The sequence below is a fragment of the Schistocerca serialis genome, chromosome 9 (assembly GCF_023864345.2).
Source record: "Schistocerca serialis cubense isolate TAMUIC-IGC-003099 chromosome 9, iqSchSeri2.2, whole genome shotgun sequence".
Lineage (NCBI taxonomy): Eukaryota > Metazoa > Arthropoda > Insecta > Orthoptera > Acrididae > Schistocerca > Schistocerca serialis.
The window spans coordinates 123763880-123908058 of record NC_064646.1 but is presented as its reverse complement, the minus strand read 5'-3'; the positions used below and the strand labels follow the sequence as shown (position 1 = coordinate 123908058).

At 43.9% G+C, this 144179-nt stretch overlaps 1 protein-coding gene and 1 non-coding gene across 2 annotated transcripts; one reads left to right on the top strand and one right to left on the bottom strand.

Moving 5' to 3' along the window:
* Nucleotides 1–27638: 27638 nt before the first annotated feature.
* LOC126418720 (cuticle protein 19.8-like) lies at nt 27639–113628 on the bottom strand. Its single transcript, XM_050085624.1, has 5 exons — nt 113576–113628; nt 97585–97677; nt 50910–51005; nt 39313–39567; nt 27639–29733 (listed from the first exon to the last, which is right to left on the bottom strand). The coding sequence occupies exons 1-5, from the start codon at nt 113597–113599 to the stop codon at nt 29464–29466; spliced, it is 738 nt and encodes a 245-aa protein (XP_049941581.1). The 5' UTR covers nt 113600–113628; the 3' UTR covers nt 27639–29463.
* Trnaa-agc (transfer RNA alanine (anticodon AGC)) lies at nt 96650–96722 on the top strand. The gene has a single exon. It is a non-coding gene; the product is annotated as a tRNA-Ala (tRNA).
* Nucleotides 113629–144179: the final 30551 nt, after the last annotated feature.

Sequence of the window (144179 nt, the reverse complement as noted above, 5' to 3'; positions counted from 1 at the left end):
CCCGTGTGAGACACAAGAGGTCTAATTTTGGGTCGCTATTTGGCCAGCTAGAGGAATCGTGCAATATCCGGATTGTTGGAGCATTTGGATGTGACTGTGGCCCGATATTAGACTACACGGGAAAGTGAGGGCCGTAGGTATCATGGTGGATATCAGTGGCGCCTTCGACAACCTGTGGTGGCCCTCGCTCTTCTCCAGCTTGCGTGAGAAGGAGTGTCCAGGGCCGCTCTATGGCTGTCTGAGGAGCTGTTGTAAGGACCGGGAGGTTTGGCTATCATCGCCTAGCGGGAAAATAAGTAAGACCATCACGAAGGGGTGTCCCATGGGATCTGTCCTGGGGCCACTCTTTTGGGACGTAAATATAGGTTCATTACTAGAGAAATTACAACTCAGCGAGGACGTGTTAGATGTGATAACCTACGCAGACGACCTCCTCCTGGTGGTAGGCGGCCGTAGCCGCGAGGAGCTACAACCGAAAGTGGAGCAAGCAATAACAGCGTTCGGCGGCAAAAATAAAGAGTGTACCGCACAAATTCACATACCTATTGATGAAACGCAGCCTGGTCAGAAACCCAACAGTAAGAATCGAGGGAACACCAGTTCTTTGGCGCTGCGAGGCTAGATACCTAGGAGCTGTAATTGGTGAAAAGTGGAGCTACACGTCATACATAGATACCGCATCGCAACGAGCCCTAGGAGTCCTAAACAGTCTCATCAACATAGGTCATAAAACATTCCATCTGCCACCCAGCCTCATCAGACTCTATCATAACAGCATCTTAACATCAGTAGTAGGATATGAGTGTAGGGTCTGGGCGCACAGGCTCACGATGGTTTGCCTGCCATTACTGTGAGATGGGTGCAACGGAAGATGTTATTACGCTCTGTTGGGGCATATCGAACCACTCCTGGTGGTGGTGGTGGGGGGGGGGGGGGGAGCGTTATTGGTCTTAATGGGGCTGTGCGTCCATTAGATATCCAAATCCGGAAGCAGGCAGCTTGGTATTGGGTAACTAAAGGGAAAATTGAAAAGACTAGGGAAATTATAGGGGTACAGGTAAGGGATAAATTTGCAGTCAAAAGAAGGGGGGAAATGCTATGGCAAGGATCATGGGAAAATGAAGAAACGGGGAGAAGGGTATTACGACTGCTGCCCAATGTCAGGGAAAGATTAGAGATGGGGTACTTTGAACCAAGCAGGGGCCTGCTGCACTTTCTCACAGGCCATGGGCCATATCCGACATACCTATGTCGATTTGGTAAACGGGCCACGCCCGCGTGCGACTGTGGTGCTCAAGGCGGCACACCCGAACACATCATCTACGATTGTCCACTGTACGATGACGTGGCGAATGAATTGAGAGTACAGCTACCTAACAGCGACACCTACTTGTCAATACGACGTGCTGACACCTTGCAAGTATTAAACAGTTTGGCAAACGAGATATCGCACAAGATTACGAGGGAATTTTCGGAACCAAAATGGTGAATGAATAAATAGTCGACAAAGACCAAGGTGCATCTACCCAATACCGCCGGGCGCGGAATGGCCGGTCGCCGTCACGACCGAGATCGGCCGCACTTCAGGACCAGGCAGACAGGTGCATCAGAATTCATTAACAGTTACAGCACTTCCAACCCGATAGTAGATAGTGATAGTAGTATAAGATAGAACATAGACAACTAACAACACTAACAAGGCTAGGGACTGCAGCGATTCTAAGTAACTCGGCCAGCCCAGTGCTAGGACACGCCCACTGGGATGGTGCTCGGTGGACCAGGTCATAAACAGTAGGTTTGTTTGTATCTCAACTGGCACACCTGTAACGCTGCAGAGTAGATTAGCATTAGTGTAGTTTAATACAGTAGATTCATCTTGTCCATAGAATTGTGCCAGACGATAACTATTGTAGAAGCTGCTTTTTTGTTTTGTTGTATAAACTAAAGACCCACTAATTATAGAAGGTGGTGGGTTATTTTGTATAGTTATTATTGAATTGTATTAATAAAGATTTTTTTTAAAAAAGTGAGGGCAGGCATATTGGTCAAGGTTCTGGTCAACCATACGTGGTGACCACCACGGAGGATCGCTGTGTCGTGCACCTAGCACTTGAAAACCCCTTCACATCTGCCCCTGTCAGCCGAGAGCAGTAATTGGCTCTTTGCCACTGTCTGTGTCATCCCAATACACTGGTCCGAGACTACTGCAGCCAGACCGTCCCATGCGAAGGCTGCTGTTAACGTCGCAACACGAACGGCTGCGTTGGGTGTGGGGCCGTGACCAAAAAGAAGGGACTGCTGATGAACGATGCCACACTGTGTACAGCGATGAATCGCCTTTCAACACTATCCTGGCTGACTACTGTCGACGAATACGACGGCGATTTGGTTCAAAAATGGCTCTGAGCACTATGGGACTTAACTTCTGAGGTCATCAGTCCCCTAGAACTTAGAACTACTTAAACCTAACTAACCTAAGGACATCACACACATCCATGCCCGAGGCAGGATTCGAACCTGCGACCGTAGCGCGCGGCGATCTGGGAAGAGATCCAATTCTTTCAGCGTTTTGGAAGTTCACAGCGGTGTCACCCCCGATGTCATGATGCGGGGAACAATCGGGTACGATTTCAGATCGTGGCTGGTGGTGGCAGAGGGAACTCTGACGGCATGACTATACGTCACGGATATCTTGCATCCTTATGTATTACCTCCCATGCGATAGTACCATGGTAACGTTTTGCAACAAGACAAGGGTCGTCCACAAGTGGCACGTGTATCTATGAACTCTCTGCGTGATGTTGAGGTAGTCCCTTTGCCTGCAAGATCCCAGATATGTCTGCGACAGAACATGTGTGGGACGAGCTCTGACGTCAACTGCGTCCCAGTGCCAGTATCCAGGATGTCAACGATCAGTTATAACAGTTTTTGGCCATCTTGTCTGACGGATAGAAAAAAACGGTCGAGCATTACGGAGTGTGGTTGTAAAAAATCGCATGAAATCGTCAGAAGGAGTCATTCGCGAGTTCCTCAGTGCTACCAGCAGTTTTTTGACTGTGTTTAGGGAGTTGAAAGAGTGATATACAGGGTGTTACAAAAAGGTACGGCCAAACGTTCAGGAAACATTCCTCACACACAAAGAAAGAAAATATGTTATGTGGACATGTGTCCGGAAACGCTTAATTTCCATGTTAGAGCTCATTTTATTACTTCTCTTCAAATCACATTAATCATGGAATGGAAACAACACAGCAACAGAACGTACCAGCGTGACTTCACTTTGTTACAGGAAATGTTCAAAATGTCCTCCGTTAGCGAGGATACATGCGTCCACCCTCCGTCGCATGGAATCCCTGATGCGCTGATGCAGCCCTGGAGAATGGCATATTGTATCACAGCCGTCCACAATACGAGCACGAAGAGTCTCTACATTTGGTACCGGGGTTGCGTAGACAAGAGCTTTCAAATGCCCCCATAAATGAAAATCAAGAGGGTTGAGGTCAGGAGAGCGTGGAGGCCATGGAATTGGTCCACCTCTACCAATCCATCGGACACCGAATCTGTTGTTGAGAAGCGTACGAACACTTCGACTGAAATGTGCAGGAGCTCCATCGTGCGTGAACCACATGTTGTGTCGTACTTGTAAAGGCACATGTTCTAGCAGCACAGGTAGAGTATCCCGTATGAAATCATGATAACGTGCTCCATTGAGCGTAGGTGGAAGAACATGGGGCCCAATCAAGACATCACCAACAAAGCCTGCCCAAACGTTCACATAAAATCTGTGTTGACGACGGAATTGCACAACTGCGTGCGGATTCTCGTCAGCCCATACAAGTTGATTGTGAAAATTTACAATTTTATCACGTTGGAATGAAGCCTCATCCGTAAAGAGAACATTTGCATTGAAATGAGGATTGACACATTGTTGGATGAACCATTCGCAGAAGTGTACCCGTGGAGGCCAATCAGCTGCTGATACTGCCTGTACAGGATGTACATGGTACGGAAACAACTGTTTCTTCCGTAGCACTCTCCATACAGTGACGTGGTCAAAGTTACCGTGTACAGCAGCAACTTCTCTGACGCTGACATTAGGGTTATCGTCAACTGCACGAAGAATTGCCTCGTCCATTGCGGGTGTCCTCGACGTTCTAGGTCTTCCCCAGTCGCGAGTCATAGGCTGGAATGTTCCGTGCTCCCTAAGACGCCGATCAATTGCTTCGAACCTCTTCCTGTCGGGACACCTTCGTTCTGGAAATCTGTCTCGATACAAACGTACCGCGCCACGGCTATTGCCCCGTGCTAATCCATACATCAAATGGGCATCTGCCAACTCCGCATTTGTAAACATTGCACTGACTGCAAAACCACGTTCGTGATGAACACTAACCTGTTGATGCTACGTACTGATGTGCTTGATGATAGTACTGTAGAGCAATGAGTCGCATGTCAACACAAGCACCGAAGTCAACATTACCTTCCTTCAATTGGGCCAACTGGCCGTGAATCGAGGAAGTACAGTACATACTGACGAAACTAAAATGAGCTCTAACATGGAAATTAATTATGTCCGGTCACATGTCCACATAACATCTTTTCTTTATTTGTGTGTGAGGCATGTTTCCTGAAAGTTTGGCCGTACCTTTTTGTAACACCCTGTAGATTGGTCGGACAGATTCTTTTAAAACTTACATTTCTGTGGTCAACGTAAAGCGACGCTTCATGTGGTGTAAATAGCGCCCCCATTGGACAATGGATAACTGGAAACGAATGATTTGCACTGATGTGTCACACTAGACTGTGTGGCAGTCCGATGGAAGAGTTTGGATTTGCTAATTTCTAGAGAAGATTACCTGCCATCATCTGTACTACCAACACTGAATTACAGAGAAGGTGGTGTTACGGTATTGGGCTGTTGTATGTGGTTAGTGAGGAGTTTCCTTACTGCGCTTAAACAAACGCTAAATGTCGAAGAATCTTAAAACATTTTGTACTGCCTACAGTAGAGTAACAGTTCGGAGACGATGAATGTTTGTGTCAGTGTAGAAATGCACCCTGTCATAAAGCAGCATCTGTGAGCACTGGTTTGTGGACAAAAACATTGCTGAAATGGGCTAGCCTGCCCAGAATCCCGACTTGAACATTTGGGATGAGTTAGAACGACGAGATCGCTCCAGATCACAGCGTCCACATCACTACCTTCTCTGGTTTTGAGTCTTGGGGAAGAAAAGGGAGCCGATACTCTACAGAGTTTCAGACATCTCACTGAAATTCTCAGCAGAGTTCAAGTTGTCACAAAGGCAAATGACGGGCGCACCCCTTACTAATGTCCACTAATAGATGGTGTAATTATATCTACTTCACTACGTAATTTCCCATTACTTTAGAAGGAGAGTTTTATGTGTGTGTCCGTAGCTGATGAAACATTTTTCCGGAAATAGAAGTCATGCAGCGGCACTATATTTCTTTTATATTCTTGGTTTACATCTCTTTGTTTTCGATTACTTTCGGAATAGCAGCCGTATGTTCAAGCGCTTCATCTACACTCCTGGAAATTGAAATAAGAACACCGTGAATTCATTGTCCCAGGAAGGGGAAACTTTATTGACACATTCCTGGGGTCAGATACATCACATGATCACACTGACAGAACCACAGGCACATAGACACAGGCAACAGAGCATGCACAATGTCGGCACTAGTACAGTGTATATCCACCTTTCGCAGCAATGCAGGCTGCTATTCTCCCATGGAGACGATCGTAGAGATGCTGGATGTAGTCCTGTGGAACGGCTTGCCATGCCATTTCCACCTGGCGCCTCAGTTGGACCAGCGTTCGTGCTGGACGTGCAGACCGCGTGAGACGACGCTTCATCCAGTCCCAAACATGCTCAATGGGGGACAGATCCGGAGATCTTGCTGGCCAGGGTAGTTGACTTACACCTTCTAGAGCACGTTGGGTGGCACGGGATACATGCGGACGTGCATTGTCCTGTTAGAACAGCAAGTTCCCTTGCCGGTCTAGGAATGGTAGAACGATGGGTTCGATGACGGTTTGGATGTACCGTGCACTATTCAGTGTCCCCTCGACGATCACCAGTGGTGTACGGCCAGTGTAGGAGATCGCTCCCCACACCATGATGCCGGGTGTTGGCCCTGTGTGCCTCGGTCGTATGCAGTCCTGATTGTGGCGCTCACCTGCACGGCGCCAAACACGCATACGACCATCATTGGCACCAAGGCAGAAGCGACTCTCATCGCTGAAGACGACACGCCTGCATTCGTCCCTCCATTCACGCCTGTCGCGACACCACTGGAGGCGGGCTGCACGATGTTGGGGCGTGAGCGGAAGACGGCCTAACGGTGTGCGGGACCGTAGCCCAGCTTCATGGAGACGGTTGTGAATGGTCCTCGCCGATACCCCAGGAGCAACAGTGTCCCTAATTTGCTGGGAAGTGGCGGTGCGGTCCCCTACGGCACTGCGTAGGATCCTACGGTCTTGGCGTGCATCCGTGCGTCGCTGCGGTCCGGTCCCAGGTCGACGGGCACGTGCACCTTCCGCCGACCACTGGCGACAACATCGATGTACTGTGGAGACCTCACGCCCCACGTGTTGAGCAATTCGGCGGTACGTCCACCCGGCCTCCCGCATGCCCACTATACGCCCTCGCTCAAAGTCCGTCAACTGCACATACGGTTCACGTCCACGCTGTCGCGGCATGCTACCAGTGTTAAAGACTGCGATGGAGCTCCGTATGCCACGGCAAACTGGCTGACACTGACGGCGGCGGTGCACAAATGCTGCGCAGCTAGCGCCATTCGACGGCCAACACCGCGGTTCCTGGTGTGTCCGCTGTGCCGTGCGTGTGATCATTGCTTGTACAGCCCTCTCGCAATGTCCGGAGCAAGTATGGTGGGTCTGACACACCGGTGTCAATGTGTTCTTTTTTCCATTTCCAGGAGTGTACATCTGCATATACATCTACATGTACATCTGCATGAATACTCTGCAAATCACACTTAAGTGCGTGGCAAAGGGTTCACTGAAGACTTTCACAATAATTCTCTGTTATTCCAATCTCGAAAAAACGAATACCTATACCTTTCCGTGCGAGCCCTGATTTCCCTTGTTTCATTACGATGATCGTTCCTCTCTCTGTAGGTCGGCATCTACAAAATATTTTCGCATTCGGAGGAGAAAGTTGGCGACTGAAATTTCGTGAGAAGATTCTTCCTCAACGAAAAACTCCCTTTCCTTAGTGATGTCCAGCCCATGTCCTGTATCCATGTCAATTACACTGTCTCCCCTATTTCACGATAATACAAAACGTACTGCTCTTCTTCGAAGTTTCTCAACGTACACTGTTACTCCTATCTGGTAATGATTCCAGACCGCGCTGCAGTACTCCGAAAGAGGATGGACAAGCGTAGTGTAGGCAGTCTCTTTAGTAGATCTGTTACAGTTTTTAAGTGTTCTACCAATAAAACGCGTTCTTTGGTTTGCTTATTGTCTTTCCCATCCAAGTTGGCAAGCCAGCTGTGGTCAATGATGACGCCAGATGCCATCTTCACAGCTCCTCTGATAATAAGAAAGAGTGCTTGAGCATAGAATTGCGGTCCAGAATCTTGTCTAAAGGAAGGGAATTAAAACGAACAAACTAAAAAGAATGAAGCGTCGATGTGAAACTGCTATTTGTCATACCGCTCAGTAAGGTTTTTAATTCTGAAATCGAAGAGATGTGCCGTCTGTGAAGAAACCCAATCCATGACTGCACTTATCACGTCTTCGTCATCGTTGAACCGTTCACCAACACAGAACGCCATTAATAATTGAAAAAAGTGAAAATCGCTGAATGTAAGATCTTGACTGTAAGGTGGATGATCGAGTTGTTCCAATCCAAAAGGGATGATTAAACCTTATGTTTGTACTGAACATACGGCTTTGAATTGTCGTGGAGAAAAATCATACTGGAAGAAAGTGGGCCATACAACTTGTTTTGTATGGCATCCGGAGTTTCCTTGTACTCAAGAATCGAATTTCAAATCGTACCTCACTGTCGGAGGCTGGCTCAACTTCTACAGCCCAACACACAAACAGACTACACAGCTGCAAACAGCGTCTAAACGCGCACGAAGCATACTGGGAACAGATGCGAATCATTTAGCTCTTATTCACAAGCGGACCTTACTTAAAAAATACAAACCACACTCTCTCGCTAAAGAGAATTATAGGCAGTAGGTACCTGTTAACGAGGTACTCTTAAAATTTTTTATGAGTAATAAACGCAGCTTTAAATAGTTCTGGGTTTTATTTTGCAAACAACTGCTGTCCGTTGTCTCTCCATCCCTTCCCAAAGTTAATATGAGTTGCCCCACCTCCTTACCCCAGCTCAGATCCTGGGCACACGCTTGGTCTCGAATACTCGTTTGTGATGTTGGTCAGACGATGATTCGAGAATCAAAGTGCACAGCAACTGTCAGGGCTTAAATCAGTTAAATAAATTTCTTTTAGAGGCTACCTGCATGTGTCCACATTCGTATCTGAGTAGTCAGCGTGACTGATTGCGACATAGAAGACCAGAGTTCAATTCCCGGTAGTTCCAGAGGCTTTTTCTTGGTGGGAGGACTGGAGCAGGGTACACTCAACAGCGCGTTGTCAATGGAGGAACTATTTGAAACAGAAGTAGCGGCTCCAAGGTCTATGAACCCGATATCTGCCGAGAGAGCACTGTCCTGCCCGTGCAACCCTAGATACCGCATCCGAATGACACCTTTGGCTGAGCATAATATTGGTATGTTTAAGCAAGAACGGCGGAGCTTACCTCCTCATACAATATGGAACTCAAATAATACTTTCAGAAATTACGAATAGACGTCACTGAAAAGGTGCCCCGCTCTCCATTAGTGCTATGAGCCCCGTGCGATTTTAAACCAGCCCTTACTGGACGGATATTATCCATGTGGCCATCGCGGTTGCTGCTGTTTCTTCCAGGCAGACACGATATTGCCGTATGCCAGATGACAAGCTGTCTGGAACTCAGAACTGGAATTAGCTTCTGGTAGCGCAAGAGGTATTGTGGTTCATGATCTCCCCCGCTATTTTAGAAGGAAAATTGTATGTGTGGATTCATAGCTGGTGAAACATTTTTCCGGACAGTTCGTCGATTTTATTTTCTTGATTTCCATTTCTTTCTCTTTGATTACTTCTGGGATAGCAGCCCCACGGTCAAGCGCTTATTCTTGTTACCAGCCAAGCTGCCAAACCAGCTGTTGCCAGTGATGATGCCAGGTGTCATATTTACAGCTTCACTGATAACAAGTAAGAGCGCTTGAGCACAGAGCTGCGATCCCGAAACTTGTCGAAAAGAAAGAAATGTACACTCCTGGAAATTGAAATAAGAACACCGTGAATTCATTGTCCCAGGAAGGGGAAACTTTATTGACACATTCCTGGGGTCAGATACATCACATGATCACACTGACAGAACCACAGGCACATAGACACAGGCAACAGAGCATGCACAATGTCGGCACTAGTACAGTGTATATCCACCTTTCGCAGCAATGCAGGCTGCTATTCTCCCATGGAGACGATCGTAGAGATGCTGGATGTAGTCCTGTGGAACGGCTTGCCATGCCATTTCCACCTGGCGCCTCAGTTGAACCAGCGTTCGTGCTGGACGTGCAGACCGCGTGAGATGACGCTTCATCCAGTCCCAAACATGCTCAATGGGGGACAGATCCGGAGATCTTGCTGGCCAGGGTAGTTGACTTACACCTTCTAGAGCACGTTGGGTGGCACGGGATACATGCGGACGTGCATTGTCCTGTTGGAACAGCAAGTTCCCTTGCCGGTCTAGGAATGGTAGAACGATGGGTTCGATGACGGTTTGGATGTACCGTGCACTATTCAGTGTCCCCTCGACGATCACCAGTGGTGTACGGCCAGTGTAGGAGATCGCTCCCCACACCATGATGCTGGGTGTTGGCCCTGTGTGCCTCGGTCGTATGCAGTCCTGATTGTGGCGCTCACCTGCACGGCGCCAAACACGCATACGACCATCATTGGCACCAAGGCAGAAGCGACTCTCATCGCTGAAGACGACACGCCTGCATTCGTCCCTCCATTCACGCCTGTCGCGACACCACTGGAGGCGGGCTGCACGATGTTGGGGCGTGAGCGGAAGACGGCCTAACGGTGTGCGGGACCGTAGCCCAGCTTCATGGAGACGGTTGCGAATGGTCCTCGCCGATACCCCAGGAGCAACAGTGTCCCTAATTTGCTGGGAAGTGGCGGTGCGGTCCCCTACGGCACTGCGTAGGATCCTACGGTCTTGGCGTGCATCCGTGCGTCGCTGCGGTCCGGTCCCAGGTCGACGGGCACGTGCACCTACCGCCGACCACTGGCGACAACATCGATGTACTGTGGAGACCTCACGCCCCAAGTGTTGAGCAATTCGGCGGTACGTCCACCCGGCCTCCCGCATGCCCACTATACGCCCTCGCTCAAAGTACGTCAACTGCACATACGGTTCACGTCCACGCTGTCGCGGCATGCTACCAGTGTTAAAGACTGCGATGGAGCTCCGTATGCCACGGCAAACTGGCTGACACTGAGGGCGGCGGTGCACAAATGCTGCGCAGCTGGCGCCATTCGACGGCCAACACCGCGGTTCCTGGTGTGTCCGCTGTGCCGTGCGTGTGATCATTGCTTGTACAGCCCTCTCGCAGTGTCCGGAGCAAGTATGGTGGGTCTGACACACCGGTGTCAATGTGTTCTTTTTTCCATTTCCAGGAGTGTATATCGTCGTGGTCTCAGACAATTTAAAAATTTAGTTTAGAGTCAGATCAAAAAGAAAACTATTTGAGGGTGGAGTAAGTGCCTTACCTCCAAGGAGTACTTGACGAATAGGTCAGCTAAAAGGATATCTGGAGAAGATAACGCCAATTTAACTGGAGGCCACGCGTCATTTAGCCAACGAGCCAGTACACAGACACTAGAGCAGGCGCCAACACACTGAGGGAACAAGGTCAAATAAGATGGAGGAAATATTCCAGTGATGCACATAATGTATGACATTAGAATTAATCTAACATGCAGACGGAATTCTCCCAAAGAGAGAGTCCAACCAGGCAATACACCAGCAATGCACGACGGTACCGAGGTCACACGAGAACGCCGTGTGCAGCCAGATCAATTATGACTGGTATAAAAGGGGCCGTTACCAGCAGAGAGGAGGTTCGCAAATCAGATGCAGTACGGAGTGGCGACGCAGCCGTTACAGCTGATGAAGATTTTAGTTTCTTCAGCCACGAGAATCCGGTGGAAAGACACTGGAGACCCATAGCAACTGCGAGATAAGTAGTTGTTGTTCATTTCTTGGAGTAGTACTGAACAGAGAACTTCTGTCTCTGTCCCAACGAGTCAATTAAAGGACCGAGTTATAACTGACGACTTGTCCTCTGAACTGGAAACCCAAGTAACACTGAATCAGTCTCAAGGGGCCAGCAGTTAGCAGAACGTTTGTGACTAAGAGCACTCGTCTCTATTTCATTTCGATGGTTAACTGACTGTATAGTAAAGGGTTGTAGATCTGATACCTCACCTAATTCTCTACAATCTCACTTGTATCTAACAGCTCAATAAAAGTGTTAATCACTTATAACTTCCGCAGAATCTATCTACGACACTACTGCTTTGTAGTCGACAATGCTCACATTACCAAACTCCCAATCAACGAAGGATATTCTTTTTACCTCTCATCTCCGTTATAAAGGTTGTGAAGGGTGAATCCTATTTTAGAAAACCGCCCTGATGTCGCCAACGTCCTGACTTCGCGACACAGGTAGCAGCCACTCAAGATTGGTGAAAGCACCACCAGTGCAGTGACGCCACAAAAGCAACAAGCAAAAAACAATAAAGTGATGCTGTGAAACTGCTGTTTGCGCGAAAAAAACATAGTGCTGCATGCTTCAGACAACACTAAATTTCCGATTAAACACAGAAAATGACCTGAAGTATTCCAGCCAACAGTACCTTTCAACCATTTAGTTGCATATGTCACACTACTCACGAGTGATTGCTCCCTACGATTTCATGCGTATTTTTACAGCCACACTCCGCAATGCTCGACGTTTGTTTTTTCTGTCCGTCACTACACGAGGTCTACCTGTATTGGTTTAGCTGGGGTTGGTTGTTCCTCCTAGTTTCAACTTCACAAGCATGTCACCCACAATCGACTTGGACGACTTTAGAAGGGTTGAAATGTCCGTAATCGATTAGTTACTTAGGTGACATCCTATGGTTAGCCTATGTTCGTAGTCACTGAACAGTGAACGACCTATTCCGTTGTTATCGATTCTTTACTGACAATGCAATACTCCCCGCCTCCTTTTATACAGGCAGCTTCGCCTCTCGTGACACCTAGTTGTCAGTTCCGCACTACATAGCGGTGTCGGCATACTTTTGATCAGACAGTGTTCAGAACACGGACAAAAATATGCTTTAAGTTTATGGTATTTTTTTCTTATTAAAAAAACCAACTTCATCTAAAAAATACCCCATATATTACTTTAATGTCTGACAGATAACTTTCTGTTACTTGGAAGTACATATTCTCTGTATTCACATTTAAGAAGTTTTCGACTCTGACCGCTAACACCAGAACAGACATTGGGAACTGGAACTACAACGTTAGTAGAGGCTTCTAGAACATAGAACCATCGGGTATTTTCAATTTTCAAAGAGAATAGAAATGAACGCGATACATTTATGAGATTTCAATATTCATAGCTTCGACTGCACTTGCTACCAGTCAGTATCCATACTCTGTCCCGACTTTCTTCAAATGGATACCGAAATGGAATGTCTGTGCGAATTGACAGATGCGAGTTCATTTTAGAGATCATAATTTTTGTTGCCTAGTGGTGGTGGGACTAGTAGTTCCTGCTCCTAGTTATGACTTTTATCAAGACCCTACAACTATCAGTCATAACTGATTTTCACTAACTCCATTCTCACAGAAAGGAAAAACCCGTGTTTAAACAAGTGAGGCATACAGCTTTTGATATACTGTGAGGATGTATGTAACAGATGGAAATGATGTTCGAGGATCTGATTTGTTTCTTCTTCTTCATCTTTTTCTACCAAATGTCTACCCAGAAAAACTTCCATCAACACAATGATAGCTCACAAAGCCAGCAGTTACATACACTAAAACAAAGGATTTGTGATGGAGGCGAAATGCCTTTAGTCGCAGGCTTATGGGGTGACTATCTTAAATACAATTCTAGGCTTACTGATTCTTACAAAATCGATCCCCATTACCACCTAACAACAATGACACCCGATTTCATATACTAGTATGTTGATAATACAGTATAATGACCTACTGCAGCCATCAAAGCATTGTATATAGTCTAAAGGTCCAATATTTATGTAACAGGTGGGAATAATGTTCGAGGAACCACACAAGATGTGTGCGTGGAAGTGAGGGAGGGAAAAGACTGTTCCTCGCAAGTTCACCAAGTTCACATACAGTATACTACAGCATATTAGCCAAATAGTGTAGTATAGTACTGTACCCGAAAGTGATGGAGCAGACAACTGCAGGTGTGGAAGAAATGTTTACAAATTATTTTCCTCAGCATGGAGCTGGGACAGATGTTAAATGATGTACTCTACACCGTATATCATAAGATACTATGCAGGTGTTAAGCATCTGATTTTTTTTTTCAGTACAGTCCACATTACCATTGTCTGGGCGGGGAGGGGGGGACTATGTGGAGCATATGTACAATTTTTGTCTATCATAGATAGTATATGATATACACTCTCATGTTCAGAAAAAACCAGACCACCTTGAATGACTAGAGATAGGACTTTCATATTCACAGGACATGTACATTAGTAAGTTCTGCAGAAATGATTAGCATTTGAACCATGTCGGCCAGCGAGTTTAAGGTCAACATCGATATTGCAGCGCCAACACCAACTACCAGTAAAATGTGCCTGCAGTTCTTGTTGTCACTATAAACCGAAGGTAATCGATCAGTGTGACTTGAGCGTATGTGGGAGATGCCTCTCAGACATATGCACGAGCTGTACCATCAAATCAGTGAGTTTGAAAGATGGCGCATTATTGGCATGAGAAAATGTGATGCATCCATCGGGAAATTGCTCCTCATGTGGGACGAAGTGCTTCAGCAGTGAAAAATGACAGTCTGTCGCAGTTCATTATGGCATGGGTTACGTGCGTATAGTCCACTTATCTGCCTACCTTTGACGAAAGTGTAGAAACATTCTAGACGGCAATGATATATGGAACGACTTCATCAGATAGCGTTTACGGAAGGATCCAGGTTGTCTGAAAATGATGGCTGCATTTTGGTTCACCACAGATGGGGCGAATAGCATAAGAGTTACCGCATTTGCACAAGACATAAGCGCCAACTCAAGCCCTTGTGGTATGGGGTGCTGTTGGGTACAACCAAAAATCACTGGTGGTGTGTATCCAGAGCAATGTGACCTACATGAATGACATCCTGCAATCTTTAGCCATAACTTTCTGCACAACACAACAGCAATTTTTCAGCAACACAATGCACTACCAGAAGTTGCTGCAGGAACGTGTGCCTTCTTAGTGTCACCAGATGCCTGACCTGTCACCAATCGAAAATGTGTGGGGTATGTTGAAACGACAGGTGCAGCGCTGTGACCGAACGACAACTACCACAGATGAACTTTGGAATCGGGTGAATGCAGCATGGATTGCTATACCGCAGGACGCCATTCACGCCCTATACGCGTCGCCATCACGCATGGAATAAGTTATCATGGCCCATGGTGAACCCTGTGCCTACGAGGCAACAGGGCACATGCTGAACTGAGGTGAATGAATTGCTAATCATTTCTGCAGAACATTCTAACGTACATGTTCTGTGAATATGAAGTCCTGTCTCTAGTTGTTCAGGGTGTTTTTCTTTTCTTTTTCTTTTTTTTTCGAAAGGTGTATTTAGTATTGATTTGCTGCTGCATTTTCTAGCAGGAGACTTTTGGGTGCGAGGTTGCAAATTCAGTCTTTAGTATCATTCATTTGAAAGTGTTTTGGTAACAATTATGACATGAAAAATATTAGCTGTTAATGATTCACCATGTGCATCAGGAGGGCAAAGGAAAATGAATGTCCAACAGGTGCAGAAATCAACCGCCTATGGGGTGTATATTTTACACTTCAGAAAATGGACATCGACAATATTCAAGAATATGTTCAAAACAAACCATCAACTTGCACCATGAACACCGAATGCAAAATGGCGCACCACAGTCATCATAAAGGTTTGCATCATCAAGAGGAAGGCGCACTCCCTGGGAGTTGCAAACTGTGCAGGACGTTTAGTTGTGTATCCACCCTTAAAGAATGCGTGCAGAATCATATTGGTGTAACAAGGTGATGCGAACTGATGGAATGTGATGACACGCAAATGAAAGCAAAACAGCTTGTCATGGAGCTTATCGTGAAACTGGGTATCCTTTAAGGCGTAGCTGCAGATAGTGTGATAATATGTTTTATAATCACGGAAAAAAAACAAACATTCAACGGCTGAATTTGCCCATTGGTTCCAGGTAGTATGAACTGCAATGTCACACTTTCCAGGAGGGATAGTTTGCTGTAAAGGAATATGATTTTTATACGCAGATCAGGAATCAAGCATGGGAAGTTATTTTGACCAGCTATTGGCCAAAAGCAGTGCTCATATCATAGTTGTAGTTCTCTTATGTCCATTTTCCCAATCTTGCTTGCTGCGACATAAATACTCCCTACAGTCTTAGCAAGGTCACACACGTTAGAGAAAATACAGGGGACAGATGCCTCCAACTTCTCCCAGCACAATAAATATTAGCACTGGGCATAATTACATTAAGGCATTGATGTTAATTTATCTTGGTACTACTCTCTTGGCACCTCTAATTTCCAGGGCTCCTTTCATATGCATTTACTCTTCAATCCCAATTGGTTGGAGTTGAAGACAAATTCCTTACTGAACGATTGGATAAGTTTATCTCATCCACAAATTTTCAGGCCGATTCCGCAATTTGCTGTGCACCATCAAGTTGATGCTTTGTGTGACATTTCATTGTCTTACGCCTTACAATTCTGTAGCACTGTTTGAAGTTATGCAGGAATCCACTGCTTTCCTTAAAATCACTACAATATATGTTGTGCGCAATTTGATGTGCATAACGTAGTACGTCACTGTGAAGCGCATCATGCAAATTGTATCGGGCATCCTTGAAACGCTCAGACACCGTAATTCGTAACAAGTGCACCTTATCCTCCCTCGAATATCTGTAGTTTTACTTTGAGGGACGAAGTAGCGAAGGCAGCAGAGGATCAAGTAGGTAAAAAGACGAGGGCTAGTAGAAATCCTTTGGTGACAGAAGAAATATTGAATTTAATTGTTGAAAGGAGAAAATACAAAAACGCAGTAAATGAAGCAGGCAAAAAGGAATACAAACGTCTCAAAAATGAGATCGACAGGAAGTGCAAAATGGCTAAGCAGGGATGGCTAGAGGACAAATGTAAGGATGTAGAGGCCTATCTCACTAGGGGTAAGATAGATACTGCCTACAGGAAAATTAAAGAGACCTTTGGAGATAAGAGAACGACTTGTATGAATATCAAGAGCTCAGATGGAAACCCAGTTCTAAGCAAAGAAGGGAAAGCAGGAAGGTAGAAGGAGTATATAGAGGGTTTATACAAGGGCGATGTACTTGAGAACAATATTATGGAAATGGAAGAGGATGTAGATGAAGATGAAATGGGAGATATGATACTGCGTGAAAAGTTTGATAGAGCACTGAAAGACCTGAGTCGAAACAAGGCCCCCGGAGTAGACAACATTCCATTGGAACTACTGACGGCCTTGGGAGAGCCAGTCCTGACAAAACTGTACACTCTGGTGAGCAAGATGTATGAAACAGGCGAAATACCCTCAGACTTCAAGAAGAATATAATAATTCCAATCCCAAAGAAAGCAGGTGTTGACAGATGTGAAAATTACCGAACTATCAGTTTAATAAGTCACAGCTGCGAAATACTAACACGAATTCTTTACAGACGAATGGAAAAACTGGTAGAAGTCAACCTCGGGGAAGATCAGTTTGGATTCCGTAGAAATATTGGAACACGTGAGGCAATACTGACCTTACGACTTATCTTAGAAGAAAAATTAAGGAAAGGCAAACCTACGTTTCTAGCATTTGTAGACTTAGAGAAAGCTCTTGACAGTGTTGACTGGAATACTCTCTTTCAAATTCTGAAGGTGGCAGGGGTAAAATAAAGGGAGCGAAAGGCTATTTATAATTTGTACAGAAACCAGATGGCAGTTATAAGAGTCAAGGGGCATGAAAGGGAAGCAGTGGTTGGGAAAGGAGTGAGACAGGGTTGTAGCCTCTCCCCGATGTTGTTCAATCTGTATATTGAGCAAGCAGTAAAGGAAACAAAAGAAAAATTCGGAGTAGGTATTAAAATTCATGGAGAAGGAATAAAAACTTTGAGGTTTGCCGATGACATTGTAATTCTGTCAGAGACAGCAAAGGACTTGGAAGAGCAGTTGAATGGAATGGACAGTGTCTTGAAAGGAGGATATAAGATGAACATCAACAAAAGCAAAATAAGGATAATGGAATGTAGTCTAATTAAGTCGCGTGATGCTGAGGGAATTAGATTAGGAAATGAGGCACTTCAAGTAGTAAAGGAGTTTTGCTATTTGGAGAGCCAAATTACTGATGATGGTCGAAGTAGAGAGGATATAAAATATAGGCTGGAAATGGCAAGGAAAGCGTTTCTGAAGAAGAGAAATTTGTTAACATCCAGTATTGATTTAAGCGTCAGGAAGTCTTTTCTGAAAGTATTCGTATGGAGTGTAGCCATGTATGGAAGTGAAACATGGACGATAAATAGTTTGGACAAGAAGAGAATAGAAGCTTTCGAAATGTGGTGCTACAGAAGAATGCTGAAGATTAGATGGGTAGATCACATAACTAATGAGGAGGTATTGAATAGGATTGGGGAGAAGAGAAGTTTGTGGCACAACTTGACCAGAAGAAGGGATCGGTTGGTAGGACATGTTCTGAGGCATCAAGGGATCACCAATTTAGTATTGGAGGGCAGCGTGGAGGGTAAAAATCGTAGAGGGAGACCAAGAGATGAATACACTAAGCAGATTCAGAAGGATGTAGGTTGCAGTAGGTACTGGGAGATGAAAAAGCTTGCACAGGATAGAGTAGCATGGAGAGCTGCATCAAACCACTCTCAGGACTGAAGACCACAACAACAACAAACAAATTGTCATTTTTCTATGCTGCAGACGATCTTCCATGTACATAATTATGTTTAGTACCCATTCCTTGGACAACGGTTGTTCGTTATTGCGTTTCACTTGAGATGGGATTTGTGGTTCCCCGTCCGACTAGGATGATGACTTGCATGGCTCTACTCCTCATGTACATTGTCTGCACAGTCGTTCATATACAACACCACACATTTCGACGACGTCTTGCAGAAGCACGAATATCCCATTGCCACTTCTTTCTCACTCTGCGAATTTCCTTGGGTTCCTTTCTTACGGAATTTCAGTTTCGGTACCTGTTGTTATTGAGATAATGCAGCGTTTGCTCTGTTTATCATTGCCATTGTTTTGCTCTGTATCAATACTACTAGCACTATAGTCAGTTACTCATCGACTAGGCAGCTGAACTACACTCCGTAGTATCATCCTGCGTTCACCATTGGATACCTCCAGTCCCTCCCCCTGTTGCCATTAGCAGCCAATATTGTGGTTGCATGGTAGGCAATACGTGGGGAGTCGAATGCAGTAAATATCGTTGGCTTTCTGTGGCCTCGAACTTAAGGGATTTCTTGCAAGTGTTGCACTATATTTCACTCCCACAGACACATGACTGTTGTGCGGTGTAGTTATATTATTTCACCACGTTTCTATGTGTATACGTACAGACATTAGTTAGAATACAAAACATCCTAACATACTAACTTAAAATGAGGCAAGTGACTACAACATTCTTCAGTAATTACGTTGTTTCACAACATTTCTATGTATATACAGATGGTATTTAGAAAATGAAATCCCCTAAGCAATAAAACGAATAATGGAACATATGAAAATGTGCACCCCTACCCCCCCCCCCCCCCCCCCCCCCCCCCCCCGTCACCATGAACCATGGACCTTGCCGTTGGTGGGGAGGCTTACGTGCCTCAGCGATACAGATAGCCGTACCGTAGGTGCAACCACAACGGAGGGGTATCTACTGACAGGCCAGACAAACGTGTGGTTCCTGAAGAGGGGCAGCAGCCCTTTCAGTAGTTGCAGTGGCAACAGTTTGGATGATTGACTGATCTGGCCTTGTAACGCTAACCAAAACGAACTTGCTGTGCTGGTACTGCGAACGGTTGAAAGCAAGGGGAAACTACAGCCGTAATTTTTCCCGAGGGCATGCAGCTCTACTGTATGATTAAATGATGATGGCGTCATCTTGGGTAAAATATTCCCGAGGTAAAATAGTCCCCCATTCGGATCTCCGTGCGGGGACTACGCAAGAGGACGTCGTTATCAGGAGGAAGAAAACAGGCGTTCTACCGATCGGAGCGTGGAATGTCAGATCCCTTAATCGGGCAGGTAGGTTAGAAAATTTAAAAAGGGAAATGGATAGGTTAAAGATAGATATAGTGGGAATTAGTGAAGTTCGGTGGCAGGAGGAACAAGACTATTGGTCAGGCGAATACAGGGTTATAAATACGAATAGGGGTAATGCAGGAGTAGGTTTAATAATGAATAAAAAATAGGAATGCGGGTAAGCTACTACAAACAGCATAGTGAACGCATTATTGTGGCCAAGATAGACACGAAGCCCACGCCTACTACAGTAGTACAAGTTTATATACCAACTAGCTCTGCAGATGACGAAGAAATTGAAGAGATGTATGATGAAATAAAAGAAATTATTCAGATAGTGAAGGGAGACGAAAATTTAATAGTCATGGGTGACTGGAATTCTATAGTAGGAAAAGGGAGAGAAGGAAACATAGTAGGTGAATATGGATTGGGGGGAAGAAATGAAAGAGGAAGCCGCCTGGTAGACTTTTGCACAGAGCACAACTTAATCACAGCTAATACTTGGTTCAAGAATCATAAAAGAAGGTTGTATACATGGAAGACGCCTGGAGATACTGACAGGTTTCAGATAGATTATATAATGGTAAGACAGAGATTTAGGAACCAGGTTTTAAATTGTAAGACATTTCCAGGGGCAGATGTGAACTCTGACCACAATCTATTGGTTATGAACTGTAGATTAAAACTGAAGAAACTGAAAAAAGGTGGGAATTTAAGGAGATGGGACCTGGATAAACTGACTAAACCAGAGGTTGTACAGAATTTCAGGGAGGGCATAAGGGAACAATTGACAGGAATGGGGGAAAGAAATACAGTAGAAGAAGAATGGGTAGCTTTGAGGGATGAAGCAGTGAAGGCAGCAGAGGTTCAAGTAGGTAAAAAGATGAGTGCTAGTAGAAATCCTTGGGTGACAGAAGAAATATTGAATTTAATTGATGAAAGGAGAAAATATAAAAATGCAGTAAAAGAAGCAGGCAAAAAGGAATACAAACGTCTCAAAAATGAGATCGACAGGGAGTGCAAAATAGCTAAGACGGCATGGCTAGAGGACAAATGTAAGGATGTAGAGGCTTATCTCACTAGGGGTAAGACAGATACTGGCTACAGGAAAATTAAAGAGACCTTTGGAGAAAAGTGAACCACTTGTATGAGTATCAAGAGCTCAGATGGAAACCTAGTTCTAAGCAAAGAAGGGAAAGCAGGAAGGTGGAAGGACTATATAGAGGGTCTATACAATGGCGATGTACTTGAGGACAATAGTATGGAAATGGAAGAGGATGTAGATGAAGATGAAATGGGAGATATGATACTGCGTGAAGAGTTTGACAGAGCACTGAAAGACCTGAGTCGAAACAAGGACCCGGGAGTAGATAACATTCCATTAGAACTACTGACAGCCTTGGGAGAGCCAGTCCTGACAAAACTCTACACTCTGGTGAGTAAGATGTATGAGACAGGCGAAATACCCTCAGACTTCAAGAAGAAAATAATAATTCCAATCCCAAAGTAAGCAGGTGTTGACAGATGTGAAAATTACCGAACTATCAGTTTAATAAGTCACGGCTGCAAAATACTAATGCGAATTCTTTACAGGCGAATGGAAAAACTAGTAGAAGCCGACCTCGGGGAAGATCAGTTTGGGTTCCGTAGAAATATTGGAACACGTGAGGCAATACTGACCCTACGACGTATCTTGGAAGCTAGATTAAGGAAAGGCAAACCTACGTTTCTAGCATTTGTATACTTATAGAAAGCTTTTGACAATGTTGACTGGAATACTCTCTTTCAGAATCTGACGGTGGAAGGAGTAAAATACAGGGAGCGAAAGGCTATTTACAATTTGTACAGAAACCAAATGGCAGTTATAAGAGTTGAGGGGCATGAAAGGGAAGCAGTGGTTGGGAAGGGAGTGAGACAGGGTTGTAGCCTCTCCCCGATGTTATTCAATCTGTATATTGAGCAAGCAGTGAAGGAAACGAAAGAAAAATTCGGAGTAGGTATTAATATCCATAAAGAAGAAATAAAAACCTTGAGGTTCGCCGATGACATTGTAATTCTGCAGAGACAGCAAAGGACTTCGAAGAGCAGTTGTACGAAATGGATATCATGTTGAAAGGAGGATATGAGATGAACATCAACAAAAGCAAAACGAGGATAATGGAATGTAGTCGAATTAAGTCGGGAGATGCTGAGGATATTAGATTAGGAAATGAGACACTTAAAGTAGTAAAGGAGTTTTGCTATTTGGGGAGCAAAATAACTGATGATGGTCGAAGTAGAGAGGATATAAAATGTAGGCTGGAAATGGCAAGGAAAGCGTTTCTGAAGAAGAGAAATTTGTTAACATCGAGTATAGATTTAAGTGTCAGGAAGTCGTTTCTGAAAGTATTGGTATGGAGTGTAGCCATGTATGGAAGTGAAACATGGACGATAAATAATTTAGACAAGAAGAGTATAGAAGCTATCGAAATTTGGTGCTACAGAAGAATGCTGAAGGTTAGATGAGTAGATCACATAACTAATGAGGAGGTATTGAATAGGATTGGGGAGAAGAGAAGTTTGTGGCACAACTTGACTAGAAGAAGAAATCGTTTGGTTGGACATGTTCTGAGGCATCAATGGATCACCAATTTAGCATTGGAGGGCAGCGTGGAAGGTAAAAATCGTAGAGGGAGATCAAGAGATGAATACACCAAGCAGATTCAGAAGGATGTAGGTTGCAGTAGGTACTGGGAGATGAAGAACCTTGCACAGGATAGAGTAGCATGGAGAGCTGCAGCAAACCAGTCTCAGGACTGAAAACCACATGAAAATGTGTTACACAATAGATTCTCGTTACAGCTATTATATGGCGAAAAGTGTATGGACATTACAATGTTGTAATTTATACATTCGTACACTGTAAAGTATTTGTATAGGAATTACTGTGTGATATCAATTACACACACGTCGTAAAATAACGTGTCATTGCTGGAAATATTACGTAAGACGTGTTGTCATTAATTACATGCAGTAATTCCGTTATAGACCGGTTCTTGGGTTTTAGTCAGCTTAGAGCGATACGTCTTACCTGGCTGGTGGCTGGGTGGTTTGGAGACCACCTCCACCGATCCTGCTGATGACAGAGTGATAAGCCTCCTCCAGTGTAAACGTATTGGAGGGGATGCCGACACTTCCTGGGTGGCTGCTGGAGTACAAGCCATCACTTGCATTCAGCAGCGGCAGTGGGAGTTAGTGAGGTGTGTTGTCTGCAGGGACAGAGAAGCCTGCCCTGCTGTACAGTACAGAGACAGGACGGCCACCAGCACAGTACAGTTGTGCAGTCATGAGTACAGTGTTGTAGAGGAGCGTGGTAACTTGAAAGGAACCTAAATAAACAGGCGGGTCTTAAATAACCGATAAGAGCGTAAGTGAGTGGTTTTTTTACTTTAGAGAAAATGGACTCCATGTTCCAGGGTGTGACCTTTACATGTGTCATAGTTGGAGGGGACGGCGATTACTTTGAAAATGACAAGTAGCGTTTGCTTACATAAGAGACACAAATGAGTGGCCACAAACCTGCACTGGCCCCCTACTGCTACCTTTCGTTATTTTTGTTGTTCCAGATATGTAACTGTATTTAAACTGAGACTATGTTTTGGAATTCTGCTATGGGATAAATGGTACAGAGCGGTAGGTCTGAAGATTAGTCGTCTTTATTGTAAATGTATGTGACTAGTTTTCGTTTATTAGCTGGGAACGACTGTCTGCTATTGCAAGCTTGGTAACTTTTAGCAAAGAGAAAAACAGATACAAAACTTAAGGATGAGCTGGATAAAGTAACCCAACGTATTAACTACTTGGTGGAAATGAAAGAAAGTGCAGTAGCATGTTGCCAGAAGTCTCGCAGTCGTCCATAGAAAGTTCGACGTTGCACGGAATGAGGACAGCGTGACTATACCGCCAGATGAGACTGTCCCCGCAACATGAGGCACTTGAAGAAACAGGGAAAGACAGTGTGTGCTAATTAGCGATTAGTGCCCTATGGTTATATCCCTCATTACAACATGGCCTGTAGACAAATTTACATGAGAAAGAAATACCGGTGAACTGGAAGAACGACTGAGTGTGACTCGCGTAGCCCTGGAATCTGGTATTGCTCACAGCGTAATTTCATGTGCATGAGGAGCATTCTGAACCACAGACTCCGCTGACTGACGGAGAGGAGACGGTCGACTACAGTCAGCTACAGCAGCAGGTGACTGTTACGTCGTACAACAAATGGACCCACGTCAAACAGCGGATGCAGTTGTAACCACCCTTAACAGGAATGCAAGGCACGGATTTGCACACTCCACAGTGGCACGGTGACTGCATGGAGTCGATCTCTTTGCTACTCAACCAGTAGACTGCAGTGCCAAGAATTGGAACTGGTCCAACGAGGAATGGGGTCACGTGCTATTCTAGGAAGATAGCGGATCACTCTAAGTGGTGGTTCTGGATGTACCGTTCTGTGCTACTTGCAGATCATCCTGCAGACATTTATTTAAGGATCTAGGGATATTCACAGTAGCTTCTCAGTATATATACTCTCTTATGAAATTTGTTATTAACAACCAAACCCAATTCAAAAGTAATAGCAGTGTGCATAACTACAATACTAGGAGAAAGGACGATCTTCACTATTCAAGATTAAATCTAACTTTGGCACAGAAAGGGGCGAATTATACTGGCACTAAAGTCTTTGGTCACTTACCAAATAGTATCAAAAGTCTGACAGATAACGAACAAGTATTTAAGAAGAAATTAAAAGAATTTCTGAATGACAACTCCTTCTACTCCATAGAGGAATTTTTAGATATAAATTAAGAAAAAAAAGAAAAAAATAAAAAAAAAATAAAATAAAAAATAAAGAAAAACAAAAAAACACAAAAAAATAAAGTTGTTATATTAACTTAAGTATGTTGTTAAATTATCCTAATTATGTCATGTATTGGAAAATTCGACTCGTTCCACATCATTACGAAATATCGTATTCATGATCCATGGAACTAGTATTAATCTAATCTAATCTAATTTAATCTGGGACGAGATGTGGGAACACGTAACGCACCCGGGAATAGTGTGGAACATGACCGTTCTGGTGGTCCAGGTGTTACTGTGTGGGAAGGCACAAACTCCATGAGCACTGAGCCGTGCACGGCTCGCGTTTATCCCATTTATTATTTGTCATCTTATATTATGGTACTGACGCCTCGTTTTATTATTCCACTTACTGGCGTCACTAACTTCCTGCCTTACTTGCCCGTGAGCAGCAGTAGCAGCGCGTATCGATCAGTGCACTGTCGTACCATCTCTGGAGCGACCGATAGTATTTCCGGGTCGTCGTGTGTCTGGCAGTCAGTTGGAAACAGACCAGCAGCGCAGTCGGGACGCAACAGCAGTGAAGTCGGGGACGGAGCGCCAATAAGGCACCGACAGCCAGTGCTCGCCGACTGCTGGCGACACACATGAATTGTTCGACAGAGGGAGATTGGAGCAGGACGATCATTGGTTGGTCGTCTCATCGGCTGACATATATTTGGGTCCTTTCACTGTTTCCGGGCCTGGGCAGTTGGTCGGTTGGCGTGGAGCAGCGAGGAAATCTGTGCGGCGCGCAGTTTGGCCGGGCCCACTGGTGACCTCTATGCGGTGTCGGAGTGTGTGGTGCTGTTCCCATTGCTACGAGGTTCCTGGCTCGCCGATCCTGGACATGAAAGTTGAGGTTTGACTTAATCTACCGGCAAATCACTACTGTTTACATTGTGTCGTTTGGATTTCGTTGTCGGCTGTTGGGATATTCCCGCGAGCAACAACGTGTGTTTTCAAGTTGGCAAATTTTAGCCACCCTCTGGTTGAATTTAACAATACTTGGTTATTTGAACTGAAGTGCACCAGTGGAATCTTCTGCATTGTAGCCGTTAACGCTCTGGTTACCTGCCCTGGCCATTCATGTAAATTCAGGAAGTGTATTTTTCTCATCGTGTTGTCACTGTCCAGCACGTTGTGTAATTTGACAGCTCAATGTATAACTGGTTGTGGGAGCTAACAGTTCCATTGAACTTCCTGTTGTGTGCTGGTTGGGTGAAGTGGAGGTTAGCTTGTCGTTGGGTCCGCTTACTGTCTGTCGGTTGGGTTGTCGTCAGATCGACAATGGTTTAGCCGACTGCCTGTCTCACCTAAGCGAGCGTTAGTGTTTCAATTCCAGGCCGACCCTCAGAACTTCTTAGCACCCTTGGGTGTACTGCCTTTTCTTGTTTGTTCATGTTGTTTGTACTTGTACGGCTTCTAGCCGATTTTTTCATTAAGGTTGTTTTGCCCTTAAGGCATCAGATGGTTTGGGCCTTCAGCCTAATTTAAGAACGGTTTTATGTAAAGCCTTTGACATTTTTTGAAATTAATGTTATTGTGTCTCAAGCATTGGGCCTTCAGCCGATTTTGAATTTGTTTGCTCTTAGAGTGTCAGATTCTTTGGGCCTTCAGCCTAATTAAGGAACTGTTTTAAGTTAAGGCTTTGCCTTTTAAATTCTGATTTTGGTTGAGTTTTAAGTTATTGGTTTTCAGCTGTTTTTAAATTAAAGTGGTCTTGCCCTTAAGGCATGAGATTGTATGGCGCATTCAGCCACTAATTAAGTTCCAAAACTAAAGCTGTTTTTTTTTTTTTAATTTTTCTTGGCTCTTGTAATCTTTGATCAAATAAAAAGTTGTACCTTAGAGTGTAACTGACAGCCACTTATTTTGGCCCCTTTCCACAACTTAAACTACTTTTCCTGTCCTGCGGGTTTAGCAGAGCGTCTCGGGCATACTGGTCTTGAAATCTTTGAACACGGCACACTCATTGGTCAACGTTATTGCATTTGACACGTTCCACATCATAACGGTTTTTCCGTGCTATTGATCAATGGAACACGTAACTGACTAATTTACTATACTATACGTGCTCATTCCTCTGACTTAAATCCCATCGAGCACATGTGGGATGCGTTAAGGAGACATATTGCAACATGACCACATACATCATCAACCATGCAGGAACTGCCAACTGCACAGGTGGAGGAATGGAAAACCATACCATAAGAACTCCTTACTTACCTTATGGCCAGTATGGGAGCACGTTGCAGAGCATGCGTTGCCTTCCACGGTGATCACACACCCTATTACGAATGAAATCCCGCCTTTTGTAATAAATCGTTATGACCGTGATAGATCGTTATGACTTCATCTTAATTACCATCTTTGAATAAAAGTATCATTTCTGTTCGTTTCATTGTGTGTTCCTTTCAGTTACCATCTGTACTACATTGGAGAAGTTCTTTCTACGTATGGTCCAAATTTCGTCGTGCTATACTACTTGGCAGTGACACGTCTTGTAAAAGTTACTTTTGTTCATAAGCTTTGCACACCAATGTAATTAGTTTATAAATTCTATATGTAAATGTATAGTAACTGCGTCGGGACTACGGTGTGTTAAGCATCTCAAACTCCAAGAGTACAAACGTCTACACCGGTTTACCTTGATGTAGTTAGTAAATTGAATAATTTTGCTTTATAGATACATTGGTCCGTAAAAGCAAAGAAGGAACTCCCAACCACCAATTCAGAATGTGTTTAGTGCATACTCAGGGTAGGAAACAAAAACTCTGAGAAATAAAGGACGTGTCCGATAAAATTCTGTTCGAGGTGCCCATACATTTCTTTTCCAGTCTAAAGTTTCGTTGCAAGCTCTGAGATTTTTCAAGTACATCTTCACGGTCAAAGTTCAGTTATGCAGCTTTGGATAGGAATGAGCATCAGGGTATACCGCAATAAAATGCAACGAAAGGAAGCTACGATTTAAAAAATAATTTATTACAATATTTTGTGTATAAAACGTTGAATAATTAAATTATAAATAATAAAAATAAAACAATTACAAAATAAAATTTCCATGAGTAGCACATTTGTTAATATTGCACATGATGGAGATGACTGTGAAGAAGATGCTTTCTTCACTGTCGTCTTTGGCGACGATTACAAATGTCTTTTGAGTGATGTACGTCAGCTGTCAATGTGGAGAGTGTTAAGTTAATAGTTTGAATGGAACAGCAGCTGATTAATGCCCATGCTGTCTCGAACTGCTTTCATTGCAGCAACATGTTCTTCTTGGACGTATAATATGCACTGATAAAAAGGCCGAATGTGAAGCTCTGAATATGTCCTCTGGTGAAAAGTCCATTGTCGGATAGGAAACTTTTCTTTCTGGGTAAGGGATAGTTACAAGCTTATATTGTCAGGCAAGGAAACTCTCTTACTGTGTGACGTTATAAGTTGGCTCACCATTGATTTCTACTTCCGTTTCTGAATCTATCATTATATGGATTTCAGACACACATATATAGCTGATTGTGACACAGCCCACTGCCGCCTGTAAACGAACAATAAGTCCAGATTGTTTCGGGAAGCTGGTGCAGCTAACCACTACGGAGAAGCAAGTGGCTTATCGTTGGATCTTGTGAGAATAAACACGTGTACACGACCTGATTGTTTCATTGTATTGTACATTCTTAAGTTTTGACCTAAAACATATCGTCTGTGTCCTTAAGGTAATTTAGTCACACAGCTCTCCCGCTGATTGAGAAATTTTCTAAACCTATCAATAATTTCGAAATATCTGTGTTGTTACATGTGAACCTTGAATAATGACTGATCCAAATTCGTAAGAGGTGATCTGCTGACATCAGTTTTCAATCCTGTGGTAACCAATTTGTGATAGATGTGATCTGGGGGGAAATATTAGTTCTGCTGGAGAAATCTAGATTGTGAATCTAGATTGTGAATCTAGAGTTTGGCTGCAGGAAATTTAATAAGCGTACTCACTCAAAATATCTCTTTGAGAGCGAAGCAGGTAGTGTGGAAGATTAATGATGCTGGCGAACTGAAATGAAGATGACAGTTCGCCTATTTGTACAGCTAAATGTAGAATTGCGTTAATACCTTGATTTATTTCGCCACACAGTACGTTTGGTGTAGCTCTCAGCATGGAGTACGCTAGTAAATAAATTTTGTGAGCTGTTTCAACAATTCATCAACAATTTCACATCACTGATTATGGGCTTAGGACATGCTAGTGAGCAACTTTTGTGAGCTGTTTCAACAATTCATCAACGATTTCAGATCACTAGAAGAAAAATGAACTAAGCTGAGAAGAAGCACTGAAGAACAGACAGAATTAATTGGTGGTCTGATTCACAGGCTTTAGGTGTTTAATATGGGTGCGCCACAAGATGTCTGATGTCAGAGGGCAGACAGGAACGGTAAAATAAAAGTGTCCTGTGTACATGTGCAACACGAGTAGTCCTTCAGACAGATATCAACCATCACACCGTCAATTTGGTAAATGGGGCAGTGTTAGTAGTTTAGGCGAGGCTGTAACACAGGTGCCTAAAGGTCTGCTGTCGACATCTCCGGGTGCAGGGATTGTGGAATGAGTGAAGTTAGTTTAGTGAGAGAAAGGGAGGTTGGATAACGCATGGACAGCTGACGGATGATTTCGTTGTACTGTTGTGTCTAGCATTTCTGCTTCTCTGCAGAATCCTCAGTCGTTATTATGGTCATATGTACCCCTCCTAAGTCCAGTGGAGGCTAGTAGGGGACCTGTTGCTGAAAGTCACACAGTTATAGCAGTAGCAGCAGGTGTCAAGGGAGCAGAGTAGGTAGTCAAAGCCAGTCATGGTGTACGTCAGCAGCGGTGGTCAGGTCAGAGAGTCCTCAGTAGGCACTGTAGCCGTATCCGTAGCTCTGCTGTGGGTACTGCTGCTGCTGTTGCTGCTGCTGCTGTTCGTACAGCTGCTGCAAGAGCAGCTGCTGCTGCTGCGCCGAGCTGACGCCGGCAGGGCGCGCCGGCTGCTGCTGCGCGTCCTCAGCGTTCGGTGGGAAGAGCACCGGCCCCTGATTGGTCAGCGACGGCCGCTGCGCAGCGGGCACGACGACGGTCGGCCGCGGCACATATGCTGGCAGCACGGGCTTCGCCACACTCACCTGCAGAGCAACCACAATCACATTACGCGCCATCTCTCAGCAAGCCGCAAGGAATCCTGAATTTACGTCAATAATTGAAATACACATTACAGAGTAGCTTCGTTCTACAGTTAACACAAACTGACAATGGGGCTTTCTGTATTATGCTAGTGGAATCAGACGGGCTGATGTTTGCTACGTCGGGGCACACAGCCCACCAGCAAGGCAGTACTGCACGGCGAGCTGCCTACCCCCTAGAGCACAGGGGCCACGACAATGCAAGCAAATCAGTGTGTGTCAGAGTGTCAATAACAATAACAATAACATTGCTCGTAGGAGACGCAGCTAGTGCGAGCTTATTTACCTCTGCCACAGATGTAGCTACAAATATTAGGTTAGTGCATAAGTTTATAGCTTTTTACCGTAAGTTCAATAAACACCACAGATACAGAATGAGATTTCCACTCTGCAGCGGAGTGCGAAACTTCATGGCAGATTAAAACTGTGTGCCGGACCGAGACTCGAACTCGGGACCTTTGCCTTTCGCAGGCAAGTGCTCTACCATCTGAGCTACCCAAGCACGACTCACGCCCCATCCACACAGCTTCAATTCTGCCAATACCTCGTTTCCTACCTTCCAAACTTCACAGAACCTCTCCTGCGAACCTTGCAGGTAGAGCACTTGCCTGCGAAAGGCAAAGGTCCCGAGTTCGAGTCTCGGCCTGGCACACAGTTTTAATCTGCCAGGAAGTTTCATATCAGCGCACACTCCGCTGCAGAATGAAAATCTCATTCTGGAAACATCCCCGAGGCTGTGGCTACGCCATGTCTCCGAAGTATCCTTTCTTCCAGGAGTGCTAGTTCTGCAGGGTTCGCAGAAGAGCTTCTATGAAGTTTGGAAGGTAGGAGACGAGGTATTGGCAGAACTGAAGCTGTGAGGACGGGGAGTGAGTCGTGCTTGGGTAGCTCAGACGGTAGAGCTCTTGCCCACAAAAGGCAAAGGTCCTGAGTCTGAGTGTCGGTACGGCACACTGTTTTAATCTACCACAGATACAAATAACAGAGACTTTATTCATCATTGATATACTCTCCTTCACTATTTGCAACAGTCTGCCAATGCTGGGATGGCTTTTCGATTTCGCGATTGTAGACATAACGTGGTTTTGAGGAGAAGAACTCGTTGAGTCACGTTCGGAGTCCATTTTCATTCGGAAAGGAAGTTCCCTGTTCGGCAGAGAGCAGAACATGTGAAAATCTGAGGGTACAAGATCAGATAAATGAGGTAGCTGCGGGATGACTACCCAGTACAACTCCTGTAACTGTTTTTTTTGTCGGTCTAGCAGAATGAGGCGGGCGTTGTGGTGGAGTTGCATCACTTCACGCTGTCTTCCTGGTCGTTGTTCTTGGACTGCATTTGCATGATGTCTATGTTGTTGAAAGTAAATGTCATCAGTGGTGGTTACGCCTTGGGCACACTCCACCGTCACTGTTCCGCAACATGTACAACATTATCTTCTGTGCATGCGCGCAGATCTTTGTATGGACTCAGCTATGCATTTATTTTCCTTATGTTACACAAAAAAACCATTTCTCGTCATCAGTAACGATACAGGATAGGAATGGTCGATGTTGTTCACGAGGCATTGATGAAAAGCAAGCAGAGATGCGTATATAGCGAGAGGAGGAGAACGAGGAGGTTAGTATTTACATCTACATCTACGTGATTACTCTGCTATTCACAATAAAGTGCCTGGCAGAGGGTTTAATGAACCACCTTCAAGCTGTTTCTCTATGCGGGAGAAACGAGCACTTAAATTTTTCTGTGCGAGTCCTGATTTCTCTTATTTTATCGTGATGATCATTTCTCCCTGTGTAAGTGGGTGCCAACAGAATGTTTTCGCAATCGGAGGAGAAAACTGATGATTTAAATTTCATGAGAAGATCCCGTCGCAACTATAAACGCCTTTGTTTTAATGATTGCCACTTCAATTCACGTATCATGTCTGTAACACTATCTCCCCTATTTCGCGATAATACAAAACGAGCTGCCCTTCTTTGTACTTTTTCGATGTCATTCGTCAGTCCCACCCGATGAGGATCCCACACTGCACAGCAACAGTCCAGAATAGGGCGGACAAGCGTGGTGTAAGCATCTCTTTAGTAGACCTGTTGCACCTTCTAAGTGTTCTGCCAATGAATCGAAGTCTTTTGTTTGCTTTACGCGCAATATTATCTATGTGATCATTCCAATTTATGTTATTTGTAGTTGTAATCCCTAAGTATTTAGTTGAACTTACAGCCTTCAGATTTGTGTGACTTATCGCGTAATTGAAATTTATCTGATTTCTTTTAGCACTCATGTGAGTAACTTCACACTCTTCCTTATTAAGGGTCAATTGCCACTTCGCACCATACAGATATCTTATCTAAATCCTTTTGCAAGTCGTTTTGATCATCTGATGACTTTACAAGACGGTAAATGACAGCACCATCTGCAAACAATCTAAGACGGCTACTCAGATTGTCTCCTATGTCGTTAAAATAGGTCAGGAACAATAGAGCGCCTATAACACTTCCTTGTGGAACGCCTCGACATCGAGGTCATTAGAGACAGAGCACAAGCTCGGATTAAGAAAGGATGGGGAAAGAAATCGGCTGTGCCCTTTCTAAGGAACCATCCCGGCTTTTGCCTGAAGCGATTTCGGGAAATAACGGAAACGTAAATCAGGACTGCCGGATGCACGAATGTCCATTCACTACTTTTGTGATTTTCGGCTTAGAGCAGGCGGTACCCACACAACCGGATTTTTTAACCTTCCCCACTCCATGCAAATTTCGCAGGATGGTTGGAATGATCGCAGTTCATCATATTTGCTAGTTCTCAACTACAGTGATGTGGATTATTGTGGATTAATGCGTTTAAACGATCTTCATCAACCCGCGAAGGTCTTCCTGAATGTGGAGATTCACTAATGTCAAAATGATCTTCCTTAAAACGAGGAAACTATTTTCATGCGGTGTTCTGTCCAATGGCATTACCCCCACACACAACGCAAATGTTTCTGGCTGCTCCGCTACTGTCGCCCCTCTACTGAACTCAAACAGAAGGATACGTCGGAAATGTTCCGGTTTCTCCACTTGGAATTCCATTTTCTAGCCTCCACTGCTCCACTCACTCTCTTCAAATGTCGAAGTGACAATCTGTAAACTCAAATAGCAACAGTGAACTACAAATAAAAAATGGCAGTCGATAAATAAACTCATAGCAACCAGAATACTAACATGAAAAACAGAAAAGACACGTACTTATGCACCAACCTAATAATTTGCGAACAGTGCATCTGCCTGCCGGTACTTAAGCTGTCGCACGGCCAAGATCCGACAGTTGCACCCAGCCAGTGAACCTGGGATCGCCGTCTTCTGGATCTGCGTGGAGCTATCAGCACTCTTCGTGTGGGCTACGCAGTGCCTTGGCTTCCAACGCTCGGGTCTATTGGACTTCGCGGTATCTTGGCTCATTACTGTGATTATGTATAGAGACAGTCGTCTCAAATGGTTGAAATGGCTCTGAGCACCATGGGACTTGACATCTGAGGTCATCAGTCCACTAGACCTTAGGACTACTTAAACCTAACTAACCTAGCGACATCACACACATCCATGCCCGAGGCAGGATTCGAACCTGCGACCGTAGCGGTTGCGTGGTTCCAGACTGAAAGGCCTAGAACAGTCGTCTCACACTGTGGGTGTTAAGACTTTGACACGTTATTCTAGGTAAACAGTTAAAGTCTGGCTTAAACTATCAGAAGTGTCTAGTAAGACAGAGCCTTCGACTGATAAACTACAGGGTGTTTATAAATGAATATCGAGGTGTTAACGCTTTATAATATTTATCACATTAAACTTACAGTTATAAATGATATGTCAAATGAAAGAGCAACTCAAACAGTTTTACCAAGAACCTTTACAAACGTTCAGTGTGAGCACTGGCATAGCGAAGTACGCGATTGGTTGAACTTCACTGTACCCAAGCGCTGGGTAGGTCGCAAGAGGCCCAATGACGGGGATTGCTTTGCATGGCCTCCACGTTCACCCGACCTAACGCCATGCGATTTTTTCCTTTGAGGCTTCGTCAAGGATCGTGTGTACGTGCCTCTGCTACCAGCAGACCTCCCGGAATTAAGAAACCGGATTGAAGTAGCTGTTGCTACAATCACTGAAGACACACTTATCAACGTTTGGGAAGAACTCGTCCCTAGACTTGATGTGTGCCGTGTGACAAATGGTGCTCACATTGAACATTGATTAGGTTCTTGTTAAAACTGAGTTGCTCGTTCATTTGACAGATCGTTTATAACTGTAAGTTTAATATAATAAATATTATAAAGCGTTCATACACCGATATTCATTTATAAACACCCTGTATAATCGCGTTCTTGTGAATTTATGCTTCAAGACGGAGAAGAGTGAATTTATGTTATTAGTAGTAAGCATGGTGTTCATTGTCTATGTGGGCGCTGTTTTTCTGCAATGAACCCGGAGTGAGCCACTTCGGAGCTAAGCGAGAGGTGACTTCTATACGCTTTTTAGATTTCAACAAAAACTTTCATATTGTTAACTTCAACATTTTACTTGCGAAACTTTGCAGCTTAATTATGCTCCACGTACGTTACAATGATTTCCCTCGTGTTTGACATCTCGGCAGCAATGCCTCATGTTTAGACTATCAATTCGCAAAGAAGACAGCTAATATCAGGCTTTCCTCAGTGCTCGATGATAGGTCTGATACTATTTTCATTGAACGTCAGAGTCCTGTCGTGAGTCCTGCACTCTGTAAATGCCATCTGAATACTGCTGCTCTCGATTTAGACTTAACTGCTAAACCAGTTAATCAGAAGACAGTTATCGAAAACGTTAATGTTGCCCTGTACGGTTTATCAAAGCTGGCAAGGTGTGTAGTGTTAAAGCTCACTTCGTTGAAAACCCAACCTGTTCTGGCTGGTCATCAAGACGCATTAGCCCTAAACTACGAGAATCCCATCTTTAATCCAAAATGGGATGAACACAAACATTTCTCCCTCTGGGTAGAGACTACATCTACACGGATACTCTGCAAATCACATTTAAGTGCCTGGCAGACGTAATATTGGATGAAAACCTAACGACTTTTAAAATGGAAAAATTGTCGTGGTCCGGTCGAGCGAGCATATCGGAAATGACTAAGCTGGTAGGCGATTCGCGTGCTACTGTCCTAAGCACTTATGGAAAGTTGTTGATGCATGGTCAACTCGCGAGTGGACGAAAGGGTGTTGGACAACCAAAACTCATCACAGAACGTGAAGGACGGAGGCTTGCCAGCTCTGTAAAGCAGACTAGGCAGCGATCTATGGTAGATCTGATGACAGAGTATGATGCCCATGCAGGCACAAATGTTTTGAACACACCTTAACCGCACGTTGTTGAACATGAAGCTCCGCAGCAGTCGACCCGCATGTGTTACCATGTTGACCAAACGACATCTTCAGATATGGTTTCAATGGGCAGGGAAGCGTAGAGATTGGAACGGATAAATGGAAACGTGTCGCGTGATCGGATGAACCACATTTCTTGTTTCACCAGTTTGGTGGTTGTGTTCGGATACGCCGCTGTGCAGGCGAACGGTTGCTCGGAATATGCAGTGCGTCACAAACACAGGCCGACGGGAACAGTACTGTGGTATGTGGGACAGTCACCTGTGCTTCCATACTACTTGTAATAGTAACCGGAGGCAGAATGAGAACTGTGGTATAGTGAGCATTTTTACGGATTACCTGCATTCTTCCATGTTTGATGTGTTCCCCGACGGCCACGGCATACTCCAGCAGGATAAGCCTCTGTGTAACAAGATCAGAGTCGTGATACTGCTGTAGCGGTTAAAGAAGTGTGATAGTGAACTCAAGTTGATGTCTTGGCCACCAGATTCGCGTGATCTGAACCCGATGGAACACATGTGAGACGTTACCGGGCCCCAGACCCACGCCCTCAAACCAACGGCCCGCAATTTTCGGGAACTGCGTGATCTGTGCGTTGCTTAGACTTCCGGGACCACATACCTTCGTGAAATTACCGAGGAATCTCCGAATCCTGCCACACAGCATCACTCCAGTATTGCAGTCCAGTGGTAGAGCAACACGCCATTAAACAGGCGGTAGTAATGTGCTGGCACATGAGTGTACTTCACCACGTTGTGCACGGTTGTACTGTCTACGTCCATAAGTACAAAAAGATATTCATACACCCTCTTTGCTTTACACTTCCTGTCGTTGACTATAACACATTGGTCAGAACCACACACCAGAAACATTCGATTCCATAAGAGCAAAATATCCTCAGTCCCACTCCATTACAAGCCGATTTTTCTGAATCGTTTCTGGTAGCAGGAACTTGAGTTTCGAATTATTTCTTTACTGTATCAGAGAACAGAATCACATCTCTATGTTCAAAAGGCACCTAATGAATTATATACTAAACCAACAAGAAAGTCTACCTTTGTTTCTGTACGCATCCTTCACCCAATTGTAGACAAGTACCTTCGTCTCCCAACTGCTCTTTCTCATCTCCCAAAGACCCTAATAGAGGCAGTCTGTATTTCTCTCCATTAGAACTCGCTATGCCATAATATCTCCATTTAGCGCACTTCTAGTGGTTCTGTTGTCATTAGCTTTTATTGTTATTGTTAGCTCTTAGCTCTGTTAATCAAAACGGCTCTGGATATATCAAAATTTTGTCTCAAAGCATTCCTTCATTTCTGTCTCTACTGTTCTTATTATTTTTTATCTTCGTACACCAAGTGGGATCACTTTAACTTCAGCTCCTCTTCTTCCTTTTCCTTTCTCATTTTTCCATTATTTTTCCACCATTCCATTTTCCAAATTATTCGCGTGTTATCTATTTATTTCTTCTTTGAATGTCGTTCCTGATTTAGTATGTTTTCTGCCTTGAAAGCCTTCTGAATTTAATGTTTGGTTCTTACAAAGTTTCTTTCTGTTATTTACTATTCTTTGATATTGTCACTTTCCAGTTCTTATATCATGTCTGTAATCCACGCAGTTCTTGACTTCTTTCCCAGTAACGCAGGAATATTTGCTCTGTTTGCCTGTTGTCATTCATTGGGTAGAGGTGTTCAAGAAATATTAACCTTCGCCTCTACATCACTTCTGATATTTTCTGTATATTTTAATATTCATTATTTTTCTTGTTTCAACCATATTTAGTTTGTTTTGCATCCATTACTTTTCTAATAATCCATCGCACGAGTAACTGCTATTCTGTTACCGAGCGAGGTAGTAAAGGTTTACGACATTTGATTAGCATTGGGGAGGACGACGGTTCAAACGCGATTTCCCTAAATCGCTTAAGGCAAATGCAGGAATGGTTCCTTCGAAAGGGCGCGTCCGAACTTCCCCAATCCGAGCTTGTGCTCCGTCTGTAATGAATAGGTTGTCGACAGGACGTTAAACACTAATCTCCTTCTCCTCCTCCTCTTTCTGTGTTCTGTTCAGCTCACAATTCATCGTTAAGCATTAACACGCATATATACATTCTGGTGTTATCGGAGTCGAAAAATGTTTTAGTTACGTAATTATAGAGATACCTTTTTAATCGTAGACATATTAGTTAGAGCATATGCCCCTTCTTCATGAATTATTCTTTCATTTATTGCAAATCCTCCTATCCCGTAGCACTATATTGTTTCTCAAAGATATTTCAGTTTACGAATCATTCTGAAGGTGGCAAGGGTAAAATATAGGGAGCGAAAGGCTATTTACAATTTGTCGGAAAACAGATGGCAGTTATAAGAGTCGGGGGACATGAAAGGGAATCAGGGTTGGGAAGGGAGTGAGACAGGGTTGTAGACTCTCCCCGATGTTATTCAATCTGTATATTGAGCAAGCAGTAAAGGAAGCAAAAGAAAAATTTGGAGTAGGTATTAACATCCATAGAGAAGAAATGAAACCTTTGAGGTTCGCCGATGACATTGTAATTCTGACAGAGACAGCAAAGGACTTGGAAGAGCTGTTGAACGGAATGGACAGTGTCTTGAAAGGAGGGTATAAGATGAATATCAACAAAAGGAAAACGAGGATAATGGAATGTAGTCGAATTAAGTCGGGTGACGCTGAGGGAATTAGATTAGGAAATGAGACACTTTAAGTAGTAAAGGAGTTTTGCTATTTGGGGAGCAAAATAACTGCTGATGGTCGAAGTAGAGAGGATATAAAATGTAGACTGGGAATGGCAAGGAAAGCGTTTCTGAAGAGGAGAAATTTGTTAAGATCGAGTATAGATTTAAGTGTCAGGAAGTCGTTTCTGAAAGTATTTATATGGATTGTAGCATGTATGGAAGTGAAATGTGGACGATAAATAGTTTAGACGAAGGGAATAGAAGCTTTCGAAATGTGGTGCTACAGAAGAATGATGAAGATTAAATGGGTAGATCACATAACTAATGAGAAGGTATTGAACAGAATTGACTAGAAGAAGGGATCGGTTGGTAGGACATGTTCTGAGGCATCAAGGGATCACCAATTTAGTATTGGAGGGCAGCGTGGAGGATAAAAATCGTAGAGGGAGACCAAGAGATGAATACACTAAGCAGATTCAAAAGGATGTAGGTTGCAGTCGGTATTGGGAGATGAAGAAGCTTGCACGGAATAGAGTAGCATGGAGAGCTGCATCAAATCAGTCTCAGGACTGAAGACAACAACAAAACAAGAACTCATGTTATTTTACTTATTTGTGTTTAGTGTATTTTGGTGTATTTTATATGTTTGCCATGATTCTTTTTTAAAATTTAAATTCTGAAAGGAGATCTATTGGCTTTTTCTCCAGATTTCACTGAGTAACTACTTACGTTAGGTTTTTTGCAAGCGTAGCAAAATCGACTGCAAAAGTTACTCAGATTGCCCTAATTCCATTCGATTTTCCTAATTTCACTCGATTTCTGTCGCAGAGTTATTCGTTTAGCTTTGTGACCCGCCAAGACAGCTGCGCGCGTTACTTAGCAGGCCGTACTCTGATTTCGACGAGGTCCGACGGCCCTCTGATCGAATCCGTCTGAACGGTTAATGAGGACAACAGGTGTGTCAGCCAATCTGGACATAGCTTTTAGGCTATTTCCCACATCCGACTAAATGAATACCTAGATAGAACCAACCTCCCGCTCTCTTACACGATTCGCAATAATTTAGAAGATATTTGCACACTTTCGCATGGTATAACACTAGACGCAGATAATTTGGAGAAAGGGGGGGGGGGGTAAATTTTCCATTTTGCATTGCAAAATCCATAAATTAACATGCCGACTCCGTGAAGATACGGGATAAAGGCCAGGAAAATAATAAGAAGAAATATTCGTTTAACATTCAGGTTGTTCAAATTCAAACTGCAGCTCCTTTCATTTGTTTTCTAAAACTCAGCTTAACAGTGAAGATGATAAGGCAGAATGTTTTGGTCTGAAGAATATATACCTTAACAAAATTGTTAAGGTATGATCTTTAGTAGGCGCCGGTTATTTCCATAGAGACGGGCTGTACCTGCAATACGGGTCTCGGTACTTACTATGACGGGCGGCTGCGGCCTGGGGGTGACGAGCACCGTAGTGGGTGGCGGCGGGGGCGGCCGCGTGACGACCACCACGGGGGGCGGCAGGGGTTTGGCCACGACGACAGGCTTCTGCACGAGCACAGGAGGCACCGCGGGCGGGTGCGCGCCGGGGTTCGACTTGGTGACCACCGCGTTGAAGCCGTTCACGTCGTCCGCCGTGTAGCTCACGGTGCGCACCGACCCGTCGGCGTCCAGCACGCTGTAGCTGCCCTGAGGACACACAAAATGTCCCCAGGTTCAAGTGAATAACACGGCTACAACTCCTCGCTGCACGATTATCTGCCAAATTACCTGTAAACACCACTCTCGTCCACAGCACTCTAAAAATCTTATTGCATCTCTCTACAGTGTTTGACTATACACACTACAGCATTTCATGACACAGCGAGCAAGCAGTTAACGTTATACACTGAAAAAAAATCGCAACACCAAAAATTAATTGATATACAGGGTGACACATGGGAGACGGACGGTTTTGATCTGCGTAGTACTGAGGGCGCGGTGGTGGGAGGTGGTCGTGCTGGGGATAGTTCTGATCCACACAAGGCGCCATTTCGTTTACTCAGTGACTATGGAGCAGTGGAACTTTCAACGTGGAGTGTTTGTCTATGACAGTTTCGTGAAAAATGGTGAGTCTATTATTGCTACGCAGCGATTGTTTCGTGGGCGGTTTAATGTCGGTCGACATGGAGCTGTTCCGAGCCATAACACAATCCTCAGATGGGTGGAAAACTTCAGATCAAACATACTGGAAACATACTGGATAAGAAGCATCCTGGCCCGAGACGCAGAGTAACGACACCAGAAAATGATGAAAGGGCAAGGCAAGCGGCAGTCAGAAGCCCAGAACGGTCAGCTAGACGTCATGCTAGAGAGTTACGAATCAATCGGGAATCGGTTAGACGAATTTTGCATAAATAATTAAAATTCCATCCCTACAAAATGCTCATTGTCCAACAACTTAAGGGAATTGATTTTGCCTTACGAGGAGCGGTCTAAGGCGGTGCAGTCATGGACTGTGCCACCGATCCCAGCGGAGGTTCGAGTCCTCCCTCGGGCATGGGTGCGTGTGTTTGTCCTAAGGATAATTTAGGTTAAGTAGTGTGTAAGCTTAGGGACTGATGACCTTAGCAGTTAGGTCCCATAAGATTTCATACACATTTTTCTTACGAGAAGACTTCGCTTACAGAATGCAAGTGATTTTGGGATCGAATGAAAATGAAATTTTATTGAGAGCGATGAAGCTCATTTTTATTTAAACGGGACCGTGAATAAGCAACACCTACGTTACTGGGCTCCAGACCATCCACACCTTATCCACCAGCGTTCTCTACACACAGAAGAAGTAACAGTCTGATGTGCTCTTGGCTCTGTTGGCATTATTGGACCTTATTTTTTTGAAGAGAACGGGGCCACAGTTACTCTTAATTCGTATGGCCAGCCGGGGCGACCGAGCAGTTCTAGGCGCTACAGTCTGGAACCGCGCGACCGCTTCGGTCGCAGGTTCGAATCCTGCCTCGGGCATGGATGTGTGTGATGTCCTTAGGTTAGTTAGGTTTAAGTAGTTCTAAGTTCTAGGGGACTGATGACCTCAGAAGTGAAGTCCCATAGTGCTCAGAGCCATTTGAACCATTTGAACATTCGTATGCTTGAGATATTCTTGAAACCAGAACTAAGAAGACGGCGAATCCCTTTAAAACGCGTTTGTTTTCAGCAGGATAGGGCAACATCGCACACCGCAAACACTTCAATGACAGTTCTTAGACGCATGTTTCCTGGCCGGATTATCTCACGTTTTGGCAATGTTCCTTAGCCTACCACGTCTCCCGACTTTTCAGTATGTGACTTTTTTCTGTGGGGGTACCTTAAGAACTATGTCTATAACCACAAACCACGAAATCTGGACGAGATGAAGAATGCGATCATTCAAGAAATTGCTACCCTCCCTGCAGAGATTTTAGTCAGTGTGATAGAGTCCTGCATTCGAAATGATGGACGTCACATTGACGACATTATTTTTCACAAATAACTTTGTTAACTAAAATGGAAAATAATGAGATTTGATTTTGTGTAAATAAACATGCATTAATTTTAAATTTGGCTGAGTATTTTTTTTATTAAAAACAGTCCGTCTCCCGTGTGTCACCCTGTAGAAGTAATGAAATTTCGGGAATACATTCGTGTTGGTAACATATGTACGTGATTAACGTTGCAAGATCACTGGTTAATGTAAGCGCGAGATTAGTCTTTGCAAATGTGGAATGCTGGTTCATTAATAACTAGTGTAACCGCCAGAATGTTGAATGCAAGCATACAAACGTGTATGCATTGTGTCGTACAGGTGTTGGATGCCAATTTATGGGGATGGGGTTCCAAACCTGTTGTACTTGGACGGTCAATACAGGGACGGTTAGTGCTGGTTGTCGTCCGATGAGGTCCCATATGTGCTCGACTTGGGATAGATCTCGTGATCGAGCTGGCCCAGGGGATCTTTCAACACACTGTAGAATGTTGGGCTGCAACAGCGGTGCGTGGTCGATCGTTATCCTGTTGGAGAACACCCGCTGCAATGCTGTTCATGACTGGCAGCAGAACAGGTCGATTCACCGGACTGGCGTACAGATTTGCACTCAGAGAGCATGGGATAACCACGAGAGTGCTCCTGCTGTTATAAGAAATCTCACCCCAGACCCAATTCCAGGTGTAGGTCCAGCATGCACACAGGATGGTTGCAGGCCCTCAACTGTTCTGGTTCAAACCAATACTGGGCCATCACTGGCACCGAAGTAGAACCAGATTTCATCAGAAAACACGTCAGTGGTCCGCCTTGCGCTTCAATGAGCTCTCGCTTGACACCACAATCAGCAACAGCGTTATGTCACTACAGTGCCAACTGCTGCACAGATTGCTGCTGCAGATGGAGTACCATGTACCGCCCGCATCTCGTGGTCGTGCGGTAGCGTTCTCGCTTCCCACGCCCGGGTTCCCGGGTTCGATTCCCGGCGGGGTCAGGGATTTTCTCTGCCTCGTGATGGCTGGGTGTTGTGTGCTGTCCTTAGGTTAGTTAGGTTTAAGTAGTTCTAAGTTCTAGGGGACTTATGACCACAGCAGTTGAGTCCCATAGTGCTCAGAGCCATTTGAACCATTTTAGTACCATGTACCAGAGTCATGCGCCGAACACGATGGTCCTCCCTCTCGGTTGTGACACGTGGCGTCTGGAGCCCGGTCTTCTTGCGACCGTGCCGCAACCACCGGTGCTATCAGTCAGTAGCTACATCCTGCCAAGTCTTTCTACAATACCACATGAGGAACAGGCAGCTTCTTGTAGTCCTGTTACACGACCTCTTTCCAACTCAGTGAGTTGTTGATAATGGCGTCTTTGTCACTTTAAAATCATTCCTCACTAACATCAAGTCATCACGCCCAGCCTCAAGAGTAACTACCGCTCACGACCGTTACAGCGTGTATTTAAAGCAAACGTAATTTACGTCCTCATCGTGGTCCTACTAACGCCACCTTCATGCGGCTGGCGTCAAATCTGAACAGACATCATCTTTCAGATGCAGAAACAAGCCAACCAGCTTCCGCGCATGTCGTACAACTCCTTCTTGGTGTTGCCATTTTTTCCCATCGGTTTATTTAGCTAAAAGGCAACAGAGGCTATAAGTAAATGCCTCATGCAGTTTCCATACTGGACCATACCCAGAGTAAGGACAAACAACTTCTGGTGCCCCGCAAAGTTCACTATTGAGGCCAGTCCCGTTCTTGTTACTCATACACGATCTTACATCAAATGTGGATAAAGCATAATTGTACTCCTCGCTCATAATGTGGGCATCGCAGTCATGTCTAATTGGAGTGTAGCAACGCAGGGACCATTGCATTAAATATTTAATAAGATTATTGTACCTGTCTCATTACATTGCCTGTCAATTGAAAGACAAAAGCACGGTTGCTTTAATTTCGTACGAGGCAATGATCATTAATAACAGAGCATGAGCAAAGTATGTACGTTAAATACAATTTTAGAAATTCCCGTGTATGCGTATTGATCACTTACTGACCTGGAAGACATACATTAAAAAATTTATCTAACGCAAGTGCGCAGCAAAATTTGCTCAACGTTTAAGTGCAGATTTTTGGTGATGAAATACCTGGTGTCCATCCTCATAATTCACGTAGATAACTGCTTAAAAAAATTAGCTATACTAGGGGCAGACTCGCATCACATTTACTCTCTTATGAATTTTATGGGGAAGAATCAGTTCAAATTTCAGAGTAGTTGTAGTGTTAAAAAATGTAGTACCAAGAAAAAAATAGTTACTCTTTCTAGAAAGTAGCTTCACTCTTTCAAAGAAAAGCGCGAAGTATGGAGCTATAAAAATATTTGACGACCTATGTTGTGAATTAAAGGTACTGACACAATGAAACTGTTTTAAAAAAAAGTTGAAATCATTTGTGCTTGACAGCTGCTTCTGCTGTCTAGGTGAATAGATTATATCAGCGTGTGATTGAACTGCATTTGTTAATTCTTATTTTAGATTAAGATTAAAGTAAAAATTCAATTATGTAAATGATTATAATGTAGACATATTTTCACAGAGGAAATGTATCTTATTTTTAAACAAAAAAACATGTCCATCGTAGATTGTTATGGCCCACAGAACATAAATAACTAACTCTGTATTTGGAGAAGGAGGAAGCCAATCAAAAAATGAGTGTGCGGGGAGTGTATCGGAAGTACTTGAACGAGCTCTGGGTATGGATTCCGAACATAAAAAAGAACAAAATATTCCGTTACACACACGTCAAAAAGTCCTTGTTTTCTGTCTTATTACTGAAACTTCAAATTCTACGAGTGTCGAAGTGAAGCTGGAAATTACAAACAATAAATTTCAGTAGCGTATTTTTTTTCACAGTCAGCATTTATGGGTGTATGCAAATCGTCTTTATAGACTTGTCTAGACGCCAGCAGCAGTTTCGGATTAATGTCTACGGATGGGAATTGCAGAAGAGAGTATGGGTCGTCCATATATTCTTCATGTGAACCGTCCGTCCAAAAAGTACCGAACTGATGTAATTCCTGACGTACAGACGATGTCAGCGCAATAACTACGGTGGCAGCTTGAACTAACAACTGTAAACAACAGCTGTGCGTTAGCCCACTGATTTGTGAGTAGTCAGTGCCAAGCAGTGGACGTGCGGCCATAGTGTGTGGACATTGCTGTGTCACAAATCCCAATGGAGCAACGAACTGAACACGTTTAAATCAAATGTTCACTACATTTTCCAGGCTGTTTTGAAGAAGAGAAAATTGTGTGGTAAGTTTGTTCCACAGAACTTTGCTCCCAAAGAAATGCTACGATCTGTGGACGCGTGCCGCGACTTCATTGAAATGAAAACCGCGGGCAGTTCTTTTCCGAAAAAATGGTGACGAATGACAAGACCTGATGTGAAGAACAGCTCGGTGAATTCCTGAGACACTTGAACAGCCTCCATGCCAACATAACATTTACCATGTAAGTAGAAAAGGACAAGAAACTGCCATTTCTAGATGTGCTGGTCACAAGGGACGGCGAAAACCTGGGACACAGCGTGTATCGGAAACCGACACACACGGACCGATACCTGCACAATCTGTCAAACCACCACCCGAGCCAGAAAAGAGGCATGATTAGTACGCTCGTAACGAGAGCAGGACGAATATGTGAGCCTCAACACCTCAAACGAGAAATGCAATACCTGGAAACTGTTCTGCGGAGCAATGAGTACTCCACAAATTACATTAGAAGTGTAACAGAGCCAAACACTCGGCGAAGTAAGGAACCAGAAAAAGAAATGTCGGGTACGGCCTTTCTGCCATACACTGCCAGAGTGAAGGACAGAATCGGCCGTATATTGCGCAAACACGGCGTAAAGACGATTTTCAAACCAGCAAGGAAGATCAAAGAGTGTCTCAGATCGGCGAAGGAGAAAAGAGACCCACTTGCAATGTCGGGAATATACCGTATACCATGCACATGCGGAAAAGTTTATGTCGGAATGACTGGACGATCAATTAACACCACGAAAGTATCATCGACGTACCTGTACCACACCTTAGGTTTGCAAGTCGCCGAGTCCAGTGCCTGTGCTTCGAATTGTTCCATGAAGAAGTTGGCCACCACTGGACTGAGAGGACTACCCATGGCGACACCTTCCAGCTGTTCGTAGAAATCGCCATTCCATGTGAAATAGCTCGTGGTGAGACATGCATGGAAGAGCTTTTTGATGTCTTGCGGGAACATGGAACCGATGTGCTCCAGAGCGTCACTGAGTGGCACTTTCGTAAATAACGAATCAACATCAAAACTGACCAGGATGTCGTTTGGCGCTAGTTTCAGTTTCTTCAGCTTCTCAATGAAATGTCCTGAGTCCTTAATGTATGTGTCGGTCTTCCCCACGTGTGGCTAGAGCAGAGAGGCCAAGTGTTTCGCCAGTTTATACGTTGGTGAGCCAGGAGCGCTAACGATCGGTCTCAGTGGAACGTTGTTCTTATGGATCTTGGGTAATCCAGACAGCCGAGGTGGTAGGGCTTCTGTGTTGCGCAGGTTTCTCTGTATGTCCGCCGGCAGAGAAGACGCCTTGATTAATCGATTAATAGATGACAGAATCGGCCGTATATTGCGCAAACACGGCGTAAAGACGATTTTCAAACCGACAAGGAAGATCAAAGAGTGTCTTAGATCGGCGAAGGAGAAAAGAGACCCACTTGCAATGTCGGGAATATACCGTATGCCACGCACATGCGGAAAAGTTTATGTCGGAATGACTGGACGATCAATTAACACCAGGATCAAAGAGCATAAGCGACATTGCAGGTTGGGGCAGGTGGAGAAATCGGCCGTGGCAGAGCATGCACTGAATGAGACCGATCACGTAATAAAATTCGCCGACACGGAAGTTCTGGCTGTAGAGAAGCACTACCACACGCGCTTGTTCAGAGAAGCTGTAGAAATCCAAAAACACGCAAGCAGTTTCAACAAGAAAGAGGAAAGCCTTAAGGTAAACGGATCCTGGCTGCCCGTACTGCAGCGAACGACCGCCGCAGGTAGCAAGAGGAGAACCGCACCGGAAATGACCGCGGAGAAGCCCTCGGACGTTGGCGCGCCAGGTACATATAGTCTGCGGCCGCGAGCTCGCCTCCAGTTCACCACCGGCAATGGAGGGTGAAGCTTTGAGAATGCCAGCCACTCGTGCTGGCGAAACGTCAGAAAAATCGTTAGATGAACGTCGGCCGAAGAACCCGAGACAGAAGCCAATAGGCAGTTTGTCAACAAGTGGCCACGAAAGCCTTAACAATTTTGTAAGACCTGGTGTCCTCAACACGAGCCGACGAGAACACGGCAAGGTGCAAAATGGGTATCTGATGGTTCTTCAAATCGAAGAAGTAGCGAATGTGAAGAGCAAGTTGAACAATATCTCGAAGAAGGACTTTTCTGACAGTTTCAGGTGGTGCTGTGAACGTTCTGTGCCGGGAGACTGTAGAACACCCGAATTATTAAAATCGTCATATTAACTTTTCTCTATTTTTTGTTAATCTAGTCCAGAAACGTTTCGGACTCATTGAGTATGTCTTACAAATGCGGTCTACGAGGGTATTATTCAGGGCACTGTTCCCGTCTTTCTACAGGAAACTGCCTGTTGAGTCTCACGCTGCTATGTGACGTTGCTACAAATGCGATATAGATGAAATTAATCACGACAGATGAATTAATAAGGAACGAAACGGCCTACAAAATCCGCTCTCTGGAGTACCATCTTTCGGACCATATAAAACACATGGTTAATGCAGCACACATTTCTATTGCAAAGAGATTTGACCAAAGTGTCAATTTTTTACGTTTAATAATACGTGCACTGATGAACCAAGGAAACTGGTACACCTCCCTAATATCGTGTAGGGCCCCCGCGAGCACGCAGAAGTGCCGCAACACCACATGGCATGGACTCAACTAATATCTGCAGTAGAGCTGGAGGGAAATGACACAATGAATCCTGCAGGGCGGTTCATAAATCCGTAACAGTTCTAGGGGGTGAAAATTTCTTCTGAACATCACGTTGCAAGGCATCACAGTTATGTTCAATAACGTTCATATCTGGGGAGTTTGGTGGCCAGCGGAAGTACTTAAACTCAGAATAGTTTGCCTGGAACCACTCTATAGCAATTATGGACGTGTGGGGTGTCGCATTGTCCTGCTGAAATTGTCCAAGTCCGTCGCAATGCACAATGCACATGAATAGATGCAGGTGATCAGACAGGACGCTTACGTACGTGTCACCTGTCAGAGTCGTATCTAGACGTACCAGGGGTCCCATATCACTGCAACTGCACGTGCCACACACCATTGCAGAGCCTCCATCAGCTTGAACAGTCCCCTGCTGACATGCAGGCGTCGGGGATTCATGAGGTTGTCTCCATACCCGTACCGTCCATCAGTTCGATACCATTTGAAACAAGACTTGTCCGACCAGGAAACATATTTCCATTCATCAGCAGTACAATGTCGGTGTTGACGGGCCCAAGATAGAGGTAAAGCTTTGTGTTGTGCACTCGTCAAGGGTACACGAGTCGGCCTTCGGTTCCGAATATCCACATCGATGGTGTTTCATAGAATTGTTCCAACGCTGACACTTGTTGGTGGTCCAGCATTGAAATTTGTAGTAATTTGCGGAAGGGTTGCGCTTCTGTCACGTTGAACGATTTTCGTCAGTCGTCATTGATTCCGTTCTTACAGGATCTTTCTCCGACACAGCGATGTCGGAGATTTTATGTTTTACCGGCTTCCTGATACAATCGTGAAATGGTCGCACGGGAAAATCCTCGCTTCATCGCTTCCTCGGAGATGCTGTGCCCCATCGCTCGTGCGCCAACTACAACACCACATTCAAACTCACTTAAATCTTGATAACCTGCCATTGTAGCAGCAGTAACCAATCTAACAACTGCGCCAGAGACTTGTCTTATATAGGGGTTGCGACCGCAGCGCCGTATTCAACTTGTTTACATATCTCTGTATTTCAATACAAATGCCTATACCACTTTATTTGACGCTTCAGTGTATATAAGGATGAAATGAACTAAGGAACTAATAGATTTTATTCTTCTAACCGGAGTTGACTTTGGATTTGTAACCGGCAGTGATGAGAAATAAACCTACACACCGAAGAAATTTTACTGAAAAACCTCATGATTCACTGCCAAGAGCTGCTGATAAAATTTTCTTCATTAAACTATACAGGAAATTTCGGTTCACAGGTATCCTGTATATCACTGGGAAGATCACATGAAAAACATTAGGAAATGAAACGACTGTATATCGCTAACTGCTGTAAATGTATAAGAAAAACTCGCAAATTGAGGTGCCACACTTTTATATAAATTCAAACGTCTACGGACTGTGTGGCACCACCTCCTTAAAATACGAGGGTTATTCGGAAAGTAAGGAACGATCTGTCGCGAAATGTAAACCACAGTAAAATACGATGAAGCTTTGCACAGATGTGTCGAGCAGTGTCTCTGGTATGTCCATAGATAAAGTCATGTCGCTCTTCTCAGTTCTAAGTGCACAGTGAGCGCGTAAAGATGCCTAGGAAACAGTGTGTCCCGTCGAGTATGGGTAACGCCGCGAGATTTCGCCTGATTTCATGCAACCCCACATAATGTAACTGTCACGCACTTCCCCCGTCACCACAGTTCTCGGTCGCACACCGCTGGGGCAATGACGGCGCTTCTGCACCGTTTTTGATGGGAAGCGTCTGATCACACACCATACAATCCGGTCTCGGCTCCCTCTGATTTTCGTATCTGCTCAAATGAACCACTGGCTATGAAGACAACATTTTGGCACACACAACGAGCTGCAGTTCAGCGCAGAAAATTGTCTAAGTCGGAGCGGCGACTATGTAGAGAGGTAGCTGGAAAGTGCAGCTAACTGTTTTATTTATTTTATTTACTTATTTATTGCTCCGTGGGACCAAATTAAGGAGAAGTCTCCATGGTCATGGAACGAGTCAATACATGAAATTATACACGATATTAGAAACAGATAAAATGAAATATAAAAAACATATTCAGGTGACAAGTCGTAAGTTTAAATGAAGAAAATCAACAATGTAACACTGGAATTTGCTTAATTTTTTAGCTCTTCCAGGAGTTCCTCGACAGAATAGAAGGAGTGAGCCATGAGGAAACTCTTCAGTTTAGACTTAAAAGTGTTTGGGCTACTGCTAAGATTTTTGAGTTCTTGTGGTAGCTTATTGAAAATGGATGCAGCAGAATACTGCACTCCTTTCTCCACAAGAGTCAAGGAAGTGCATTATACATGCAGATTTGATTTCTGGCTAGTATTAACTGAGTGAAAGCTGCTAACTCTTAGGAATAGGCTAATATTGCTAACAACAAACGACATTAAAGAAAATATATACTGTGAGGGCAATGTCAGAATTCCACGATTTTTGAATAGGGGTCGACAAGAGGTTCTCGAACTTACACCACATATAGCTCGAACAGCCAGTTTTTGAGCCAAAAATACCCTTTTTGAATCAGAAGAATTACCCCAAAAAATAATACCATACGACATAAGCGTATGAAAATATGCGAAGTAGACTACTTTTCGTGTTGAAGTGTCACTTATTTCAGATACTGTTCTAATGGTAAATAAAGCAGCATTTAGCTTCTGAACAAGATCCTGGACATGGGCTTTCCACAACAACTTACTATCTATCCGAACGCCTAGGAACTTGAACTGTTCCGTCTCGCTTATAATATGCCTATTCTCTCTGATCAAAATATCGATTCCTGTTGAATTGTGAGTTAGAAACTGTAAAAACTGAGTCTTACTGTGATTTAGCATCAAATTATTTCCCACAAGCCACGAACTTATTTCATGAACTACATTATTTGTTACTGTTTCAGTATTACACACAAGATCCTCCACTATCAAGCTGGTGTCATCAGCAAACAGAAATATTTTTGAATCACCTGTAATACTGGAAGGCATATCATTTATGTAAATAAGAAACAGCAGTGGCCCCAGCACCGACCCTTGGGGAACGCCCCACTTAACAGTGCCCCATTGGGACTGAACATCACTACCACTCTCAATATTGCGGAGAATTACCCTCTGCTTTCAGTTCTTAAAGTAAGAGGTGAACCAATTGTAAGCTACTCCCCTTACTCCATATGGTCCAACTTCTGCAGTAATATTTTGTGGTCAACACAGTCAAAAGCCTTATTTAAATCAAAGAAAACACCTAGCAAATAAAACAGTTTTTATTTTTACTTTGGTTTCCTTTTCGTGACCGATCGTTCCTTACTTTCCGAACAGCCTCGTACATTGAAATTTTACTGTTTTATTTTTTTTTGTATCAATTCTATCATTGAAAAGGTAACGGAGTTTAGAAACTATTATGGAAAATGTCTCTTACTATAAAGATCTTAAATGGTGTTCGAATACGGATTTGCAGTGCGGTTTTGAGGGCGGAGGCGTGGATGCCTCTGGTGAGCTTACCTTGACAATGCCTCCCTCACGAGCCTCCCACTGGGACTTGAGGTCTCCCGTGCTGAGGTCACGCACGCCGTAGTTGAACCGGTAGGCCTGGTGCGCCTGCAACAGAAGATATTACAACAGTCTTCACACAACCATTCCATAGCAGTTCCGGTGACCAGGAAGACACGAATTCGAAGATTAAGAGTATTGTATGAAGAAGCGAAAAATATTCCGTGTTCTGTATCTATAAATAGCCTACAGGACAGACAACTCAACACGGAGAAAACTAAGGACAACCAACAGAAGCACAGACAAACACAACGCATATGGTATTTACCAACTAACATGCCAGGACTGCAAAGCAGTTTATATAGGGCAGACAAGCAGAAACTTTAATACCAGATACACAGAACACAGAAGAGCATTAAAAAGTAACAGCTGTCATTCCATATTTGCTGAACATCTCATGGACATGAAATATAACCCAACAAACATCAGTACGGATTTGAAAATTCTCCAATGCAGCAACAGCCCCCCCACAAAAACTAATAATTGAAGAAAATTGTCAGATACAAAAAGCCATAGTGGAAGGCAAACAAGTGATAAATCAATACACAGCTCTCTGCAATGGCACTCTGTTCTCTGCCCTCAAGGAATTATTAGACAAGACCAACCAATAGAGCTCTCACAACGCCCCCCCCCCCCCCCACACACACACAAACACACACACACACACAAAATAAAAAATATAAAATAAAAAAAAATCCCTAAACCTAATGCCACCCTCACTCTCTCTCTCTCTCTCTCTCTCTCTCTCCCTTTTCACACACACACACACACACACACACATACACACACACACACACACACACACAAAATCAAAATAAAATAAATCCCTAAACCTACTGTCACCCTCACTCTCTCCCTCTCTCTCTCTCTCTCAGAACAACCGCCAGGAACACCTTCAACTGTTCCATATTCAGCCATCTTGTTTTTACACCTTCAATTGTTCCATTGCCCGCCATGTTTGTTTTTACAGCTGGTAAAGCAGTGAAACAGTTACAGTGACAGTGACAGTGACAACTCAATATGTAGTGTTCGACAGCGATAAAGATGATTAAAAGGAAAACGTAAGTGAAACATTATGTAAATAGACACACACATAGAATGAAATAATTTCAAACATTGAAATAACAAGTTTTCAAATCGTAATTTTGGCTTAAACAATTTGTCTACTTTAAAGTATAAGTGGTTGCAGATGACAAACTGTGTAAAAAACGGTCACTGTAGAAACACAACACATCAGAAAAACTACACCATGTGATAAAGAGGCATGAATTCGTAAAATATGTGTTCTTTTTCAAATATCTATAATTACGATTTAAAAACTAATAACTACTTGTATACAAACACCAGAGAACATTCTTTATCTTTAACAGATGGAAAATAAAAGCCCACTGAAGATGCTACAACTGCAGTGAAACATGTTTGGGTAAAAAAACAAAAAATGTGTTTTGCTAAAGGCGGACGCTATCCAAAAACATACATATTGTTAAAGCAAACACGGAAGAAAAGAGCTTCAACCCCAAGATGATTATACGTAAACATTATTGCGGACTACCTGCATTCCTTCATTCTTGAGGTTTTCCCGGACGGCGATTACATCCTCCAGCAGAATAACTCCCCGTGTTGCAAGATCAGGAAAGTGCTCTTGCATAATTAGTTTGAGGAGCTTGGCAGCCAACCTACGTTGATGTCTTTGGCATCAGATTTGGCTGATATTAACCCTACGGAACATACCTGAGACGCTATCCCACGCCACCTTCGCGCCCGCATACCACCGGCCCGTAATTTACGAAAACTACGTGACCTATATTTAGATATTCGATACCACACAACTCCAGAAACCTACTAGGACTTGTCGATACCATACCACACAGAATCACAGCTCTATTGCGTTCCAGATCTGGACGATCACGCTATTAAGCATCGTTGGTAATCTCCTTGCGTTCGTAACCGGATCCTAGAATCAACATTACTCGATATTTCGGCGATCCGTCTGTTCTCCATATTCCGTAGGGATGCCGTTCCTGCTGAGTTTCGCTGAAAAAGCATTAATTTCCAGTGGCACTCAGTAGCAACAGCGTCTTTTCTGAAGATGGAGAACAGACGGATCGCCAAAATTTTCAGTTATCTTGATTTTAGAATCCGGCAACAAACCCGAGGAGACTACCAACAATTATTACGTCGAGCATAATTACGCAGTCATGGCATTAAACAGATTCTCATAATGTTTTGTTTTAGTTTAAACGGACAGTCAGGATCTAACTCACCTAAACATGAGTATGTGTAAAAATATGTTGTGTCTACAGAATATGCCAAGTCAATAACCGATTGCCTAAATCTTTCAATTTACTCTCTGTTATAACTCCTACGAACCTTTTGACCTAGTAACAATGATTGCCTTGTCTGTCTTCCACCCTTTAATGGTGGGTTGTCATCGTGTGAAATACTCTCGCGCCTCTGGCGCCACACACTCTATTAGCGCACTTAACATCAACGGAGTAGCCGCTTTCGCTCTCGAGTCATTATCTGGGCAGCCAGCAATTACTGGTATAATGCGCTAATTAGACCCTGATTTATGCAAGCGACTCTGTTCACGAGTACGTGGCATGCAGAGCAGTTAATGCTTCTAAGGCACTTATGCACTTAATTACTTTCTTTACTCCTCACACCTTCTAATTACGACATTTGTTGTCTGCGGGTAAAGCGACTTCGTTGCACACGTTGATGAAAGACAGATGTGGCAGTGGCATGTTATTACCATATTCACCCTTATTTCCAAAAATAATACGTAATCTATTAAGTAGCCTCGTTACAGAACTGAAGCCTGTGTTGCCTCGATAATTCGCGCAGTCATCCTTGCTTCCCTTTTTATATATATTTGTGATGAACCCATCTTTTTCTCAACTAAGACAGAGGTTTGACAGCTTTGTGAGGTGTTCAAATCAAACGTTTAGCCCGGCCTTCAAAACTCTCTATATACAGGGTTTACATAGGAACTACAAAAAGAAGCATCAATACACGATTGACGGAGCACAAAAGAAACTGCCGCTTGGGACATATCGACAAATCGGCAGTAGCGGAACATGTTTTTAAGGATGGAGATCACGAAATAAAATTTGGTGAAACAAGCGTGCTAGCGAGGACGTCGCACTATTATACACGTATGTATAGAGAGGCAATTGAAATCCACAAACATCAATACAATTTTAATCGTAAAGAAGAAGGATTAAAATTGGATAAGATATGGCGGTCGACGTTGCATCAATCACGTGACAATCGATTGCCTGCAATCGAGAGAACAGACGATAGTCAGAGATAGCTGCACACCGACGCCACGTAACGTGTGGTGGCGCCCCCTACGATCTCTATATAAGCGGCGGCCCCAGCTCCTAGCAGCCAGTCGTCGACTCACCTCGGAAGATGTTCTCCGTAGTTGAGAACGAAACGTCAGGGAGAAGAAGTTCTACAGATCGACCACGGCAACTTAGCCCGGAAGAGTTTACTGATAAAGACGCCAGCCGTGAAAGCCTACATGGAATGATGCTCTATATACAGCTCTGGAGCTTGGCATTTTTGAATGGTTTTAGTATATCCTGTACTTTCGCCCTTGTTATCTCCTGAATTCCTGTGTCATGCAAGTTGCGGGAAAGGAGCAGGTATTCTGAAATTCGGATCGATCTTCTTTAAACAGTTCTTCGTGGTATGTCTGCCGTCTACATAGGCTTATCAGTTGTAAGTTTATAATACTTCGCTCATTTCTTCCTAGGTGTCTTAACAAAAAAAAAAAAAAAAAAAAAAAAATGGTTCAAATGGCTCTGAGCACTATGGGACTTAACTTCTGTGGTCATCAGTCCCCTAGAACTTAGAACTACTTAAACCTAACTAACTTAAGGACATCACACACATCCATGCCCGAGGCAGGATTCGAACCTGCGACCGTAGCAATCGCGCGGTTCCGGACTGAGGCGCCTTAACCGCGAGACCACCGCGGCCGGCGTGTCTTAACACCTTCCATGCTTGGACTTTTAGCTACCTATGCAGTTATTAATTTCTCCACATTTAAAATCCCACATAACATTTTCTGTTCTAATTACTGCTTTCTTTGCCTCTTCCCTCAGTGTTACATACGTACCTGTATCATCAGTCTGATTGCTCATAAGCCATCTATAATAGGCATTCTTTTTCTTGTTCACCTTTGGGGCAATATATTCGTTGCACCAGTTACTTATAAATGTGCCTGACGTGTTCTCAACTACTCTGAGACTTTCAAAGGCAGCTTTATGTATAACTCTCACAGTGTCTTGTACGCTACATCCACTGTTGTATCATCTGTCTGATAGAGCTTCACACTCAGTCTACGCTTGTGTGAGAACGCGTTGAAGGATCCTACAGTAAACTTAATTTATATTGCGGTTGGTCCAGTTTCTCTCTCTCATTACAATTGTTTTGGCACCTACTAATTTCCTATGGTAGACAGTAGGTGTTGGCCCCACGGTGGTTGGAGTAACGTAATAATAGTGCTGAAACTTATACTGAATGGTGGCAACAGTATCTTAAATATTCTGTATAGGCAGAATATTTTGCATGTGTTTTGTTATCTCCCACTGACTTTCCTAATTCGTGTGAGTACGCTGGCGAGACGAGTATTCTAAATTAATGCCTCTCGTGAAAGCACTTTGAAATCTGGCGTGACGCACAAGTACTTTAGGTTTTGAATATGATACTTATGTATATCAACTTAATGTAAGGGCACAAGGTCTCATCAGTATCGTTCGCTTTTAACAGACGCATTAAGTATATGTTTGATGACCAATTAACCTCTTCTCTGGCCTATGATTTCAATCAAAGTTTACGCATATGCCACCAGCAGGAGCGCAGTGGCTGTGAAACGAACGAGAGGCAGGTGAGTTTTGCTGGTTGTAGCGTCACTGATGTGTGTCGGCTTGCAAAAACAAACAGGTTAGTTCGCTTTAGAGCGTTATAGTGGGTACCCGTAGTGCAAACCGCCGCCAGTGAGGAGAGCTCTTTTTGGCAGTGACGTTGTGTATTGTGCTTAGCTTGTGGAAATAGGCTGAATATTTAGAGATAGGTGACTAAGTTACAAGATGGCGTCGTTGGACTTACAAGTGGGTGGCCAGAACGAAGTTTCTGGTGACGAAATATTCGTCTTCGTTCTTGGGGCCATAAATTAGAATAAATATTCAAGCTTTCAGAGACAATGTCTAATCGGATGTTTAGTGCAGCAGCTCCAAATAAATAACCTTCATCGTCTCTGTCATGAACAACTGACTGTCGTCTTGTTGCCAGAGATCGTATCGATCTCTGCAAGACTAGTGGCGCCCAATGGAAGGTAAATAATAGTAGGGCGAATTGCTCTCTAGTGTCTCATTGTCCAGAGACCACCTGCATGCACCACTGATTTTATGCGACAAGAACACCGAGAATGATTCATTCTAGAAAGTGGTTGAGTCAAGCGCTGCACAGTTCTTTGCATAGGTTGAATTCCGAACGACTCTACAAGGTGTGGTGGTGATACCAACAGAAATGTTACAGTGGTTATGACACTGGACTCTTATTCGAGAAGATCAGGATTTAAATCCCCATCTCGTAATCATGGCCTAGGACAGCCATGATCAAAAGTATCTAGACTTGTGTGCTCTTTGTATTAAAGACTCAGTGAATAGTAGATTTGCAATATTAAAGGAGTCGAGCTGTCATGTGACAACCATGTGACAGTCGGCAACGCAAACCATAACATAGCATCAAAACAAATGTTCAATTCCTAGTGCAGTGAAGGGTCGGAAACAAAAATCCAAATGGCAGTTATAACAAGAAGAATAGCGCCAAAAATGGAACGAAAACTCGACATGTAGAAAATCATCCACGGAAAGTGGCACTGAAAATACCTTGCAGAGAATAAAGGCAAAACGCGTATGGCCCGAAAACTGTGTTTCATTCAATTGTAGTCAGACGGTCCAAAAAGTAAAAATTATCGATATACCGTAGCCATAAAATGTGTCTTTTGGGTGTTAACATTCGGATCTAGGTAACTGCTGTAATAACCTATTGTGCTGACAAGTTGCTGAAGACCATCTAAATGATCAGCAATCATCATTGTATCATCAGCATAGCGTATGCTGTTGATGAAGAATTCACCACCTTTTATGACTTCCTCTATATCATCAAGTGCTTCCTGAAAGGTACGCTCTGGGAACAAGCCGAGTAATTGAGGTGACAGTCTTTGTCGGACTTCTTTACAGATATTAATAAAGTCGGTGCCCTCATTATCAAACTCAACCTGTTCTGCCTGATTCCAATATCAGTTCTGTATACAGCAGATGCCTTTCCGATTTACATCTATTTCTTGTGTATTTCCATAAGTTTATGATTATGAAAAGCATTCTCATAATCAGTGAAACAAAGGTCTACATTTTTATCCTGATCATAGCATTTTTGCCCTGGAACTTGTGGTGTAACTATCGCTTCTCTTGTACGTAAAACTTTCCTAAGCTCGGACTGTGTCTCACCAGTGAATTTCTAACATTTTTCATATTTTGACCTTTGGTGGATGAGTTGCGGAATATTTCAAGGACTGGCACATAAGACTAAGGACTCCATGATATTTACATTTCGCCCATTTTTCTTTTTTGATAAGGGAATGATAGTTGATAGTACCCACCGTGCAGGATAATCATCTGTACCGTAAATTTTGTTTAATAGTTTGTGTGAGACTCTAGTATCTTCTTCACGAAGAAGTTTAATGAGTCCGATTGGAATTCAACCACATCCTGTTGCTTTGTTTTAAATTTCGTATGATTTTATCGATTTCTTCTTTCATAATTAGTGATCAAATTAGATTATATTTTCTAGAAATCTCAACATTTCGACTGTCATCCTAAAAGAGGCTCCTAATTTAGTCTTCAGGTATCGCTACAGCTACGTCTGTACTCTGCAAGTCCCCTTGCAGTGTATGACGGAAAGTACTTCGTGTATCGCTATTATTTCCACCCTTCCCTGTTCTATTCGCGAATAGTTCGCGGGAAGAACGATTGCCGGTCAGCCTCCGTGTGGCCTCCTCGAATCTCTCTATCTTCATGTTCTTTTCGCGAGATATCCGTAGGAGGAAGCAATACATTTGTTGTCTCTTCTAGGAAAGTACGCTGTAGGAACTTTAATAGTAAACCACACCGAGCGAGGTGGCGCAGTGGCTAGCACACTGGACTCGCATTCGGGAGGACGACGGTTCAATCCCGCGTCCGGCCATCCTGATTTAGGTTTTCCGTGATTTCCCTAAATTGCTCCAGGCAAATGCCGGGATGGTTCCTTTCAAAGGGCACGGCCGACTTCCTTCCCCGTCCTTCCCTAATCCGATGAGACCGATGACCTCGCTGTCTGGTCTCCTTCCCCAAAACAACCAACCAACCAACCAGTAAACCACACCGTGATACAGAACGCCTCACTTTGCTCCTGGAGTTGGCTCAGCGTCCCTATGAGGCTTTTTGGCTTATTAAATGAACCTGTAGCGAAACGCGCAGCTCTATTTCGTCAATCAGTCCTATCTGGTATGGATCCGATACTGACGAGAAATATTCAAGCAATGGTCGAACGACAGTTTTATAAGCTACTTTCATTATTGATGGACTACAATCCGTGAAGATTCCTCCAATGAATCTCAACCTGAGAACTATCTTACCGGCCCGGCGATTATTTTTTTGGAATGGTTCCACTTCAAATCGGCCTGTATGCATACCTCTAGATATGTGGTGACAGTTATTGAACTATACGCAAAAGAAACGTAAATTAAACGATAATTAATTGAAACCCTCAGCTGCCGACAGGTGTTGTTGATATACCTCGATGGAGACCGCTGAAAATGTGTGCCCCGATCGGGACTCGAACCCGCGATCGCCTGCTTACATGGCAGACTCTCTACCCATCTGGGCCACCGACGACAGAGATGAATAGTGCGACTTCAGGGACTTATCCCTTGCACGCTTCCCGTGAGACTCACATTCCCAACTGTCCACAATCTACATACGTAATGTTCGTAATAGATATTTGCCCATCCATTCATTACTCGCGCACACAAAGATGACGATTCCCGTAAGAGGAATTGAAAATTAACTATCGTTTATTTTAGAGAAGCTGCACGGTCATCAATGGTATCTGTTCTTTCGAGAACAGCTTCTGTATAGTTAAAGGCTACCCAGCCATTGACTTTCGTCTGTGCGAATGCGCACAGGTTGCCCGAACTCTTATGGGAATCGTCACCTTAGTGTGCGCGAATAATGAGTGGATGGGCAAATATCTATTAGGAACATTGCGTATGTAGATTGTGGACAGTTGGGAATGTGGGTCTCACAGGAAGTGTGGAACGGATAAGTCCCTGCAGTTTCGTTATTCATCTGTGTCCTCGGTGGCTCAGATGGATAGAGCGTCTGTCATGTAAGCAGGAGCTCCCGGGTTCGAGTCCCGGTCGGGGCACACTTTTTTAGCTGTCTCCATCGAGGTATATCTACAACACCTGTCGGCAGCTGAGGGTTCAATTAATTATCATTTATTCTACACAAGCTGCACGGTTATCAATGGTATCTGTTTTTTAGAGAACAGCTACTATCTTCATATACACTCCTGGAAATGGAAAAAAGAACACATTGACACCGGTGTGTCAGACCCACCATACTTGCTCCGGACACTGCGAGAGGGCTGTACAAGCAATGATCACACGCACGGCACAGCGGACACACCAGGAACCGCGGTGTTGGCCGTCGAATGGCGCTAGCTGCGCAGCATTTGTGCACCGCCGCCGTCAGTGTCAGCCAGTTTGCCGTGGCATACGGAGCTCCATCGTAGTCTTTAACACTGGTAGCATGCCGCGACAGCGTGGACGTGAACCGTATGTGCAGTTGACGGACTTTGGGCGAGGGCGTATAGTGGGCATGCGGGAGGCCGGGTGGACGTACCGCCGAATTGCTCAACACGTGGGGCGTGAGGTCTCCACAGTACATCGATGCTGTCGCCAGTGGTCGGCGGAAGGTGCACGTGCCCGTCGACCTGGGACCGGACCGCAGCGACGCATGGATGCACGCCAAGACCGTAGGATCCTACGCAGTGCCGTAGGGGACCGCATCGCCACTTCCCAGCAAATTAGGGACACTGTTGCTCCTGGGGTATCGGCGAGGACCATTCGCAACCGTCTCCATGAAGCTGGGCTACGGTCCCGCACACCGTTAGGCCGTCTTCCGCTCACGCCCCAACATCGTGCAGCCCGCCTCCAGTGGTGTCGCGACAGGCGTGAATGGAGGGACGAATGGAGACGTGTCGTCTTCAGCGATGAGAGTCGCTTCTGCCTTGGTGCCAATGATGATCGTATGCGTGTTTGGCGCCGTGCAGGTGAGCGCCACAATCAGGACTGCATACGACCGAGGCACACAGGGCCAACACCCGGCATCATGGTGTGGGGAGCGATCTCCTACACTGGCCGTACACCACTGGTGATCGTCGAGGGGACACTGAATAGTGCACGGTACATCCAAACCGTCATCGAACCCATCGTTCTACCATTCCTAGACCGGCAAGGGAACTTGCTGTTCCAACAGGACAATGCACGTCCGCATGTATCCCGTGCCACCCAACGTACTCTAGAAGGTGTAAGTCAACTACCCTGGCCAGCAAGATCTCCGGATATGTCCCCCATTGAGCATGTTTGGGACTGGATGAAGCGTCGTCTCACGCGGTCTGCACGTCCAGCACGAACGCTGGTCCAACTGAGGCGCCAGGTGGAAATGGCATGGCATGCCGTTCCACAGGACTACATCCAGCATCTCTACGATCGTCTCCATGGGAGAATAGCAGCCTGCATTGCTGCGAAAGGTGGATATACACTGTACTAGTGCCGACATTGTGCATGCTCTGTTGCCTGTTTCTATGTGCCTGTGGTTCTGTCAGTGTGATCATGTGATGTATCTGACCCCAGGAATGTGTCAATAAAGTTTCCCCTTCCTGGGACAATGAATTCACGGTGTTCTTATTTCAATTTCCAGGAGTGTATATATAAACGTAAACTAGTAATAAACTAGGGTGTGTGACCGTCTGAATGGCTGTTTCCAGTTCAGCAGTGGTTTTGGGGTTATCACTGTACACGTTGTCTTTAAGACAGCCCCACAAAAAGGAGATGGTACACGCTCTTCCAAGATAGCCGACAAAATGCCGATGACGAACCTCGCTCTGGACGCCCGAGCACATCAACAAAGCACATCAACAACAGGTGATAACGTCGTAGCTGCGAAGAAAATTGTTTTGAAAAATCGTCGAATTACCGTAAGAGAAGTTGCTGAGGATGTTGGCATATCGGTCGGCTCGTTTATGCAATTATTTCGGCTGTTTTGGGCATGAGACGTGTGTCAGCGAAGTTTGTTCCAGAACTTCTCAATTTTGACCAGAAGAACCGTCGAATGAGCATCTCTCAGGTGCTCTTGTGAATGACGTCAATGATGATCCTGATTTGCTCAAAAAAGCCATAACTGGTGACGAAACGTGGGTTTACGATTATGACGTCGAAACCAAAGCCCCATCCTGGAGAGCCAAGACCGGAAAAAGCACGCCAAGTTCGATTAATTGTCAAAGTTTCTCTCACTGTTTTCTTTTCAATTACCGTGGCGTAGTACATTATGAAGTTTTGCATCAAGGTCGTACGGTCAATAAGGAGTATTACCATGACGTTATGTGCCGCTTGCGAAAATCAGTACGCAGAAAACGTCCGGAATTGTGGAAAAACAATTCATGGCTTTTTGCTTCACGACAATGCACCTGCTCATTCATCGTTGCTTGTGAGAGATTTTTTGGCCAAAAACAACACGACAATAATGCCTCAGCCAACATATTCACCGGATTCGGTCCCCTGCGACTTTTTCCTGCTCCGAAAACTGAAGAAACCTATGAAAGGACGCAGCTTTTCAACGATTGAGGAAATAAAACCAGCATCGCTGGAAGTACTCAAGGCTGCACCAAATAGTGCTTATGAGAAGTGCTCCGATGATTGGAAGAAGCACTGCGCCAAGTATATTGTATCTGATGGGGAATACTTTGAAGGGGACAACATGAATATTCCAGAATGAGATGTTCGCTCTGCAGCGGAGTGTGCACTGATATGAAACTTCCTGGCAGATTAAAACTGTGTGCCGGACCGAGAAGGTCCGAGAAGGTAGGAGACGAGGTACTGGCAGAAGTAAAGCTGTGAGGACGGGGCGTGAGTCGTGCTTGGGTAGCTCAGTTGGTAGAGCACTTGCCCGCGAAAAGCAAAGGTCCCCAGTTCGAGTCTCGGTCCGGCACACAGTTTTAATCTGCCAGGAAGTTTCATATCAGCACACACTCCGCTGCAGAGTGAAAATCTCATTCTGGAAACATCCCCCAGGATGTGGCTAAGCCATGTCTCCGGACCGAGACTCGAACTCGAGACCTTTTCCTTTCGAGGGCAAGTCTCTACATCTTTTTATTTTTTTTAAATCTCATTTTTGTTCTATATTGTTCGTTGAATATGGGGGTGGTGGACGTACGATGACAACCGTTCGGGTTGTTCGTTGACCCGTTCACTCAGTTTTTTTATTACAGAGGGTAGCTAAATCCTCTGACCCAACACGCTGAGCTACCGTGCCGGCGTCCATCTGTGCTACCCAAGCGCGACTCACGCCCCGTCCTCACACCTTTACTTCCACCAGTACCTCGTCTCTTACTTTCCAAACTTCACAGAAGCTCTCCTGCGAAACTTGCAGAACTAGCACTCCTGGAAGAAAGGATATTACAGAGACATGGCTTAGTCACAGCCTGGGGGATGTTACCAGAATGAGATTTTCACTTTGCAGCGGAATGTGCGCTGATATGAAACTTCTTGGCAGATTAAAACTGTGGGCCGGACCGAGACTCGAACTGGGGACCTCGGGAATATTGATGAATAAATAAATATTTTTCATAAAAATATAAAGTCACCTTACTTTTTGAACACACCTCGTATTTTATTGTCGCCGTTGACTGCCAAGGAGGCTTTTTCCCTTCTGTATATCCCAGCGGTGTTTTCAAACTTTTCATGTAAGATCAAATCATCATGGAGGCTTGAAGGTTTCAATTTCTTCGCATTTGCGTTGAACCAATACAGTTTTTGCTGCTGTAATCTTTGACCTTGCAAGTTTCCGAATACTACTGTAATTATGAGACCTGTCTGTGCTCTGCGCTTTCGACGTACATCCATCAGTGAAAGAATTTTACTGCTTTTGAACCAGTGCAGTTTGTGTCGCTCCTGTTCTTTCCTGTTCTCAGGTCGCAGATGCGCCGACCATCCCGTTCAGCGGACTTTCCTCGCAGTGCGTGTCAATCGTAACTGTGGCCGGCGCCGCCAGGCTGTTACAGTGTATCGGCAGCCGTGCGTGACGGCTCGGCGGCGAGCCTGCACGTGCCGGTGAAAGCACAACAGAACAGCCCACAGCCCTGGAGAGCGCGTAGCGCTCCGCTGCCCGCCAAGGCAACGCCGGCGTCTAGAGCAATTTGCCTCCTAGCCGGAATCTACGAGCCACTTGTCTCCTGCGGAGCGGTACCTGTTTTAACTTACAACCTTCCAAAGAACTCTTTGTGGGATACCGTTTAAGAGACACCATGTAAACTTGCTCACGTAGTAGTGCCACAGTCTGTTTCAAATGGCTCTAAGCACTATGGGACTTAACATCTGAGGTCATCAGTCCCCTAGACTTAGAACTACACCGAGCGAGGTGGCGCAGTGGTTAGCACACTGGGCTCGCATTCGGGAAGGCGACAGTTCAATCCAGCGTCCGGCCATCCAGATTTAGGTTTTTCGTGATTTCCCTAAATCGCTTCAGGCAAATGCTGGGATGGTTCCTTTGAAAGGGCACGGCCGATTTCCTTCCCCATCCTTCCGTAATCCGATGAGACCGATGACCTTGCAGTTTGGTCTCATCCTCCAAATCCAGCCACCCACCACCCACTTAGAACTACTTAAACCTAACTAACCTAAGGACATCACACACATCCATGCCCGAGGCAGGATTCAAACTTGCGACCGCAGCAGCATCGCGGTTCCGGACTGAAGCGCCTAGAACCGCTCGGCCACAGCGCCCGGCCACTTAGTCTGGGTTTTAACTGAGAAAGATGTATTAGGTTCTTCAAGTGCGATGAAGTGAACGGTCTAATGTGTATGGACTACTGGTTGAGAGTAGAACCTGCCTTGGGAAAAAGAAAAGAAAAAGATAGCGTGGACGAAAGAAACAGAACATAAAAAGTAGAACAGTACAGGCAAAGAGAATTCCCGGCCAAAAAAAAAAAAGGAAATCTGCTACTATCAAGCCTCAATCTTAATTCAAACAAGAAATTTCTGAGACTGGGGCACAGCATTTTAAGGAAGTCAGTGATGGACTGAGAGAAAATTGGAATAGAAGAAGTAGAAGTATGTTGAAAACTAGGTGAACTGATTAGATAAGAAATAATGAGGTTCTCCACAGAAACAGAGAGGAAAGGAACATATGGATAATACTGCCAAGTAGAAGGGATAAGACGATAGGAAATGTATTAAGACGTCACGGAATTATTTCTGTGGTATCCGAAGGAGTTCTACAGGCTAAAAATTGTAGAGATTGGAATATGCTCAACAAATAATAAATGACATGGGATGCAAGTGTCGCTTTGAGATGGAGAGACTGACACAGGAGAGGAACTTGTGGCGAACCCCGTTAAACTAATCAGAACATTGGTGACTCAAACAAACCAACACAAGTGCGACGTGTAGGATCCGCCGATACAACCACTGGCCTTTGTTGGGAAGAACGCTTTCGACCTGCTTCCGATCGTGGGATGCACCGTTTGTCGACCAACTGTAGTGCATGTACTGCTGAATGGGTCGCCGGGCTGATACTGCAACTCACAGATGATAGTTTCAGGACAGGTTTAACTGTCAGAGGGGTTCCCGTGACGCACTGGCACTTCTCTAACTTTGAACTTTCGCAAATAGCTGTTGTCCTTTACACAGCAGTGTGCAAAATTTAAGGATGAAAGAAACTTTCGCATGATGTGTCAGGGCCAAAGAACACAGATTGATGGAACTTGGACCATATACAGTGCTGCTACAGTAGAGCACAGGAAGCAACTGGAAGAAATACGCAATTGTGACTAACAGAAATGAAACTTTTATTCAAAGACAGTAATTACACTGAAGTCACTGTGATTCGCGGTGGTCGCCTGGACATTATAAACGATGGTAGATTGCTCTTAATAGGGTGTGTGATCACCACGGACGGTAGCGGATGCCCTGAAATGTGCTCCAATGCTGGCCACAAGGTTGGGAAAGAATTTTTGTGGTAGGACGTTCTATTACTCCACCAGCGCGGTTGACATCTGCTGGATGCATTTGGATTAACTGCAAGACTCTCACCACGACATCTCACACGTGCTCGATGGGATTTAAGTCGACGGAACTGGCAGGGCACAGTCCATTCGCCGAATATTCTCTGGCTGCAAGAGCTCCACCACCTGCTTTGTTCGAGGCGAGCGAACATTGTTATCCACAGAAATGAGGTCAGGGCCAAATGCACCCCAGAAAAGAAGCGCATAAGGAAAGAGTACACTGTCACAGTATTGTTGACCTCCAAATCTTTAAACACGGTACACACACTCACTGGTCAAAGTTATTCTGGCACTACACCTTCTCCACGTGCATCTTTTTAGGAGCGCATTTGGGCGTGATTTCATTTTTCTGGACGGTTGCTCAAGACCGAGTAAAAAAGCGCCGGTGGAGGAGCTCTTTCGGTAAATGGACGTCTCTTCCCGTTTTCCCGACTTAAATCCCATCGAGCTCCTATGGGATGCATCGGGGAGACTTATTACGGCTCGTCCACACGCACCAACGACCACCCAGCGGTGCCCTACCAAAAGAACTACTTTCCAACCTTATGAGGCCACGTTACAGAGCATGAATAGCCATCTGTGATGATCTTTTTTTGTTTTTCTTTTATTTTATTTCTTTGTATCGTCCAAGTATCATCGAACTATATTACTTGCAAATGACACATCATGCGAAAGTTACTTTCTTCTTTAAGTTTTGTACAGCGGTATATTATGAATTAAGGTTCCATGCCCCTTTTTCCTGTCTCTACATGAAGGCGAATCTCAGGAACTACTGTAGGGATTTCGTTATGGTTCTCGCTAATAGACAGACTCATTCAGAAGGAAGATTTGTATTTACAGGGTGAGTCACGTAAGACGTAACGTGAACAGTAATATATATCGAAACGCGGCTTTCGGGAAATGTTAGAGCGTAAAGGGGGACGTACCTTTTTTGTTTGGTTAATGTTTCTAGAGCTGCTACCAACGGAGATACTGAAGCAAGTAAGGTGTTTTTTTTTAATGGTACCCTATACTTTTTATAACTACAATCGATAGATCTAGAGACGACAATTACAGTGTTAATGTTGACTTCGCAACCCATCGAAAAACATTCGAGAAATTTCATAAAATGTCAGAGCATGGTGGCCCGAAATGGCATTTGCGGTTCAAACACTGCCAAGCAGGCGTCCCGGGCCGGGCTGCGTAGTTGTATCTACATATATACTCCGCTAGCCACCAAGCGGTGTGTGGCGGAGGGCACAATTCGCGACAAAGTCGTATTTACCTCCCCCCCCCCCCCCCCGCCCCCCACCTGTTCCAGTCGCGGATCGCGCGAGGGAAAAACGACTGTCTGTACGCCTCAGTAAGAGCTCTAATTTCCCTTATCTTTGAATGGTGATCATTGCGCGATTTGAAAGTTGGTGGTAATAATATATGCTCTACATCCTCGGCGAAGATCGGATTTCGGAATTTAGTGAGCAGCCCCTTCCGGTTAGCGCGCCGTCTATCTGCAAGTGTCTCCTACTTCAAACTTTCTATGAGATTTGTCACGCTATCGCGATGGCTAAATGCACCAGTCACGAATCTTGCCGGTCTTCTTTGGACATTCTCAACCTCTTGAATCAGACCCAACTGGCAAGGGTTCCATACAGACGAACAATACTCTAAGACTGGGCGAACTAACGTATTGTAAGCAATTTCCTTTGTTGAAGGACTGCATCGCTTCAGGATTCTACCAGTAAACCACAATCTAGAGTTCGCCTTGCCCGTTACTTGTCTAATCTTTGAGATCATTTCGAATAGTCACACCCAGTACTTGACGGATGTTACCGCTTTCAAAGACTGGGCATTTATTTTGTACTCGTACATTAATGGGGATTTTCGCCTTGTTATACGCAGTAGGTTACACTTACTAATATTGAGAGATAGCTGCCAGTTATTACACCACGCATTTATTTTCTGCAAACCCTCACTGATTTGTTCACAACTTTCGTGTGATACTACTTTCCTGTACACTACAGCATCATCGGCAAACAGTCTAATGCCGCTGTCAATACCATCTGCAAGGTAAGGTAGGCCTGCGCTACGAGAATAAAACATTATTTCCCGTTCAACCAACTTTCTGGCGTAGAAGCAGCTTCACTTACCAGTGTTGTAATGGAAATACGACTTGGGCGAGAATCTACCGTATCACATAGGGCTTAGGAATACTGTTTCACAGTTGTGTATCCTCTCTGATTTACGTTAGCTGAAAACAGAGAGATCAACTGTTCATTCTCCAAAAATAAAGAGGTCTTATACGCTGCAAAAAGCAACTACTGTATTAAATATCTAAATGTTAGAAGGAAAAAATGCTGTCAAGACAACTGTCTCTACCTACACTGCTCTAAATCATATCATGTAGGATACATTCGTTGAACTAAACAATTTATTAAACATACTTTGATGAACACTCATACACCGCAAAATAAATGCTCTTCTTAACGAAACGTCGTTTTAAACTGAACCTATGCGCGTAACGTCAGTGTCACCAGTTACATGCAATACACGCTGTCGACTTATTTGACAATGCAGTGCAATTTCGTACACACGTGAATAAAATAAATAATTACTAACAATGATTTGGTAACAACCCAAATCACATAACATAAATTTTGTCTAACAAAAAAAAGATAACTTTGTCCTTTATTTAAGCATGTGCTCGAACTGTTGACCATGCACTGATAGGTACATTTGGAATCGCCGTTCGAAAGAGCGATGAACAGATGTAATTACAGTGGATGATACGGTAGAGCATTCACTGGTGATTCGACGACACATATTGTCTGGCGTAGTTGGGGTTTCACCATAGACTGCATCATTGAGTGCACCCCAGAGAAAGAAATCAACAGGAGTCAAATCGGTGAACGTCGTAGGCCATTTGACAACAGAATTTCGTCCTGTCCCACGTCTCATTCAGTATTTGCGTTTGTGTACGGGACGAATGAGCTGGACAACCGTCGCTTTGCAGCCACCACAGTGGCCTCTTATGGAAGAACCGGCAGAATGTTCGTCAGAAAGTGTGCGTATGAATGTTTATATAGAACGCTTCAGATGAAATAATTGTTATTTCCTACGATGCCGCACCATACGTCTACGCTCCACGGTCGTTGATGTGGCACCCGATGAAGCCATTGTGGATTTTCGGGTGTCCAGTAGTGCATGCTACGCAAATTTACATAAGTGTGGTTAGTAAATGTTGCATACGTTGGACAAACGTAGGGTCGTCTCTCAGTTGCTGAAGGGCACACCGACAAAATACTGCACGATGTTAGAAATCACGGCCGTCGAGTTCCTGTTGTAGTGACAGATGATAGGGATGGAAGTTTTGTCTATGTGGGATGCGAATGACACTCGTCTGGCTGATTCCACATTCCTTGTCAATACGTCTCTTACCACTGTGCGGATTCAGTAGCGTCCTAGCCAGACCAGCCTCTTCGTGTTCTCTGCCAGTTGCAGTTTCTTTCCCGTCCTCTTCTTGACGTTCAAGCAGCCTGTCCGCACTAGCTTCTTAATAATTCGTGGAATTGCCTGGCGCGCCGGACATTGGTGATACGGATAAATAACCCTATATGCTGTACTGTTTTTACGGCATTTCTCTTACGTTCTCTATACAAAAGTAACATATCCAGCTGATTCTCATTGGTGTACATGTCTGCACACAATGAATGTTGAAGCGGCCGGCAGTGCAGACAAGTACCCAGCAAATGTCTTGAAAATATCACACAGGGAAGTACGAGAGCTCTACGTGGCGGTGTTTGCACCGATAATGCCGATTTCTATCACCGTGCCTCCAAATTCTAGAACATTTCTAGATTTTCTTACGACAACTTTAAAATGAAATGAAATGTCGTGTGGCTAGGGCCTCCCGTCGGGTAGACCGTTCGCCTGGTGCAGGTCTTTCGATTTGACGCCACTTCGGCGACCTGCGCGTCGATGGGGATGAAATGATGATGATTAGAACAACACAACACCCAGTCCCTGAGCGGAGAAAATTTCCGACCCAGCCGGGAATCGAACCCGGGCCCTTAGGATTGTCAGTCTGTCACGCTGACCACTCAGCTACCGGGGCGGACGCGACAACTTTAACAAACACCATATAACTGTGATTGTCTTCTCAAGAGGTATCGGACGCATTTATAGAAAGTATACGGATCCATTAAAAAAAAATGTTTCCGTTGATACCAACGCTAAAAGCATTAACCGTCGCCCGGGGTAGCCGCGCGTTCTGAGGCGCTTTGCCACGGTTCGTGCGGCTCTCCCCGTCGGAGGTTCGAGTCCTCCCTTGGGCATGGGTGTGTGTGTGTTGTCCTTAGCGTAATTTAGTTACGCACCGATGATCTCAGCAGCTTGGGCCCATAGGAACTTACTGCAACTTTCCAAAAAAACTAACCAAATAAAAAAATACGTGCTCCTCGACGCACTAACATTTGCCGAAACGGCCTTCCGATATGTGTAACAGTTTACGAAATAAAAGGGGTGTTAGGTCTAACGTGACTCACCCTACATTCTATAAATTGTTCATGCAGTTGGAGGAACTACCGTGATATTTGTAAAATCGTGCTTCATGAGAAATATCCCAGCGTGTACAGTTTACCTCGTTCACGTTATACTAGAATTGGTAGTTATATTCTGTTATCTATTACTGTTCTTTGGACTTTAAACATAGCGCTGCACAGGCTATACTCAGCGAATAGGCGTATGGGCAGAGACTCTGGAATCCTTATCGCCGTTCTAGATAAAGTTCCAGTGGAAGGGGCTTGCCGCCACCTTTCTCCGACCTGTTATGAAGAGTCAAGTGAGTAGGGTAGCTGGAGGTTTAGCCCCGAGTGGGGTAAAAGCCCGCACCCAGGTTTCGTAACGACCGCCATCGGCTTAGGAACCGACCACGAGGTGACAGTCTTATTGTAACTTAAAATGGTTCAAATGGCTTCAAGCACTATGGGACTTAACATCTGAGGTCATCAGTCCCCTAGACTTAGAACTACCTAAACCTAACTAACCTAAGGACATCACACACATCCAGGCCCGAGGCAGGATTCGAAACTGCGACAGTAGCAACAGCGCGGTTCCGGACTGAAGCGCCTACAACCACTCGGCCACAGAGCCAGCTATTGTAACTTACTGTTCCACGAAAGTTCGTCCCGCCAGGTCGCTCCAGAGGAGAGAAAACGAGGTAAGTCTGTTTTTTTACTACCTGCATGTAATTTTTCTGATGTTTTCCTTGAACGTTGCATGGCGTAGGGTTTGGAAAGAAGAATCAATGAATTACTCGTAGACAGTAGTACATTTAAGCTTCACTTTCGCGAAGAAATAATTGTTACAATTTGTCCCCAAAATAAAAAATGGCGCATTTGTCAGAAAACGGTGAAATGGAGCAAATATGGAGTTGCCTTGGGGTAAATCTCAGCAGGTGCAACAGTGTGACGACGATTCCTCAACGATAAAGACTGCAAAAGATGTCAATCACCCGACACTGCGTCAGATTCCCCCTCCGCTTAGGGGAAGTTCAGGCAAAGCATTGAAATCTGCGCTTCTAACATCGACATCCAATAAGGAACAAATGGAAGAAGAAAGCACGGGAAAAGAAAAGCTTACCACGCGGAAGGAAAGACCAAGGAAATAAAAGAGCGCGTTACAGAAAGAAAACGACGTAAGCTGGATTTCATTACATCAGTGTAAAAAAAGGAAGAAAATAAAAACAGCAGCGGACATGTACTACGCGCAGAGAATTATATCATTTTAAAGGCAGTACATGCAGTGGTAGTCATAGGAAAAAGAGTCAAGGGACGACCAAGACAGCGATGGGACGACAAACAGCACGACTACCTGAAGGCTGTAAATCTTCTCCCAGACATGCCCCACGATCGAACAAAATGGGGACATCGAATCCACTCATCGGACCATGGCACCAGGAGGAGCTAAGGCTAAAGAAAGAAAAGAAGACACAAGGGAAGCAAGACTACTACACCGAAAAATTCACGACAAACTGTAGAATGCATGGTAGATATAAAACTACCAAAATTCATAACTGACAGCGTCAAGCGAGAAAGAAAATAAATAAAAAACTCGCTGAAGAATGCAAAGAAAGTACTGAAACATTTGTGGGCAAAACAAAACAAATCAAACGAAGTCTTCCATACACCGGAATTTCTCTCCAATCGCCCGCCTGCTGAGCTCGGTGGTAACGTGCTTGCCTTTCATGCAAGTGGGCCCGGCTTCCATTCCTGTCTGTATTAGAGATTTCTCCTCTCGGGTACTGTCCGTTGTGTTGTTCTCATCATCATTTCACCCTCATCTACGGCGTGCAAGTCGCTCAATGTGGAATCGCCTGAAATAAGACTCGCATTCGGCGGCCGAATTTCCCTAAAGAAATGGCTCTGAGCACTATGGGACTTAACTTCTGAGGTCATCAGTTCCCTAGAACTTAGAACTACTTAAACGTAACTAACCTAAGGACATCACACACACCCATGCCCGAGGCAGGATTCGAACCTGCGACCGTACCGGTGGCGCGGTTCCAGACTGTAGCGCCTAGAACCGCTCGGCCACACCGATCGGCCGAACTCCCCCGGATGGGGCCTCCTGGCCAACGATGCCATCGGCTCATTTAATTTTTCTTCTCTCCAATTTAACCCCAAATCAGCTTTATAAAACATGGAAAGATAGACAGCACCACAGCATTATCGGGATACGTTGCGTCAACTTCACTTCCAGGTTTTAGGTAACTAGTTGAGCCTGTCGGTCTAAGGGGTCACAATGGGATATGAGACGTAGTTCGGACTGCGTCACAAATGCACAACGCTGCTGCGAACAGTTGGTGGGAATGCTCGTAGTGTGAAGTTGTTTTTGAGTCTCGCCACTACCGATAAGATTTGGTTGAAACATCTCCACGACTTCCATCCCTTCTCCACGCCACCTGGCAGCTTTTCTTGAAGCTGGATGCAGGTCAAATTTTCTCCCCAGCTCTTTTGGGTGCAACTATGATTTCAGTAGCGTTCTTAAAGAGCTCTGTTTACATATGAATCGCTCTCTTACTGGTGCCTTCACGTAGAGCGTACAGGTAGAGTTGAGCAATGATTTCATGTACTCGACGTCCGCCGCGAACCTCTCCGCGGATATTTGACGGCTCAATTCCAGCCCGAGTGTAGAAGCTGTCAACGGAAGTAGGTCGGTGGTAGCCTCATATGATGCGAGAGGCGGAGTCACGTGCTATGTGTACCTATTTGCTATGTGCAGAGTGACTTCAGACCAGAATTACGCATTCAGGTTCCCGATAACGCAATGACAGCCCGGCCGTACGTAGCGTGCAACGGCGCACCATGTTGTGCTGGATGTCTATTAATTACGTGAACTCAAAAGCGGTGTGTGGTCCAGCAAATCTCACTAAATCTCATGTAAGGGACGGAGGACATGGGAATGAAAATCTTACGTCAACTTTTTAATTAAGAAATATACCTTATTTCAACCAGTCACAATAATTCCAAGCACAGACAACATTAAAGTGCCCAGCAATCTTTATGGCTCCTCTGAACTGAATGCTTTACAAGTGTGCACGCCCAGAATTCCCCCATTTGAAACAAATGCCGCAGTGCACGAGTGCCATATTTCGTTCGAGTAGTTCCCCTTCCGCGCCGGTTGAAATCACTGCATGTCAATTCGTGAGTCAGTCGTGATGTTATGCAACGCACATATCGCCGATGTTATTGCGTTCAACATGAGCTTATGTCAATGCGTACGTTAAGCTGTATGCCAAAGAGCCGAAACAAACGTGCCAGCAAGAAGTTTGTGGAAGAAAAAATGGTTCAAATGGCTGTCAGCACTATGGGACTTAACTTCTAAGGTCATCAGTCCCTAGTACTTAGATCTACTTAAACCTAACTAACCTAAGGACGTCACACACATCCGTGCCCGAGGCAGGATTCGAATCTGCGACCGTAGCGGTCGCGCTGTTCCAGACTGTAGCGTCTAGAACCGCTTGGCCACCCCGGCCGGCTTGTGGAAGAAAACTGACCTGAAATTCACCGACAAGAGTTCTCTCAGTGATCATGAAAATCAAGAGATCGAAAAGCTGCGTAATCATACTGCTCGAAGGAAGGTACGAACTACGTTGTGTTTCATCTGCGAAGTAAGTAAAGGTACAGTGACATTTAATCTATACATCAACTAAAGTTCAGTGTTTCAGAGATTCGTCAAAACTGCTAATACTATTCTCGCGGAGCCTTTTTGTGCGTCTGTCTTGTCTGCCCGAATACTATTCAGGATTGGCGTGTTTAAAATTAAGCGTTTTTAATCATATGTTAAAAACAGTGTTTAATAAACATTCTAAATCTTCGTGCAACACTTTTTCTGTGATATTAGATATGAATAGGTGCACTACAGCAGCTTAATTAAACAAATTGTCTTGGAAGCTGCCAAATGGCAGGCAACGTTTTAAGAATAGCCATTATTATAAAGGATAACGCTTTGAGGCTTTGTTTTATAAAATTAATTACGAGAAACCTGGTAGGTATTTTAGTGCTATGAAGGGAAAATGTCAACACATCAAATAAATATAATTGTTTAAAAATTATAGGTAAACCTCAGATGAGGGGGATGGGCGGGTTCCACCACATCTTACCAAGGGAGGAGAGGGGCTCCAAACTAAAAGAAAAAAAAACGAATTGAAAAAATCCCCGCTTGTAATTAATGTATGCTCTCTTACCAGCTTGTTGTACGTAATGACTTTTTGTCTCGTGCACTGACTTGTAATATGTACGCAAGATGTCGAGAGCAGTGTAAAGTTTATTTTCAAGCTCTTCAAAAGAACTGTGCTTGATCAGCGGATACATACTTTCCTCGTGTATGTTGACACATTCTGCACTACACACGATTTCACTAGCGTGCTCGTATCTAAAGTGCCCTAGTGTTCCAAAGGTAACCGATGTAACAAACTGAATGGTTTATTTTGCAACGAGACACTGGAAGGCAAGTGTTCCACACACAAAAGAATATTCAGTATGTCGATAGAGTACGCTCTTGCCCTATACGCAGGGTGTTTCAGTTGCCTCTAACCATGGGTTATATGCCACACACAATGCCGTCAAATACAATGAGCAAGATTCTTACATTCTCTCCCTCACTATGTGCAGACTATTAGTCCTACAGAAAAGATGAACAGGACCTTTTCTAGGAATTTAAGTGTGGTAAATGTTGTAGTAGGATACGTCTTCGCCAGACACCGTAGTTTTCGAATTATTCAGGGAAAACATACAAAAATATTTTTCAAACGCGTTTTTCTTGAATAACTCGAAAACTGTGGTCTCCAGGCAAAACGTATACCCGTTCAAAATTTAACTACATTGAAACTGATAAAAAAAATCGAGTTCATTTTTGCTGTGGAATTATTAATTTGCACGTAGCGAGTGACAGAATTTGAAAATATCGTGCTTCGTCTTTGAAAGCGTTGCGTGTTACGTAAAATACGCAGGTAGGGGCACAGTTTAATCACCTTGTACGTTTACATAGACTTAGTTCGAAATTACCGTGGCTTCGACTTGAGCTGAAATTTGAAAAATTAGTATTCGTTTTCGGCTACAAAGATCCTATTCAATATGTATGGTCATGTTTGTAGAACAGAATACAAATAATAAAGTTCAAAATTTCAGACATAAAATGAATTCAAGACGGATAGAAGTCAGAAACGAATTATAAGAAGACTGTCATGACATTCTATAGATAATGAGGGGATTAGAGACTGAAAACGAGTTCGGACAATCAATCAATCATTCGCAGCATTTTCAAAAGAAACATCCTGGCATCTGCGTGAAGTAATATAGTGAAATTAAGAAAAACCTAAATCTTAATGGTTGGAGGGATATGTGGAGCAACATTCCGGGAAGCCTGAGAGCTCTCTCCCCAGGTTTCCACCGCCAGGGTAATGTAGAATCGCGATTCGTAGTTGAAATGAACATTCATCATCAGCCCGTGATTCACGGTCACAGCTCCACTTGAAACACAAACGCTTGTGTTCTAGTATAAACGGCAGCCTACACATGGAACGATGATTCCATGGTTTGGCTGTTGCTTCTCCCGACCAGCGGTGCGGGATGATACAGGAAGTCGCACGAGGCCATTACTTGTTCTTCGATTGCAAGCACAGATGTGAAGGGGTTTTTCATGAATAACTCGAAACGCAGGTTGTAGTCAGACGTGGTCGGCGAGTATGCTTGCCTTCATGTTCCCATGTGGTCTAACATCGAGCCACTGTCATTTCCGAATGCCCCACAAATCTGCATTTTGCACGATTCGCCCAATCGGCCAAATGGACACGCACAAAGTGGTCCTTTCAGAACTCTGTCTGGAGCTGATAACGCTGTCTCACAGAAGTACGCGGCATCTCTGTGTCCTTCGCAGTCATCCCTCGTCTGGCGCTGTTCACGCCCCTTATACAATCTGATTCGGCTGTCTCTGCCGATCTTGTTTTATACCACCTCTATGTTATATCTTGCCTTCATAAATCACGAACGATATTTTCATACTATCTCGCTGGCTACGCGCAAGCTATAACTTCCACAGAGAAAATGAACCGGACGTTTTCGTAGGAAATTTAATGTACTAAACTTTTGTTCTGGGACACGTTTTCGATGGAGGCCACGGTTTTCGCGATATTGAAGAACAACGAACAAATGCCACCTTCAAATGCACCTTCACCTCCACACTCATTCCTCGCCAGTCAGGATTTCCAGTTCGTGGCACTCCCTCCTACCAATATACCAAAATATACTGACTGTTTCCAATATTCGAACTTTTCTGGTCTCTACTTATTGGACTATTACGCTACCAGCATATTTCGTTAACATTACTATTGCAAATGTGCCCGTGAGGGTAAAGAAAAAACTGCTTTTGTAAACGTTACGCTAAAACAAATTATGTTGACAATTCGCCCCAGACTTAGTCCTTACAAGCACATTAATTTCGTAGTCAGAAGGCCTGACAAATACAACGATTTCATTTTTTATTTTATGATGTTAAAATTCACTAAACTGTTAGGTAAAATTTAAACAAACGTCCGTTTTACAGTTTGTAAGTACTCGACTAAGCCAGTGGCTTAAGAAGGCCAGTCAATGAAGACCGTAAAAGCCCGAATGCGGATAATAATTCGTGCAGTCGCAAATTTTTTGTACAGTAGCAGCAGGGAGTGCCGTGAACAATGTACTAGGTATCCTGACCTGTGGGGACCGAATGTGAGAGAGGGAATGCATTTCAAGGTTTTTGTATGTTTTTGTTGAAAAATTTGAAAACTACAGGCTCTAGCGGAAACGTATATAAGTGCAAAATTGAAGTACATTAAATTTCAGAATGAGATTTTCACTCTGCAGCAGAGTGTGCGCTGATATGAAACTTCCTGGCAGATTAAAACTGAATGCCGGACCGAGACTCCAACTCGGGACCTTTGCCTTTCGCGGGCAAGTGCTCTACCAACTTTTTCTTTTCTTTTTCTTTTTTTAAAAACATCTCATTTAGTTCGCTTTTGTTCGTTGCATCTGCTCAGGCCGGACGTCGTAAGACATCCGTTTAAGCTCGTTGTTGACAGTTGTTTTATTACAGAGTGCTGCTAACCCTCTGACCGAACACGCTGAACTATCGTGCCGGCATAGACTGAGCTACTCAAGCACGACTCACGCCTCGTCCTCACAGCTTTACTTCCGCCTGTACCTTGTCTCCTACCTTCCGATCTTCACAGAAGCTCTTCTGCGAAACCATGCAGGACTAGCACTCCGGAAAGAAAGGATATTGCGGAGACATGGCTTAGCCACAGCCTAGAGGATGTTTCCAGAACGAGATTTTCACTTTGCAGCGGAGTGTGTAAAAATATGAAACTTCCTGGCAGATTAAAACTGTGTGCCACACCGAGACTCGAACTCAGGACCTTTGCCTTTCGCGGGTAAGGGCTCTACCAACTGAGCTACCCAAGCATCGTGCTTGGGTAGCTGAGTAGGTAGAGCACTTGCCAGCGAAATGCAAAGGTTCCCACTTCGAGTCTCGGTCCGGCACACAGTTTTAATCTGCCAGGAAGTTTTACCGCCGGCTGGGGTGGCCGAGCAGTTCTAGGCGCTACAGTCTGGAACTACGCGACCGCTACGGTCGCAGGTTCGAATCCAGCCTCGGGCATGGATATGTGTGATGTCCTTAGATTGGTTAGGTTTCAGTAGTTCTAAGTTCTAGGGGACTGATGACTTCAGAAGTTAAGTCCCATAGTGCTCAGAGCAATTTGAACCATTTTTGAAGTTTTACATTAAATTTCCTACGCTTCTGCTCACTTTATCCGTTGGATTAATTTTATGCGCGTAGCGAGCGATAGAACATGAAAACCTCGTACGTGGTTTATGAAGACCAGAAATAATATTGCGGGTTACATAAAACGTCATCGGTAGGAGCAGTTGAATAACCCTGTATATCCTGGTAAGAACGTTCTTCACGAAATAGACTAATGCACTCTGGTGATCGTTCTGCCGCAGAGATATCCAACTCTGTTGCTGGAGATGTGTACGTACATATCCGAACATGTCTTTTGGGTGCTTCACTTTTTTTGTCAGGGTCTATTTAGCGGAATGCCGACAAAAGCGGTGCGGGTCTATCCTAGCACGGAATACTGTTTTGACTTGTAATGCAAAATTATCTTAATGTCTTGCTAGCTTTTAAGTTCGTTTACTAGGTATTCATCCACATGTCGAACGTGAAGCAGCCTGTGAAATCATGGAACATCTCCAGCTTGTGAGATCCGTTGGGTGTGGCACGAGACACCGGCGTTTATAACGCTCCTCATAGTCGCAAATCCAGTTTAGCTGGACCAGTTCATCGCGCAATTTTACAGCCGTGGCGCTAATTACACATTACTCACCACCGTGAAAGCTAATCTGTTAGGAGCAGACACTCCCATCGCTCCGGATTGCTGCCGGCGACCGCGTTCATCGGTCCACTGATCCACTTGCCGACATTGCGTCACGAAGGCATCCAGCCGTCCATTACTGACTGCGGGCGGCAGATCCGCGACGCGGGCAGTGCACCCTCCAGCGACTTTCTCGGAGGCGTCGTTCGGGAACTGTTGCTGCCGTTGCTACTCTTGTTTACCGTCCTCTGCGGTCGCCCGTCTCCACCCGAGACGCGCGCTCCTCCAGGAGACAGAGAGAGAGTCTGCAGATGGCTGGCAAGCTGGTCCTGCCGCGACATTCCAGGTGAGGATAAGCGGTTGTCCTATGGTGGCCGCTGCGAGACGTGGAACTAGGGCGCGTATGCGGTGACTTTCTGTGCCACTTGCTGATGGCGAGCTCTTCACTCTCGAGGGAAGGTACTTGTTAAACGTCTTGTCGACAACGAGGTCGTTAGAGACGCACCGCCAGCTTAGCTGGAGAAAGGATTTGTGCTTGTTGAAGTAATCGTTTCTACGGCCTCGTGAAATCGTTCGCAGAAGCAGTGCAAAACGTGAGGCGAAATTTGTATCATGCTTCTCCGGCTCTATCACCATTTTTCTACCTTCTTCACTAACGACAAACTGTACCTTTTCTGAGCGGTTCTAGGCGCTTCAGTCTGGAACCGCGCGACCGCTACGGTCGCAGGTTCGAATCCTGCCTCGGGCATGGATGTGTGTGATGTCCTTAGGTTAGTTAGTTTTAAGTAGTTCTAAGTTCTAGGGGACTGATGACCTCAGCAGTTAAGTCCCATAGTGCTCAGAGCCATTTGAACCATTTTTGTAACTTTTCTAAGACAGGAGCAGCTGCGATAGCTGTGGTATTTCGCCAGTTCGCTGACGACATAGCTCTTCAACACTCAGAAAAGCTGTTGAAAAGAATGGAGAGCAGACCTTGCAACCCCCCTGCCCTTATATTTTTTTGACAGGAAATCGAAAAAGTTTCACTGCTGTCATTGGACACCGGTAAGCGATGTTTTCCAAAAACAGCACGCTTCGTACGAAGCCTGACCTTGTTGCCTAAACCGAAAATGTGTGGTTTCTTTACGAATATTTATGTTCTTCAATTTTATGACAAACAAGGTTTCAAGATTTTAGACATGACTGAAACAGCAACTGTTGGAATTCTTCACGGTAAATGATGACAGTCAAAACAGTTGCAGGATAAAGATTTATTAAAATTCTTGACCACGGTTTCGGTATATCTAAATAAACCTTCATCAGAAGTAAAATACACTAAAATCACATCCTGCAATGGAGATTCATAAAACATATATGAGGTCATCACGGGTTGCCAACCAAGTAGCATCGTCGTCTCGTAGCAACGTTTCGATGGAATGCGTCTCCATCATCTTCGCCTGATGGAGACGCATTACATCGAAACGTTGCTACGAGACGACGATGCTACTCGGCTGACAACCCGTGAAGACTTCAAAGTAGTGAGGTACTGATGCTAAGCTGTGTTCGCATTGACGCTGTGTCCATAATCATGTTGTATAAATGGAGATGATGTTTTAACTACTGACGACGCCTTTGGCACAATTGTTTTATGAATCTCCATTGCAGGATGTGATTTTAGAGTATTTTACTTCTGATGAAGGTATATTTAGATACACCGAAACCGTGGTCAAGAATTTTAATAAATCTTTATCTTGCAACTGTTTTGGCTGTCATCATTTACCGTGAAGAAACAAGGTTGCTTTGGAACGGTAACAATTCATATCATCTACTTTATTGAATTCGTAAATAACACACTTCCTAACAGTATATAGATCGAACCAAGCTCTCATTTGAAGTTAAATTTAGTTTCACTTTCGCACTGAAGTTTTACGTTGTCACAGTGAATAAATCATTCTTCAGTAACAGAGCTCCTATCAGATACTGATACCGAAATAAGGAGTACTTGTGCTACTGGAGCATAGCTTTGTAGGGAAGGGAAGTGTGGGTCGCGGGAAGTCGAGAGAAGAAGAGGCTGGAAATATGGCGCTATCGACGAATTTTAAAAATTAAGTGGGCAGATAAATTACGAAGTGAAAGGATATTAAAAAGAGTAGGTGAGGAAAAAGTCTATTGATAGGACGGGAACGTTGATGGGACACCCCATACCGCATCCAGGATTAGACAACTTTTCTCTGGAAGGATTTGTACACAACAAAAGAGACTGTGAGGGATCTTGGTTGTAGTAGTTACGTAGCGATAAACATAAAGTTAGAACAAGACATGAAAAAATGGAAGAAAACATCAAACCAATAGAAACACCGAAGACTTAAAAAATACGAGTGGTCAGGCAAAGGCTGTTTCTTACTTAAGAAATGGTATGTCTGACTGACTTGTTTGAGAAGCGTTGTGTTGAACGAGTGGGTAAGTATGGAAAGGTCTCACGCCAGAAAAACCGAATCCAATGGACAGTGAGGAGAGACGCTTTAGGCTGATTATCAAACACAGGTCTTTAAAATGTTGAGTAGGCAGAAATACACCTCAAATCCTTCATCTAAAAAAAAGATTCGATAACTGTTTCAAAATATGAAATTATGATGAGATTAAAACTTCAGAGCGACTATAAATTTTCCCTTTTTTTCCCGGATGAACCTGTATCCGTCGATAAAGTGTTAGCCCGCAGCTCGTGGTCGTGCGGTAGCGTTCTCGCTTCCCACGCCCGGGTTCCCGGGTTCGATTCCCGGCGGGGTCAGGGATTTTCTCTACCTCGTGATGGCTGGGTGTTGTGTGATGTCCTTAGGTTAGTTAGGTTTAAGTAGTTCTAAGTTCTAGGGGACTGATGACCATAGATGTTAAGTCCCATGGCGCTCAGAGCCATTTGATAAAGTGTTACCGTATGCCAACCTGGTTCAGGTTTTCCTTTCTCAAACTTCAGCAGCTGCTCAAGGAAATTCTACGGTCCTTCTGAGGGAAATGTCAATTCGCAATGAATAGTTCCGTGCTCATCCGGTCTAGAGCACAACTATGAAATAACCAGTTGTTCCATCGTATATAGTTTCAGTCATCTAGAACTACTTAAACCTAACTAACCTAGGGACATCACACACATCCATGCCCGAGGCAGGATTCGAACGTGCGACCGTAGCGATCGTGCGGTTCTAGACTGAAGCGCCAAGAACCGCTCGGCCACACCGGCCGGCTACTAGTGAACAGAACGAGAGAAACTAATCGCTTTGAAGTCTTCGCATGCAATTTGCAGTGTCGCCCTGTTAACCTTAATAACAATTATCACAATACTGGAGATGTCAAAAGCTGCATTACGAAGCCAAATTTTAACACAATCGTCTGCACACGCAGAAACCGCCTAAAGAAGCAAAAAATACACAGAAACAGTAAATTCGACATGTCTTGGCACCGAGAAATTCTAGCCGTTTACAGGAAATCGAGAAGAGGTTGAAGTTTAAGGACAAGAATATGCGTACAAAGGTAAATGATAGTGAAAGAGAACCACGACAGGATCTTACAATGCACTTCTGTAAGGAGAAGAAAGGTAACCTTTGCTTGGTGTAACACTGCCAAGTAACATAGCACGGTGAAACTCGGACGATACATATCTACATCTACATCTATATTCCGCAAGCCACCTGACGGTGTGGCGGAGGGTACCTTGAGAACCTCTATCGGTTCTCTTTTCTATTCCAGTCTCGTATTCTTCGTGGAAAGAAGGATTGTCGGTATGCCTCTGTGTGGGCTCTAATCTCTCTGATTTTATCCTCATGGTCTCTTCGCGAGATATACTTAGGAGGGAGCAATATACTGCTTGACTCCTCGGTGAAGGTATGTTCTCGAAAATTCAACAAAAGCCCGTACCGAGCTACTGAGCGTCTCTCCTGCAGAGTCTTCCACTGGAGTTTATCTATCATCTCCGTAAGGCTTTCGCGATTACTAAATGACCCTGTAACGAAGCGCGCTGTTCTTCGTTGGATTTTCTCTGTCAACCCTATCTGGTACCGATCCCACACTGGTGAGCAGTATTCAAGCAGTGGGGGAACAAGTGTACTGTAACCTACTTCCTTTGTTTTCGGATTGCACTTCCTTAGGATTCTTCCAATGAATCTCAGTCTGGCATCTGCTTTACCGACGATCAACTTTATATGATCATTCCATTTTAAATCACCCCTAATGCGTACTCCCAGATAATTTATGGAATTAACCTGCTATATTGTAGCTAAATGATAAGGGATTTTTCTTTCTATGTATTCGCAGCACATTACACTAAAGGACTGCTACAATATACTACAGAAGGTAACTGAAAGAAATACGCAATGAGACGAAGAGAAATGACACTTTTATGCAATGGCAATAATTAGGCGATTCTTGGTGGGTTCTGGATAATAAAGATGCGGGGCATGGTTCTCAATACGGTTCGTGATCACCATGGACGGCTATAGATGCTCGGCAACGTTCTCCCATGCTAGTCACATGGTTCGTAAGGAGTTCTTTTTGCAGGGTGATTTACTCCCTCACCAGTGCGGTTGAAAATTGCTGAATGGTCGTTGGTGCATATGGACATGCTGCATACTGACATCACTGAACAAGCTGCACTCACCACTCAACTTCATTGTGACACTGTACTCCTTCCCCATGTGCGTTTTTCCAGGGGTGCTTTCTATGAATGACAATGCGTAACCGCATCGAGGAGCACAGGTGGTGGGTACCTAAGAACGAGAGATATTCGGAGAATGGTCTGCCTGTTGCCCCGACTTAAATCCCATCTAGAAGGAGTGGGATGCTTTGGGGACACGTACTACAGCACGCCCATATGCGCCAGTGACCATTCAGCTGCTGTCAACCGTTCTGGTTGAGGAATGGAACCGCACTGGCGGATGAATGGAACGCCCTGCCACCTTACGGAACTTGTGGCCAGCATAGCAGCACGTTGGTTAGAATACGTTGCCGTCCGCGGTGTTCACACTCCCTATTAGGAACCACTTCTCAGATTTTGTAATGTCTAGGGGACCATCATGATACGTGGTGACTCCAGGGCAATTATTGTCTTTGAATAAAAATGTCACTTGTGAGTGTCTCATTTCGTGTTTGATTCAGTTACCTTCTGTACTGTACTTTAATGTACTGTAGCAGTTCCTTCTACGTATGGTCCAAGTTTCTATGTTTCTTGGCAGTGTCGCATCATGCGAAGGATAGCATCATCTTTTAGTTTTGCACATCAGTGTATAAAAAACTCGTGAAAGGCTACTATTACAATCAGGGTATTACAGAGAACAATACTAAACGTTGTTTGCATCTCATTTCGACCCTACACACTGAAATATCGAAGATTGATTGAATTAAATATCCTACTATTTCTCTTTATTTAATTCAATGGACGGTTCTTCGGTGTTCAAATCTCCTCTGTCGACCCTACTTTAAGTGTTCCGTGCCGGCCGGTGTGGCCGAGCGGTTCTAGGCGTTTCAGTCTGGAACCGCAAGACCGCTACGATCGCAGGTTTGTATCCTGCCTCGGGCATGGATGTGTGTGATGTCCTTAGGTTAGTTAGGTTTAAGTAGTTTTAAGTTCTAGGGGACTGATGACCTCAGATGTTAAGTCCCATAGTGCTCAGAGCCATTTTTTAAGTGTTACGTGTTTTCCGTGAATAACTTAATGTGTATGTCGTGGTGTTACTATCTCTCTACCTTATCTAATTCACCTCAACATCTGATGAGCTGACATCTGCAAGACGTGTAACTCTAACTTTCCTTCTTACTACGTACTAGGGACAACTATTATGGCCTATATAGCAATGAAACCGGTGCTTCCAGTCTGAGACGAACGTGAAAGTCACAAAAATTCAGAATCGAAGAAGATCTATTAGTAAGAAAGTCTGTTTGGGCTGTTAAATTCCTGCCTCCGAGATGGATCGGTGGAGGTCTTCTGGCCAGCTTTACGATTCTGCTCTACTGTACAAAGAGGAGAAATAAACAAGGAACCCGACTTCACGTCATTTGTCTCCGAGAAACAATAGGACGAGTTGACAAGTGTAAGGGTTGTAGTTACCATCTAGTGGTGGATAACTCATCACCGTCGTCGCCTGCTAATGGATTCTCCAACTTCTTTCCTTGTAAAGTCTTAGTAGAGTGTTTTACCAGTTCCGTCTTTCGATCTGTGGTTGATGTGTCCAACAGGTAAGGATATCAACTGTGCGGTGTCCTTGAATAGTGTATTGCTGTGCCTGTGTTGTTATGCCGAAGTATGCCATGGAGGGACATGGTGCTGTTGCATAACACAACCACACGAAGTGGTATCGAGCAGTTTCAAAAAATTATTCAAATGGCTCTGAGCACTATGGGACTTAACTGCCGAGGTCATCAGTCCCCTAGAATTTAGAACTACTTTAACCTAACTAACCTAAGGACATCACACACATCCATGCCTGAGGCAGAATTCGAACCTGCGACCGTAGTGATCGCGCGATTCCAGACTGTAGCACCTAGAACCACTCGGCCACTCCGGCCGGCGATCTTGAGAAAATAGCTGTCTGTTGCAAATACCGCACTCTGTAGGGGCAATGAAGAGGCTCCTGCAGCGTTTTCGATGGGAAGTGATTGATCATTCACAACACAGTCCGTAATTGGCTCGTCTTGAGTTTCATCTCTGCTCACACGAACCGCTGGCTATGAAGACAGCATTTTGGCACCGAAAATAAACTGTAGACGAGCGTAGAGAATTGGTGGAAAACACAGGCGACCGCCTTGCATGACGACGGTATTGGAAAGTTGGTACAAAGCTGCGACAAATGTCTAAGTTGTAGAGGCGACTATATAGAGAAGCAGTTGCAGCCTTTCATGGACTTCATATTCCCAAACAACGGTGGAGATTTTATGGATGACAGTGCTCCGCGTAAGCGAGTCACAGTTGTTCGCGATTGGTTTGAACAATATTGTGGAGAACTCGCGCGAATGATTTGGCCAGCCAGATTGTCCGATACGATTTCCACCGAACATTTATGAGACATAATTGAGAGACCAGTTCGTGGACACAATCCTGCACTGGCAAGATTTTCACAATTACTGACGGCTGGAGAATCACGGGAATGAACAGTCTAGTGAGTACACAGTAAGGATTGAGAGTAAATCGAAGAAAGACGAAGGTAATGAGATGGTGGTGTTGGTTATTGGGATGTTTAAGGGGGACTAAACAGCGAAGGTCATCAGTCCCCCGGTAATGAGAAGTAGTAAGAATGAGAACAGCGAGAAACTTAACATCAGGATTTATGGTCACGAAGTCGATGAAATTAAGGAATTCTGCTACCTAGGCTGTAAAATAACCGCCGGCCGGAGTGGTCCAGCGACAGGAGCAACGGACATGTTTTGAGAGGTAACAGTATTAGTGATTCTGAATAAAAACCGCCACGTGAGCATATGTACTGTTCTTAACAATGCCGGACCTTGTGGCCGAGCGGTTCTAGGCGCTTCAGTCCGTAACCACGGGGCTGCTACGGTCGCAGGTTCGAATCCTGCCTCGGGCATGGATGTGTGTGATGTCCCTAGGTTAGTTAGGTTTAAGTAGTTCTAAGCTCTAGGGGACTGATGACCTCAGATGTTAAGTCCCATAGTGCTCAGAGCCATTTTTTGTAAAATAACCGGTGACGGACGGAGCATGGAGAACATCAAAAGCAGAATAACTATGGCAAAAAAGGCATTCCTGGCCAAGAGAAGTCTACTAATATCAAATATCGGCCTTAATTTGAGGAAGAAATTTCTGAGACTGTACGTCTGGAATACAGCATTGCATGGTAGTGAAACATGGACTGTGGGAATACCGGAACGGAACAGAATCGAAGCATTTGAGATGTGGTGCTACAGACGAATGTTGAAAATTAGGTGGACTGATAAGGTAAAGAATGAGGTTCTAAATAGAATTGGAGAGGAAAAGAATATGTGGAAAATACTGATAAGGAGAAGGGACTATGTGATACGACATGTTTTAAGACATCAGGGAATGACTTCCATAGTACCAGAGGGAGCAAAACTGTAGAGAGACGAAGACAGAGATTGGAATACATCCAGCCAATAATTGAGGACGTAGATGAAGAGGTTAGCACTGGAGAGGAATTCGTGGCGGGTAGCATCAAACCAGTAGGAAGATTGATGAAAAAAATGCTTCAAATAGCTCTGAGCATTATGGGACTTAACTTCTGAGGTCATCAGTCCCCTAGAACTTAGAATTACTTAAATCTAACCAACCTATGGACATCACAGACATCCATGCCCGATTCTGGATTCGAACCTGCTACCGTAGCGGTCTCGCGGGTCCAGACTGTAGCGCCTAGAACCACTAAGCCCACTCCGGCCGGCAAGACTGACGACCCCCCCCCCCCACCCAAAAAAAAAAAAAAAAAAAAAAAAAAAAAGTGGAGGCACCATGGCTCAGTATTTCTGCAGGGGACTTCCAACGACTTGTTGAGTCCTTGCCACGTCGAGTTTCTGCACTAAGCCGGGCAAAACGAAGTCCGTCACGATATTGGGAAGTACCCCCTGACTTTTGTAAACTCAGTGCAAGCGCTTCTAGTATTAAACCGTAAAGACTCTGCTACGCTGCAGCACGGCAGTCGGGTGAGGTACAGATCGTCGGCAGTCGTTGTGTCGTGCCCTGGTATATGGATATTTCCGCTGCATCGTCCCTCGTATTAACGCCTTTTGCTTGGCCGACGTTCAGGTGGTCAACGCTCTGTCGTGGTGGCCTTGGCCTAGACGCGGCACGCACTGCTTTCCCCTGCAAGGCCGGCCCGCAGGCACACACGCACACACACATACACACACACACACAGACACGCAGCAGGGACAGGTGGGCGGCGCTTGGCGCCCTGGGCTACTAGCTGCGAGTGACGTTGCATGCCGGAGCTCTGACTGCGGTGTTGCATTGTCTTTGTGCACTGCAACTTGCCTTTAACAAACGCTCTGTGTTGCTTTGTAATTATTACCTATATGTTGCAAGTAAACCAAATTAGTGCGTATCCCAACGATGGGAAGTAGTTAGATTGCAAAGACCGACATTTAGAGAGCGATGGGAACGTCTTTTTTCCAAGAAACTAGTGTGTTGAACGACGTAATCAAATAACATGTCAGCAAGATATTACCAGTTTTGTCTGTTGCCGACATTCCTCCATTGATTTTCTTCAAGTAGCTGTAAGTGAAATAATGCTGCTTCTTGTCTGTCTGTGTGGTCTTCAGTCCAGAGACTGGTTTGATGCAGATCTCCGTGCTACTCTATCCTGTGCAAGCTTCTTCATCTCCCAGTGCCTACTGCAACCTACATTCGTCTGAATCTGTTTAGTGTATTCATCTCTTGGTCTCCCTCTACGATTTTTACCCTCCACGCTGCACTCCAATACTAAATTGGTGATCCCTTGATGCCTCAGAATATGCGCTACCAACCGATCCCTTCTTCTAGTCAAGTTGTGCCACAAATTTCTCTTCCAATTCTATTCAATACCTCCTCATTAGTTATGTGATCTACCCATCTACTCCTCAGCATTCTTCTGTAGCATATTTCGAAAGCGTCTATTCTCTTCTTGTCCAAACTATTTATCGTACACGTTTCACTTCCATACATGGCTACACTCCATACAAATACTTTCAGAAACGTCTTCCTGATCTATACTCGATGTTAACAAATTTTTCTTCTTCAGAAACGCTTTCCTTGCCATTGCCAGTTTACATTTTATATCCTCTCTACTTCGACCATCATCAGTTATATTGCTCCCCAAATAGCAAAACTCATTTACTACTTTAAGTGTCTCATTCCTTAATCTAATTCCCTCATCATCACCCGATTTAATTCGACTACATTCCATTATCCTCGTTTTGCTTTTGTGATGTTCATCTTATGATCTGAAAATTGCCAGTGACGATCGAAAATGGTAATTTTTTGAAAAAGTAATGTAATTGCGCCGGTCAATAAACCATTTTAAAAGGAAATTAGCTCAGTGAATACAAATAAATCATTATAGTTTCCCAAAACAGTTCAACAAACATCGACAAGAAATACAATATCTCCTTCTGCTTCCTTGATAGAGAAACAGCCTTCTCACTTCCAACATCTGATGAATATGCGACTTTCAAAGTAAACCAGTAACTCCACTACTATTTTTTAAAGACTCGAACAGCTATGTATAAAGCCGTTTCAAGGGACTGATTACATGTAAAAATGTTTGACATCCAGAATGTAAGCAAGAAGAAGTTTAGGAAAGGACTTAAATTGTAGTTAAAGTTCGTTGGAAGTCGTTAAATGCTGTCATTATCAAACCTTGCATGAATGTAGTCTGTATAATTTGGGCTCCGTTTTAAGGAAAAGCTAGTTTTTGATGCATATCCATGTTTATGACATCTTATCTCCTACATTACGTGACATAATTTTGCAGGTACATCCAGTGGCAAATGTGGGTACTGCCTGCGTTACGTGTTGCTTATAGAGTTAGTAGTAAACAAGTAATGAATTAAAACATCACTGATGCTGAAGTTTTATTGCCTGCATAGTAAAAATGTTGTGCGCGATAAACTTTTTTCTTTTCGTAATTTTGAGGGGGTTTGTCAGGGAGAAAAAGTTTCGTAAAGGTTTGAAATTATGTCTAACGTCTGTGGTAAGTGTCCTCATTCTGAAATATTTGGCTAATATAGTCTGGTTATCAATTGAAGACATAAAGTCTGTATATGAGTCCGCGATCATTTCATTTTTAGAACTTTTGTTTTCACAAGTCCGTCTTGATCACATAGATTTCTTTACACTTTATGACACTTTATGACTTTATATTGTGTAGCTTACACAATATTTGTACTTATAACTGATCTGAAGATGGTGATAAGCCGAAACCGGTCATAAAGTGTAAAGAAGTCTGTGTGATCAAGACGGACTTGTGAAAATAATAGTCTGGTTAATTTGCCCGTCATGAGCTACGCTGTCTCAACATATATTCATAGTTTCTTTCTGTAATACCTGTCTTATTGTGTTAAACCTTTAACATAAGATTATGTATGCCTCTTAATGAGTAGATTATGACAGAATTTTAAGTTTTCAAATTCGGCCAATAATTGTATGAATTACTGAATATTAAGTTTTTGTTGCCCCTACAAGCCGCTAGATAGGCAACCTGCAACTGGGTGCATACATCGTGCACCGGATTAGTCATTTAGTAATATAGGTAAGGCCTTATAAGCTATCTAACCAGTTTTTCAACCAAATCGAAAAACCACGACGCAGCACATAACCCTGTACGGTGAATGAATAGTTACTTGCAATAGTATACGGTGTGTCCCATAGGAGAGTGGTAGGACCGTATCTGTTGATACAATACGTTAATAACTTGCGGGCCATATTAACCGCAGTATTAGGCTTTTCGTAGATAATGCAGTTATCTTCGAAAAAATTTTATCTTTAAATATAGCAAAAGTAGCCTCTTAGATATTGAGAAAAATCTATTGCAAATACCGTCTATTAGCTATTCCTGTAGAGAAATGTAAAGTCGTGCACGTCACAAAATGTAAAAGATTGTGTACTTTGACTGCATATTTAATGAGTCGCAATTTGAGTGAGTCGTGTCATAGAAGTATTTGGAAACAACAGTTTGTAACAATATGAAGTGAAACAAACACACAGGCTCACTTGTAGTAAGAGAAACAGCATGAAACTTTCTGGCAGATTAAAACTGTGTGCCTGATTTGGACTCAAACTTGTGACGTTTACGTTTCACGGAGAAATGTTCCTTTCTTCCAGGATTGGTATGCAAGAGAACTTTTGTGAAGTTTGGAAGGTAGGAAATGGGTTACTGTGCGAAGTGTAGCTGTGAGGACGGGTCGTGAATTCTGCTTGGGTAGCTCAGTCGGTACAGCATTTGCCCGCGAAAGGCAAAGGTCGTACGTTCGAGTTCCGGTCTGGAAATTGGAAATTTGTGGTAATGCCTTATGGGACCAAACTACTGAGATCATCGGTCCCCAAGCTTACACACTATTTAATCTGACCTAAACTAACTTACGGTAAGGACGACACACACCCATGCCCGAGGGAGGACTCGAAGCTCCGACGGGTGAAGCCGCGCGGACCGTGACAAGACGCCTTAGACCGCGCGGCTACCCCGCGCAGCAGTTCCGGTCTGGGACACACTTTTAATCTGCCAGGACGTTTCAAATAAGCGCACACTTCGTCTCAAAGTGAAAATTCATTCCGGAAAGCAAATGATAGGCTACGTTTCATAGGTAAGTTACTGAGAAACTACAGTCTGTCTGTGAACAAGTTGCATACGATGCACTTGCACGGCGCATGCTTGAATACCGTTCAGAAAACTCAAATTGTGAACGTCATGATACGCATAGACAGTCAACATTGAAAACAGTGTTACGGAAATTCTAAATAAGCTGAACTGATTGGCTTTTGAAGATAGACGTCAAGTAATAGAATCCGGTATGTTGTCCTCGACGGCGAGTTTTCATCAGAGATACGGCTATCGGCAGGAGTAACCTAGGAAAATGTAATAGGACCGCTATTATTTTCTATGTACATAAATGATCCAGCAGACAGAGTGGGCAGAAATGTACGGTTGTTTGCTGAAGATGCTGTGGTGTATGGGGAGGTCTCGATGTTCAGTGACTGTTGGAGGAAACAAGATGATTTACACAAAATTACTAGTTGGTGCAATGAATTGCAGCTAGCTCTAAAAGTAGAAAAACTTAAGTTAATACAGATGAGTAGAAAAAATAAACCGGTAATGTTTAGGTATAGCATTAGTTCTGTCCTGCTTGTCACAGCCAAATCTTTTAAATATTTGGGCTTGACGTTGCAAAGAAACATGAAATGGAACGTGCATATGAGAACTTTGGTAGGGGAGGCGAACGGTCGACTTTGGTTTATTGGGATAATTGTAGAAAAGTGTGGTTCATCTGTTACGAACTGTCGAAAAATTTAGAGAACCGACATTTCAAGCTGACTGGAAAACGGTTCTACTGCCACCAACATACATTTCGCTTAAGGACCATGAAGATAAATGACAAGACTGGACTAATAACAGCGCGAACACATGCATTTAAGCAGTCATTCTTCCGTTGCTTCACGCGCGAATGGAAGGGGAAGAAAATCCAAAACGTTGTACAGTGCCATGACTTGACAGCTATTTGCCGAGTATGGAGGGCGATGTAGATGTATAAGCGCATGGGATGCGCATAACGTCGGCCTTCCCTAAAAAAGAAAGAAAAACATTCATCCTTTATACTTACTTATACTGGCCACACAAACAGCAGCCGGTTCTTGGCTTCACTCAGTCCAGACTTCCAAAATTTCCTATTATCTGCATCTTCATCTTCCAGACCCAGTATCTGCATGTCTCCCATGGTATTATCCTTCAATCTTATTTTCGTCCGTCCCAGTGGTCTCTTTCCTTCAGCTTCTCCATCCATTACAGTTTGTATTACCGTGTTTTCCTCTCTCCTCCTCACATGTCCGTACCATCTTAGTCTCTTTAATTTTCACACTCGACTACGATGTCAGGCAGTGTTTTTCCTTCTTCTCCACTGTTCGTTTTCTTTCACTGGTCCATATATTTTTCTAAGTATTGTATTTTCAAAAGTGATGAGTTTTTTCTCTGTTTTCTTTGGCAGGTTCCATGTCTCACTTGCGTAGCACACTATTGGCTTGATAATGGTCTGATATATTTTTAGTTTTGCCTGCCTAGATAGTAACTTCGGTCTTATGATGTTGTGCATAGCTCCTAGAGATCTCCCCGCCCCTCCCCCCCCCCCCCCCATTCCCAGCTTGAATTCTTATTACTATCTCTTGTTCTATAAGGTTTTGTTGGTTGATGTTCACACTGAGGCACGTGAATGTGTCTGTCTTCTGTATTGTTAGATTTCCAAATTTTAGATGGTATCCTTTATATGACAGAAAAATTACGTGTTGCAGAAACGTGATTAACAAATCGAGCGGAAGTCGTCACAAGTACACTATTTGGTCGAGCACAGATGCGGAATTTAGCGATGAGTTGGCGTGGCTTAACAACTATACTAGCTGCACGTACTCCACATCGTGATGAAAGTACGTACGACGTCGTGCTGGAAGAGAAAATGGTTCAAAAATGGTTCAAACGGCTCTAAGCACTATGGGACTTAACATATGAGGTCATCAGTTCCCTAGACTTAGAACTATTTAAACCTAACTAACCTAAGGACATCACACACATCCATGCCCGAGGCAGGATTCGAACCTGCGACCGTAGCAGCCCCGTGGTTACGGACTGAAGCGCCTAGAACCGCTCGGCCACAAGGTCCGGCACTATTAAGAACAGTACATATGCTCACGTGACGGTTTTTATTCAGAATCACTAATACTGTTACCTCTCAAAGCATGTCCGTTGCTCCTGTCGCATCCCGTATAGTTTATGAGTATTTTCCATTGCATGTTTGAAACGTTATGACTGTATAAGACAAATAAATCGCAAATGGAGTTTTCTTGAGAAATTTATCCACTTAACTATCACGGAGAATGCATCAAAAAAGTTCAAGATAAGAGTATAGTAAATGGGAAAATATTACAAGTTGCTTCACGCTCTTCTGAAACAGGAAGAAAGCGAAAACACGATTACAGCGAAAACTAGTGCAGACGTAAGTGCGGAAATCCTTCGTGTTGAAGTCCGGAACAAGCAAAGGACGAGTGTTGGAATTGCTAGTGTAAAAACGTAGAGGGAGAGAGAGAGAAGGGTAATATAACGCTACCTGTGACGCAACCGTTACAGAGACAGCGTGCGAATTCTCTCTGCGCCAGCGTGTGTCTGGTTAAGCGAAATTTCGCCGAGTAACGAGCCTTGACGTTGCGTAAAACCACGGCTGCCTTAACTAAATGGCTCGTGGGTAAGAATTCTCATTGTGGAATATTGCTGCTAAAACTGGTCATCCTTATTTTAGTTGTAATCTACGTCCGCGTTGTTCGACGATAAATTCAATCCGTGTTGTCTCTAGTATTTAGAATAAGGGACTAAAGTGTTTTTCGTCGCAATGCCCTAACACGGCAAACATTTCTGGATGTTCTACAATGTTTCTTATTACTGGTTCTCTTTTCTTTTATCGATGAAGTGATCGTATGACATTATTTGCCGGGTAACACCGTCTGGGGTGGTTAGGCCGCATGATGTAAATCTTCCTATTTGACGTTACGTCGATGGCATGCACGTTGATGAAGATCAGAACTTTATCGATGACATTTTGCAAATACCTAACTCATAATTTATAGTCTTTTGAGGTTTTCGCGCGTGTTTACGTTCAACAGAAACAATAGGACATTAAAAGTGGTAGAGATAGATTCACAAACGGAAAAACGACTTTGGAGGGGTTCCGTAGATCGCCTGGTGCAGGCGTTAAGTTTTTAAAATTGAAGGAAACAACGCCATCCGCTCTTCTCGATTCTTCATTGTTACTCTTCTATATTTTATAGCAAACTGAGCATATTAAGGGTAATATGACAGATAAAATTGCATGAGCACTGTCTGTTACATTTGTAATTAATTTACAAGATAATATTAATTGAGTTTGTTATAATAAATTGTGGGCACTGTGGAGTGGCAAATAAAATTGCTTGAGCACTGTCTGTTGCATTTGAAATTCATTTACATTTCATATTCGAAGTCTCAGAAAGAAAAAGAAACTTTACATTACTAAGGGACAGTTCGTTGTGGATTATTAATGTTTTCTAGACCTTACACTGATTCCCAACGTTGTGACGCAATATCTGTAAAACAAGAGGCAGTTGATGAGCTGTCTACTGCCAACGTGTTCAAAGTAGGGCCCATTCAAGTTTGACGTTTGCATTCGTTCGTATCATTAATCAGAACCTTCCTACATGACGTTTTATGCAAGGATGCTCAAGAACTGTACCATTTTTGCGTTATGTTGGAGCCCAAGAAAGAGTCCATTGTCACTGAGTTGAATGATGGTGATGAACTTTTTGGTAACTTAAGGACACAGACGAAGGTCGAAAATAAGTTGCACGATAATATACCAGGATAAGTAATTCATTAGTAATTAGTGATGTCTCGTTCATTTTGTGTCGAGATATGTATGCACCCTTAGTTTTACACAAATATCAGTGAAACAGTTTTGCTAATTAACAGATTATGTAACTATGTAAGTCGTCTATTTTATACTAGTTGCCCTACTTGCAGGCTTCGAAAGCTACTAATGAATACATAACGTTACTGAAGCGAAATGCACTAATATTAATCATGAAGGAATAGGCTTTGGAACAGTAGTAAAGTTAACATGGATTCCACTTACAAGCAACATGATTTTCGATAATTTAAAATTCTTGATAACCAAATCCTAGCATTTATATTTCAAGTTGTAGACAAACACAGTTTGTATAAAAACAACCCATGTCAACATATGAACGTGGGCAATGATCACAAACGGCAATGCAGTAACAAGCTGAAATAAATGATAGAGAGTTCAGATGGTTCAGATGGCTCTGAGCACTATGGGACTTAAATTCTGAGGTCATCAGTCCCCTAGAACTTAGAACTACTTAAACCTAACCGTAGCGATCGCGCGGTTCCAGACTGTAGCGCCTAGAACCGCTCGGCCACCCCGGCCGGCTATAGAGAGTTCAAAGTTTTATAGTTGGTATAATCACATACTGTATTTTATGGACTATAAGACGCTAAGGGCTCTAAGACACACCTTAAATTTTAAGCATTTTTTTAGATAACAGTTTTACCATTTTTATTATTAGATTACAAAGCTAGACTAAAAGAATTTTACTTTATAAAACCGAACTGACCTTTAAAATACAATAATATCGTCATCTGAACTTTCTTCTTCTTCCACATCGTCATCATTGTTTACCTCTTCATATGTAAGATGGTGTTCACTGACATCGAGAACGTTACTTATGCCGCACTTCTCGAAAGTTTTAATAATGTCTTCTCTCGTTCTAGACCACGACTGTTTCATCCTCTGGCACACTTGTTTGAGTGTAGGTCGTTTTAAAGCTTCCTTCGGTGTTAATGCATGTTGGGTGTCATCCCTAGTCCATTTATTCCATTCCTCTCTCAAGTACACTTTAAATGGTTTATCTATGGAGATATCAGGAGATTGCAGTTGTGAAGCAGGTCCTCCCGGAAAAACAGCAAGCTCTGTATTTCCTTTCACAGAATTTTTCAAATGGCTACAAACCGATCTAGTACAAAAAGAGAACTCTTCTTCAGTAAAGCACTTTTTATTCTCTCCCAAACTCTGTTAACCCGTAAGTTCGTAACAGCCTCGTCCATCCAACCCTTTTTATGTACGTGAACAACACCCGGCGGTGTTTCAGATGGTTTTGGCATTGTTTTGCGCTTGAAAATGGTCATTGTATTAAGATTAGCATCATGAGCATAACATGATAGAACAAGTGGATACTGCAATTTTTCATGTTCACTGCTTTTTATAGTTACAGTTTTTAGAACCATTTATGGCAACAGTTCCGTTACTCGGCAAATCAACTGTCAGAAGCGTTTCATCCACATTCGCTGTTTGGGTCAGTTTCACACTGGTTTTCTTTTGATGTTGAATAATAAAGCGATGGAAAGATAATATTTTCTCTTCATACTCTTAAGGCTTTTTCTGAAATTTCGGTTACTGTTTGCATGCTGAGTCCATGACGCTTCATAAACCTGTGACACCAACCAGCTCCACCCTTAAAGTCTGCTAAAATCCACTGTAGCGTTATCTTGCGAGCGTGTATTTGTATCATTTTTGTATTAATTCCAGTGCCATTTTGACGGTCTCCTTGAATCCATTTCGATACGTCATCTTCTACCGTTGACCATTTTTGCACTCAGTCCTCTATTTGCACATTTAGTCTTCCTCAGTTTTTTTCAGTTCTTCTCCAGTCACGAACGGTTTTTTTTCTGTTGATGGAGGGCCGACCGCTCAGCTGCTCTTTTTCCATGTTCTTCTGCATACGCTATTACTTTCAATTGATAATCCGTATTATTTGAATACCTTTCATTTTTTTCCATTATGAAAGTAGGTACTAACAAAAATATTATACTATTACCGTCAACACAAATCACTTCAGTTCAAGAAGACCCGGTTTCGAGTCCCGGCTGCAGCACAAATTTTAATTCATTTCGTCTGCTTCGATCAATATCGCAGATAATAAAAAGAGATTTAAATGTCTCAGGGAAACATTTAATTATAAGATCTATAAGATCACCAAAGGTACAAGGACGTCCCATTACGTCCAATGCTGAGGTACTTGCCAATATCGGAGAGCCCTGGCAGTAGTGACAATATATAAGGGAAAAATGAATTCAAGTTTGTGTTTAGGAGAGCACTCAGCTTAGGTAGTTCGTGCAGCAATGTTCATCATCTTGCTATGGTCGTGTAATGGTTAGCATTTCTGCCTAGCAAGCAAGAAGACCCGGGTTCGAGTCCCGGCTGCAGCACAAATTTCAATTCATTTCGTCTGCTTCGATCAACTTCAAGTTCACTGGCACCGTAGACCGCAACGACGCACGCGTCATAAGCTAGTCAGTTTCCTGTGCTTGTGATGGCAGGGTGGGAAGGTGACAATGGTAGTAAGCTTATGAATCCACAGAATGTTCGTCACATAGGTGCAGTGCTGCTGCCAGTTGAATCCGATGTTGCCATATAGAGCTAGGTTTCCCGCGACAACGAATATATGGCCATTTTTAAAACTGACCGGAATTTTAAATCAAACACTGGACATTTCTATTTTAATTTCAAATATACGACGCACCTGCATTTTGGAGGCAATTTGAAAAAAAGCGTATCTTATAGTCTGTAAAATACGATATTTGTATACTTTTCATTTATAAAATTTGGCAACAAGTCTATGAGGGGACAGTACATTTTCGAAATGAATTTCATTGCTCCGCTCATCTTTTAGCTAATCCTGCTGGTTTCATAGTATACCTCTGGGGATGAAAGCCTGTTACTCCGTGTATTTTCAGAGTCGATTCCAGCACTGTGCAAAGAATGGTCAGTGGACAGATTTTGTCTCTTCCTCTCCTGACGTGGAGTGTTCGTACGTCCGTGTAGTGAAGGGAATTACGGGCTGGAGTGCCACGCGCCCCTAATTATCTGTGTGTTCCGGTCTCTCTACAACGGAGTTCTCCGTGAGAATCAAGAGGTTTTAATATCTTTGGTGACGAGTCTTTCCAACATGTGTTCTTCCATTGCGAATGTATCACAATTACACCGCCTGGCAGCTTCACAAGGTTCTTTATGTCGCACAAAATGCCCCTGGTTACATTTAGACCACAGTGTCTTGTAAGGAATACTCACATAGTTGGCGGGCTTCACGTAGGTGGGTGCGTAGGCGACGAGATGTCCAGCTGATGCTAGGCTGGCACAAATTACGAGGCCCAGGACAGTCACCTGTAAGAACACAACAAATTACCAGTAAGTACCTGATCAGCGCTGTGATACGCTGTCACGGTCAATTAAAAACGATCGTACTGAGATGTAGTGAACTCCAGAACGACGTCATAACATCCACATGGAGACTTTGTGGGCATTTTTCCCTAAACGTATGCTAAAAGGTAATAATAAAACGGTGAAATCAAGCAGGGTAACATGTTTTGCTTATAACCGAGTTAACATTACGGATACATTATGCAATGTAAGAAGAAATGAAATAAAATAAGTCGTTCTAGGATTTGCCCTCTAATGACGTCACTGACTATTGCTATTCACACCATCACTATTTTGTGTTCTGCATAGTAGCATGTCGAACGACATAATTTGTTATTTGTCTTCTTCACTATCCCATATCTTATGCTTACTTATTTATTGCTTGTTTCTTCCTAGTTGCTTTTACTGGATTTGAAAAAGAATGAAATCTGTTCATTTACATTGTTTTAAATTCATTGTACAAATTACGATTATCAGTGTGTTTCTATTAATATTACATTTCACGCCCTATCCAACCCTGCTCACACTACCTGATGTTTAACGTAACGGGGACTGTCACTACTCACCCTATCAAAACAGAAAACCGTGAATTCGAGAAAACCATAAATTCGAAGCTAATGTCGGTTTTTAAAATTATTTTACTAAGTCACCCCCTTCTTAATCTCACAGGTAGCGGCACTAGTGGTGTTTGAGCCTCACAGTACATCTCTCTACGTAAAAGATGTATGTGTAATAAGTTTAGTTAAATGTCTGCAGGCGTTCAAAATTATGCTCACATGGCACCTTCTTCTCTCCTACTACCTACACCCCCATCCAAAGCGGGGTCTGGGTTATGATAGTCCCACGGTACTTAGTTTTACGGACAGAAACTCATGTGTGTGCCACGTTTGGTTACAATTGCTCCAAGCGTTCCAGAGTTACGTTTCCATGTCATCCCTCGCTATCGTCAAATACTCTGCTAGGGGTCTGATGTTATTGAGGGTGTCACCAAACAACGGTGGAGTACCGAAAACTATGTATTCAACCCTGATAAACGAGGTGTTACGAATAGATTCACTCGATTCCGCAAGATTATATTTTCTACATTGCGTATCAAAGCTAAAAGATCACCTTGGCGCCAGTTGGAAGTCACCGGTTCACGTTACTGCTCGTAGAGGCCTCCCAGGAGAAGTTAATTCACTTTGTTACAGGCATGACATACTGGATACGTTGGCGATCTCATTTTTTCCACTGTTGCGACAATATGCCGGAAATAATATTTTCAACAGGACGCTGCATCATCACAGTGACAATTACACGAAAGAGCATTTAGTAATAATAAGCGGCTTCAACGGCGAATCAACCGCAAGGGGCATAGCGATCAGGCACTGTACCACTGGGCAGCAAGGTCGCCTGGTCTTACGGTATGTGAGCGTTTGTGAGAGACTACGTTTATGTTCCTAACCCTTGAATATATTTTGAGTTCGAACATAACATCCCGCAAACCAAAGACGATGGGCAACCGTAGATTCCATAGTCATGGATTCCCGAAAAACGTTTGACAGGGTACCCCACTGCAGGCTGTTAACGATGGTCCGAGCATATGGTTTAGGTTCCCAGGCGTGCGAGTGACTCGAAGACTTAGTAAGTAATAGAACTCAGTACGTTGTCCTCGACGGTGAGTTTTCATCAGAGACAAGGGCCGCCCCAGGGAAATGTGACACAAATAATTTGACGGACAGGGCGAGCAGCAATCTCTGGCTATTTTCTGATGACGCTGTGGTATATGGGAAGGTGTTGACATTAAATGACTGTAGCAGGATACGAGATGACTTGCACAGAATTTATACTTGGTGTGTGAATGGCAGCTTGTTCTACGTGTAGATGAAAATGTAAGGTAATGCAGATGACTAGCGGATAGAATTATATAACGTTCGAATGCAGCATTAGTAGTGTGTTACTTGACATAGTCACTTCATTGAAATACGAGGGCTATTCGGAAAGTGAGGAACCACATTGAAAATCCGACAAGGCTTTTCACAGACGTTTTGGGCAGTGTCTCTAGTATACCTGTCAATCGCATCAAGACGCAATTTTCAGTTGTGAGGGCACAGTGAGCGAGTAAAGCTGCCTAGAACAACGATGTCTCCCGCCAAGTAGGAGGGCCCGTTGAGAGGCTTCGCCTTAATGAATGCAGCCCACCTAACACAACTACCATGCACACGCACTTCCTTCTTCATGACAATTCTCAGCCGCACTCTGCAGGGGCAGTGAAGACGCTCCTGCAGCCATTTCGATGTGAAGTGTTCGATAGCCCACAACACAGCCCTAATTGTCTCGTCTTGAATATCATCTCTGTTCACATGAAACGCTGGATACGAAGACAACACTTGTGAGCAGGCTACGCGCTATAGACCAGCAAAGAGAATTATCGCAAAGTACAGGGCGCTGCCTTCTATGACGATGGTGTTGGAAATTGGATATAACGCTCCGACAAATGTCCAAGTCGGAGCGGCGACTATGTAGAGAAGTATCTGGAAAGTGTAGCTAAATGTCCAAAGAAAACAGTTTCCATTTTCACTGTGGTGTTCATTTCGCGACCGATCGTTCCTTACTTTCCGAACACCCCTCGTATCTATGCGTGACGTTGCAAAGTGTTATGGAATGGGATGAGCACCTAAGGACGGTAGCAGGGAAGGTGAAAGGGAGACTTTGGTTTATAGGGAGAATTTTAAGAAAAGGAGACGGGTGGAAGACGGCGTTCTTTTCGCGATGCACTATTGAGAAAATCTAGAGAACACGTATCGGACGCTGACTTCAGGACGATTCTACTGCCGCCATTGTACATTGTGCGTAAGGACCACGAACATAAGATACGAGAAATTAGGACTCATACGGAGCCATATCGATAGTCATTTTTCCCTAGCTCCAGTTGCGACTGGAACAGGAAAGGAACTGACTAATAATGGTGCAAGGTACGCTCTGCATAACTTGCGGAGTATGTATGTGGATGTTGATGTAGGACACTTCCAACGACTTTTGGTAAACTGCAACATCGAATACTAAGAGAAACGAATGCATTAACCACGGACATGCTGGCAAAAGTATGGCACGACACTGACTATCGTTTGAATATTAGTCTTGCGTCCGATGAAAGGCACAACGAACATTTTTTAAGGTAAATGAAAACTTTGATGCTAAATATAATTGTAAAAAGCACCTCAAGGTTGTATGAGCCTTCATGTAAAAGATATAGGCTTGTAAAATCGAATACTTCTTTTGAAAACAAAAGCCTTTCAATCTTACGCAAAAGTTAGAGTTCAGTTCATGTAAAAGATATACTCTTGTGAAGACATAGTCTAGTAAAACCGGATGAATATTTTTAAACAACTTACTGGTCTATTTCAATTACTTTTACGTGCCATTCCATCGTATCTCCAACCCATTGTAAAGACATTGCTTTCCCCGAAAATGATAGTATTTTTTTTTCATTTGTGCATTATCTTGTCATAATAAGTATATATCATTTATTTCAACTATTCTTTATTTGTTAATACGTCACATTGTTTCTTCATTCATTTTGCAACTGTTTTATATTTTATATTGTACGAATATAAATGTTCTGGTTTTATATGCTTTGTAAATCTTTGGTTAGGCTGGGAGAAGTACTGTGTAAGAGAGAGAGCGAACGACTATCGATAGAGAGCGTGCGAGTTGTGGTGGTATCGAGGTCGGTTCGCAGGTGAAAAACCTTGCAGAAGTTCGGCGTGAAAGACGGTGATACGCGGAGGAAAAATTACAGTGCGTCCACTGTGTTAATAGGAGATCGTGCATTATTAAGTGAACAGTAAAACCTGAAAAGTATACCGATTGTTTGCCGTGACGATTTTACAAACTATGTGAACTTGTGACAATTAGCCATGAATCAGACACCATTATCGTGTGGAGACACTAACTGTGAAAGTGGAACAAACCAAAATGTTAAGTAAAAGAACAGTGCTGTGATTTGATAAAGAAACATTTACAATCTCGTCCAAACTGTCTTAAAGATAACGACGTAAATTGAACTGATGTTTAACGGACTGTTATAGTGATGAACACATGTGACTGTTTTCCTGTGGCAACACGGTGAAAGAACTGTGCGAAGTGTTGGCATTAACCGGATATATATCGTAAATATTAAAGACATTGCATAATTCCGACCTACCCGCACCGCGCGATTAATAAACTTTTAATAATAAAACGTCGCGCGCGTAACAACAACGCACATACTGGAACTATTATTATCGCGCCAGTGCTGCCAGCTGATTCGACTACAACGGAGACGTGGACCACCGCCGTAACTGGAATATTAATGAAACAGGAGGATCCATCATTACTTCACGCCACAAACCAGGATTCGCTTCACACATCGTCCGCGCGGACCACCGCTGACGTCATCGCACTGCCTGCAGCAACAGTGAAGATATCAAAAGAAAATTATTACGCTCTCTCTCATTTCAAAATTAAAGACAATTTCAGTCAAATTAACTATTTTAAAAATACTGTCACAATCCTCAATTTTGTTTAGTCCCAATAAATATTCTTTCCATTATTTCGTCTTGTTGGTAACTGCTTTTGGAGGGAGTATATATTTTACTTTTTGTGTAGTAAAATTAGCTACCATAAAACTACGTATATTACCAGCTGATGCTGTCCGCCATTACTGCTTGAAAACTGTACCTATTCTCTCATTGGCTGTCAGCTTCAAAACAAAATTGCGTATTTCGTGGGCATCTAGCAGATGCGCAATGTCTATGTAGGTCCCTACAGTAATTTGTTTTTACTTTTGCAGGTTTACTGGAATTATATTGACTTTAATTGTTCATTTGGCCCCCGTTAAAGTGATTTATCGCATCTATATAATAATTGTACTGAATTACCTAATTTACTTTTTTTCGTTCGTGAGTAACAAGGGTAATCAGATTCCTTGTATAGGTCATGTTTTATTATTTAAAAGGTGGTTTTTTTGTGTTTTTTTTTTGTAGAAGTAGAGAACCAGTTTCTTTACACCATCTGTAAGGGTGCTAGGGTATCGTATCTCAATAGTAGATATTAACAAATACTAACTCGTATAAGCACCAAGTTTTGTTAGAACTGGCCCAGACGCTCCAGAACCGTTCTGGATAAAACATACCCACTCTCTCTCACACACGCACACACACACACACACACACACACACACACACACACACACACACACACACACACACACACACACACGAAACACACATAGAGAACGAGAGACACATACTCTTGTCTTTTTACTTCACTCATTATTCCAGATACTTCACTTTCCATCCAATCTACAAAACGAGGATAAGCATTGTGGCTCCCCATTCAACGTCATTTGTTTTCTGAGCTCTCGACAGGCTCTTCCAGATATCAGTTAAAAATGTAATGAGCAAATGAATTAGAAACAGTTTCCATCTCGTAGAGAGAAGAAGAACTCCTCTCGCCACGCCAAATAGGAAAGGTTGGCGTGTCATGTGTCTGGACCGTCGGACTTTTTATTGGCCAACGGAATGGCAGTCGCTTTGAAGACGGATAAGGCACGTGATACTGCGGATGGCCGATGCGAGAGACAGTCCCTGTTTGACGTAGTGCAGGCTGTTGCAGGAAACTGTGGTTTCACAGTTCTGATCGAGCGAGGCGGGGCGCAGTCTCATTGGGGAGGAACGGGAGCAACATCTTCAGTTGGCAATATAGATTTAGGTTTTCAGGAGTTTCCCTACATCACTTAACGCGAATGCTTGGATGGTTGCTTTGAAAAGGACTTGCCCGACTTCCTGCGCCGTTGTTCTATCTTTAATAAATTATTGGTAGGTGGTTCATCAATGCCCTGGGATGAAGTCGCATAAAAGCTCCGTCGCAGCTTTCGGTAGTTTTTTTCGTAACAGTTGCCTGTCTCAAGAAGAATAACACTTTGCTTTGAAATTCACCGTTTCATTACCAGTGATCACCGTGTTGAATGTGGCCAAGTCATATTTGGTTTTGATACTGATTGCTTCATATACCAATTGATTATAGAACTTACGATATTGCTGTTAATATGGTCGCGTTCTTTTATTTAGTCACAATAATTATTTACAACTATTTCATCATTTTAAAAGCGATCTACAATAATGTAACTAGTAAATCCGTGTATGCCGGCCTTGGTAGCCGAACGGTTCTAGGCGCTACAGTTTGGAACCGCGCGACCGCTGCGGTCGCAGGTTCGAATCCTGCCTCGGGCATGGATGTGTGTGATGTCCTTAGGTTGGTTAGATTTAAGTAGTTCTAAGTTCCAGGGGACTGATGACCTCAGAAGTTAAGTCCCATAGTGCTCAGAGCCATTTGAACCAATCCGTGTATAAAATGATTTATGAGGTGTCTGATACTTCTGATAGGTAAGTAGGATACACACTGAAATATTTCACCTAAGGCGACTGAACATAGTTGATCTGATGTATCCTCGAGAATGGATGTACGCGACTGAAAATAATTAATTCTGCTATCTCCTCGGGAATGGATGTACAAAATTAGTAAACTATTAAGATAATTTCCAGTTAATATTCTGATAAATTGGGAAGATCTCTGGCGACCGGCAACAAATAAATTGGGGCGTTGGTTCTAGTAGTCAAGAAATAATAGACATTCATTCTATTTTACAGGTTGTCCTTCACTTCCAGCATTTACCTGTGCCAAGATTCAGCAGAGAAAGAGGCGAAAGGTGTTTGTTTAGTGTAACTCCTCGGTAGAGAAGATTTCCGTTTTCCTACTTTCGAATTAACAAGATACCCATCGTTAGACCAGGCGGGTCTGTATCTTAATGAAGGCCGTGGCCGTCTCCTTTCTCTAGGCTGACATAAACGTGTTAGAAGTTCTGATTTCTAATAGCGCCCTACTCTGGCTCCATTTCAGTCCCTGATACACTGAGGTAGACATCGTGTCTGCACCTGCATCTGAATCTGGATTCATGCTCCACGAGCTACCGCTCGGTTCGTGACGGAGGGTATTTCTGTACTTCCCTAATTGAATAGAATGGTGGAAAACCAACAACCGGTAAGCCTCGGTATCAACTGGGACTACTCTGATTTTCCAGTCTTGGTCATTTCGCGAGATGAACATGGGAGGAAGGGATACGTTTCCGGGCTATTCTAAGAACGTAGGCTCTTGAAAATAATAACGTTAAATCTGTCCCTGAAGCACAACGCCTCTCCTGCAGCCTCTTGCACTGGAGTTTCTTGAGCATCTTCTTGACGCTCTCACACTTGCTAGACGAACCCGCGGCGAAACGCTGCACTCATCTTTTGACGCCCTCTAACCCTCGTATTAACCCTACCTGGCTAGCATCCCATACTGACCAACAGTATTCATGATCCTGTCGAACGCGGGTTTTGTAAGCTATTTCTTTCGTGGATGAATCACATTTCCTTAGGCTGCTTCAGTGAATACTAGTCTCATATCTGTTTCCATAAGAAAGTTTACTTTGTCACTTCACTTTAGGTTGTCAAGGACGGTCATCCCCATATATCTTACGATTCCGTTGCAGCATAAAAACACTGATGGGGATCCCATCATTGTATATCGATACCTGCTACCTCTGTATTGAAGCAAATTTCTTCTTAAATCTGTTGAGAAGTGAATGATTATGTTGTTGCCTCAACATTATCAGTTGATTCGAATGTATCTTGCTCACCTTGTAGCCGTGTCTCTAGATGAGAACGATAACGCACGTTATTGTGGTAGCACTTAAAACAGAGGCAGATGGCTCGAATTCCGATTGCTGGAGAAAGTTTCATCAGCAATATTCGACTTATAATATGCTCTCCATTCCTAATCACCAGATTGCATGTAAATGTCCCCAGATGAATTCCCATATATATATATATATATATATATATATATATATATATATATATATATATATATATATATATACTTAACAGCCAAAAAAAATGCTACACGTGCTTAATATCGTATAGTGCCCACGTGAGGACGCAGAAGTGCCGCAACACGACGTGGCATGGATTCGAATAGCCTCTGAAGTAGCGCTGGAGGGCTGACACCATGATCCTGCAGGGCTATCCATAAATCCGTAAGATATCACGTTTCAAAGCATCCAAGATTTGCTCAATAATGCTCATGTCTGGGGGTTTGGTGGACAGCGGAAGTGTTTAAAGTCAGAAAAGTGCGCCTGGAACCACTCTGTAGCAATTCTGGACGTGTGGGGTGTCGCATTGTCCTGATGGAAATGCCCAAGTCCGTCGGGTTGTACAATGGATATTAATGGATGCAGGTGATCAGACAGGATGCTTACGTATGTGTCACCCGTCAGAGTCGTATTTAGACGTATCAGGAGTCCCATATCACTCCAATTGCACACGCCACACATCGTTACAGAGCCTCAACCAGCTTGGACAGTCCTCTGCTGACATGCAGGGTCCATGGATTCATGAGGTTGTCTCCATACCCGTACACGCCCTTCCGTTCAATATAATTTGAAACGAGACTCGTCCGACCAGGCAACATATTTACAATTAACAACAATTCAATGTCTGTGTTGACGTGTCCAGCCGAGGCGTGAGGCATTGTGTCGTGCAGTCATCAAGGGTACACGAGCGGTCCTTTGGCTCCGAAAGCCTATATTGATGATGTATAGTTGAATGGTTCGCACACTGACACTTGTTGATGGCTCAGCTTTGAAATCTGGAGCAATTTGCGAAAGGATTGCACGTCTGTCACGTTGAACGATTCTCTTCAGTCATCGTTAGTCCCGATTTTCCAGGATCTTCTTCCGGCCGCAGCGATGTCGGACATTGGATGTTTTACCGGATTCCTGATAATGGCGGTACACTCGTGAAATGGTCGTACGCGAAAATCGCCACTTCATCGCTACCTCGGAGAGGTTGTGTCCCATCGATCGTCAGACGACTGTAACACCACATACAAACGCACTTAAATCTTGATAAGCTGCCATTGTAGCAGCATTAACCGATCTAACAACTGCGCCAGACACTTGTTGTCTTATATAGGCGTTGCCGAAGGCAGGGCAGTATTCTGCCTGTTGACATACCTCTGTATTTGAATACCCATATATCAGTTTCTTTGGCGCTTCAGTGTATGTTGCTGGCTTAACAGATAATAGAAGTTGTGACCTCAGAATCTCAGCAAATGATATTCTCATTTATGAGTAAATGTTACCTAGTAAAATTTTGTGTTAGTTTTCAGAAATATCTGAACAAAACATAAATTCGTTACGATAATTGGTGACTGAGTCCTAACATAAATACCGTAAAATTTTTATTTCACCAAATTTTAAGTGCAATAACTTATAACTGCACGGTTAATGAGTCATCTCATTCTTAATACCTGTGATTAACAAAGTACAGAGACATACATCGCTCAGCCGTAACATGATGACTACCGTCCTACTACCGATATAAACCTGTCCACGCGATAGGAGAGTCACCTGGTGAGGCTGACTGGTAGTCAGACACACACACGGTGCATGTAGTATCAGTTAGCGTGCTGGCCGTGTGTAGAATGGTAAAGACGCGCGATTTATCTGAGTTGGACAGACGACAGACTGTGACAGCCTGGGCCGGCCGGAGTGGCCTAGCGGTTCTAGGCGCTACAGTCTGAAACCGCGCCACCGCTACGGTCGCAAGTTCAAATCCTGCCTCGGGCATGGATGTGTGTGATGTCCTTGGGTTAGTTAGGTTTAAGTAGTTCTAAGTTCTAGGGGACTGATGACCTCAGAAGTTAAGTCCCATAGTGCTCAGAGCCATTTGAACCATTTGTGACAGCCTAGAGGCTTGGCACCAGCATTTCGGAAACTGCACGACTTGTCGGATGTTCGAGGAGTGCTGTGGTATGTTCAACACGTGACGTCTAGACGTCGTGGGTTTGGGCAGTCACCTCTCAACCCCTCATTACAGGCGTCGGAAGTCGTTGGCTGGACAGAGTGGTAAAACGGGATGGACGGCGAAATGTGGCGAAACTAGCATCAGACTTCAATGCTCCGCAGCCGAAGATCTATGCATGCGCGAATGTTAACACCACGACATCGGCAACTACGACTGAAATGGCAGCGTGACCATCGGTATTGGTAGTTGGTGCAGTTGGAGAACGTTTCATGGTCTGATGAACCCGATACCTTCTTCATCATGCCGATGGGAGGACGAGAATCCGTCGTCTTCCAGGGGAGCAGCTCCTTGACACTGCTGGACGGAGATAAGCTGACGGCAGCCCCATTATGCTCTGTGGAACATTCACGTGGGCACCCATGGATCGATTGGAGCTCGGCAAGGCACCATGGCTGCCTTGGTGTATCGTACACTGGTTGCAGACCATATACACCCCTTCATGACGATCATGTTTTCCGACAGCAGTGGCATTTTTCAACAATATAACGCTCCATTTCACATGGCCAGGTGATGGAGTTGTTCGAGAAACACAGTGGCGAGTTCCAATTGATGTGCTGGCCCGCCAACAAGTCTCATCTGAAGCGATCGAACACATCTGGAATGTGACTGAACGTGGCGCCAGAGTCACTCCCCTACCCGGAATGTACGGGAATTAGGTGACTTGTGTGTGTAGATACGGTGCCAGAGCTCTCCAGAGGCGTACAAAGGTCTCTTGCTTCCATGCTGCGACGCGTCGATAATGTTATCCGTGCCAAAGGTGGACATTCCAGCTATTAGGTAGTTGGTCACACTGTTCTGCCTGATCAGTGTAATTAAGTACAGTTATAGCTAAAAGGTGTCAGGAAACTGCAGGACTGAAGGTAATCTCTAAAGAAGTTCGCACACTAAAACAAAACACTTATACAGTCTGTACTGAAATACTACTCAAGTGTGTGGAACTCCTGTCAATACGAACTTACGAATATTATCGAACATACCCCAAAGAAAGACCAGCACGAAGTTTCGAAAACTTGGTGAACAATTGAGGAATAGTTTCCAATATATCACGAAAACCTACTTCGAAAATTGCAAGAACTGGTTTTGAATATAATGCCTACGAATTTACTTAAGTCCGTCCTCCCCCTCCCTCTCCTGCCGTTTCACGACCATAGGCACCGTAAACATAAAATTATATTAGTGACAGAGTAAAACTCCCCCTCCTACCTCTACACTGAAAATGTTCATTTGGCGGTTGCAAATTTAAATAAGCCCTCCGTAACTACTTGCTTGTGGACGAATAAGTTTCATACATGTTATAAATGAAACAAATATTCTACGAGGATAATTCCAAAAGTAAGGTTTCCTATTTTTTTATAAGTACATAACTCTGTTTGTGTGGCAGTTGGTCACACTGTTATGAAGAGTGCTTCATGCGCTGTGTGTAAACATGCGCACACCGCGCTGAGGCGCTCAGTCTTGACTTGGCAGCCGTTGAGAATGGATGTTCGCGCCAAGTGCGAATTGCTCGCAGTTATTCGGTCTTTGAACGCAAAGGGCACTGCGCGGATTGAAATCCATCGCCAGTCGACGGAAGTGTACCGTGAGTCGTGCATGTATGTCAAAAATGTTCGTAAATAGTATAGAGAGTTTGCAGCTGATCGGACCGAAATTCACGACGAACAAAGCATCGGGAGACCGTCAATTTCTGAGGACACAGTGCATGCGTGAATATCGGCGGATCACCCTGAATGATCTCTGCGTGTTGGTTCCCGAGGTTTTGCGAGGCACCGCTCACAGAATTTTAACGGAAGCATTGAACTACCGGAAGGTGTTCGCAAGATGGGTGCCGTGCACGCTGACTGAGGATCACATGCGGCAACGAGTTGATGCTTCCCGAGCAGTTCTTCACCGCCTTGCAGCCGAACAGAACTACTTTCTGGACTCACCTGTCACGGGTGACGAAACTTGGGCATACCACTTTACACCTGAGAGCAAGCAACAATGACGTCAGTGGCGGCGTCCTTCCTCGCCGAAGCCGCGGAAATTCAAGCAAACAGAGTCAGCCGGTAAAGTCATGACAACCGTTTATTGGGATCGGAAAGGGGTATTGTTGGTCGACTTTATGCCCACTGGGACCACAGTTAATGCTGACAGGTACTGTGAGACTGAAAAAACTCAAACGCGCAATTCAGAACCGGAGAAGAGGCATGCTGAGCAAGGGCGTACACATTCTCCATAACAAGGCTCGCCCACATATCGCTCAGCGACCCGTTGCTCTCCTGCAACAGTTTCAGTGGAACATAACCACCCACCCACCCTACACTCCTGACTTGGCGCCCAGTGACTATCACCTGTTCCCTAGGTTAAAAGAACACTTGGCCGGAAAGCGATTCAGCTCCGACCACGAGCTGAAAGAAGAGGTTCATAACTTTCCGAACAGCATGGCGGCGAGCTGAGACTGCCACAGCGACTACAAAAATGCATCGACAGAAATGATAATTATGTAGAAAAATAGCTAAATGTTCAAGCTGTAAACTGATGTAACCCATTGTAGGAATAAACAGGTCTACGTACTTATAAAAAATAGGAGACCTTACTTTTGGGATTACCCTCGTACAATTATAGAATATTACACTAGTGCTGGGCGTGTTTCATTCATAATGTATTTTACCAAGAACCGACGGACTAGTTAATCAATGCAATTACATACATGAGAACAAGAAGAGATTAAGAACTGTGACAATGTGCCAGTTACGAATCGTACGTCCCTGTTTCGATCTTTTGATAGAGTTCTCTCGACATATTTATGTCAAAATTTAATAGCTAGTGTAATGGTAATGGTTACGGTTAGTAATTAGTAAGAAGGTCTTCCAGTTAAAGTCACTGTTTGTTAGATAACATTTTCAGCCTATCAATATTTCAGTTACACTCACACTTTTCACTTTTTACTATCTTTACGACACTACTTCCATTCCGGTTGTTTCACTCTGCAATATTTCGCGTGAAACTAGCTGAATCTTGACATGCGCGATTGTTCATCGCCGCTATACTTGAGCCACTACACTTCCGTTCATTCATAGAGCCTCGTTATATTACCTTCCCCTGTATTCTTTAATTAACTTGTTTGCTTTCATTGCATTTCCACTTCCTACGTTCCGTCGACACTTATCTCACTTGGAGCAATCGCCGTAATCAGTATAACGTGTTTCACTTGAGATCCTGTGAGCCTTCCATTCGCCAAACTTTCGCACTCATAATTCTGACTTGTGCTAGCTACCTGAAAATGCACTTGCGGTTACCTCGAAAAATAACCATGACCTGCGAACGTCAGTCTCGTAAGGAATTTGGCATCTCGATGAATACACAGTGCTTTTACAGCAGGAGGACCGGAGTCATTATTGACGTGCTTTCTTTGTGAACCCAAAGACGACAAAAATATACAGTATTCCAATTAAGTTGACCACTTTTTTCCAGAAGCAAAAAAAAAAAAAAAATACCGAGCAAATGTTGTTTAACTATCAGGATAATATAATCAGTATGATTCCTTAATTTCGTTCGTTACGAAGACATTAACCGCAATACGTCTTGTTTAAAAGCAGCATCCTATACTTTCTTCGGTAATCCAATTCTTAAAAGTTGTTCGAAACGTACCACAGCGTACCATTCGCGTAAAGATGACGTTATTAAATGCATAACACAAAACTGACTTTGAATTTCCTGTAGTACCACACAGTGCAAGTACCTGAGTCCGATATCTTTTAAAAGTGCTGCGGTACTTTGCTACACGTAGCTATATTGTAAATAAGAAAATAATGTTCCATTTACTGCTCTGTTAACTTACATTCACCGTATATGACTAACATTTCTTCCTTCTCTTCATTGGTGTACAAAGTACTCACATAAACCTTCAACTGAAGACGGTTTAGTGTTGACGGGCATGCACTTTCCTTGCGTTTCTATTTATTTACTGTCAGCTCCAGCAAGTGAGCGACTTACGTTATCCCGGATATCGGCACTGCTGCTAGTATAGGAGAGTCAGTCAGTTTTGTGATAAGTTTTTAATAACGTCATACTCAACAGACACAGTGGCAGACGCAACATGAGAGGCGTTATGCATTTTGGAGAGGTTTACTATTAAAATTTCTAAAGAGTACTTGCCGCAAAGAGTCGGACAACATTTCATCTCCTCCCACATACATCTCGCGAAACGACCACGACGAGAAAATTAGAGAAATTAAAGCTAATAGAGAGGCTTATCGATAGTCAGTCCCCCCAAGCGTCATTTGCGAGTTTATTAGGGTCGGTGGTCCCAGAAGTAAACTCCACTGAACACCGTCAGGTGGCTTGCGGAGCACTGACGCAGATTTAAATGGTACAGTGTGAGACGTTTCTGAACAGTTCTTGACGAGAAGTAGTGGACTGTTGAATAAACAGTATAGGGTGGTTTTTAAAAATAGACGTATTGCTCTTCATATCTCCGTAATGGACAGAGATACAAAAATGGCAGTCACACTGCTTGATGTCTTCCTGGCAGCTAAATAACATTTGTTCGATACGTTTGATACTTTGCTTCTGTACAAAAAATGATTTGAGGTGGTCAAGATAAACAGGACACGTAGTACAACAATGAAAAGTATCGCCTGACAAGCACTTTACAGAGGGTTGAAGAGGGTAGATATTTTGTTAGACCATTACCCCTGTGAGCAATCAGACATTAGCTCCCCCTGCCATCTGTTGCCCCCCCCCCCCCCTCCTCCCATCACCACATTTTTAGCAACTTTAGCACATAGCTAAACTGTAGAACGAAATACTTTTGTTGGAACACTTTTATTTTTAAAGTGATGAGATATGAATGATGTTTAGTTTGTTGGTGCACATGCATGTGTGTATGTATGCGTGTGAGTGTACGTGTGTGTGTTACAATGAATGACGAAGGAATACGTGGGGCATCGCAAGTGCTGCCCACAACTCCTTCTCAGGAAAGATAACTAACTATCCATTGAGACGGTACACACTTATTACACAACATGCTTCCTCTGCATTACTCCTCCCAATTGCGACACTTGCTTGACCAACACACTGTAACCCCATTTAAAACCAAACAATTTCACATGTGTGCACTATGCATACTATTCGTAAATCACTTCACTGCTGCACTCCTTCTTTCTGAACTGGCAGAAATTGAACGACTTCGGGCTGTTTGTGCTTTGTGTCTAAACACTCTAATAATAATAATAAAACTGTGTACAGTCCTTATGTAGCTACTGCTGTGTCGTGTTAGCAGTTAATCCATTTAGCTGTTTCCAAGCTCGTAATGAAGCAATTTCTGGACTACTGCAGGTACTATCTACAACTTGGAGAAGATATCTTTTTGAGCATTTGTTGCATATATGTCTTACTTTTATCATCAGCGATGTCGGTACAAAGCACAACATATGTATGTAGTAGGTGGATTATGTGAGGAACCTGTGACTTTCCGCCGCATTAAGCTACTAACTGGGAAAAAGCAATTATTGATAACTTATACTATCAATATTAGAGTCTTACAAAATTGTGATAATAGTAATAATCTTTTGAAAATAATTTAGTTTCGTGACTGACACAGAATCGGATAGTTTGATTTTCATTCCACATAAAATTTTATTCTACTCCTCAGAGGGTAATTACCCGCAGGTTGGAAACCACTGGCGTAGATGCAGGAGATAACAGAAACGAAGGAAATATGCATAACTGGTGACCTCGCATGCAGCAACAGTGAAACAAATAACTAGCTGTGAAGTTAACAGAATGAAGAACGGAGGAGATTCTGAGCGATAGTTTGGTGCGAACAAATGAAGAAGGTAATATTGTAACGACAGCGTTGAATGACGTGACGATGAGGTCGCGATTTCGTCTGTTACAACTACGAACGCGTGTACCACAGCCTCCGGCGACGATACGATCGTGGCACTTACCGTCAATGCGCGGTAGATCCCCATGGCGTCTGAGAGCGTGTCGCGGCACTGAATGACGGTGAGGCTATTTGCGTGGGCCCGCCGCCCCCTCGCTTTATATGTGAGCCCCCACTCTCTTTACTCCTACACGCAGCGTTGTGCCCTGTCTCCTCCCTCCCTCCCCCCCCTCCTTCCTCTCCCTTTCACGTTCCCCACCGCCGTCTAGCGTCGCCGTCGCCACCGCAATCGGCGCTGTCAAAAATTTCTCCCGACGCCTAAATTCGCGCGCGAAAACTCGCAGCTTTCTCGCGCTGCGTACACGCGTGCGCTGTGAACCAACGCCACCCGCGTTGCCGCCGTCCGTCATCTACGCCGTAGAGTCAGGTACAGTTCTGAAGTAGACGTAAGAGCACATTATCTCCCGCTGAGTTTTGTAACTTTATTAAATCACTCATTAAATGGCTCCCGCTAGAAGACTGAAACATGTCAAGCCGGTTCGGAGACAATTTTACTGCAGTTCAGGACAAGAGCCCACTAACATTTTCGTTCCACAAAACAAACTATAGCAGAAAAAGCGTGTTAAACTTCATAGGTATTCGCTGACGTGTGATAAGCTTCCAAGTCATTTGCGTCTTCGTAGACGTCGCGAGATGTGCCACTGTGAGTTCGGAAAAGAAATAGTTGGTAACTATAACTGCCTCGTCTTCACCTGTCTTCCGATAAGAACTCAACAAGAAGAGCGAACTGCGAACTTTATGAAGAAAATCTTTCTTCCTCTTGTGTCTCATAGTGCTCGTCTGGGACCAAGAGAATTTGCTTTCTGTGACCCAGTGGAAAACTGAAGATAAGTAACGTTGCTTGCTACTAAAGATTGTTTGAGGATATTTATGCAATTTCAGTGTATGATTTTACCGTTATGTTATTCAACTGTTAGTTACAATTATTTCCCTACCACCTTCAATATTCTATCTATACACACATTGCTATTATTTTTTCTATTCAATTCCTTAATACTTCTGGTCTTTTAATATTCGGAATACAAATTAAACTGCATCACAAGTTTACTACTGGATGACACGTTCTATTTCCAGTGTGTATGGAGCAACAAATGAAAACGAGGCAAATGTAAAGAAAGTAAGTAAACTGTTTATTATTTCAAAGGTCATCGCTGCAACTGTTAACACATATCGCGAGACAAAGAGGTCAATGTCTCCTCGAAAAGATGTTTTCGGTTGTCCAGGTAGCCATGATTGTGACCAGGCTTCCCACCTCATCGTCTGAAGTAAATCGGTGGCCACGAATGTCTTTTTACAGGGAAACAGAGATATGGAAATCGCATAGAGAGAGAGATGGAGACTTTATGGAGGATGTGTAAGGGCTTTCCAGCGAAACTTCTGCAGCGTAGTCCAAATAACCCACTCTACAGAAGCCCTGAAGAAAGACATTCGCGGCCATCTATTTACTTCAGGTGAAGAGGTGCACCTGGATGCAGTCATGGTTCCGCAGGCAACGGCAAATATTTTTCCACGAAGGCACTTGCAGTGTTGTCTCACAGTAGGATAAATGTACACTCCTGGAAATTGAAATAAGAACACCGTGAATTCATTGTCCCAGGAAGGGGAAACTTTATTTACACATTCCTGGGGTCAGATACATCACATGATCACACTGACAGAACCACAGGCACATACACAGGCAACAGAGCATGCACAATGTCGGCACTAGTACAGTGTATATCCACCTTTCGCAGCAATGCAGGCTGCTATTCTCCCATGGAGACGATCGTAGAGATGCTGGATGTAGTCCTGTGGAACGGATTGCCATGCCATTTCCACCTGGCGCCTCAGTTGGACCAGCGTTCGTGCTGGACGTGCAGACCGCGTGAGACGACGCTTCATCCAGTCCCAAACATGCTCAATGGGGGACAGATCCGGAGATATTGCTGGCCAGGGTAGTTGACTTACACCTTCTAGAGCATGTTGGGTGGCACGGGATACATGCGGACGTGCATTGTCCTGTTGGAACAGCAAGTTCCCTTGCCGGTCTAGGAATGGTAGAACGATGGGTTCGATGACGGTTTGGATGTACCGTGCACTATTCAGTGTCCCCTCGACGATCATCAGTGGTGTACGGCCAGTGTAGGAGATCGCTCCCCACAACATGATGCCGGGTGTTGGCCCTGTGTGCCTCGGTCGTATGCAGTCCTGATTGTGGCGCTCACCTGCATGGTGCCAAACACGCATACGACCATCATTGGCACCAAGGCAGAAGCGACTCTCATCGCTGAAGACGACACGTCTTCATTCGTCCCTCCATTCACGCCTGTCGCGACACCACTGGAGGCGGGCTGCACGATGTTGGGGCGTGAGCGGAAGACGGCCTAACGGTGTGCGGGACCGTAGCCCAGCTTCATGGAGACGGTTGCGAATGGTCCTCGCCGATAGCCCAGGAGCAACAGTGTCCCTAATTTGCTGGGAAGTGGCGGTGCGGTCCCCTACGGCGCTGCGTAGGATCCTACGGTCTTGGCGTGCATCTGTGCGTCGCTGCGGTCCGGTCCCAGGTCGACGGGCACGTGCACCTTCCGCCGACCATTGGCGACAACATCGATGTACTGTGGAGACCTCACGCCCCACGTGTTGAGCAATTCGGCGGTACGTCCACCCGGCCTCCCGCATGCCCACTATACGCCCTCGCTCAAAGTCCGTCAACTGCACATACGGTTCACGTCCACGCTGTCGCGGCATGCTACCAGTGTTAAAGACTGCGATGGAGCTCCGTATGCCACGGCAAACTGGCTGACACTGACGGCGGCGGTGCACAAATGCTGCGCAGCTAGCGCCATTCGACGGCCAACACCGCGGTTCCTTGTGTGTCCGCTGTGCCGTGCGTGTGATCATTGCTTGTACAGCCCTCTCGCAGTGTCCGGAGCAAGTATGGTGGGTCTGACACACCGGTGTCAATGTGTTCTTTTTTCCATTTCCAGGAGTGTATTAAGAATTATAGCTATTACCTTTTAAATAATAAACACTATACTTACTTTTGAGGTTTCTGTACCTCATCCGGTAAAACAGAACCCTTATAGAGTGGCTTTGTTGTCCGACAGTCCGTCTGTCTCTGTCTGTCTGTCCAACTGTTAAAAACGCTTCTTCTCAGGAACGGGGAAACGCATCAAGTTGAAATTTATGTCAGGCATTATGGTCTATAATCTCTTGGCGGTGTAATAAAATGTAAACTAAGTCAATACAGTCAAAAGTTACGGCCATCTATGTCACACGTTTTGATACTCATAAACCCACTCATCAAAATCTATAGGGTACTTCCCGTTGACCTTGAACCAGACTAAACACCGCTTAGGCTACTCTTATAGTAAGTGTGTTATCTTTTTCTCTTTTTGCGCTAATTAGTGTGCTACCTGGCTTGACACTTGTTCCTGTCTCGAGATATACTTTTAAACACGACAATTGTAGTACACCGTCATCCACAACCTGTTTTACTGTTTGTAGTTAAGTTTGGCAAAGAACGTGGTGTATTCGTTTCTGTAAAGATTCAGGAAATCTTGAATTGTTTGCTGAAAACGGCCCTTAATACCATTTTCTCAAATATTTCAGGCTACATGTTTCCGCTCTTTAGCAGAGAGTAAGCAACGAGGCACGTTTGTAGCAACATAAAACTGTGTGCCGGAGAGGGATTCCTTACAAATGTTCATTTCAAAATAATGGCGACGTTTCTGAGGTGGCAGATAAGTCGAATTGACCTCTTGTAATTACTCTGTGAAGTATGGACGGTATGGAGAGGAAATGATGAGGAGGTAGATCTTTGGGTCTGTCTATGAGCGAACACTCCGGTTTTGAGTTCCTTTTTTCTTTTAGATAAAGTTTTAACTTGGAAATATTAGTCTCAATATTTTTATCACTGCCGGATAACCCGTTAGCTCAGTATCGACTTATGAGCCCAGTCGTTATTAGGGCCTCTGTACAAAAATTAGCAGATCCTTACAAAAAGAAACAATGAAACTATAGAACTTCTTTGACGATTTCTAGATAGGAAACTTGCTGGCAGAGTAAAATAGTGTGGTGCGTTGGGACTTGAACCTACGGCCTTTGCCTTTCGCATGCATGTGCTCTCTCGACTCCTCTGAAGAGAGAAAATTCATTCTAGAAACATTTCTCCAATTCTCTTCTGTGTAGTTTGGAAGATAGAAGCTGAGGTACTGGCGGAGCTGGAGCTCTGAAGGCACGTCATTAGTCGCGCTTGGATATCTCATTCACTAGAGCACTTGCTCGCAAAAGGGAAAGGTGCCAAGTTAGAGTCCCGGTCTGGCACACAGTCCTGCTATGACACGAAATGTCAAATCAGTGCGCACTCCGCTGGGCGGTGAAAATTCATTCTGGATTTCTACAGTCTTTAACATTACAAATGGAACTGTCAGTGACTAAAAGAAGGGAAGATAAAGATTCGCTACACGAGTCCATGAAAACGCGTGCACGTTAGTAAACTGATCATGTATGTCCGAAGGAACATTGTACCCTACTTATGAACGACAGAGACGCTGCAATATCGTATTTATCCGCCAATATCAGGCAAGACACTTTCAGTTAATATGTCTCCCTGCACGGGAATATACACAAAGAATGTACGAGTCCAGATTGTTGATACATAGTTGACGACATATAAAGTTTGGATCTGGGCGTAAGTCGTGCCTGGTAGCCTAAAGATAAGGAACCAGGACATCCGGGTTCTATTCCCGGTGTAGCAAGAACTTCCAATGTCTTCATTCCATCATACAGCTGGTGGTTGTCCATTCTGCTGCCGCCAATGTACATTTCGCGGAGAATCAGGAAGATAAGGAGAGAAATTACGGCTCGTATGGACGCATGTAGCCCGTAGCTTTTCCCTAGTTCTATGTGCGAGTGCAACAGGAAAGGGAATGACTTAGTAGTGGCACAAAGTACGCTCCACTACGTTTCGTGCGGTGGTTTGCGGTGTATGCATGTAGATGTAGATGTAGATGTAAGTGGCAGATACACGCTCGTCCTGCCTGGTACGTCCTCACTGACGGGTGCAATTGCAGCTCTGATGCGAGTTCGAAGTTCCTGCAGGTTCCTCATCGGGGTCTGGTAGACAGTATCCTTCACAAAGCCTCTCCACCCCCCCCCCCCCCCCAAAAAAAAACTAGTCTAGTCGGGTATGTTTGGAAACCTTGGTAGTCAGGAAATAGGCCGTCTTCCGCCATTCCAGCGATATGGAAACCTTTCATCCAAAGTTATCCTAACTATAGAGGCCCAGTGAGGAGGGGCTACATCTTGCTGAAGCTTGATTTCAGAATGCAGTTCTTCGACCTATGGGAATGAAAACTTTTACATGTCCAGATGAACAATCGTGTTTACTGGGACTTCTGTAAAAAAAAAGTCAACGGTGCCACCACACGATCATGAAGCGGACCACACCATACGTTTACCTTTGGACTATCGCGCACATTTTTCATGTTAAGGTGGAAGTCCTCAGAGCCTTAGATCCTCACATTGTGTCGGTTTACCTTCAAACAAACACAAAAAAAAATGGCTCTGAGCACTATGGGACTCAACTGCTGAGGTCATTAGTCCCCTAGAACTTAGAACTAGTTAAACCTAACTAACCTAAGGACATCACAAACAGCCATGCCCGAGACAGGATTCGAACCTGCGACCGTAGCGGTCTTGCGGTTCCAGACTGCAACGCCTTTAACCGCACGGCCACTTCGGCCGGCCAAACACAAAAAGAAGCTCCGTCCTTGAATATCACTTTTTGCAAATAGCCTGGGTCATCGTCGATGCGACGCAGAATCTCACATGCAAATTTTTCACACTTTGGTCTGCCATCAGGTTAAAGTGCATGCAGCAGCAGCATCTCAGCCATGAAGCTCCAGTCCCTTGCGTAGCACCGGTTGGTGGTAGCTGCAGCTGTCGAGACTCTTGGCGGATTGATCTGGTTGGGCTCCGGATAAATGCCTTCTTACAACCGCTCCACCTCTGCATCACTTGTGCTCGGACGTCCAGAACTCGATCTCTTCATGACACTTCCGGATTCCTTGAGCCTCGTGTACCACTGTCTGATGGTCGGACATGATGATGGGGCGCTTCTGCTGTAATGTGTCCGAAAGTTCTGATGAACTTAGATGTCAGATTTGCCCTCTATCAACCATTCCACACAATGCGACAATTGCTGGAGTATAGCCATTCTCGTCAATGACTAATCTGAAAAAAAAAAGAAAAAAAGAAAATAGAACTTTAGGTATGTGTGAACATTATACTGAAAACCACACCTTTATATCCCCATTTCTGAAATACACCTGATTATAGTTGTGAATATCATTTTGGAATAACCTGTACTCTGGCAGCATTAGGTGTTTATGAATCTCTGATGGTCATTGACATTGTTGGTCAGCCGAGCATTTTGAAATTAAAGCTTCTCAAAAATTGTCATTAACTATTTTCTGATATGATCACTGAAAACGGCGTCTTAGATAATAGAAACGCTGTCGATATTACGAAAGATTTTATTTTAAAAGATGTGAGAAATGCTTTTGTTTAATACAACGGCAGATAAAAAAGTTATTTAAAATCTTTTGGAATATAATATATTAATTTCTGTAACTTTTGTAAGACCGTTATTATTTATTAACGTTTGTTTTATTCCATTTTATTTGTTTAATAAAGTATCTTCTTGGTAAAACGAAGGTCGTACGAGAAAACTTATTTTGGCATAGGGTCTACGATTTCTATTGCCTATGGACTTCCGTAGAGCTTAAAGTGGGGCTGATAGTTATATGTCCCGAAAAATCTGCTGAGAAGTGTTACACATTCGCAGAAAAATTAATTTGCTTCAAAATGTTTCAGTATTTACGAGTACTTAATAAGAATTACATCAAAATCGGAATAATAACATGGCGTTCGTTCGAGTGTAAACTCAAAGAAAGACAGAAGAATACCGGATTTATTGGCTGAAAAACAGGGAAAATTGTCCACTGAGAAAATTTGGAGTGGTTGAAGATAGAACTTGAAGTCGAAAATAACTAGAGAGCCAGCTGGATGCCACAGGAGGACTTAGTGGTGTAATACTCTCGAACCATGGTTCAAATGACTCTGAGCACTATGGGACTCAACTTCTGAGGTCATCAGTCCCCTAGAACTTAGAACTACTTAAACCCAACTAACATAAGGACATCGCACACATCCATACCCGAGGCAGGATTCGAACCTGCGACCGTAGCGGTCGCGCGGTCCCAGACTGTAGCGCCTAGAACCGCTCGGCCACACCAGCCGGGCTCGAACCATGGTCTGACATCCAGTCAAGCAGTGTTTTGAAGTCGGCCAAATCGTCCACCATGTTGATCCGAAGAAGAGGTCGAGTTCACTTGTGGACGTCACTGTCCAGTCTTACGACATGTGTGCTTAAAATCTAAAGGCAGAGATTTACAAACAATCTGTAAAGTTAGCAGCAGTCATGTAGCGAAAAACTGGAGAACTCGTCAAACTGCTGTGTCAGGTCACTATCACAGGTTATGTGGTTCTCTAAGCGTCTACTAAACTCAACGTCTTCGGAAATTTATTCACAGTGTTTTCTCTCTACTCCTCCTTTTTCATTGTCGAGCTGATTTTTCATGACTGCTGTAGCAGTCCAGCCACTAGGATGTCCCGGCGAGAAAGGTGGCACAGTGGTTAGTACAGTGGACTCGCATTCGGGAGGACGATGGTTCAAACCCGCTTCTGACCATTCAGATTAGGCTTTCCTTGGTTTCCCTAAGCCGCTCCGGGAAAATGTCGTGACGATCCCTTTGAAAGAACACGCCGAGTTTCTTTCCCCACGCTGTAAGGACACAGCCGATATCTCTCCCCGCGCTTTAAACAATCGAGCTTGTGCTCCGTCTACAATGACGTTGACGTCGGCGGGACGTTAAACCCTAATCTTCCTCCGTTCTTTCTTAGGCTGTCCCTAGTTGTCCATATAACTAGTTTCCTCTCCTATTCGTTCTATCACGTCTTCATTTCGGTAATCATCGATCCAATTCATTTCTGAAGCCCTGACACTAAAAAAGTCAACAAATTCTGCATAGTATCCTCGAGCAGTGTGTCCTAGTAAGTATTGCTTTATCTTATTTTCATTCTGAGGCTGGGCATATAAAAAAGCTACACAGATCGCAATACAAGAAAATATAAAGTTCAGTAATTCAATGCTCAAAATTAACCTTGGTTCGTGCCAACTACCTCCTTCTCGCTTCTTTGCAGTATTCATTCAACCGAATATAACTAGACGTAGCATTGTTTGCTGTGTTATATAGATCCCACATAATACAAGATATTCAAATGGTTCAAATGGCTCTGAGCACTATGGGACTTAACAGCTGTGGTCATCAGTCCCCTAGAACTTAGAACGACTTAAACCTAACTAACCTAAGGACATCACACACATCCATGCCCGAGGCACGATTCAAACCTGCGATCGTAGCAATCGCACGGTTCCGGACTGAGCGCCTAGAACCGCTCGGCTACCGCGGCTGGCATAAGATATTGTATAGGTCCTACATTAATACAAAATAGTTTCAATTAGTCATACAGAAACTACTAGAAAGTCGCTATGTTATGGAATGTAGATTAGCAAGTGCGTCAAGGCCATGACAGAAATTTCTTACGAGTAGTCACTGGAGTGGTCACCGAGAAAAGTATGTAGTGAGAGTGGTCTGTAGTCTTATTTTGATATTGTAAACTTAAAAGCTTTCAGTTCTTCATTGATAGAATATAAAGCTGTATTAAAAAAATATGCAACAAGTAAGATAATGATATTATTCAACAAAGGATGGTGTCAAGGAAAGAGCAGGAGTCATATACGAATTGTCAGTGTACGCAAGAGCATAGAAGTACCCGTAATTAACATAATGAGTAAATGTGATCAGTAACTCTGATATTCATTATTAAAACTGGGACTGCCGATCTGGCCATTTACTTTCAGCATCAACTGGCAGCGTAATGGCCGTAAAAGTACGCCTACATTATCAGTGCAGTACAAAAGAGCGTATTGTGTCTCCAATCGTGAACGGAGCGATGGCACTTGCGTACATTGTTCATCCATGTCCCGAAGGGTCATTTATACATAATCTACATATACATTTTTTACAAGCGGCTGTACACCACGTGACGCCGGGTACTTGCGATTTTCTGTCTCATTCCATTCGCGTACTGATCGAGGGAAACATTGTCTATATTCATACAACTCTCTTTTTTTCCTTATGACTTAAAATGATACATTTTTATAATAACATCATTTTATACCATTTTATACTAAACTAGTGACCCACCCCGATTCGCGCGGCCCGACGACGTATGTGGTGTGGCAGTAATAAATAATGTACACTACCCTGCTTCGTGAATCAGCCTACGTATTAGTCAAAACCGTTTAAAAATAAGTGCAGTAGTTCTTGGGGTTGGGTTTCATACACAGACAGAAAAACGTTGCGAGCAACTTTAATTCATTATAATTCAGCCAGTTTTCTCGTAATAGAATATAATTTATATATTTACAAGTAACGTAGATATCTCTGCGAATGTCCGCCTCCGTAGTGCAGCGGTAGCGTTACCGGCAACTACGCAAGCAGGCCCGGGTTCGATACCCAGCAGCGGACTGGGTGTCGTGTGTCCTTCATCATCATTTTCATCATCATTGACACTCAAGTCGACGAAGTGGCGTCAACTAAAAAGACTTGCAGTACGGCGGCCGAACCCCGAAGGGGATATCCCGGCCAGTAAATGCCATACGATCATTTCACCTATGCGAATCATAAGTGTACGTGCGTATTTCATTGTATATGCCTTTTAATTTATAGCATATCATGTATCAGAGGCTGGTTAAGTGATCATGTGCAAAGGCCAAAAAAAAGATCGACGCCAGATCTTGAAATGTAGACCATGACAGCATTCACCTTGCATATGCAGTGACTCATTGTTGAGACACGCTGCCGCAATTTTTCTTAGTGGCAGGCTTTTTCGTCTTGCCGTCCAAAGGATCATGTCCACATCCTAGTTGGAATGAAGCAGAAAACTGCTGAAAAACGTGTGTGTATACAACTGAAATTAGTTTCCCTTCCTGGCGTAGTTTTTCGAGAAACGTTTTACTTTGTGTGTAAGAAACTGAAAGCCACAGATATTGGATTCGCGTGTAGGGAAATCCTATGGCCATGTATGCCATTTCGTTTTCTTTTTCATACTGACGCTCTTCCAGTTAATTAGGTCTGACTTATTGTATCCTTCGTCTCTAATCGTCCATCCTTTATCACCTTTAACAACACCAGCTCCCGCACCTTCCATTCCACTGCAGGCATGCCCCAAGGCTCTCTCCTCTACTCTATCTCCTCCAAACAGCCAATATGCCCAAATCACCTCCACCAGTCCACTTCCTTCAGTATGCTGATGACACTATATTCCTCACACTGTATTCCACACTCCAGAAATTCCAACAATACCTGCAAATCCACCTCAATCAGTTTACTTCCTGGTGTGGCTAATGGCTCCTCAAGATCAACCCTTCCAAAATCCAGGCAATAATTATAGGATACACCAACCATGACTTTCCTCTCCATGACTTCTATCTTATCACTTAAGACCGTCTCACCCACCTAACTAATACATTAAAATATCTTGGACTAACAATCAACCAGCAAATAACTTGGAAAATTCACCTTCTAACCATCCAACAGAACGCATACAGTAGACTAAAACCAATAATGCTACTAATTGGTTGAGCTTGGGGATTGCATTCCTCCACTGTCCTCCAAACCTATAAATCCTTGATCCATTCCATCCCTTGTTATGCGGAAGTTGCATGGATCTCTGCCTCATCCAAGTTCTATCAGTCCTTCCAGATACTGGAACGCCATGCAGTCTGCCTTGCTTTCTGCATCCTTTTATCTTACCCTTACCCTCATCAAATTCTTACCTCTCCTCACTCACATTAAACACCTATCTACACCATCTATAAACTCGACTCCAGTAACCTTATCTTTCCCCTCTACTTTCCAATCCACATATGCTGTTGTGCCATTACCAACACTTTTCACCAATCCTCCACTAGACATGCTCCACATGCCTTCCCAAAGAAACTTCAACCATCTGCCCTCCCAGATCACGAACCAAGCCCTGAAATTTACCAATCCTACCAACTATAAGTTCCCCCCATCCAGTCCGCCTTATCATGGCTTCTTATCCCCTCTTTTCCCATTTTTACTTACCCCCCATTTTCCATATCTGCCTTTCTTCCCCCACTTCCTTTTTCCCAACAAGTATTGGTATCACGAATTCCCCTCTCTGCTCCATCCCCTCTTCTGCCCCAACAGCCACTCCTACATCATCGCTGCTATGCATCAGTCCTACCCTCATCACAGCCAATCTTTTCCCTTTCAACTACTGACTCGCAATCCCAGTTTCCAGTGACACGAAAGTGCTTCTTTTAAATATCAGTGTGTCTGCAAAAGATTTCAGATGTTTTAAGTGTGCACTTACTGTGTTTCATTTTGTCTTTCATTATGACTGTTTTTAACCAATAGTGCAAGAAATCATGTATCGCATGTCTAAAAACTTCCATTTTATTTTTCGCCATTAAAAAGGTATTCAATGTAAATACTTCCACTACCTGTTTCTTGTTTTTCGTCTCATTTAATTTCTTATTATTAATTAGCTGACACCCCCCCCCCCCACCCGCCCGCCTGAAAGAGGTGCAGAGGGATGGAGGGATGACATAACAATAAAGGTAGAAAGAATTGAGTGTCCCCAGCTCCCCCTACCTATTCTCTTTCAGCCACAACTCGCCAGCTATCTCAACCAGTGCCACATGTGTCACAGTACAGTGGCAACTGTTGACATCATAAGAATCACCTCATCGAGCCTCACTGCAGCGACCAATACAAGCCTTGCTGAAGCCACAACTCACATGTAACTCTCAACAGCGTCATATCCTGCTACCTCCATCCTACGATCATCCTTCCCTTCAATAACCATGAAGAAACCTATAAAACATTAGGTCACTGACATCACTCCCAATCGCACATCTGAAAAACCACAAACAGAATTGACAACACTCAGCACGTGGATACAACTCCACCACCTCCAGCTTCTTCTCCTACTGTCTACATCTCCATCCTCTCCAACAACCCAAATCCCTCGAAATCAAAAAATACCTACCAAGCCCCCACACCCAGCAAATCATCCCAAGAAAAGACTGTATTACTAAAGCTCCAGAGCCTCAACTTCCATACTGACTTCCTCTCCAAAATTCCATACATTACCTTTGGTCCCAAAGCCTCCTTAACACCTCTCACCATACACTCAAGCGTGCATAGCCCCAACATCCCTGCCATTCTCCTACCCTCACTGCAGTGATCACAAAAGTCGACATTGAGATCATGGATGAGGAAGTGGCATCTGAATTGAAAAACCACCTCGATTTATGAGTCTGAAAAGCTCTTTGGATCAATAATGACTTTGGACCTACTCACCTTGTCTGTGTCTTCTTTGAATCTGCCGGCAACATAGACCACTGCCGAGACCGCCAATTTCTTAAACAGTGCATTCCCCCTACCCTGCAACACCCGCAATGACTTCCACTCCAACTACTCCGTGATATACAAAGCTAAGCTATAACCTACCAAACCTGAGGTCACTGTTCCAGTGCATCCTGCTGATACTCCACTCACCCCAACAATTCCTCTGTCCAACTGTCACTGCTGAATTCATTACAATCGTCATCCAAAACATCTATCCGTTCCAACTTCTACTCGCCCTCCAAAAGACTCCATTAGTCACTGCGCCATGTTTCATGTCAACATCCAATGTACCTAATACCACAACCAGGTCCACTTTGTCTTCACCTGCCTTGACGCCCTTATCTAAACCTCCTCATACCTCACCCAGAAAAGCCAATCTTATCCTTTGTTGTAGTAGCATTACAAAATCCTGTTCCAAAACATTCGCTCTCTCCCCACTAATAAACATATTTTAAAGCGTATCCTATGCCTACACAACGTCCTTAATGAACCCTATCACACCATCTGAACCACTCCCTAGACTCTCCACCACACAGATAACCACCTTGCCCTAGCCAGAGTGGGAGCTGCAATTGGCCACAAGAACATCCATGCTCAGCCACAACGCCAACCAAACACTTTATCCTTACCCTCTTTATCTAGGCCCTAGCCATCACCTGTGCTACCATCTACATACCTGTCCAGAAAGTAACACCATCTCCATAGTGGCCCTACTGTCAACTAACCTCCAGAATGAAATTTTCAATCTGCAGCGAAGTGTGCACTGAAACGAAACTTCTTGCCAGATTAAAATTGTGTGCTGGCTGAGACTCGGACTCGGAACCTTTGCCTTTCGTGGGCAAGCGCTCTACTGATCTACCCTCACAGCTTTACTTTTGCCAGTACCTCTTGTCCTACCTTCCAAATTTCACAAAAGTTCTCCTGCGAATCTTGCAAGACTAGCACTCCCAGAAGAAACGTCCTTGGGCTCCTCAATGCAGAAATCCTTGACACGACTGGAAGTTCAAAATGGTTCAAATGGCTCTGAGCACTATGGGACTTAACAGCTGTGGTCATCAGTCCCCTAGAACTTAGAACTACTTAAACCTAACTAACCTAAGGACATCACACACATCCATGCCCAAGGCAGGATTCGAACCTGCGACCATAGCAGTCGCGCGGCACTGGACTGAGCGTCTAGAACCGCGAGACCACCGCGGCCGGCTGACTGGAAGTAACCAGCTACCTGTACACCTGACCATCTCTGATGAACAACTTCATCCCTATTCAGCCCATCCACTCTTCAACAGTTATCCAAGACTAGTCCTGCACCAAATGGAAGGTGTAATGGGAATCTATAGAAACCATGCTGGCAGCAACTCCTTCTCCTTCCAGCAACCTGACGAATCACTCATGCCGCATCCTTCTTTCAGCAGACCTTGTCAGACCTTGTATTCACTCAAATTTCTACCAAGACCATATATCTTCACTGACCCTCCCTCCCATTACAAGCCTTATTACTCCTGTGAGAGTCCTACTACATGTACCGCTCCTTCTTGCAGACTCATGGCTGAGGTACACTCAAACACAACCAGTGAATACAGAGACGATAAGCATCCCTTACCAGACAACCTGAGCGCAGTTAACTACTTTGCGTCCTATCTTTCTGAGATCATTTCCATATCTGATGACCTACATTTTGATTATTCACTTTTCCCTATCATTCACAATCGTACAAATACCACTGTCCCTCACCTGCCTCACAGTTTCCAGTACTTGGACAACATACCACAAACATAATTAAATACATCAATTACAGCATGCGACGTAAAACAACTACGTCACAAAAACTCAACATTTCCATCAGTCACGACTGCATTACTTATCGACGCCTTACAGAAAGCCTCTCTCCTTTCTCATCATCCTTGCAAACCTCTACACCACTGTCTTATCCACAGGTTACTTTCCCAATGTATCCATCTACACTTGAACCAACACTACCTTATTCCCACCAATCAGTATGGCTCCCATCCCAATTTCTCCTCAGATGGCCGTCTCCTGCACTTCACTCATCTCCTATTCCACCAACGCAACTCCCAGAAATCCACTATTTTTGTCTCCCTTGACCTGGAAAAGCCCTATGACTGTGTATAGGATTCAGGTGACCTTTTCAAACTCTAGTCATATGCACTTTCAATTAACTATGTCCACCTTATGCATCCTTCCTATTAAATCGCTCATCCTTTGTCACTATTAACAATACCAATTCCCATACCTTCCATCCCTCTGCAGGAGTGCCCCAAGTCTCCATCCTTACTCCTCTTCTTCATCTCCTCTACACTGTTGATTTGCCCAAACCACCCCCCGCCAGTTCACCTCCTTCAGCCTGCTGATGATACTGCTTTCCTCTCCCTCTACCCTATACTCCAGAAATCCCAACGATGACTCCAAATCTAACTCAATCAGTTTTTAACCATCCTACAGAAAGCCCACAATGGACTAAAACTACCAAGAGGCCGAACTTGGGGATTATACACTTCCATTATTCTCCACACCTACAAAACCCAGAACTGACGCATCCTCTGCTATGCAAATGTTGCATTGATCTCCACCCTACCAAGGTTCTATATGTCCCTCGATATCCTATAACGACATGCATTACATCTCACTTTCTGAATCTGTTTACCTTCAGCTGCATGGATCCTCTACCATCTCACCAAATACCTGCCACCCCTCACCCACATCGAACACCTTTGGATCTCCTATACTATCTAAGAATTAGATTCCAACAACCCCATTGTTTCCCCTCTGATCACCAACTCTGGTAAGCTACTGCGCCTTCCCTCTGTCCCTACATCTACACACAGTCCATATACTATCACAACACAACATCAAGCAATTCTCTCTCGCAGACAATGAGATCCTCCCTGATACTTATCCCTCCTACAACTTTAACTCTTCCTCACTTGTTGTTGTTGTTGTCTTCAGTCCTGAGACTGGTTTGATGCAGCTCTCCATGCTACTCTATCCTGTGCAAGCCTCTGCATCTCCCAGTACATACTGCAATCTACATCCTTCTGAATCTTTTTAGTGTATTCATTTGTTGGTCTCCCTCTACGATTTTTACCCTCCACGCTGCCCTCCAATATTAAATTGGTGATCCCTTGATGCCTTAGAACATGTCCTACCAACCGATCCCTTCTCCTAGTCAAATTGTGCCACAAACTCCTCTTCTCCCCAATTCTGTTCAATACCTCCTCATTAGTTATGTGATCTACCCATCTAATCTGCAGCATTCTTCTGTAGCATCACATTTCGAAAGCATTTTCCTCATTTATCCCACTCAATATCATAGCTCTAACCTCTTTTCCCTCTCAGTCCATCCCCATCCCTTTCCTAGAAACTTTCCACAAAAAAATAAAAAACATCCGGCGAAGCCTCAGCAGCTGTCCAGTCTTGTCCCGTCCCCTTACAAAAGAAATTAAGAAGTAATCAGGAGTTTAAACTAATCACTTAATTTACAAATTAAAAGCAGTTTTACTCAGCTAACTGAACCAATTACGGCTCGTCTCACTGGAGGAACATCGAATGTTGGAGCGGAACAATTTTCATGTTCACTAATCAATTAATTCAGAAACTTTACAAGATGGCGAAAATCTGTAGAAGTTTGGGACCGTTATTTTCCAGGTGAAGCCACTGTGACGCCGAGGCATAGTGGGACTAGTTCCACGCGAATTCGGAGAATTGGCGCCACTAATACTGAACCTAAATACTGTAACTACGAGCTGCCTCAACGACCAAAAGCTGGAGGAACCGTTTGTTCTGTCACCTCCAGTCAAGCTGTCTGCAGACACCTTTTTCTATCGGAGGACGAACACTGCTGTGGTATACCCGAGTTAACAAAAGCGCGCAGAGACAATCCATTGCAGTTCTTCGTCGGCTTAATTTAGTTAGCAGGAGTACTGCGGGAGTTGCCACCGTTTTATTGTACACATGTTGGCTTCCATTACTTTGGAAGCAGCCATGTGTAGACCTAGTCATAGTTAAGATGTTCCACGGTTGAACGCTCATGGAAACTTCTGTTGCAGTTATTATGTAATTACTCTGTTTGCGCCGAGAGCAACCGGCGTTGGGGTTTCAAACGATGCCTATACGGTAGGCTTTCTCGTGCTGCCCCTGTATCTTCGTTTTCCAGACTTTATCTTAGCTTTTCCGATTATCACTCTGTGAATGGACTTGACGAATAATCATTGTTTCTCCTTTTTTTCTCATTTTCCCACGTATTTTTCTTGTCCTGCATCAATAATGCAGCTCACTAAATGGCCCGGAATTGAGTGTTGACTAAGTGCCAATCTATGCGACAAAACCACCTTGCGTTTATCGTGTTTTTATGGTCAATATATTATTTATTATATTCTCAGGTGCTTTAATTTTATTTAACCAAATAAACTTTTTCTCTTTTCAACCAAAACTTATTGAAAGAGCAGAAAAGGATACAACTGAAATAAAGAACCCAATGAATTGAGCATCTCTTGTTAGTCTGTAGGTGTCCTCCTGCTGCCTTCATTAAATAAGTAATAAATCGAGGCAACAGAAACACCTCTCATAGGAGAAGAGGACTGATGTCTCCACGGTCCAGGGAACAGAAGATTGGCAGGTGAGAATACTTTGATCTGCTAATAGGGAAACAGCTACAGGCAGTACGTCTCGTTTTCCATCCAAGCATTCATTTTTAAAACGGCAAATAGCTACAGGAGGATAGTTTTAGATCAAACACCTATCGAAATAATGAGATGGAATCTATTTTTTCGTGGCTCCCTTGGGTTTTTTACGTTTTTTGAGTTCTCAGTCACTTCACAACTCGGTAAGTGCCAATGTATTCTTTGGTACACGGAATTACTTAGCCAAAGAGCAATGGCTGATGAAGAATGTGAAAATCGAAGGACGTGTCGTTGTGAATGGGTCAGCAAAAATGACTTATCAAGGCTCATGTGCGGTTCATTATTCTCACATGTTTGTCTTTCATTCCACCGTATCATCACATTACTCGGTATGCTACCGGATTATCAGCACCTCTGCTTCGTTATTGCATTTTCTAGCATATTTCCTAATTGTGACCTTAATCTTGTACGAGAGAGTCGCCATACAAAGTACTCCTTCAATACGAGTGTAAATTTCGTTTAAAGGCGACCTTTGACATGAATAATCCACAGAGCTTCCTAATAGCTAATTGATCTCACTACTTGCGTGATGCCTCAACAGTTATTTTGTATTCATACTGACGCAAAAAGCATAGATCACCTTCGCGGGCTAATGCGTTGACCCGGAGGTAGACGGCTCGAATCTTTACGGTCTAAGAAAATTCCATCGCCATCACTAAGAGCGAAAAGAGAAATGGGGAGTTGAGTCTCAACACCAGATTGTGCACCAACGGTGGCTTAAATAGCGAGGAAACTTACTATGTCTCATGGAGAGACAGCATTTTATAGTGTATATGGAAAAATACCGACTGGATGGGGAAGTAAATCTCGGCGGGATTGCAGAGGAGTAGGCTATGGGACGGCCTTCTCTCCTTTCATAACAAAATAAACAGGAGGCAGGGCTACACAAACAGTTATCTCTTTTATTTTTATTGTCGTCTAGCACTGGCTCCGCTGTGCACAGATTTTGACAAACTTATGGTTATCCAACTTCGCGGCCGTATGCCCTCCCCTGTCGCCTGTCATCTTCATTTACCCAAGGGAGGGAAGTTGTGTACGCTACCTGTCAGGAAATTTATCCTCTGTGTGATCGTACTTTAACTGTTTGTGTATCGCGTATTGTGAGGCTGAAAGTGGAGACAAATCCAGCATTTGCCCAGATGAGCGGGGGAAACTGCTCATAAGCCGCATCCACGCTAGCCGACGCACCAGACGCCGTCACTAATCCACTGCACGGATTCGATCCAGGCCTGACTCATCTTGTCTCAAAAGCTAGCACAGTGCACTTTACGCTGCACGAGCAGCACAAGCCTCCATTCCTGTTACGAAAATTATAAAGACAACCACTTGAGGCTACGTAACAGATCGTGAGAGGGCAACAGCCGACTGTCACTAGACTGCACGGTGGTCTGTAGATGCGGAATGACTCTTCCGAAAAGCCCCGCGCGGTAGCCGCGCGGTCAGGGGGGGCCTTATCACGGTCTGTGCGGCTCCCCCCGTCGGAGGTTCGAGTCCTCCCTCGGGCATGAGTGTGTGTGTGTTGTCCATAGTGTAAGTTAGTTTAAGTTAGATTAAGTAGTGTATAGGCTTAGGGACCGATGACCTCAGTAGTTTGGTCCCACAAGACCTTACCACAAATTTTCAATTTTTGACTTTTCTGAAATAAAAAAAGCTTAGTACATAGGAATTTAAAGTCAAGTGATGTGTGGTGGGTCATATTACTGACGTGGCAGCCATTTAGGAAGCCACCATACTGGATGGAACTTTTAATTTTCGTATGGGAAGGGGCTCATGTGCCACAAGAGGCAGATAGGGAACCACGCGAAGAAACATCGACTACTGATGGGCTTTAAATTCAGGTTTACCTACGCTTTAGTTTTAGAAGGGTGGTTCCACTTTTATGGACCACCCTGTAGTTTGGATTACATCACAGTGGGCTGCGTAAGGTGCAGTGTTGGTAGATTCATCGACTCGCAGTGAGGAGGTCTTCGATAATGTTGAATATGTCAGAGAAGCAAAAACATATGAGACGTTCACTTGTTATTTGTTTCAGCGTCATGCAAACAAACAGACAGAAATCACATTAATAAAAGAAGAGATATGCTAATGTTCCTTCGACATGTACTGAGTGAAATTGTCCTGATGTGGAATAACTGAAAATTTAAAACATATCTTCATTTAAAAATTTGTAAACAAACTTGTCAGCAACAATTAAATGTTTATGGGAGAGTGTTGTATTTTGTAACACTTTTCAGGATTTTTCCTCTAGCCTGTCCTGTAATAAAGGTTTAATATATTTGCTCATTCCATTTTGAAGTGATGGCAGTCACTTGGTGTGTACTGTAGTGCTTTTCGTAAATTACGAAAATTACTTCAGTAAGGTAAGGTTTTTCCAAATGTAAGAAACTATTCCAACGTACGAGCAACATGTGTACGTAAATAGGAATATTCTATTCAGATTTAAAACTGTTGCAATCGAAAAAATTTTGTCAATACTATATTTAATAGTCTACGTGTTGCAATCAGTAAGAGAAATAAAATTAGGAAGTGTTATCAAAAACTAGTTTCAAAGCCGGCCGCTGTGGCCGAGCAGTTCTAGGCGCTTCAGTCCGGAACCGCGCTGCTGCTGCGGTCGCAGGTTCGAATCCTGCCTCGGGCATGGATGTGTGTCATGTCCTTAAGTTAGTTAGGTTTAATTAGTTCTAAGTCTAGGGAACTGATGACCTCAGATGTTAAGTCCCATAGTGCTTAGAGCCATTTGAACCATTTGAATTTGAACTACCTACAATCTAAATATATTTTGAAACACAAGTGTTTGATAATCAACACCAATTCTATTTTCGAGACGTGAAACTTGTTAAGACGTTAAAGACACTCAGTTCATTTACAAAAAAGACCTTCCGTCTCAAGGTACAAGATGGTGCACGATTGACTAACTGTTGCTTAACTGTCGACACTTGAAGTACGAGAGGAGTTCAATAAGTAATGCAACACATTTTTTTCTCAGCCAGTTTCGATTGAAAAAAAAAAATCAGAACTGTGTGGAAAACACTGACAAGGAGAAGGGACGATATGATAGGACATGTGTTAAGACAACATTAAATGACTTCCATGGTACTAGAGGGAGCTGTAGAGGGCTAAAACTGTAGAGAAAGACTGCTCACTAAGAAATAAAGAAAAAAAAGAAAAACCTCCCACGCTCGCAATTCGTCGGCCACGAAACAGTTTTGTTATTAAAAGTCTGGGAACTACACTGAGGTAAAAAGCCATGGGATAGCGAATTCACATATAAAAGTGGGGGTAGTACCGCATACACAAGATACACACTGAAGCGTCGAAGTAACTGGTATAGGAATGCGTATTCAGATACAGAAATATGTAAACACGCACAATACGGCGCTGCGGTCGGCTACGTCTATATAAGAGAAGAAGCGTCTGTCACAGGTGTTACTTCATTTACCGCTGCTGCAATGGCAGGTTACCAAGATGTAAGTGAGTTTGAACCTGATGTTATAGTCGGCGCACGAGAGATGGGTCACAGCATCTCCGAGGTAGCGACGAAGTGGGGATTTTCCCTTACGACCATTTCATGGGTGAATATCAGGAAACCATTGAAACATGAAATCGCCGACAGCGCGGTGATCGGAGAAATATGCAGCAAGAACAGGACAAACGACGACTGAAGGGAATCTTTCAACATGACAGAACTGCAGCCTTTCCGCAAATTGCTGCAGGTTTCAATTATGGGCCTTCAACAAGTGTCAGCGTGCGAATCATTCAACGAAACATCATCGGTATAGGCTTTCGGAGCGGAGGGCTCACTCGTTTACCCATGATAACTGCACGACAGAAAGCTTTGCGCCTCGCCTGGGCCTGTCAGCACCAACATTGGACTGTTGATGACTGGAAACATGTTGCCTGGTCGAGCGAATCTTGATTCAAATTGTATTGAGTGGGTGGACGTGTATGGAGAGAACCTCCTGAATCCATGAACCCTGCATGTCAGCATGGGACTGTTTAAGCTGGTGGAGGCTCTGAAACGGTGTGTGGCGTGTGCTGTTGGAGTGATACGGGACCCCTGATACGTCTAAATAGGTGACACGTACGTAAGCATCCTGTCTGATCGCCTGCATTCATTCATGCCCAGTGTGCATTCCGACGGATTTGGGCAATTACAGCAGGACAATGCGACACCCTTCGAGACCAGAATTGCTACATAGTGGCTCCTGAACACTTCCGCTCCCCGAACATGAACATTATTGAGTATATCTGGGATGCCTTGTAACGTGGTGTTCAGAAGAGATCTCTACCCCTTCGTGCTCTTATTTATGGACAGCCCTGCAGGATTTATGGCGTCAGTTCCCTCCAGCACTACTTCAGACATCAGTCGAGTTCATGCTATGTCTTGTTCTGGCACTTGCGCATGCTGGCGGGAGCCCCACACGATGTTAGTCGGGTGACCCGTTTCTTGGCGGAGCTATCATTTGTACTCCTATTCATGTGAAAAGGATTCCGATATGATTACGGCCACAGACGGGAATTAACAAACTTTGAAAGCGGATTGGTAGTTGGGGTAGACACATGGGACATTCCATTCCGGAAATTGTTAGGGAATTCAGTATTCCGAGTTCCACAGTGTCAAGAGTGTGGCGAGAATACAGAATTAAACGGATTACCGCTCACCGCAAAAAACGCAGTGGCCGACAGCCTTCACGTAACAATCAAGGCAGTGAAGCAAGCATAGAGTTGCCATTGCTAACAGAAAAGCAACTCTGCGTGAAATAACCGCTGACATCAATGTGGGACGTACGAAGAACACATCCATTAGGACACTGCGGCGAGATTTGTCGTTAATGCGCTATGACAGCAGCGACCGATGCGAGTGCCTTTGCTCAGTGCACGGTATCGCCTCCAACGCCTCTTCTGGACTCGTGACTATATCGGTTGGAACCTAGACAACTGGAAAACGGTGATCTAGTGGGGTGAGTCTCGATTTCAGTTCGTATGAGCTGATGGTAGGTTCCGAGTGTGGCTCAGACCCCAAGAAGTCATGAACCCAAGGTGTCAACAAGGCACTCTTTTAAGCTGGTGGCAGCTTCATACTGGTGTGGGCCGTGTTTACATGGAATGGACTGGGTTATCGGTTATTTTAGTCTAGTTACAGACCATTTCCCGCCATTCGTTGACTTCATGTTCCCTAACGTGTCACCGGGCCACAGCTGTACGCCATTACTTTGAAGAACATTCTGGACAATTCTAGCTAATGATTTGACCACGCAGATATTTATGGGGCGCAATCGAGACGTAAGATGGTGCACAAAATGCTGCACCGACAACACTTTCGCAGCTGTGGACGGCTACAAAGGCAGCATTGCTCAATATTTCTGCAGGGGATTTCCAGCGGCGGTGTCGAGCGCATGCCACGTAGAGTAGCTGCACTGCACCGGGAAAAACGAGGCCCAAGACGATATTAGAAGGTATCTCACGACTTACGTTACCTCAGTGTAGATCACGTATTCAGACATTAAAAATAGGTCGTGAGGGTCACTTTAAGTGAACCGTCACAACGTTTCAAAATTTTATATACACAGGGTAACAACGATACTAATCTGTAGGCTCTGAATCGGCCTGTGTTGCGCCCTTCCCTTTCTTGAAAATGGGAACGACGCTTATTGCTTGTATATTTAGTATTTTATCGCTAACGTTCCTCACTTTGTTTAAAATGTTTAGCATCACTTGTTTGCCTCTGACGCCTAGATCTTGATCACGAGTTAACAGATGTATTCGTGTCTGGGGCTGTGCTTTCTGATGGTTAGATGATATTTCTGACCCATTTATAGTGAAAGATTACGTAAGTTGATCGTCATCGTTTTATAAATGGTCAGTTTCAATTCACGGCCTCTACTGCTGGCTCGGTTAGACTGACTAGTACTTCCTCCTTCTCTAGGTAGGATGTCAGTGCATAGGGCCGCGCATGCATAGCATTAAGGAATCTTTGAATTGTTTCCACACTGTCGTTATTGGGTTTTGAGGATTTAACGTGTTACAGTATTCTGCTAGCTTGCGTCTTTTATTTTAAGTTCGCTTTACATTAGTGCCTGACACGCTTTAATCTGTATGAATTTCTGTTCCATACTATTTGTTGGTATGCTCTTAATACTTCTTTCTTTTCTCCAAAGGCTGTTTGAAATTTCTCGTCCGACCATGGGGCTACCTTACTGTCGCTCGCCTGACGTGCGTTATGCTTGGTATCGGCGTCGTCAAGGCCTTTTCACTAATCTGTACCAATCATCTGTATAGTTTCCACAATGAAACAATGCCTCAAAATGCGGCAGAAAACCCAAAGAGATTCTGGTCGAATTTAAAGTACACCAGTGGCAAAAAACAGTCAATACCGTCACTGCGCGACAGCGATGGAAACATTACCGATGATAGTGCCACTAAAGCGGAGTTACTAAATACAGTTCTCCGTAATTCCTTCACGAAAGAAGACGAAGTAAATATTCCAGAATTCGAAACAAGAACAGCTGTTAGCATGAGTGACATAAAAGTAGATATCTTAGGTGTTGTGAAACAACTCAATCACTTAAGAAAGGCAAGTCTTCCGGTCCAGATAGTAAACCAATCAGGTTACTTTCAGAGTATGGAGACACAATAGTGCCTTTCTTAGCAATCATATACAACCGCTCACTTAACGAAAAGTCTGTTCCTAAAGACTGGAAAGTAGCACAGGTCATATCAGTATTCAACAAAGGAAATTGAATTACAGACCCATATCCCTGACCTCAATTTGCAGTAGGATTTTTGAGTGTATACTGTATTCGAACATTCTGAATCACTTTGAAGAAAATGACTTATTGATACATAACCAACACGGGTTCAGAAAATATCGTTCATGTGCAACACAGTTAGCTCTTTATTCCCATGAAGTAATGAGTGTTGTCGACAAAGGATCTCAGATCGATTCCATATTCCTAAATTTACAAGAGGTTTTTGATACCGTTCCTCACAAGCGACTATTAATCAAATTGCGTGTATATGGAGTATCGTCCCAGTTGTGTGACTGTATTCGCGATTTCCTGTCAGAGAGGTCACAACTCGTAGTGATGAACGGTAAATCATAGAGTAGAACAGATGTGATATCTGGCGTTCCGCAAGGTAGTGTCATAGACCCTCTGCTGTTCCTGATTTACATAAATGATGTAGGTGATAATCTGAGCAGCCCCCTAAGATTGTTTGCAGATGGCGCTGTAATTTACCGTCTAGTAAAATCATCAGACGATCAGTTTCAATCACAAAATGATCTAGAGAGAATTTCTGCATAGCGCGAAAAGTGGAAATTGCCACTGAACAAAGAAAAATGCGAGGTCATCCACATGGCTACTAAAAGAAATCCGATAAATTTTGGGTGTACGATAAATCGCACAAATCTAAGGGCTCTCAATTCGACTAAATACCTAGGAATTACAATTACGAGCAACTTAAATTGGTAAGACCACATACATAATATTGTGGGGAAGGCGAAACAAAGACTACACTTTGTTGGCAGAGCACTTAGAAGACGTGACAAACCCACTAAAGAGGGCCTACATTACACTTGTGCGTCATCTGCTGGAATATTGCTGCGCGGTGCGGGATCCTTACCAGATAGGATTGGCGGAGGATATCGAAAAAATGCAAAGAAGGGCAGCTCGTTTCCTGTAGTCGCGCAATAGGAGTGAGAGTCTCACTGATATGATAAGCGATTTGGGGTGGCAGTCACTGCAACAAAGGCGGTTTTCTTTGCGGCGTGATCTATTTACGAAATTTCAATCGCCAGCTTTCCCTTCCAAATGCGGAAATATTTTGTTGACACCCACGTAAGTAGGGAGAAATGATCATCATAATAAAATAAGAGAAATCAGAGCTCTAACGGAAAGATTTGCGGGTTCCTTTATCCCACGTGACATTCGAGAGTGCAATGATAGAGAAGTAGTATGAAATTGGTTCGATGAAACCTTTGCCAGGCACTTAAGCGTGAATTGCAGAGTAACCATGTAGATGTAGATGTAGATTCTTCCTGTGAGCCTCCAGTTTTAGTGCGTGATGATTCTCCTGCCTCTGATGCTTCATAATTTTTTGACTCATAACTGTCTTAATATTTCAAACTTACAAGATGTCATTTCGACAGTAATTCCTATCGTAGTCATACAGCAAATATAGGAGCTGAACAAAAATAAGAAAACACCGTAAGAAATGTATACTTGGAAAAAAATGGAGACACAACCCAAACCTGGAAGTTGCGCTGTTATATTTGACACGAACGACGTGTGCAGTGTGCTTAGTAAGTTGCAAGTGGCACTCGTGGTCACAACAGTGTCCTGTGCAGTTGTGCGTGCATTACGTCAGACGTGGGTAAATGTTTCGTGCTCGCACGGTGAGTCCATCCGAAATCAAGATAGCAGAAATTTTTGGGTTTTCAAGGTCACCGTATCGAAGATTTATACCACATGCTGGGAAAGCGTTAGAAACATCATCCAATAAATCACAACGTGGACAAAAATGTGTGTTGAGTTTTTGTAGCAGACGGTCACTGTGGCGAAAAATAAGAGGACATCAGCTGCAAAAGTCACTGCAGAACTGAATGTCGCACTCGTGAACCCTGACAGCACCATAAGGTAGCTCCATAAGCAGGGAGTTGCAGGGTGGGTTGGAATTTCAAGACCACTCACATGTTTTGCAAATGCCCGTAACAGGATGACGTTGTGCCGATGCCACAAAATCAGGGCTCTAGAGCAATGATAGAAAGTAATTTGTTCGGATAGGTCTTGTTTCACACTGTTTCCAACTTCTGGCGAGTTTATGTCACAAGAGAGAAACATGTCGGGGATTCGGTGATGATTTAGACAGCCACATCGTGGTATTCCATGAGCATTATGGTTACTCTGCAAGGCAGCTATGTGACCATTTTTGTACAGTGTTTATTCCACAATGGTGTTGCGGTGTTCCAATATGATCGCACCCCTCTTAACACAGCTAGCATCGTCCAGGACTGGTTTTGTGTGTATGAGGATGAACTGTCGCAACTGCCCTGACCACTTCAGCCACCAGATCTCAGTGTTATTGAACCTTTGTGGTATAATTTCGAGAGAAGGTTGCGTGATCGCTGTCCACTTCCATCACCATTGATTTGCAAGAAGAGGAAGAGATTACTGTTTAACGTCCCGCCGATAACGATGTCATTAGAGACGGAGCACAAGCTCGGATTAGGGAAGGGTTGGGAAGGAAATCGACCGTGCCCTTTCAAAGGAACCATCCCGGCATTTGCCTGGATTGATTTAGGGAAATCACGGAAAACCTAAATCAGGATGGCCGGAGACGGGTTTGAACCGTCGTCCTACCGAATGCGAGTCCAGTGTGCTACCCACTGCGCCAACTCGCTCGGTTTGCAAGAGGACAAGACTCTGATGAGAATCATACAGGACTTATGTTTATTCATTTCGAGACGACTGGAAGCTGTTTCCAAAATCAAAGGGTTTCCTACACAGTATTTGGCATGATAATGTATTGTGTTTTTGGCGTTTCCATATTTTTGTCCAATCCTGTGTGTCACTGGCAGCAGTGGAACGTATATTGAACTTTTGTGTGATGCCTTTTCTGGAGACTGAGCTAAGTTGTATACTACCCTAGATATCCAAAATGAAGATTATTTCAGTTGTGCCTCTTATGAAATTTAAAATAACTGGCTAGATGAATATGAAAACGCCTTTAACTTTTGTGGAATGCTAGATGTGATGTCATCGCAAGGCACCACACTTGCTAGGTTGTAGGCTTCAAATCGGCAGCGGTCCGTCAGTACACATCAGACCCGCGAATCGCCACTGTCGACGCTAGCAGACCGAGCGCCGCCACTCGGCTGGTCTTACGAGACAAGCTAGCGCACTGCCCAGTTCTACGGCCGAATTTAGTAGGAATGGTTCACTTGTTATAGCTTCAAAGATCTCATTTGCAGAGACACTAGTTAGCATAGCCTTCAGCTAAGTCTGTAGCTACGACCTAGCCAGGCGCCATCAACTATTGATCTGTATGTGTGAAGCAATCAGAATTGTAAAGAAGTATTGTAAAGAATTGTAAGAATTGTAAAGAAGTATTCGCAGTTCAGTCTATAACGGCACTTGTAATTATTATTGTACAAAGTCAAGATAGACGTTCACCGCTGTTGCTGAATTAGAGCTAAGTATTTAATTGTATTCCTGTCTACTAACTTCTAATCACCTAAGATGTTTCAGACACATCCTCGCAAGTATAGTTCATTGATCCTCACCTCAGCCTACGTGATAAATGCGTGCAATTAATGGCCACACCCCGTGATCAGACTAAGAGTCAAATTGCGTGACGCAGGCGGGTCACCCTTTTTCCATGAGGCCCATAGTTCCGCCTGATACACAATACTAATAATCAGAGGCATATCTTTGGTATTACAATAATTCGACGACGAATATTTACCAACGAATATTATGGTGATTGGAGGATTGGAAGGCACTTTAAACTGCATTTCAGTGGAACGATTAACTGGGAAATAGACCTGACGTGTGCTACTGTTGGAAAACACCGTGACGTAGTGCGGAATTGACGAACAGGTGACACGAGGAACGGATCTGCCAACATAAAAGGAGACAGTGAGTATTGTGTTGTCAGTAGAGAAGTCGTAACAACAAAATGGGTCGGGCAGGAGAGGTCAATGACTTCGAATATGACTAGTCGCTAGATGTCAGTTGAGTAACAAATCGAACAGGGACTTTTCAAACCTTCTTAAGCTGTACATGTCGAGTGCTGGTGACGTGATTGTGAGGTGGAAACATGAAGGAACAAGGACAAGTAAATCAAGGCCTAGATGACCTTATGTACTGACAGAAGGGAACCATAGGTCACTGTGGAGGGTGGTTATAAATGATGTCAGTTGAAGGAATCACTCGTGGTATCTTAAGTGCTACCAACAGTCTACCAGACTGTGCGTAGGGAGTTAAAAAGAATGTGGTATAATGATCTGGCAACTCCTCATAAATAAGTCATTTCTGTAGTTAATTCTAAGATATGCTTGAGGTGGCGTAAAGGGCGTCGCCACTGGGCAGGGATGAGTGGAAAGAGTGATTTGGAGCGATGAACCATACTGTACCCTGTGGAAATACGGTCGAAGGGTTTGGGTTGGCGAATGGCTGGAGAACGTTACCTACCATCGTCTGTAGTGACAACAGTGAAGTACTGAGGTGATGCGACGATAGTGGGTTGTTTTTCTGCTTTATGGTGTGGTTTCCTTATTGAGCTTAAGGAAACGCTAAATGCGGAAAGATACGAACATATTTCACTGCTCACAGTAAAGGAACAAATGGTTCAAATGGCTCTGAGCACTATGGTACTCAACATCTTAGGTCACAAGTCCCGTAGAACTTAGAATTACTTAAACCTAACTAACCTAAGGACATCACACACGCCCATGCCCGAGGCAGGATTCGAACCTGCGACCGTAGCAGTCCCGCGGTTCCGGACTGCAGCGCCAGAACCGCTAGACCACCGCGGCCGGCAGTAAAGGAACAGTTCGGAGTCGATGAATGTATTTAAGTGACAATACCCTCTGTCAGAAAGTAGCATTTCTGACAATGCTTTGTGGACAAGAACATTCCTGAAATGGACTGGCCTGCCCTGTGTCGCGATGTGAATCCAATGGAACACCTTTGGGATGAGTTCGTAATTCGACTTCGTTCCAGATTTCAATATAATTAGCTTCTCGGGTTTCTCTTGTTCAGGAAGAAGGGGCTTTCATTCCTCCTCAGATATTCAGACACCTCATTGAAAGTGTTTCCAGCAGAGTCCAAGCCGTCATATAAATATGGTTCAAATGGCTCTAAGCACTATGGGACTTAACATCTGAGGTCAACAGTCCCCTAGACTTAGAACTACTTAAACCTAAGTTAACCTAAGGACATCACACACATCCATGCCCGAGGCACGATTCGAACTTGCGACCGTAGCAGCAGCGCGGTTCCGGACTGAAGCGCCTAGAACCACTCGGCCACAGCGGCCGGCGCTATATAAAAACGAAGGGAAAACAGACCCCACATTAATGTCTACTAACAGGTGTTTGGTTACTTCTGACGAAACAGGTAGTACAGAAACTAACGATACACCGATTTTGTTGAGTGCCTGGTTAAATACCATCACTCACGTATGGACGACAGGGAAAATCAATGTCAAGATTTACGACAGTTTCTAAACAGGTTGTAGAAGATAATTTTCCTTTCTTACGATGATCTCCCTCAAATGATCCGAACCTGCAGATATTCACGAATTTAATACCCTATGGACGAGCTCGACAAATTCGTAACTCTTAAAGTACTTTGATATACGTGCAAAGCGAGAAGCATTTTCTTCCAGTTGCCGTGAGTGGCAGATTCGTAACGCTTCAAACGAAAAGACAGGAAATTTCACTGTGAGAATTTCTTCAACTACTTGAATAGTTGACTTTTTGGAGATCTGTATAGCGTGGACTCGTGTATTTCAGCTGTTGATGTTTATTATTACTGATCTTGAAAAATGTAAGTTATCAACTTTAAATAAGTATTACGTGATTGAGGCAATTTTAAAATATGTCTGCATAAAAATGATTGTTATAGACACTATTCCTAGAATTTTTGGACCTATTTTTTGAACATTAAAAATATTTCAACTTAAGCATTCGCAGGCAAACTGTTCTTTTTTTAGATAACGAAATCTGCAGTGTATTACGAAAAGAAGACTGGTTATCACTGTTTTATTTGTGCTTCCTGTAGTAATACTACTTTGTAAGGTGGCAAATTGGATAAGAAGGCCGAAAAAAGGCTTCAACTGGACTCTCCGTCAATAATTCTTTTCAACAAAGAGTTCATGGGAGGAGTGGATCTTTTACATTCATTAATTGTGTTATACAGAATCAACATCAGATCAAACAAGTACTACCATCTGCTATTTCTTCAACTCCTTACTACGACGTTAGTAAAGGCTTGGCTATTGCACAGGAGGGACTGGTATGCCCAAAAATTACGAGATGCCCCATTGTCAGTTCAAAGCTGAAACAGCTGATGCCCTTCTCAAAATGAACAAGGACGTAAGTGGGAGAAACAGGGGAACACTTTCTTCGAGTGTAGATACTCAATACGCAAACAAGAAGAAAACAGGGCATGCAGCAAAGCAAATCCCCCAGAATGGATGTTCATCAGGACAATGCTGAACATTGTCCAGTCGAGTCTGAGAAGAGGGACAGATCCAATCTGCCAAAGATCAAAGTAGGTCCATCAATTGTCTGCCACAGGTGTGACGTTAATTCGTGTATCGAGAAGAAAAGGAACTGTTTTCTGGACCTTCA

Coding starts and splice junctions, on each gene's coding strand:
- LOC126418720 (XM_050085624.1), bottom strand. CDS start 113,599: ATGGGGATCTACCGCGCATTGACG. Junction 39,568..50,909: donor GTGAGGGAGGCATTGTCAAG/GTAAGCTCACCA, acceptor GTGTGTCCTCAG/GGCAGCTACAGCGTGCTGGA. Junction 29,734..39,312: donor GGCCGCAGCCGCCCGTCATA/GTAAGTACCGAG, acceptor GTTGCTCTGCAG/GTGAGTGTGGCGAAGCCCGT.